At 48.1% G+C, this 135,708-nt stretch overlaps 5 protein-coding genes and 1 long non-coding RNA gene across 7 annotated transcripts in view; 2 read left to right on the plus strand and 4 right to left on the minus strand.

Moving 5' to 3' along the window:
* Positions 1-2,236: 2,236 nt before the first annotated feature.
* On the minus strand, positions 2,237-16,767 carry LOC144171867 (uncharacterized). Its single transcript, XM_077700994.1, has 3 exons — positions 16,681-16,767; positions 14,663-15,101; positions 2,237-2,375 (listed from the first exon to the last, which is right to left on the minus strand). Coding segments are annotated over exons 1-3 (444 nt in total). The 5' UTR covers positions 16,684-16,767; the 3' UTR covers positions 2,237-2,373.
* A 33,807-nt stretch (positions 16,768-50,574) lies between these two features.
* Positions 50,575-116,392, plus strand: LOC144171883 (uncharacterized). 2 transcript variants are annotated; one of them, XM_077700996.1, is made up of 3 exons: positions 50,575-50,819; positions 113,495-113,733; positions 115,925-116,392. In XM_077700996.1, the coding sequence occupies exons 1-3, from the start codon at positions 50,772-50,774 to the stop codon at positions 116,073-116,075; spliced, it is 438 nt and encodes a 145-aa protein (XP_077557122.1). In that variant the 5' UTR covers positions 50,575-50,771; the 3' UTR covers positions 116,076-116,392. The 2 variants fall into 2 exon arrangements, with proteins under 2 accessions (XP_077557122.1, XP_077557121.1); XM_077700995.1 differs by lacking the exons at positions 113,495-113,733; positions 115,925-116,392 and adding an exon at positions 79,269-82,177.
* Positions 87,106-87,973, minus strand: LOC144178121 (uncharacterized). Its single transcript, XM_077705662.1, has one exon. The coding sequence runs from the start codon at positions 87,971-87,973 to the stop codon at positions 87,548-87,550; it is 426 nt and encodes a 141-aa protein (XP_077561788.1). The 3' UTR covers positions 87,106-87,547.
* A 1,460-nt stretch (positions 116,393-117,852) lies between the features above and the next one.
* On the minus strand, positions 117,853-121,594 carry LOC144155202 (uncharacterized). The gene is made up of 2 exons (XR_013319523.1): positions 121,248-121,594; positions 117,853-117,947 (listed from the first exon to the last, which is right to left on the minus strand). It is a non-coding gene; the product is annotated as an uncharacterized LOC144155202 (long non-coding RNA).
* A 2,684-nt stretch (positions 121,595-124,278) lies between these two features.
* On the minus strand, positions 124,279-128,162 carry LOC144160705 (uncharacterized). The gene is made up of 2 exons (XM_077691905.1): positions 127,870-128,162; positions 124,279-124,508 (listed from the first exon to the last, which is right to left on the minus strand). Exons 1-2 carry the CDS (start codon positions 128,160-128,162, stop codon positions 124,442-124,444), a joined length of 360 nt encoding a protein of 119 aa, XP_077548031.1. The 3' UTR covers positions 124,279-124,441.
* A 7,476-nt stretch (positions 128,163-135,638) lies between these two features.
* LOC144155203 (alanine--tRNA ligase, cytoplasmic-like) overlaps positions 135,639-135,708 on the plus strand; it is a 71,693-nt gene continuing 71,623 nt past the window's right edge. The window contains exon 1 of the mRNA XM_077686512.1: positions 135,639-135,700. The gene's annotated coding sequence lies outside the window, so the exon portion shown is untranslated. The remainder of the gene's footprint in view (positions 135,701-135,708) is intronic.

Raw genomic sequence — 135,708 nt, forward strand, 5'->3', positions numbered from 1 at the left:
GTGATTAAAAAAATCTCAAGTGTAAGGTTGAGTTAATGGGGAAATAGGACCTTCCAGACCACCGCCTGCTCTCGCCCACCTCTGGCCTACTTGTAAGAAAGAAGATTGAAAGCCTCATTCATCGCTGCTGAAGCTTTGTGACGGTGGAGCTGCAGCGACTTGCGGTTTGGTAAGCAGTGCGTAGCCATTGCACCTGATTTGTATCTCTAGCCTGTTGTTTATGTCGGTTTTCCTGTTATTTGCAGCATAAGAGCAATGCGGAGGTGCAAGGCTCCTGCTTAATGCAACTTTGAGGTTCTTCTTCTAAGCACGAATGCCCACAAGCGCAGGCATTGTAGCTGCTGTTGGACAAAGCAGTAGGCCCTTCTGGGTCAACAATTCCATGGTACATACTTGCCTGTTGCAATGAGCTAGCCTGTGCTCAGGCTAGCTCATTGCAAGGGATGGCTGCATGGTTGGCTGCCTATTCAACAGAGGTCTGCTGGGCGGGTGTTACCCTTTCCACAAGCGTTCTGTATCTCAAATTACATACTCAATGTGTTGTACAATGTTCAGGGTGTTGAGTACTCTTTTGAGGCCCACAGTAACATATGTGCTATCTGTATAAGAATGAAGACCCTGCCACAGGCGTTGGATGCCTTGAGAAGCAAAGACCCCATCTAATTCCATGTTCTGCATGGGCTGTAGTTCCATCGACACTGTCACTTCATGCTGAATGCTTGTATAGCAGCGCATGTTCCGCTGGCCATGTGCATCGAGCTGTAGTGGGCCGCTCTTGGTCTTTCATTTGGGAGTGGCACATGAACCACAGCCCTTGCTGTGGGGAATTGCTGTCTTCTCGACTTCTTACAGTTTGGAGATGTTCTGGCTTAGCTTTGGTTGCTGTTTCGTTGGTCATAATCGGAGTGTAGGGAAGGGGATCCCCTTGCAGCATCTGTGTTACCTGGGAGCTGGTGTCATACTAAAACGGAGGTGAGTTCCTTGTTTTGTGTGCTACCTTGTTTTCCGTTGGACTGCTGCTACCTGATCCATCAATCCCTGCAAAATATTGGCTTGGAGCTCAAAATTCTCAAGTGTGTGGAAGGATTGCATAACCATTTAGTTCTTTACTGCCTTGTGCCAAGGCTGCTTCTATTGCAAGTGTGAAAGTACAGTGCTGGGCTGAAAGACAGCATTAATGAGTTGGGTGCAGCTTCTGTTTGTGCTCTTTTGGCCTTCAGAGCAATGGGTTTCATGAGTGGGATTGTGTCTTCAGCCAATCCCTTCACTCTCTCTAATCAGAACTTGGCCATTCACTCATGTGGGATTGGCATGCCGAGGACTGGAATCTGTCCACCTTCTTGCATTTACATCTTTTCTATTTGGAAGTTGATGTTTGGGAAGACGGACCTTTTGGGGGTGCACATGTGCATGCTATGTAGGTTGTGTACCTCTTCTCAATGTTAACGGTCTTGCAATGCAGCTGAAATAATGCCGTCAATCTTTTTAAGGAATATTCTTTCATAAGTAAAAGCAGGGTATGTGCCAATGAGTGTAGCAGTTAAGGCTGAAAGTTGGGCTAGTTGGTGTTGACTTAGATGCATATTACCAGCGAAAAAACAGACAGGGACGAGGAAAGAAGCAGACGGGACTGGCGAGTGTCCCGTCTGCTTCTTTCCTCGTCCCTGTCTGTTTTTTCGCTGGTAATATGCCAATGAGTGTACTGGCAAGATAACGAGCCTGTGCCTCAATGGGATAACTGAGCACTAAATGAAGGGTTTTACTGGGTGCACATCAGAGGCAAATCCAGAGTGATGTCTGAAGGGGTTTGGACACCTTGGGGCATGGTCAGGATGGGGGATGGCAAACAGTGCTAGATTTATGGGTGCTTAAAATTTTCTCATACTGTCCCTCTACTGCGCTTTCTGCTGCTTCTACTCCTGCCCCTCGGTCACATTCGTAATAGTATTTACCTGAAGTATTACAGAAATTGCCTAGGAACAGATTTTATTCCCAAAGGTGCCCCCCCCCCCCCCAATCGATGTCTGTCTTCCACATATCATAAACTCATTTAAGCATAGTATGGTAACACACTAAAATACAAGAACATTGAACATGTAGCATTCATTTCTTTTTCTAGCAAGAGCTACACAAGATTCTTGGAATGGTAAGAATAAAATACCAAATTTTGTCACACCTTTCTGATTTTGTCTAATAGTGTTGTGTTCAGACACAAGGAAAACCAATCAAGTATTGAGCTTAATAGACTAGATAAATTTATTGTTGTAAATGCTGCCCTAGTGAGCTTCAAGTGAGGAAACCTGCTAAAAAAGGCCAATGCAGAATCCAATCAGCGTGCTTGACCAATGTGTTGTCATTCAGGTAGTCTGGTGCCTCTGAAAGAGGAAACAGGAAGTAAGGGTTTTAACACTTCATTGCATGAGCAAACCCTGGTTTTAATTCCCCCTCAAGAGCACCAAAACCAGCCACATTTACTGCACCACTGAGCGCACTCATGCCCCCAATGGTACCGCTCGTTGATGCCTACCATACTTTGTAGTTTGAGCCTGGTCCGAACACCCACCACTATAACATGTCAGTACAACACGTGGGCTGTGAACTGCAGGTGATTACGTCATAACCAATTTATTTAGATTAACTCATCTAAAAACATCGATTATAATTTACTTGTAAAAGTTATTGCGAGCAACAACAGGAACACTTCTGAGTGTAGGGTGCTTCGATGTGCACGCCCAGCGCAGGCATCAAGGCACCCTCGCTGAGTGATACCTCCAGTGGCACATTGCAAAAACCACTGGAGGTGAGGCTACAATTCCTGGCACCCAATGTGAGCTATTATATATACAAAAACATATTCCTAACTTTTTCTTGGGCTATATCTGTCATCTTAAATTTCACATGAAATTCACACACATTTCTGCAGATGTGCTGGATGCATTCAGCAAGAGCTTGATCTAGCATCTGGACATTTGGGTAGAAGGAGATTGCAATCATAGTTAAGAAGTGGTGCTATTGCCAAATGCTGTCAGTTTTCGTGATGGGTGCAGCTCCCAGAGGTAGTACCAATGAATGCTAGGTACATAAAACCTCTTTGGGAGATACCAAATAGATACTTAGCCAGTTTTTTTTAATTAGAAACAACACATAGACACAGACTGCAGGATAAATTCTAGGTGCTATCATCATGTGCTTCTTTCGACAAATACAGTTAGTTTTTGACAAAGTTGCAATAATTAAAGGGGTACTGCAATGTTTTAAAGATACCAAAACAAGTAGCACACTAATTAGACTGCAAAGTCAACAGTACCTGTCCCAAGTATAACTTTTTAACAAATGGCGGAGAGCTCAAAGCTTGGCTGCTAAGTTTAAGACCCCTTTTCTTCACTTATTTTAAAGCCTCACAATTATTCGGCGCATTCACATGCCACGAAGTGGGAGGTCTCTCATTTTTCATTTTGGACTCCCCAGGACTGCTTCAGAGCAGTTCCATGTTTTTCGTCACAGACATGGGTGTGTGCGACTTGCCAATCTACAGTGCGCCATTCATTGGCACTGTGCCTTCCCGGTGAGGCCTCTCATCGCTGCTGAAAAGGCAATCTAAACATTTTATTGGCTGAATAGTGCAAACCAATAAGTATTGGGATCACTTATTTTCTACCGCTTTTTACATGTCGTTTTCATTAGCACACTGGCTGCAAAGCCAGGAAAAATTTCCGACACACTGTCTACTGTCAGACGGTGAGCTGCGGCGGTGAGCAGCAACAGTGAGCTGCGGTAGTGATAGCACTACGGTGCATTGGGCTGTCAGCTTTGGACAAGTGAAAATAAGTGTATTTTTAGACAGCACTTTGCTACCAATGCTTACAGAAGAAATCTGGGGGCAGTGAAACTGTCTGACTTGGCAGAAAAATGTTTTTTAAGCCAAATGTGGTGCCTACATTGCACTATTGCTGCATACCGATGCTACATGCAATGGGGGTGGGGGCTGCCACATTGTTGATTTCGCTACCATACATCATGCATCGAGGCACCCTAATTGTTGACGTACACATGATCAGGCTTGTCACCGTCCTGAAACAGCATGGTGCTACCTTCCACAGTGCACTAACAGCTCAGAAGAGGAGCATAGGAGAGCATGCACGCATGCAGAATTTTAATATGCGACAACTCCATCAATACTGGTCACATTTACAACACTCTTGCGGGAGTAGATCGCCCGAATTGGGCTGTGCAGTGCCCTATGTGCCGCATAGCGTCCATGGTGGGTGCTTCAGGGCCCCTTTAAGCAATAGACAGCCGCTTTCTTGCACGATTAAAATTATCTAAGTAATTGGCTGCTGCATGAACAATGTATTGATTTGTGGCATTACTCTTTGTATATGAAACACACAGGGCATTTGGCCAACTATTTCATGTCGATGCTTTCAATGTTTGTGTCTTAGTTTCATCATCATCTTGTGGTGCACTCGCAATAGAGCAGTTCCGCTGTTTGCGCACCATGCAAAGTGTGAAACGGCAGCTTCAAAAATTAGAGCCAATACAGTTCTTGCTGCAAATAGGGCCGGAAAGCGTGTGTTGCTTTATTTACCACGTCATTAACTTGGTTGGGCTGTCCGTGCTTCCAACTCTGTACCATGGCCAGCCAGTTTGTGTTCCTTGTCAGTGCATCCTCAAAAGATTTTTAATTGTAAAAGCCACCCTTAGGATCTAAACAGGGCGTTCTGAGCCTTTATTGCTGTGTTTGTCGCTGGAAATGAGGTTGGCATGTGCTCGCCAAAGCGGAGAGGAGGGAAGCTTCAGTCGTTGCTGTACGTGCAAGTGCACTCTTCACATATTTATTAGAACAACAAAGTGCGGCTGCAAGGTGCTTATTGTGCTGAGGTGAGCTATTTCAACGAGAGACACCGCAACAGAGTGCAGCCTTCCTCATCCTCAGAACATGTACTGTAAAATGGCTGCCATGGCACCAGCATTGCATTGCCATGGCTGCCATAGCACCAACATAACATTGCCTGACACAAGGAGCATAAAGTGTTTACGCAGTGATGTGTCATTGTTTCTAAAACAGCACAAAAGAATGTGAGGCTCTCCATACTGTTGGTTTGCATGAAAGAGAGAGAGAATGAATTTTATTATGACTGCGATATTAGCTGAGCCGTTGCACCGGGCTTGCTATGCCAAATGAGAAAAAAAAAAAATCGTGGTTGATGCACACACAGTTTTTCACAAAACTCTGTCCACTCCTATGTTCTGCAGAAACACCAAAAGAGCCTTGGTTGCCCGTGCAGCCAAAGCTGCACCCGCCCAAGGACCCAAAACAGCGTGTCAGACAACCTACACAAGGATGATAGGAGGGTCTGCCTGGGCACCATGTGCATTGAGCACACACATGACATGCTCAACGTCTTCTCATGTGTCGCATGTTGAGCAAAGAGGTGAAGATGCCTGCTGCATTTTTAAGCAGATAATTCCCTTTGAAAGCCACAGTGGATGTAGGATGGCTTCTTCACACTTGCAAAGCCCTGCAGGTGGCATCCTAAAAGTGCATTTGGGATCGATTCAGTACAGAGGTGCGATGTGTCAACCCAGACAGATAGCAGCATTTTCCATGCGGCCGAGAATACAAGTATTGCCACATCCTTTCTCATGAGTGGCATTGGCAGTGGTGGATTACAAAGGCTGTTCGGCGTTGCAAGGTATTGGGGTTAATACCTACCTGACGTCATGGAGTAGTGAGAGTGCAGCTGAGTTCACGGAAGAATTTATGTTGCACTGTGCACTTGAGGGTAGTGATTGAAGGAAAGCCAGGGCACACGGCATTGCAGCGCACAATTCCAAGCAGTCAAATGGCAGTACCAAAGAAAGCAGTGAAACTGTAGAGGCTGCCCATGCCAAGGCCACAAGAGAAGAAAAGGTATGCAGGACATGCAGACCAAGAAAGATGGGCACATAGCGGCAGGGTGTAAAGAGCAGAAGCTTGTTTTCTCCTATGCTGGAGACAGGAAGGACGATGAGCAGGTCTTACAGCCTTATTTAGATTAAGTAGTGAACAAGCCGTGTAGGGTTCTCTGTGGTTCCGAAGCTGCCTTTGACATGGTGCATTGTTCTTTTGTAGAACTGTGTCACTTGACAAGGGAGTGCATTTGGGTGAGGCAGGCCATCAGGAAGCAGAGCAATTGAGCTTCCTTTGGTAAGGGTGACAATGAAAGGTCCGTTTGGTGTCCTACACCCCCGGGCAGCCGTTCATGGTGACCTGTCTGTACATTATTCATACCTCTTTATGAACTGGTCAAATGGCTTTTCAGGGAGTAAGGAGGTAAATGGGAGCAGTCTCCAAGCCACATGGGTAAGTCTGAGCAGCCTGCAACTCTTGTAGCAATGTTGCCCAAGGCTAGTGAAAAGAAGCCGAAACGTCTCTTGATTGTTTGCTTTTAAAGTTTTAGCAGTTTCTTCTGGTCGGTGCCTGTCTTTGTTATTGCAACTTGTTTCATCCTGACCAGACGGGATTCTGTTGAACCGTCAACTTCAAAAGCATTACATGCTTTAATAAAAAAAAAGATCCGCAACTAAAATGTCTCTTGGCACTAAGGTGCCGTTCCTGCATCCTCACGATGCAACATTTTGGTAACAAAGATTTCTGATGTGGCACTCAAGGTGGGCCTTTTCTACAGCCACTGTTGGTCCCCTGCTACTGCCTTGAGCCTATGACTGCCAGCTACAACTGCAGTGGCTTTTAACCTGCAATCTGAACCCTGCAATCGCCATTCTTGCTTACAACCATCTTTTCATGAAAGCAATTGCAGCAAGCCCTGGAAGCATTCATCGAAGCTTCCCACGAAGATCCGCAATACGATCGTAAGATTGCAGACTTTGGCCAATTCATCTGCAGGGCCATCTTTTCATTTCACGTACTGTGCATGGTGCCTTCAATTACTTGGCTTTTTGCGAAGGGCACTGAACCTGAGCCTTTATGCATTTCATGCTGGTCAGCAAGCATACACTTCCATGGAGTGCCACAAAGGAAGCAACACTTTCGTTGCCCTGGAACGTTACTCCCTTTACTCTCGAAAACTTAATGAAGTGAATTAAGCCGTCTTCTGTGATTCGGAGTGGGAGGATGGTGGTCAGATAGGCCCAGTTTTGGCGTCATGCGATTGCTGGAGAGCTCACGACTGTGCGACCGATGAGGTGGATATTTGTTGTTTGTTTGTTTTTTACCATACGACCATCATACGGCTGAATGAGAGAACGAGCGGAGGCATCGTTACAACGGCGTCACTGTAAAAGGCCGCGAGGAGGTGCTGGTTGGGCTGCATGTCCATCGCTTGAGTTGCAGGAAAGCCGCCCGTCGCGCATGTAGGAACCACCACGCTGGTCAGCGACTGGACGGACTCGGCGCATGCACTGCTGCTGGCTGCAGTGCTGAGCGGCCGTAGCTAGAGCCACTAGACAAGCTTATCTAGTATCTCTCGCTACGACAGGTCGGATAAGCTGATCTAGTGGATCTAGCCGGCGCATAACTGGAAAATATGTTTTGTGCACAGCACTGGAAGCGGGCTTTCATCACTGTCATGGGGAAACCGGTGGCACGGCGGCTTGTGGAAATCAGACGTGCAACCATGCGCGTATGCCAACTTGAACTGAAAGCCGAGTACCTCGGTGGTCACCACTGCCTGCTCCTGCGGGGAAGGAAGGAGCTCCCGCCACTGTGGCTCGATTTTTGTTTGGCCTTCAGCTACTTTTTTTGGGTGGTTCAAGGCTGCGCGAAGTTGGCCATGACCGCAGTTGGCCATAGCAGCAGCAGAAGAAGACGGAGGCACGCAGCGGCAATGCATGCCTATTATATCTTTATGGGGCATGGTATACGCACTGGTATATATACACGCATGGTATATCATCTGGTTGCCCAACTTTAACTTTACTAAACATTTATAGTGCAGTGTATAACGAAGTGATTAGACGTCCCGATTTAGGTGGGACATGTCCCAGTTTTGCGGCTGTGGTCCCGCTGTCCCGGCAGCCTGCTTGTGGGATGGTGTTTTGTCCCTCCTTCGGTCGAAAGAATGGAAGACTTGTATCAAGCCCTGTGTCACACATGAAAAGCTGGAGGAATGGAAGAGCCAAAAGAAACCATTCGAGGAACCTCAAGAAAACAGCGCAGATGGGGGGATTAAGCAGGAAACACACAACACAGCGCCTGTGTTTTGTGTTTCTTGCTTAGTCCCAACATCGGACCTGTTCTATTGAAGTTACAGTCTACCAACAAGCCATTCAGCACACCCTTCTGCGTTTGAGTAACGGTGCGTGGATGTGCTTCAGCACTTCGGAACAAATGATGTGTCTTACAACAATATCAAGGCAATCGTCGAGTACGCCATGTGCTTGCCAGGCACAAACCGAAACGCACCAATGGAAAGGGTAGTACGTGTTTTCTTTTATGAATAAGATGTAGACTGCAGAGAAGACGCAGCTTCATTTGACCACACTCAAAGCGATGCTGTTGGTTATGGGTAGGGTTCTGCGTTTTCGGAGTTTATTTTTGAGCAAATTCGGAGGGTGTTTTTCGGAGTTTAATTATTTTTGCAAATTCGGAGTTTTTTGGAGCGTCCTTTCAGAGTACACAAAATTCGGAGTTTTTCGTATTATTAGGGTCAGCTAACAAGAGAAATCATCGAGGCCTACCCGACTGTTTCATTGAAAGACAAATGCATTAGCACAGCTTCCATAACACTGACAAAGAAGTGAAATTCTTATCCAATCACTAGTTTTTGCCTTCCTAAAGTGCCTTTTTTAACGCGGGTGTTTGAACTGTCATCCTCCACTTTTTAGTTTTTATTGTATTCGCTGTGCTCCTCCCCTTTCCCTCTTTTCTTTCGTTCGCAGTGTACCATCCCGTATAAAATCGGGCGTCACAGTGAAAATAAACGAGTTGATAGTAGCGCTGTGTCCCGTCGACTTCGTTCGTCCTTGTTCCTTTGCGCTTACTCAAACGTTCAATCTTTAGCGAAATGAGGTCAGAAGGGCGAATGAAATTCTAGGAAAAGAGCACATCTGGGAAAAAGGCCCGAAGTGGAGTGGCAGGGAAGGTGAAAAGTGTTTGACCTCGGTTCGACTATTGTTGTGGGGAAAGATCTTGTTTTTCATGATAAGGGTCCAAAGCGACACCCTTCGCGAAGCTTGGGAACGGAAGTGGAACGAACAAAAGTGGAAACAGGAAAATAGAATAGGAAAAGTTGTTCGAGGATGCCAGGGAAAGATAAAGGGTAGTCTGGTTTTCACAGGCGGCGGTCCCTGAATTCGGAGTTTTTCGGATAAATCCGAATTCGCAAAATTTTTACCGACGAGTGTTTTTCAGGTTTTATCGGATTTATCCGAAAACGCAGAACCCTAGTTATGGGCGAATCTGCACATCAGCAATAATGAAGAGCTGTTGAGGGCAATTCATTCAAGCAAGAAGTATAAGGCCAGGAAAAAAACCTGGAGGACCAGAGAGGCCGCATGGTGCAGATGTAATACAAAGTGCAATTTTTAAGCTATGTGCCACGTTCTTCTTTACAACCCCCCCCCCCCCCCCCCCCTTTCTGTCCCGCTTTGGGGTGGGAGGAATATGGATGGTCACTTTAGTGTATAGTATAGAGTGAAACTTATTTTAAAGGGGCCATGCAGACAAAATACAAGTTCGTTTTATTCGAAAGATTTGGTATTTTATAGTGCCCGCAGCGCTTCTCCGGCAGCAAACGACGCCGTATTAACTGAGAATTTAGTCAGTTTAGGTTCCAATTTTGATTCTCCCGCCAAATTGTGTGTTTTCGTGACGTCTGCCATGAAGTCAAGGGGGCGGGAATTCAAACGATCTTCCAGTGCGTCAATAGGCTCCGCCACGGCCGTTGCTTACTGTCAGTCCTATCAGGTGGCGCTACCTTACGGGGCCGGAGACCGTTGTACGCCGTTGCTTTATTTTTGACCCTATTGGCACCTGGCTTGTTTCAGTTACGGTAAAAACTAGTCGTTTCGTAAAACATGGGGTACGCTCGACAAGCAGGGTCACGTAAGACAGCGTCGCTTACGCCAATCGGCCAGTGACAACTCCAAAGCGGCGGACTGCTGTGCAGCTAAAACAAGCATAGTGCGCGCAGTACCAACAGCCGTGCGCATCGGTACTAATATGTTTACGTGAATTTTCATAACTTTCATTGTTTACCCCACCATTCTTACGGCAGTAACATGAACATGCATTACATTTAAGCGCAAATAGCTCGTTCGGCGAGCTTATAAGCCCTGCCTAATTTGCGTTTGCTTTCGCCGGCCTCAGCCAATCGCACAGCTGAACATATGACATCATAGGTTCTGTTGCGGGGAATGAGCTAGTGGGTCGCATGGTCAGTTCCTTTTTTCCTAATTATATAGCTTAATTGAGCGAAGTATGCGTTAAAAGTGGTGTTAGTATGATTTTAACAATGCAGTCTTTCGAATGAACTAAACTTGTGTTTTCTCTGCATGGCCCCTTTAAGTTGCGAAATATACAGGGAGGAAAAATAACAGTGGAAAGAGTGCAGTAATTACGCGGAGCTTGGCAATACGGCGCCAACAGCCGTGGCCGCACCGCGCGCAAATCGAATTCACGCGTGCGGATAGTAGCGTCGGCCATATTCCCTGACAGTTGCGCATCGCGTTGGGCCGCTTTTTTCGGACACGTGCCTCGCGCTTTACTCGATCCTGTCGGGGAGTTACAAGAGCTGTAGGCTGGAAGAGCAAGCGATTTCCTAAGCGCAAGTATTTTTCACCGCAGTAGCTGAAGTACATCACTGCTCGCATTTCGCGAAACATGAATCTAGTTTATTAACTATTTTTTATAAATTATTATATATAAGTCGGTCGACTTATATATTATAAGTCGGCCGACACCCGTAATGGATTGTTACCCATGTGTGCCTTCTGTTGTTTTCGAACCACAAGTGATGTCACTTCTAAATTCTTTTTTCAAGTCGTTAAATGTTTGCATACGGCGCACTTGACCATTACCGTGGTCTCAAAGTACACAGGAGGCCATGCATGTCATTTTGGAAAACGTTTCGAGCCGCTGACGTTGCAGCGCCCTTTTCCTTGTTACGTTACGGCGTTTAGCTCAACGGACCGGTATCATCATCATCATCATCACCACCAGCCTATCTACGCCCACTGTAAGGCAAAGGCCTCTCCCATTAATCTCCAATTACCCCGGTCCTGCGCTAACTGCTACCAATTTATCCCCGCAAACTTCTTGATCTCGTCTGCAAATTTCTGCCGCACCCTGCAACGCTTGCCTTCTCTAGGGATCCACTCTGTTACCCTTATGACCAACAGTTATCTTGCCTTCGCATTACATGCCCTGCCCACGTCCATTTCTTCTTCTTAATTTCTAGTAGTATGTCCTTAACACGCGTTTGTTCCCTGACCCACTCCGCTCTCTTCTTGTCCCTTAATGTTACACCTATCATTTTCCGCTCCATTGTCCGCTGTGTCGTTCTCAATTTAAAGGCCAACTGCACTCAAATTTTCGGCAACGTAAAAATAATGCACCTGATAGTACATATAAAAAGGGTGCGAAATGCAAAATACTGCGCTTCAAACATCAACGCGCGCGACACAAACGGCTCGCGACATTGGCGTTTTCAGAACCGAAACTGAATAGAAAAGGCGGGCATAGCGGCGGCCGGACGTGACGTACGTGATGGAACGGAAGCGGCCGCGCCAGAACCGGCGGCCGCTCTGAGCCGCCTTCAAATGCGCGTGGTAGCGCCGAGTTTCGTTCTGCTATTTCCACAGAAGAACTTCCGCTAATGTTTGCCCATGATAATGGAGTTATGCGCAATTCCGGCATCCCGTTGCTACCAGTCCAGATGAAGTGGACCGCCCGACAGCAATTTTGTTCCATCATAATAATTGCCAGAGCAGTAATTTTTTGGCATTGCAAGTAAAAAAGCGGACCCTGATTTACAAAGCTACTTGCCCGTACGATTTCGAAAAGCAGCTTTCGTTATAGCCGACGCCTCGGCTATAACGTCGCTCTCTTTGAAGGGAACAAACCGCACGCGGGCGGCGATCAATCACTATTTCTATTATACATTACGTACAAACAGCTTCGTGAATATCGGCCCAATATTTGTCGCCTTGCTGCAAATCGAGAACCGAATTATAAAAGTTGTCTGAAACTGTAAGCCAGCTACCACAGCTAAATGATGCACTAAAGCATGAAAACATTTCCTATCTACCGCCGTTTTCTACTTTAACCGGAGACAGGTGCTGTTAAAAACATTTTACTTTAAAATAAACTAAATCTTACGCTCAAAGTAAATACTTCACTTGGGAATTGAACAAAAATCTAGCCTATTATTTAGGAGAGGCGCATTTTAGTTAGTTTTCGCACTTCGCGAAGACGACGGCCGATATTTGTGCGGATGTATTTGTTACTACAAGATAGGCTGATTTTGGTTCACTTAGTGAGTGAGGCAAAAGTCGCAGAAGTGTTTATAGCCGCGTGTACAACAATTCTATTTAGGTCGTCAAACTTTTGGAAAGGTCTAAAGGATAGAGGTGGCGTTGGGCCAGCCCAGATATGGCCAATGTATTTTTTTCTGCGGTAAATTTAATAGGAATGACAAATGTAAGGCAAGTGCTCGTTTTGCGCTATTTTTTTCTTTGAATAAAAATATTATTTTTAAGTAAAAAGAGTTTTGCTAACTCCAAGACGTGTCGCAAGCGCGTGAATAGTTTGTAGGCTTTTTTTTTTTTTTTTTGCATTGAAAAAAAAATGGCGGATATTACTGCCTATGCGGTTAGTTGAAACATGCATGTGATGGCGAAGGTGGTACAGCGCTCTGGTGTAGCAGAGAAACCCCGGGCAAACGCATCCCTGCGCCCGGCGGAGCGCCGTGCAAGTCGCAGGAGAAGCGCGAGCTTCACGGGACAGGTTCCCCAACTTCCGTCACAGGCCGCTCGGAACTTGTTTTTGCGACTCTCCGCCAGGTGCAAACGTCGTCTGCTCGGAGGAACTTTGAACGGTGGTACCTGGCGGTCTCTGTGATTACGAAGCTAAAGATTTCGTCATTGTGATTTTAAGAGCATAGACTACTTATTTGAACAATGAAAAAATTGAGTGCAGTTGGCCTTTAAGTTGAACCCTCTTAGTGAGCCTCCAAGTTTCTGCCCCGTAGGTTAGTACCGGTAAGATGCAGCTGTCATATACTTTCTTCTTCAGGGACAATGGTAGGCTGCCATTCATCATCTGAGAATGTCTGCCGTATGTACTCCACCCCATTCTTATCCTTCTAATTATCTCTGCCTCGTGGTTGGGATCTGGGGTCACAACTTGGCCTAAATAGATATATTTATTGGCTTACCACTTCCACTGCCTCGCCATCTATCTCAAACCGCTGTGCTGTCCCGAGGTTATTGATCATTACTTTGGTTTTCTGCATAATAATTTTAAGGCCCACGGTTCTACTCTGTTTGTCCAGTGCGGAAAGCATGCTTTGCAATTCGTCCCCCGAGTTACTTAGCAAGGCAACGTCATCAGCACATCTAAGGTTACTGAGGTATTCCCCGTTAACCCGGTCCCTTACTCCCACCTGTTCCCAATCCAACGTTCTGAATATATTCACTTCTTGTAAACATGCTGTGAATAACATTGAGAGATTGTATCTCCTTGTCTGACGCCCTTCCTAATAGGTATTCTACTGCTCTCCTTATGGAGGATGATGGTAGCTGTGGACCCATTGTAGATATCCTCTAGTATTCTTACATAATGTTCTTACAACGGACCGGTATATTGTGTGCTTAAGACAGGGGCGTTCAGCTGACGCCACCATTTTCACAAGCATGACATTGCGGACTTCGCTTTAAATATGGCTTTTGCTATAAAGATGGCTTTGCTTTGTCGCTGTGTGTCTCTTTGATGCGGCCTCTTGCACAAATCTGTGGGGTCACCCACCGCGGTGGCTCAGTGGCTAAAGCACTGCGCTGCTGAGCACGAGAACGCGGGTTCGATTCCCGGCCGCTTTTCTGATGGAGGCGAAAAGCAAAAACGCCCGTGTGTTCGAGATTTCGGCTCACGTTAAAGACCCCCATGTGGTCAAAATTAATCCGGAGCCCTCCACTACGGCGGACCTCATCGCATGCGTTGCCTCGGCTTAACCCTACAATCAAAAATCAACTCTTTGTGGTTACCGACTCACGGGCGAGAACAAGTAGGTCGTGCACCATCATTTGCATACGCAGACATTGGTAAAGTTCGCTGTTATGAAGTGCGCTTCTGCAGCGGGCCACGCGCATAGCAACGCGGCTTTTTCCGTGTACAGCTTTCGACATAAATGGGCTAGCCTTGACGCTAGAGCAGTGAAACGCGCTGTTCAAATACACCACCCTGCAGATCACTATCTGCCACCCTGCAAATTTCACATGCATTTCATTCGATGATTCAACAGCTCAGTGACCAGCAGGACCACGGTGTAAGATATATCTTACACCGTGAGCGTGAGCAGGACTGCGGTTCATGCGCAACAACGCTCGCCTTGTTCTATATATACTTCCTGTCCTGTTTGTTGGATTTCAAGAACTGCAATTCTGATTTGTTGGCACTTCTACAGGTACGTCATTTATAAGGAAGGATGTGCCGTTCACTTACACTTTCTTTTGCGAAGAAAGAGAAGGTATTCCACAGCTGTCCCGAGTCCGTAGTCGTAGTTGAGGCCGTACGAAGCGAGCCCGTATCCGTAGGCGGAATGATCGTAGGTGATGGTGTCGATTTTGTGGACGACATGCGACGCTGGAGCATGGTACGTCACCGCCACGGGCACCGTGGGGGCTGGCAGGGGGTGATAAACCGCAGTAACAAGCTTGCTTTGGGGAGCAATCCCACTAGGAATGACCGCGGTTGCAGGCGCGAGGGAGTACCCGTACACTTGGGCGTGGCCGATGCTGTGGGCGAATCCTGTCACCGTGGAATAACCGATGCCCCTGGACACACCGAAATGGCTGATGCCGTATCCCAAGCCATAGCCGGCGCCGATGTATCCAGCCTCGGCGCAAAGGGCCAAAGACAGTACCAAGCATGCAGCACCAATCTGGACAGAGATGCGGAAAGAAAGTGCGGTTCGCTCTGTTACACGCACTGCTACAGCCGGCCACCAAGCACTGTGCCGAGTCACACCACTTAAACGTTTGTTGTTTCGTGCAATTGAGTTGGCAGCCAAGTATTTACACTAATGAATTAAGCGTTCCGCATGGTACAGTCGTGTTAACAATGACAGCCAGAGATGCGTCTGCGGCACGCTGAAATATTAACACCGCGAAGACAAACCACAAGAAAGGAAGGAGACATAAACAGGGCACTGAGTAGCAACTGAAAGTTTCTTGTCTCAGCCGTGGGCTTAAACGTCAGCCTAGCCAATATTAACATGCATACATTTGAGCAAAAGACAAGGGCGCTCAGCGAAAGAAAATACAACAGAATGGAGAGAAGTTAAAGAGTGCGGCTGAGAATTGCCTGCTTAAAAATTGATCTCGCATTACAGGCCCGACATCCACTCTAGCTGCAAAGTGTCCTGGCTTGGGTTCTGCCTTGTTTCTGAGAAAACAGCGTATATGGATATATATGTGTGGCCCGTTGCTCTCTGCGACACATTATCAACTAGTTAGATCACAGGACGCAATTTACGTGACGTTTATACTTGGGATCATATTTACCCATGTCGATTACTGCGGCAAATACATCAGCTGAAACAATACCTAGCTCTCCTAGACTCTTATTAAAATTGCTGTTACAAAAACAAGTACCTAGAGGTTTCTTCGAATTTTTTACCGATGCTGGCGTAGATTTGGGTCTTAGGCCACATAACACCGGTATTTGTGTGACTTGCCAAAAGTGTGTTGTGCGCAGACAAGGCAAAAAATGTATTAAGTGAAAATTACACAAGAATAATTTGTAACCTTTTCGGATCGCGGGTGGCCAGCAGTTGTGCAGCTTACAGAGCAACTAGGCCCCTAAGATATCATTTGGCACAACTGCTGGAAGAAGTGACAGTGCGACAATTATTCTGCCGTTATAAATCCTGAATAAAACACCGAAGGAGGCCAAGGGATCGCGACAAAACCGTGACAGTTTACTGCGACCTTCCTTCCGCAGCCAATTGAAATGGCGTAAGCTATGGAAGCTTATTTTGTGGACGTCAGGCCTCGGCAGTTCTTTGCATTTTAACAGTACGCAGTAAAATAACGATAAAGAAAATAGGCGCTATGTTCATTGCATTATTACGATGCCTACCGCAAACAAAATAGGAAGCCTAGAAATAGACGCTTGATACATAAGCAAGTGTGAAGAGCGAAATTTTGGCGTTATGAAAATTACCGGTATCAATTTCACGTACTGTATAGGAGTGAGGTTACAATTCTTATTGTTGTCCAATTATCGTGTAAGCTACAAAGCTGCTGATATTACAGTTTCTTTCGTTATTATTATTTTTTTGTTGCCAGACTCGTCATCGCCCGCGCAATGGCAGGTCGATGTCTGCCGAACCAGTCCCTATTTCTTTCTGTCACAAACAGGTGTGAGTTAGGGATGGAGCTGCTGACACCTTCGTGTAAATTTGGAGCTATTAAAAGGAAATAACAGGACATACATGCAGGGTGTACCTCGAACCTTACCATTATGGCGTCTTAGTCTGAGTCCTTCTCCTGTCGCGTATCCGGCAGCTAATACCTGAAATTTCTGTCTGCGAGCCAATAAAAAGCTATCCGCGCGTACAAGAAAGAGAACAAAAAGCCTTCCATGGCAGCAGCGAGGCCAGGCTATTATACATCGACCAATCGCTAGTGCGATGCCGACGTCCACTTTCCCACTGGGTGCTGTCTAGACTGCAATATAAAAATCTAGAGATACACTGGAGCGTATACAAGACTGAAGAGATAGATTTTTTTGCTTTTACAATTGCTACCACGCTTACTTTCGTAACAGAGCTAATGGCACGCTGCCAGCTGCTAAGTAGCACACTTGAGCAATACATCGGAGTGGACCAAGTAGAGACCAGACTTGCAAAATATGCAAAACAGCGACACAGTATAGATTATAAGTTTTCTTTTTTCTTTTTTTTTTTTTTTCACCGTTTGTCAAGGTATTTTTTATGCACGGCGTGTCTGTAGGCGCCGCACGACGACATGCACTCAGCGCATCGCACGCTGAATACGTTTAGATCCTGCGCGGCTGGGGCGTAAATCCTGCACAGTGGTGTAAGGGTGAATCACACTCGGGTAAAAAGAAAACTGCTGAGAAGTTGTTCATGACTGTCGCGCACCTTTTAAGTTCTACGGATAGCCGCGACGGAAAGCCAGCTGGCGAACTTGCATGGGTCTGCACCGAGCCATATCGTTTCAAAGTTGACGGACTTGACTCTAAACATGATTCCGGCTCTGTGCACTAGGGATGGAATCTTTCGGTACGACAAACCTGACGTGTTCCTGTGCTGTTTAGATGGGATCCCCAACAGAGCGGTCCAGTAATTTTGCAGTAAGTATAGTCTCGCTGCTAAAGTGAGCGCTCCTTACGCCGAACAGTAGACAGCAGTGCACGCGCTCAAAGAGATAACGCTGAGCACCACGAGAAACCATATGACAACGGCGGGCGCGTTCAGCCGCCTTCATCCCATTGAAAGGGACTTCCCACCAAAGTGCAACGGCCTGGTATCATGGTCTGTGTTCACTGAAAACATGGCTGATATATTTGCGGCAAACATTAAGTCGCAGCAACCTGTGTTCCTTCCCGCCATCTTTATTCCTGGTGGTAGAGTGCGACTTGGCAGCTGCCAAGACTGGCACGACAGCTCCGGCATCGCGTTATCAGAGTAGGTTGAATGCGTTTTCTCCTCTCAACAAAAGTAAACACTGCACGGTTCAATCATCAAGGACGAATTTCCCTCGGCTGAATCAGTGACCTCAGGATGCCCAGCGCGGATTCATTTTCACCAGCCGCCTGCTGTGCACCCCTTTCTCTCATTTTGTCCATTGCTCACCTTCCACGCCATGCCCGTTGTCACGCATGCAGGTTGTTTTGCTCTGGCACCAGTGTCGTGGAAACACAGCTCCGGATACGTGCTCACGCCGCCATGCAAACCAGTCTTTACAAACAATGGCTTGGCTTCAGTTGTTCTAGAGACTTTTCACGGCGGCTCTTCACACCATGCAAACTTCGCATTGTCTCTAGAAATCCGCTGTGTTCCCATTTTGTTTGTAACGTTATTGCACTTTCTTTGCGAGCCATCCTTCTTGGGCACGTTAACAGCCCGCGTAAACAGTTAGAGGGGCCCTGAAAGAGCTTTTGCCAATACATGAGTGTTCACATATTTATAGGTAAACAGATTTCCTAGTAATCACCTCCTTCAAGAAGTTCGTTAAAGCGTTGAATATTAGTGGAGTTATTGCAAATCAAAACATCGCATTTTCGCCCGCGCCGCGATTCACCCTCGTTTCGTCCACGTCCTCGCACCGCGCGAGCGTCACTGCTCATGATGCCTCGCTTCTCGGTGACGTCTGCAATCTCGACATCCGGTTGCGGCGTCGTCTGCTACTGCGGTATTCTGCGCCGCAGACTTTCTGCGTTCCGTTTGGGCCATTTTTTTATCATTTTGCTTATGAATCCTGCACTCCGCGCACGGCTGAAAAGCTGATGGAAGGAATGGGTCGGGACACGTCTAAAATATCTAAGCAAATAGCTAAACATTCGCCTCAAAATTTGTTAGAGTGAGCACGTACATGCTTTCCGAACCGACGTCGGTTTATACCAGTGTTTATACACATATTGCTCAACTGGCCGTTCGTTCTTCGCGCCAATGTCGAGCTTGGTTGTGTTGTGGTGACGCCATGCACGCGCGTACACAGGCAGTTGTAGCATTCCATTCGGTTATTCCGATCGGTTCTAAACATTTTTATAATCGTAACAAAAAGCAGCGGAAGGGTTGCATGGTAGGGTACAGGCACTTTTCTTAGAGTGCGTCGTGAGTTCCATTTCCCCCTCCCTCCGTCCTTACTTTCTGGGAAACTTCTACGCGACTCCGTATTCATCAATTGCTAGAGAATTACACCGTAACAGATATTACGAGCGGTCTCGGAAGAGTAGTGTGAGTTGAGGGGCCGTGCGTGCCTGCCTCTTTGTTCGACTGTGCATATAATTGCAGAAAACAATTATTCCACCCTCCCTTTTTCCCCTGATGGCCTAGCCCCTTTTATCACTATAAAGGTTGTTCGTTCATTTTTTTTGCGTGCTCAGGGCTGCCAGTTCGATACGTAGAGGGATTGGTTGCCGGCTATGCCCCCCCCCCCCCCCCCCCCCCCACGCCTGCCTTGTGTCGTGTTTAAGTGGATGGGAGGAAACTATCTTGACGCTATAAAGACATACCAGTTTTACAATATACAAACATCAGTATTTCGTCCTCCGAAAGTACAGTTGCCTTTTTATATATACAAAGTGCGAGTTTAAAACTCAACGAATTGTACCTATGACTTAAAGATGCATTGTCGTGTTGCATTGTCGTGACCGGCCGACGTGTTCGTGCCGACGTCGGCGTCGTGTGACAAGGCGGTTGCCAACTCAGAAGACGGCGTCGCCGTCGTCGTGTCGGCCTAGCCAACGCGCCTTAACGAGAAGCGTGATAATAAGAGTAAAAAAAGATAAATATGGACGAACACGATAGCGTTAAGCGTGCTGCAGGAAGCGCAAATTACCCAAAGGCGCCCCTGCGACCCGACGACGCTGAGCAGATGACACTTCTCTTCGCCGGAAGTGACAGAAAAAGCCGCCCAATCGCAAGATTTCTGCCTCGTGACGCGCATGGGAGAATCGATGACATACACAGAAGAAGATGGCGGAGCCCAAAAACACGCAGGAAGGGTAGGAACGCGGCAACAAACTTTGCAATGAAAGTATGAGCAGAGGCTTTGACTCTGGTATGAGCTTTCCGCTGCACGTAAAAATGCTATACTTGGCACAGACGACGTTGACCACTTATTGCGCTAGTTCATTTAGTGTGCTCAAAACGCCTTTCAAGGCCCCTTTAAATCCCGGGTTTCGGCACCAAAAATGTGGAAAAGGGAAAACCGATCTGCAGCGTTTATTGGCGCCGTGAAGAGAGCGACGCAAGGCCGTGCACAGTAGCCCAAGCGCAGCGTTCCGAACCCAATCCCGAGCGAACGTGCCCGCACGCATCGCCAGGCGCGTGAACGTGCCACTTCGTTGTCGGCGTCTCTCTCAGCATCATTACTGTTCATGTTGGCGGTAAATTAAATCCGCAACAGACGCGTCGCGAGGTTCGAGTGGCTTCGTACAGCAGCGGTTTCTGCATGCGATGGTCGTGGCCTGCGTGTATATAGGCCGTCCTCCTCCGCGTGCTTCCTCGAACCCAACATTTTGGCATGTGACACACACATATACCCAAATGCCCTCAGTGTGGGCACTGTCTATGCTTTGCATACCCCCTGATCCCACTGCCCACATGCAGTGGCAAGGCGTAGGCGTATCTGCCCTTGTTCCCCTCGCCGTTTTTGGCAGTCACCAACCTCGACATAACGTTGGCATTAGCAATTAGAAGCCCTTTTTGTGTTCAATTACAAGTATACACTTTAGTGCGCCAGCGCCCAGCGTATCGGCCTCGCGCTTTGCGGGATTGTTAGAGACCGGAATGTGAGCGAGTTGTGGTCAGTAATCGGCCCTCACTTTAGCACAAAAAGGCATGCATGCGCCCAACTTTCCCAGCGCCCAAATGATTGCATACGCTTCTCGCTCTACCGTTGCCCAGCATACCTGGGGCGGGCTGAACGTTGTTTCGCCCGGGAAATCGATAAGGTGCTCTTTGCCCTCTCTACCCTGCTGTGCACGCATCGGACTGCATAACCGGACCCTTCGTGGCGAGGACAAATTACTTGCGCGGATCCGGCGCCTGCATTGCAGGCGCATACACTAGGAAACCTTTCACCTATAGTCAAATGCCTCCTAGACATCTGTATTCAGAATGTGCTCTGCGGAATACGTCCGCCCGTTATGTTCGTGAAATTGAATACGACGTTGGCGCACTCAGGCGCCTATGCACCTACAATAGTTGGCCAGCGATAGGAAGCTACGAAGTTGTCCCCTTGCTTCGGGCGCCAAAAGCTGATTAAAATCTTGATTACAATCTTGACAGGGTTACCTATGATCATACTAACCTTCTCTGGGTCAGTCTCGTGCTTCCTACAATATTCCCCCGTAATTTCATTTGCTGCTGGAAGCGACATTTAGCCACGTTAATGGTCAGCCCTGGCACTGCCAATGACACAGCAGCTTCGCAAAATGTTCGAGGAGTTATTTCCAGCGCCCCGAGTATATCAATGAAGTCGGGCAAGTGTAACGTTCGCCTGCAGTTTGCCTACACAATTCTTCTGTCGGGAGTATGCTAATCGCATCACATCTGCATTTATCGGAGATGGGTTGTGCCTGAGTTTCTCTAACTTTTTTTTTCGCCTCCATCAGAAAAGCGGCCGCCGCGGCCGGGAATCGAATCCGCGTCCTTGGCTCAGGAGCATAGCGCCTTAGCCACTGAGCCACCGCGGGGGCTCAGTGGCGTTTTGTATTGTGACAAAGGGAGTTACATGGTCGGCACAAACTTGGTCACTGCTGGCATTTATTTACTTCTGGCGTACAGTCATGGACAAATGAAAAGCGAACACGAAAATATGAACCAAAACACGCAAAATCAAAGAGTATATTTCGTGGAGATCTTTAATGACACGATTGTGGTACATTTAGAGTGTCACTTTTCGAATCGTTCGTATACACTAAACTTTTACACCCTTTTAACCAAAAAGGGTGTAGCGTAAGTGGAAAATGGGTGTTGGGAGGCATTTACACCCTTTTTTTAATTTCAACACCCTTTTCCTAGCTCTACACCCTTTTTGTGTGAAAAAAAGGGTGTTGATCAACTTTAACACCCCTGGTTTTTCTGAGGGTGTTGAAAGGGTGTGGAAAAGGTGTTAAGCTGTTCATTGAATAAGGCCATGTTTGGATGTATAATAGCACTGTAAAGAAGAAGACATCCCCTCATATACTCCTCTACTCGCAAGAAATTTTCAAACGCAAAAAAAATTGCTCGTATGCAATGATCGCTCGTTTCCATATGCGGTGAACCTCATGCCCCAAGTTTAGCTTTGGCACGTGAAACACCAGTTTGAACCTTCAAAATTAAAAAGACTACAGTCGTGTGGCGAAAAGGGTGTTTACTGACTGCAACACGCTTGTCTTTCTGTAGGTTGTTGAAACGGTGTGAAATAGGTGTTCAGTTGCAAAAACAGAACAGCGGAGCTGGGGGGCGACCTAGTTTATTTCGGTGTTGCTGTTTTGTTATGTTTGCTAAGCTTTGCAATGTTCTTGCTAAGCTAGGATGACCGCCGAGGGGTGAGGCCAAGTTTAACCGGATTTTACAAGGCTGTTCCAGCGAGATAATCCACCAAGTTCGAAGAAGGAAAGGGAAGCTCTTAATGTAATTACATAAACAACGTACCTTGTCTTCGAGTAAGAAAGAGAACCTATTAATGGAATTACAAGAACAAGGCTCCTTGTATTCTCCACAGAGAACAAAATCGCGAAGCCTACCAACGCATCTCCTACTAGGAACGCAGCAGCCACAAAGGAAGCTTGCCCTTCTTCGCCTGAGGCATGTAACCCTGATTCAAAGCTGGGGAAGTAGCGCTGCGATCACTGCGACGATGGAAGGCCGACAGGACACGTGACAGAAGCGCCACCGGCACAGAATCCTTGCAGCGAGAGACCGGAGGAGTCTTCACCGCGGGGAGGGTTTGGCGATGTTCAGGGCGGCCCCAAGGTCGCTTACAACCACGTGTATGGCAGGATGGAGTACGCACTGTCGAAATTCATCGCGGAGCTGCTCAAGGCAAGCCCCACACAGTTGGAGGATCCAATGAGTGTTATCGATACCTTTGGCGAGCTCCCTATAATCGAGGTTTGTCTGGCGGTGATGTCCAGTGAGGATACGCCCAAGTTCGATGGCGAACGAATCTTCTACAGCCCAAAGAATCCATAATGAGTGGTGGATTGCTGATGTCGGTGGTACTAAGTCTTTTTCCATTGCGAAATCGTACAGTCGCCTGCAGGTTCCTACTTTGTGCGTGGAAGATAATCATTTTCAGAGTGCTACACAGATATTGGTACCCATTTAAAAAAAAACATATATACTGCTATTTTACAGTGCAATACAAATGTCAGTGCTGAGTATTTAATATTCGTAATTACAGTTACATGGCATTCTTTTTACAATTCCCTTTTTTTGTCCGGCTGATTTTACACTGTCAGACGGAAAACAAGCGCTAAATAAAAACACAGGACGAGGAGTGGACGGGGCAAGCGCTAACTTTCAACAAAAAGTCCGGGGATCAATGGTCGGGGGATCAATGCGTCAGCAGGCCGTCTGTAGCTTTATCGAAACTTGAACTGGATTTCTTGTCGTAGGCGGCACGTCACTGTTTTTCTTGTTTTGCCCACCGTTTCTGATGTTTCCCTTTCTTTTCCCCTCTCTTCATGCTGGCCAGACGTGTTTATAAGCGCTGGGTCCAATAAACTTTTTGTTGAAAGTTAGCGCTTGTCCCGTCCACTCCTCGTCCTGTATTTTTATTTAGCGCTTGTTTTCCGTCTGACGATGAACCAACACACCCAAACCTTTTCCCTTCTGATTTACACTACCCAGCCCTTCTTGTTTTTTGTACATGTACTCGTTTTTTTTTTACTTGGAGTACTTTTTTTTTTTACTTGGAGTACTCAGAGCCAAACTCTGAAAACGCCTTCCGGTTCCTAATTTGTGCGTGGCAAAGAATCATTTTAAAAGTTCTAGGCAGGTGTTATTGTTTTTTTTTTTTTTTGCTTTTTAAAATCTACGCTCTGTAAGTACAGGCCTACTTTGTGTGCACTGTCGTTGGCTGGCAGCCGTTTTTTAATACTATGCAAATGTGAATGCCAAGCTCTTAATATTTGTGATCTGGATTACGGAGCTCTGTGTTTTATTTCTGATTTTGTGTGGCTGACTTATGGTACACGGTATTACCTGTTTTTTATTGTATGTACTCGTGTTTTTCACCTGTGGTAATTCTTCACCACTCAATCAAACAGTCGCCTTCTGGCTCCCACTTTGTGCGTGGAATCTTTTTATAGTACTATAGCACACATTGGAGCCATGTGTTTGTGTGTCTGTGTGCGTTTTTAGCTACACACTGCCAGTGCCTACTTGGTGTGTTTTCATTGACTGGCAGCCGTTTTTCAGCGCCTTGAAAATGTCGATGCCAAGTTTTTGATATCCGTATAATCTCAATTATGCAACTTTGTTTTTTTTTTCTGTCATTATCCAGCTTCCTTTCTACCACCCAGTTTTACCAATTTTCCTGCACGTGTACTGGTGTTTCCTACTTGCAATAATTTTTGCACAAGTTTAAGCAAAGAATAAATGTTCTGTTTTATTGCAGCAGCTTTTGTGAAATTACTGTTGTGCTACAGCACTTAGTTTATTATAACCACTTCTTATTTATTTGACAAGCCTGATTCCTCCTGACAGCTGTGGCCAAAACATTTAAAATAGCTTAATTCTTACAGAGACACTGCAGTCTGAATAACTTCTTCTTTTTACTGAAAGATCCACGCGTTTCATAGCTCTCTTAGTCTTTGTTCGATGGCCAACGATGCTGAGAAATAAGTAATAAAAGCCAGCATTTTTATCTCTGCCATTTTTGTTCCTTTTTTTTTTTGACGTTAAAGTGTGCATCACAAAGTACCCAGAGCAAACCGGGGCGGGCCCTATTTTCGATTTTACGCTATCGTTGCCGTCTTCCTTGAAGCCTGTTCTCATTGGCTCCCACTTTCATTGTAAAGATTAGAAGCCAATCAGAGAAGGTCTTCTTGATGCCGTTGTGGTATGACGGCACCCAGGCCAAGTAGGTCACCAAGCCCCGCACCTGTATGCCGCCCCTGGCAGAGCTTTCTCGGGGGCGGCAATACACACCCGCAATTCTCCAGCAAAGTTGTCAGCCACTCTGCTTCAAGCCGATTCTGCTAACTTTGCCACTGGCTGTTGCATGTATATGCGCCAACGGTAAGTGCTATGGTAGGCGGTTGCATTCACCTGCATGCATGAGTCTTTTGACTGCGCTTGCACGATTTCAACGAAATGGTAACTGTAACGTCTCTGTCGACGTATGAAGGGGATAGAAAGAAATCATTCTTGGTGAACAGAACGAATTCCAATTGTAATGGTAGGGAGGGAAGAAGGGATGACATGCGCCAATGATTAGTACAGAAAAATTCGAACTACTTGCCACTACGGTGGTGGCTTGACACCGGACGAACGGCCATAAAAACGCACCTGCTGCCTATACACACGAAGCTATGTCACCCCTGGAACGGAGAGAGGAAGTAAAATCGGGTAAAACAAATCTGAAATCCCCATTGCGCGTACGTGTTTCGGGGACTACATCAACGTGGATGCGAGTGCAGTGGCAATGAGCTAACCACTAGTGGTGCGCTGATGGATGAGGACATCATTTCTTGGGTCAGGCGCGCAGAACCTGTGGCTGACAGAGCTGTTTAAAGAAACAGAACAGAAAAACAAATGTGCTGTGCAAAGTCTCAACAAAACATACGTATACTAGTCTTGGACAAGCCGATATGTGTTTAATGAACTGCTTCAAGCACTGTTCTCCCTGTACCTGGCCTTACATACAAACCAGCTCTTATTTATTGGTGCATAACAACAACACGGGAAGAGGAGCTTCGCGATTAGTGTGCGTGCTATGGAAGCAGCGGGCACATATTAGCATATATACACCTGCACGTACGTTGCAATGCCCAAATACCTGTTTTGTTTCTAAGCAGTTACAACAAGCCTGGAGATTTCAGTGACAGCACAGCAAGCTTACACTCGGGGAATAGCTCATGTAGTGTATCGCTCCGCCTAAGCGCCGCACCCGGATGTCAACGCGCGCTCGCGTTTTGAAGCGAGATTGCATGCGCTTGTTGTGTGACATCTCTTTCGCATACCTAGACTTTTGTCGCCGCTGCAGGAATTCACTGAAATGACTCGTGTCAAGTTCAAAATACAGTCGAGCCCACTTATAACGAACCTGAGCGTCACGCGGCCTCCGTTCGTTATATCCCGAAGTTCGTAGTAAATGTACCACAGTAAAAAAAAATCAGAAGTCAAAACAATTTATTTTTTCGCGAGGAAGTCCGTGATGGCTGTTTGTTTCTGCAGTGCAGACTTGGTGAGGGCAGTCTCCAGTTTATTCAGAGCACCCGAGTGCTCTTCGCCGATGTCCTTGGCATAAACAAGTTGCAACAGACACGCTTATATATGCGCAGGCTCAGAAGTTCCGTAGCCGTCCGCGGCCGATTCCTCCGCATCGCTCTTGTCCTGCGCTTCATTCACGACGCCCTAGCGTGCACGGTTCCGCAGTGTCAGCGTCTTCATCGGCACAAACGAAATCGTCCGAGCCGGGGTCATGGACTCATGGCCCCCATGTCGGTGTCGATGACTCGCTGCCACAAATCGCCGCCGGACTGACTATCGCAAGCATCAGGCTCGGCTTGAGGTTGTGTGTTGACGAAGCCGGCCTTGCGGAAACAGTTCCGCACGTAAGTGGCTGTCACCTCCGACCAGGCAGCCTTCACCATCTCTACAGCTGGATACAGCGAAACTCGAAGCGGCAAGTTGGCTGCCGGGCGGTCAACAGCTATGTCCAAGCGCTCCACAACGCGGCGCCTATACGATGCCTTGAAGGCCCGTATTATTCCCAAATCAAGCGGCTGCACTTTCGAAGTGGTATTGGGTGGCAGGAAAAGCAGGGTCACTACCGTCAGGGAGTTTGCACGTGGTGCGCAGAGTAGTTATCGATCACGAGAAGCACGCGCCTGCCTTGCCTCTGCATGTCCCAGTCGAACTCGCTCAGCCACTGCATACGCAAATAAATCGCGCGTCATCCACGCCTTAGCACTGTGCCTGTAGCGCACGGGCACATAGCTCCCAGAGCAACGCGGCTTCTTAGATGTTCCGATGACGAAAACTACATGCAGGCTTGCCTTTTTACTCAATATGTATGCTGAGAATAAAGGTGTTGATATTTGTTGTAATTAAACTATTTCAGATGTTCCCTTCCCGAGTATGATCATTCTAGCTATATTTATGCGGTTGTGCCCTGTTTGCTGACTCTTGGTTATTTTCAGCATGCTCCTGGGAATGGCAAGCCATGCAGCACCCTCACCACTTTCATTCCGTGGTGTGAATGCAACGCAAAGGGAGTTGAACCACACACAACTTTGGTAATTGGCCCCACTCTGTGTGTCTACTACTCCAAATAAACAAGTTTTACCTGGATGTTTTGCCTCAGGTTGTCTACTACCTCTATGCAATGTTAGGCAGGTTGGGAAATAGGAACAATTAGCGTAAGGTGCATGCTGAAAAATAGCACAAGATGACTCGGCCAACAAGCAAAAGCACCTGTCAGTACCCCGCTTGGGCACTTGTTAATTCTTGAGGCTGTGTTTTTTTCAGCACTGCAAGGACAAGCCAACTGAACCAAAGGCATGAGGTGAACAATGCGCTTGTTTGGCAAACTATACTCGGCTAAAGGTGCATATGAACTGGGGTTACTGCTTAGCAAATTGTCTTGGTGCATGTCGGTTGTCACATTTATTTTGAGCTACAATGACTGTTTCTGCACCGTCAACCTTCGGCCTTTATACTATAGTATTGCCTTAGGTGGCATACTTTGAACCTTGTACAGTGTGGCTGGGGTACAATATGCTTTGCCCGTACTGCCTGCCATGTGATTTCACGAGTTGTCCGAAGCAAATGAGGGTCCATTCTATTTGCCTGCAGCACGAGAACCAGTTCAGGTGGTGCAGCACTTCGCCATTCGTTTTACCAGTGCAGATTGTGGCACCCGAACCGCACCATTAGATTCACTGGCTGTGCAGATGAGTGCAAGACAAGTGCATGGCTTTGTCTCCACTCCCAGACAAGGATGTGCAGAAACAGACCAAGAGTGCGACTCTAGTTCCACTGCTTATGCAGAATTTGTTGCAATGAACTGATTCCGGTGCAGGCTGAATCAAACGAAGAGTACTTCAGTTTTCTGGGCAATTGCAAGTGGTTTGCACAAATTCAGGAACAAAGCTAACAGTCTGCGGGAGAAAATATATTCACAAATGAGCAAAGCATGATTGAGAGTTCAGGTCGCTAATGACAGTAGCTGATAAGATTAGTAGGAAAGACTACTTAGAGTAGCCATGCAGGAAAGAAACAATATCAAGGACAGACTCACAACGTTTTTATTAATATGCGCACAGATCTATAGCGGTATCCTAATTGCCAGGGCCAAATATTTTTCCGATGATAGACATGTAGACAGAAAACTAATACATAAAAACCTACCACGATATTGCTTGCTTTACAGGTCAAATTTCACAGAAAGCAGAACAAGCATTCATTCAGTTTTTTTATTCCTACATACACATATCCTATATTTTGCGGCAGTACACGAAAAACACTGGCACAGTTTCTGTGATTTTCTGCTCTTTCCAGGCGCAGTCAAAAAATTACACCATCTTCCGTGGGGAACCATGAGGAGGATGCGAAGCATCATGGGGGTTCCGTGTAGGTTCCATTCTGTTGCCGTTATGTTGTTTCATTTATCGGAGCACGAATGGGAACGTAGTGTGAACCCCCATGTAGAGACAGAGAAATGTAGAGAAATGTAGAGACAGCGAAGAGACAGACACCCGCGTTACCTAATCGAACACCTCCTGGTTCTCGTCTTTTAAGTGCGAATGCACTTTATAAGCGACCCTGAATTCCGGTGACCGCCGTCCGTCCACATAGCAACAGCTGCGGGTGCGCGCGCTCCTCGTCTTCCTTGGCAACGGGGGGAGATGGGCGCGCGCTGCCTGGCCGCTGACATGGCACATACCCACGTGGGGGATTGGCCAGGAATCGGGCGTGAGAAGGGCTAATGCACCCGCTTAAAGGAGTACTGACACGAAATTTCAAAGCTGAGATCCGCTCTAGCAATCAAGTACAACGACAACACAAATAGGTGTCTGTGCATGGCACATACCCACGTGGGGGATTGGCCAGGAATCGGGCGTGAGAAGGGCTAATGCACCCGCTTAAAGGAGTACTGACACGAAATTTCAAAGCTGAGATCCGCTCTAGCAATCAAGTACAACGACAACACAAATAGGTGTCTGTGAATAAATGCATCTTTCTTTCTTTGTAGTTGTGTGTGTGTGTGTGATCTCTCTTTCGCGAACATTACCGAACCGCGCAAATTCAACGCCTGCATTCGCACTTTCACATTCTTCCCGTCGGGGAATTGCGGGGAAATTTTCTTTATTGCGTGCTCACGCTCCTACTCCGCTGCCCGCCCTCTTCGTCCTCTTCTCTGGTTGAGCTGCAAGGCGCATGGCAATACCCGCCACAGCTTTCCCACGGGAAATTCAACATCTCCCTCTAAAACTATACGTTTCTAGGCTTAATTCAACGCAGTCTGACTAAACTCTGCAAATGCAGTGTTTTAGCGTATAGCGGGCAACGTGCGCTACGCTACGCCTTCTCTTCCACGTGTAAGTATTGTTTGGTACGAGTAATAATTGCACCCACTACAGTTAATCAGTCCTAATTTGAGTGCCGCCGTGAAAACGGCAGGTGGTGCAGACGGTTTTTTGAGACCCAGGGTTTTGTAATAAACAAAACATTGAGTTCTGTAACACTTTAACGCTACTGTTCCGATTGATAATTTTTTATATGCGACTGCATCTCATTCACTCGCCTTGTCCCTCCATACGGCGTTGTTGTCCGTCCACACCCCTCCTCCATTCTCCTCGCCGCGCGAGCTGCGCTCTCCGCCGCTCACCCCCTTTCCTCTCCGATAGCGAACACTCTCTCGTGAGGGGCATTGGATTGGATTCAATTGGCTTGGCTTGGCTTGGATTGGATTGGATTTGGATTGGATTGGTTTGGATTTGGATTGTATTGGATTAAAGTGGATTGTGTTGCGTCATAGCCGCGCCACGTTGCGTCATAGCCGCGGCAGGGGGTTCACAGCACGTTTCACGCGATGGGAGAATCAACCTAACGGAAACAACAACGGAACCCCCTATGCGTCGCATCTACACAGGGGTTCCCGCGAGGGAAGGTGGGAGTAATTTTTTTCTAACTGCAGTGTTAAACCATCTCATTCTTATTTATAAGTTAGGTGTTTACTTTGTTTAACAGCGCGGAAGAGCGCTGAGTGCGTAAAAATATTTTCCGCAGCAATCATGCACGTCAAAGCAGCGTCCCCGAATATGAGCGACGTTGGATCGCGGCTCATTGGTATCTCTGAAGCTCATTCGGTTCTTTTGTGAAATAGAACTTCGCTACTCAGAAAAAAAATTAATAGAATGTCTTTATGTAATTGCATAATCAATGCATATAACATTTACGCGAAAAGCAAGCAAATGAAAGATGATCGAGGAACTACCCTCAACAAATATTTACAGGAGAAATCGCTTGAAAAGTACGCGGATTCATAAGTAGGCGTTAAATAATCCCAAGAGCACAATGTTGTCTTTTACAAAATAGATCCCGGAGATACTGTCCAAAAACAAATCAAACTAAAAACAAAATAACAAGAAATTTATACGTTCGTGCAAGAAAGCTCCTTAAAACCAGTGTTGCGGCCGGGAAGGCCGACCCGAGCCGAGCTCCGTCGCCTCCGACATACGTGTGGTAGCGTGGTTTGAAGCGAGCGGTAAGCCGATGTTGCAGCCATGAAGAAGTCCAGAAGCCGTAGGCTAACGTAACTGTTTACTTCATAGCGAGAGGTGAGCCGAAGCCAAAGAACAATGCCCCGACGGGCGAGATTACAATACAGGACTCGAGCAGAGTGACAGCATGGATTCGCTGCTCAAACAGGAATGGGTTATAGGCCTCGAGCGCGGCCTGTAGGGGCGCCACTGAAATCCCCCTAGCGGCCCGTTTCGAAAGCAGGCGCGGGAGTCCCCGGCCCGCTCCCGCCTGTCGCCGTTGCTTTTGGGGCTCGTTCAAGACAGCGATTTACCGTTTGTCCGCGTTCGAAATACCGAATAACGTGGAGCAGACACTCTGTTTGCAAGCGTGGTATGTTCACGAGAGTATAAACGTTTATGACGCGATCTTAGTGAGATCTACAGGGTGTCCCAGCTATCATGCACCAAGATTTAAAAAAAGAGTAAAGGCGTAACTCGAAGAAAACCTAGTGCATAATGTTCGCAGTACTGTGAAGAAGCGGACAGTATTTTTTTCGTTAACGAGACTTAATTAACTAATTGTAATTAATTATCTAACTCGAGAAATACTGTCCTAATCACTAAAGTGTCAATGAGGCACTTGTAGGTAACCACGAGGGGCATCTAACTGCGGTATTTTCAGCGATGAACTAATTGCGTACACATTTATTCTGACTGATAAAGAAAACCCGCGAAATATGAAAAATACCACGTGGCGGCGCTTCCGCGCGCACCGTAAAGCAACGCCCTCAAACAGGCTGCCTCTGAGTTAGCCAGAATGAAATAGACAAAAGAAAGAAAGAAGAAATCGCGACCGAGTTTGTTCCTTATCTGCACACGCGTCCCGCGAATTTTGCTGCTGCTGCTCCTTCGATGCATGCTATTATCAAGGTGATGCGCTGTCTCTTCGGGCGGGTAACACGCAAAGCAGTTGCTTTCAATCAGCTTTGTTTGGGGACGCTGCTTCACAATGCGCGCGTAAGCGTCGTCACGGGGTATTTTTCATATTTCGCGGGTTTCCTTTATCAGTCAGAATAAATGAGTACGCAATTAGTTCGTCGCTGAAAATAGCGCAGTTAGATGCCCCTCATGGTTACCTACAAGTGCCTCATTGACACTTTAGTGATTAGGACAGTATTTTTCGAGTTAGATATTTAATTACAATTAATTAATTAAGTCTCATTAACGAAAAAATTACTCTCCGCTTCTTCACAGTACTGCAAACATTATGCACTAGGTTTTTTTCGAGTTTCGCGACTTCTCTTTTTTTAAATCTTGGTGCATGATAGCTGGGACACCCTGTATATGAGCGCCGGGCGTGCGTCCCAGGCCGGCGTCCTGAAGCCAGCATTTGCATGCAGCTGATTGTAATTCCGCTGCCCTGTAATTTAGTGACAGTGTCGCCGTAAGCAGTGTTTCCTCCGATAGTCATGTTGCGGCCATACACACTATGATGTAAATCGACTTTGTGCACTTAAAAAATCCAGCGGAGCACTCATACCTGACAGCACGCAAGTTACGCCTGCCAATATCGCATATCAGATATTGATCAGTACCATGACAAGCCAATGCGGCATAAATTTCACAAACATCGTACCAAAGAAGTACGATGGATAATGCAAAATTACACTCCGGAGTCAGCACGCGATGACAAATTTAATGCTGGGTCGTTTTGTCCCGAGATGAGCGCTCGCAAAGATTCACGTGTTACATTTATCCTCCACGAGAAGCGCGAAGATGGGCTTATAGAGTAATCCGCGTCCGTGACCAAACTCTTCTTCGAAACATCGTCATATGAGTCATGACACAGGGAGACTGCAGAATCTAGCATAAACCGAAATCAGAGACCCTTATCAGATACGACACTCATCCAACGAGCCCGTGTGTACGAGATTTCGGCGCACGTTAAGGATCTCCAGGTGGTCAAAATTAATCCGGAGCCCTCCACTACGGCGTGCCTCATCGTCTCCGTTGCGTCGGCGCGTTAAACCCTGCAATCAATCAATCAACTCTTCCAACGACACCTCGTATCGCTTGTGAACTGCCTAGCCTGTATTCTTCAAAAAATGAGTCCGCCGAGTGATCAGCCGTTTTTCAAGGCGAAAAACAAAAGAAAAGTGAACACGCAGCTTGTGTGTGTGATTACTAAAACGTTCATTCGTTGATTTCGCTCCGCATTAGTAAACAACAATAGTTGAGCGTCCTCCTCTTCAACCCCCCCCCCCCCCCCATATCTTGCGAAATACCAGTGCCTTTCGCATCTAGTTGGTCTGGTGAATAGTATACCTTGCTCAAACAAACGTCTTTAGCATTTCAGAAGCTGCACTCGGTTTTTTTTTCATTCCCGTACGACTATTCTATTTATTCCTTACTTGCAGACCATTCATTTTCCCGTGGTTTCATTAACATATACCTTGGTTCTTATTATAAGGCATGAGTGGGCACATATCTGACAATGCACAGCCTTTGAGTGTACTTAACATTTTCGCGTGGCTTATATTCCCATAAAAGGCACAAGTTTTTGTCAGCTATTGGGTTATCACGTCCCCGAAACATATTTTTCTACGACGTACATATTCGAAGCAAAGCCGCATTTGTTGTCTGCGCTGCAAAACGAACCAACCCCTTACAGTGAGAATATCAGGTCTAAACGAGGCGACAATAAATAGAATTCACTTGTGCTGACGGGTTCGAAGGTGACAGCGGTGATATGCTGCTGCCATCGCCGACGCCCGCAAGAGCGGCCAAGAAGCGCGCAGAAACGCCTCCCCGGGTAGCTCTTGTTGGCGCTGGAGCGCTCTTCCAAGACGCAGCTGTTTTTTTTTAAGTGCCCTAAACGTTCAGTTAGCTTACAGACGTCACAAAAACAAGTTGTTTAGAGCGCAGAAAGGCAAAGGGAATCGAAAGGAACCAAAACACTGCATGACCACCTATCAGCCACGCAGCGCTAATCCCGCAAACGCCGCGGAGAAGCGGCGGCAGGCGGCGCAGCGATCGCGAATCTCGAGGCGTATAGCGCTTGCGGGGCTTCTATTTATACCAAAAAGCGGTAACGGTCAAAACAGCCTTCCCTCTACATTTTGCGCACGCTACGCACTTCACAGACACACACAACGCTCTTTTTAGAGTTCGTAAGCAGTCGGTAGCCTCGGCGCACGTTGAGTCCGAGAGAGGGGAGAGAGGAGGACTCCGCTGTGATCGCGGGGCCTCTGTATCCTTGGGACGGGTCTCGACGTGCCGCTGGCAACCGCCGGAGTTTGAAGCGCGTTGAAAGCGAGGCGTCTGACCCAAGCTTGTCGAAACTTGAAAGTATGAGTCACCGACACGGTGGCGCCTGACTGAAAGGCGCATGCAGTGGCTTCGCCGCACAGCCGAGGAGGGATGCGGGAAAGTACGGCGGCGGGCCGATTCGTAACAATATGTAAACGCGTGAAAATATTGGTGTGGTGTGTGGGCGCTCCGCAAATTCTTTTGTGGCCCTTTGGAACCATTGTAACTTTTCTCTGTTTGCGAGTCAATTTTAAGCTTGAACGAGATCTGACCAATTCGCATCGTTCATTAATTAGGCCCCATCGCACGTCTTCGCTGCATCCTCAGTGGAAATATCTGTTAAATGTTATTGCTGAATAAAAATATTACGTGTGTATGAGTGCATCCGATGTTTTTTGGCACTTTCAGTCAACAGGCAGAAACTGGCGTAATATCCAACCTTTTATTTCGCGCGCCTGTAATTTTTGTGAATTCCACGATTTGGAAAAATTCGCTAACTCAATTGAAAGGCACGCGAAACTTATTTTTAATAGAGTCAGGCTACCAAACAGTAATTGCGCTTGCAATTTTCGTCATTGTACAGGGATTTTTTTTCTTTTTTTGATCGCCCGCATACTCGGAGGGAATCGCGAGACGAACGCGGGGAGAGCAACAAGGGAGAATATTTGTGTTACGGCCAATGATTTTATTTGCGGTTGTTTGAAATTAAGAAGAAAAGTTCTTGAGGCTTATTTGGTCCAATGACCTTGCTTTACCTGCAACCCCCCCAAAGGGGGGCGGGGGGTGGGCTCGGCTCGGAGTATTTAGGAATGGGTTTTTTGGGGGGAAAGCATTTCACTACACTTTTTTTTCTTTTTCGCGAGCTAGCCTGGCCGGCTACATGCCGACCGCCTTCAATGCATGGCGTTCAGGGAGATAGCCCAATAGTTTTCCCAATTAATTAGGAGAGAGAGAGAGAGAGAGAGAGAGAGAGAGAGAGAGAGAGAGAGAGAGAGAGAGAGAGAGAGAGAGAGAGAGAGAGAGAGAGAGAAACGCTTATTCGAGCTGTCTAAACAAACACTGCGCCTGGCGCCGCCGGGCTCTCTTTGAACGTGATCTCACTGTCTCAAAATTGTGCGAAATAATGGTTCCAGCGGCGGCAGCGAAACGGCTACTGTCGTTGCTGCGGCGTCACCCTTCGGTCTCACTCGCGAAGGTCAGCGGCCGCAAATAGGCTCGGTAACCCGATTCGCGAAAAATTCGGCCCGCGAAATCAAAGGGTCTTATAGTAGTTTTATCGCATCTTCAATTGTGAGCTGATGTACAGTCGGGTACTTAATTTTGCAGACCACGCGAGCGCGTGGCAAAAGCCACCAATGCGCGCTCTGGAGGCTCGGCGCCTGTTGTCGAGACCGTCGCGGCGCGCATGCGCGTCCTGTTTCACTCGCAGGCAAAACCATTCTTTCCATTAACTTGCCTATGCAACTATGGTATCTTGAGCACCACAATATTTACCCAAACGCTATGGCTGGATTCCGGCGAGGCCGTTCTTCCATCAACAATGTTATTGACCTTGTGACATCGGTGCAGCACGAGAAATCACTCAAACGTCTATTTGCAGCGCTGTTTCTAGATATTAAAGGGGCTTACGACAAAGTACTACATGACGCCGTTTTAAATAGCCTGGAGGATGCGGGAGTGGGTGGCCGAACGTACAGATGGATTCAAAGCTTTCTACTGGACGATCATTTTTTGTTGACACCACCTATGGCACAACCTCCCAACACTACGCTTTCCGGGGAGTCCCACAAGGCAGTGTTCTTAGCCCGACATTGTTCAATCTCACGTTGATCGGGCTTCAAAAAGCCATACCAACTAGTGTACATCTCTCCATGTATGCTGATGATATTTGCATCTGGGCATCAGGAGTTTTACGTCTTCAGGTTCGGGCACGCCTTCAAAAAGCCGCGACCCACACATGCGCATTCTTGCGTTTACAAGGACTTAAAACAGCACCAGATAAGTGTGCAGTGGTGGCATTTATTCGTAAAACAATGTCGCAGTATGACATCTATTTAAATGGACACCCCATTTCTTGCGTGAAGAGTCACCGCTTTCTTGGAATCGTGATCGATCGGGACTTATCATGGACAGCACAAATCTCATCTCTGAAAAAAAAAGGCTTACTGGAATTATCCAACTTTTCAAATTTCTGGCTGGAAAGACGTGGGGCGTTTCTATTCGCTCAATGCTACATCTTTACAAAGCACTATTTCTCGGTGTTCTACCTTACAGCCTGCCCGTTCTGTCCAATACAAGCAAATTTAATTAAACCAACTTGCGTGCAATTCAGGCGATGCAAGCCCGAGGTCTCCGAACGTGTCTTGCTCTACCGCGTTGCGCCTCTACAGTGGCAACCATATGCACCGCAAGAGACCATCCGATAACGACCTACGTGGCAGTAGATGCACTCCGGGCTCACATTAGACATCTCGCTCGGCTGCCTCATCACCACCTTGCATCCTTGCCGTCAACTAGACCACAGGCATCCTTTTCTAAGATAGTCGCCGCTCACTGCGAGAGCCTCCCCTCAGGATACACACCTGCGGCACGGCCATCATCGCCCCTTTGGTGCCTCTCGAAGCCAGAAGTGCACCTAACCATCCCGGGAATAACCAAGAAATCGGATGTTCCACCACAAGGTCTCCAACAGCTCTCTATGCACCTTTTACATGAAGCCTACAGAGACCGGATTCATGTATACACCGATGGCTCGGTAACGAACTCCAGTTCTGCGGGAGCTGTAATTGTGCCGGCCGGATCGGTAGACATTCAATTCAAGCTGTCCAGTTTAACAACCTCAACTGCATCCGAACTCACAGCTATTCGCGAGGCTCTTCTGTACCTAAAACAAGAATTACCACAAAAATGGGCTCTGCTTTGCGACTCCAGGCCAGCTCTCCAGAGTCTGCACTCTGCTCTTCGCCGCGGCGCGTACGAACAGCTTGTGGCCGAGATTCGTCAAGCATATGACTTCCTAACAAGGCATGGACACAATATTATTTTTCAATGGCTCCCTAGCCACTGCGGCATTTATGGGAATGAATGTGCAGACAAAGCGGCTCATCATGCCCATGAAAGTGCCCAATTGGCCGACATCCCGATGTCGCGCCATGATGCAGCCAGTGTTGCGGAGTTACCAGTCCGGAATTGGAATGAATCCGGAATCATTCCACATTTTCGCGACCCCGGAATGGAATGGGAATGGAATTGCTACAATACTTGAAGGAATGGAATGGGAATGGAATTAAGCACCTTTTGCCCGGAATGGAATGGGAATGGAATTACATGTATTTTTCCCAAAATAAAGCGCACCTTTCCTTCTACGCGCTGTTTTTTTTTTGTCAAAATATGCAAAAATACGCAAAAGATCCCACCAGCCCAAGTTCAAACATTAGTAAGCCGGAGCCTTGAATTTAACAATAACTCAGTACTGTTAAACTCGATTGGCTGATTACAAGCACGGTATATTTATAAGCAGCGATTCTACTACAATTATGTATTTAAATACAGCGCTGCTACGAAGTTCGTCGCGATTCTCCGAAAAATAAACGGGGCTCTAAGCGGATGGTATCCGTCGTGGGGAACTACCGCGGTGGCATCCCCCCCATCTCTCCCACCAACTTCGCCTTGTGATTTTTTACCTTGGCGGCGCCTTCGCCCTGGCTGGGAGCTGTCTCCCCAAGCTTCACTTTTGTTTTTCGCGTCGGGAACCGTCGGTGATCGCATCCCACCTCGCCGTCATCGGGACGCTGGCACGGTGCTTGTGTTCACTGCGAAATTTCGCATATCAGCTTACGCCCCATCTCCCTTCGCGCTCCCCCCTCCTCCCCCAGAACTTTTTGCAATACTGACCCTCCTGTCTATAGACACTCGGACGCCTTTGCCCGAAGCAGCGTCTACGAAGGCCTAAAATATTGGTTCGAGAATCCACCCGAAACAGGAGAGCCCATGTGATAGGAACTGCGGTCACGCCTGCGCCTGCAAGCTGCACGCTGTAAGCTTTGTTCCTAAACGGTTCCGACCTAACGGAAAGCGAACGCTAGCCACTTTCCCTTGCTTTCCCGACTCGAAAGGGCAGTTTCCGTTATAAATGTGACGTCAGCTGACGTGGAACGCGTGTTTCCCACGGCATCTCTTTTAGTGACAGACAGCGAAGCGAAACCGGCTCTCAAACACCTCTTTTAAGCAGCTCGTTTGTCAAGCGCAACACACAGGTAGAAGGCAACTGTATTAGTTTACTTTTTTTTTGTTTTTAGAACTGATCGTTGAAGCAGCCGTCATTTACACTTCGTGTTTTCAGAACTGAACGGCGAAGTGCCCATTTGGCTCACACCATTTTGTTACGTAATTTTGATGAATGAAACCAAAATAAACTTTTTTTCGACCTTTCACGGCAGCTTGACACCTTCCCTTACGAAAATTCCATATATGGCCCATATATAAATTATATGTGGCCATATATAGCTATATATGTGTTCATATCAGGCTATAACTTGCCATATATGGGGGCAAATAGGGCCATATATGGTGTGGTCAGCCCATATATGGCGCCAAATATGGCCATATATGGCCCCTCGTGGAGCCATATATGGCGTGTCGAACCCATATATGGCTTCAATTGCATCCACATATGGCGCCAAATACAACCGTATATGGCCTGGTCAACCCATATATGGCGCCTTCTGCATCCATATATGGCGCTACGTTCTTCGTTATACAGGGTGTCCCAGCTATCGTGCACCAAGATTAAAAAAAAGAGCAATGGCGTTACTCAAAGAATACCTAGTGCACAATGTTTGCAGTAACGTGGAGAAGCAGACAGTATTTTTTTTTGTTAATGATACTTAAATAATTAATTGTAATTAATTACCTATCTCGAGAATTACTGTCCTAATAACTGAAGTGTCAATGAGGAACTTGTAGGTACCCACGAGGGGCATCTAACTGCGGTATTTTCACCAACGAACTAATTGCCTACTTATTTATTATGACTGACAAAAAAACCCCGCGAAATATGAAAAATACCACGTGAAGGAGCTTCCGCGCGCATTGTAAAGCAGCATCCCCATATAAGCTGATTGAAAGCAACTGTTTCCCTTGTCACCTGCCCGAAGAGACAGCGCATCACCTTGATAATGGAATGCATGGAAGGAGCAGCCACAGCGAGATTTGCGGGGCGCGTGTGCAGATAAGGCACAAACTCGGTCGCGATTTCTTCTTTCTTTCTTTTGTTTATTTAATTCTGGCTAACTCAGAGGCCGCCTGTTTGAGGGCGTTGCTTTACGATGCACGCGGAGGCGCCGTCACGTGGTATGTTTCGTATTTCGCGGGTTTTCTTTATCAGTCAGAATAAATGAGTACGCAATTGGTTCGCGGCTGAAAATACCGCAGTTAGATACCCCTCGTGGGTACCTGCAAGTGCCTCATTGACACTTTAGTGATTAGGACAGTACTTCTCGAGTTAGAAAATTAATTACAATTAATTAGTTAAGTCTCATTACCAAAAAAATGCTGCCCACTTCTTCACAGCACTGCGAACATTATGCACTAGGTTTTCTTCGAGTTACGCCATTACTTTTTTTTAATCTTGGTGCATGATATCTGGGACACCCTGTATGGCTTGAACAACAGCTATATGACACAATCAGATTTATGTTTTACACTAAATGCAGCCAGATATGCGGCCAGTTACTGATATATACAATTGATTAACGCAGTTCCAAAGTAATATATATGCAAATTCTCCAACTATTTAATTAACAATCACAGGAATATGAATTGCCTGTCAATATAAATTCTCCGAAAACACTTTCTCTTTAATTACCCAGTTAAGTTGCTGATAGTTTTTCTACTATACAGAGATCTTTCCTTGCGTACTGCAAAACTGCAATTATATTTAATACAGCTGCCTTAGTTCTTTATTTCTCATATATGCAACAGCACCACAAACAGTTTATTCTTTCTTTTTCAACACAGCATTTATGTACAGCATCGCCCAATAGCTGGTTATGCTTGCTGTGAAAAACATTTCGCAGTTAACAGCCTTAATTAGTTACGAGAAAAAGATTTTTTCAGTATAAAAAATTAGTGGTGGCATTTGAAAGCTTGAAACCTGTTCATTAATCGGAGCGCTCTCGAGAGTAGGTTTAAAATTGCGTTCAGTAGACAAAGAGAATGTTCACAAATCACACTCTGGCCTAGAACTCTTCCCGTGTGTACGAGATTTCGGCGCACTTTAAAGATCCCCAGGTGGTCAAAATTAATCCGGAGCCCTCCACTACGGCGCGCATTATCGCCTGCGTTGCGTCGGCGCGTTAAACACTACACTCAATCAATCTAGAATTCTTCTGCTATCGTGATTTTTTTCCAGTTTGAGAAAGATATGGTGTTCTTCCACATAAAATCATTGCCTCTCAATAAATATCTCTTTTAAGTAGTGATGTGTCATATTGCACTACTTCATTGACATTGCGAAAGCATTTGTGAATTGCTTTCACAGCTAACGAGATGGCATTTGGGTAGAACTGCTCAATTTGTCCTCCATTAATGCTCCGTGCCGGTGCGCACCGCCGCGGGGCACTGTACAACGCGCCGGATTTGGGGGCAAGCCTGCTGCATGTTTATCGAGGACGCTACACAGTGACGCAACTCGATCGGTTAGCGATAGCTAGAGCACGGCGCCAAAGCGGCGCCGCCTGCTGCGCCTACCCAATATCGCGGTCGCTACCTACAGCATGACGTGCGTGGCGCGTGATTCAGATCATTCAAACAGCCCTACAGCGCATGGCACCTTGAAAGAAAATGGACCTTTTCCAGCAGCGATGGGAGCATGTGGGCTGCGGGTCCGCCATTCTTGGAAGGCGTCTCCCGCAAAGTAAACAAAGAGGCACTCCTCAGCTTTCCGCTTGGGGAGCGGCTATGCTGTCCAGCCTCGCACGTTTTTCTTTTTTCTCTTTCGGCAGCTCGCGGTGGGGTCGTAGGGGTCGTAGGAACACCGATTGGAAAGGGAGAAAGGCTTTGTGCAGGTGCACCCTTTCCACTCGCGCTAAGCAGCCCCGCGGAGGCGATCACCCCTCTTGTCACTGCGACTTCTTGGAATCACACATTGGGCTGCAGGATGCCCCCTCTGCATCGCACATTCCGCATTCCCCAGCGTGTCTTTTTCCACGTGCGCGTCTTCGCCGTCCAGTCGCTCGTTTTCTGTATGTTTCTGTGAGTGTTTCGCGTGTGCAAATTTTGGCAATGTCAAAGTAAGTACGCTTAGATGCCGTGCAAGTGCTGTGTACAACGATGCCGCGGCGACTACACCGCGGACACGAAGGTACACGTGTTCACGTTCCCGAGGGAAGAAAGACTGAGAAATGCATGGATGCACGCGGTGCCGCGAGAAAGCCTCACCGAGAATTCCAGGGTAAGCTTTTTTTTCATTTTGGTATAGAATTGCGCTTTCATTTCAAGAGGATACACGTGCACGTGTAACTGGCTCCCAAGCCGCCCTTTTGAATGACAAGCACCGAAGGCTTTGCTTATTGGAGGTAATATTTTTTCTAGGTATGCGAGGTTCACTTCGCGGATGCGGATATTATCCGTGTAGCCACGCATACAGATCAAGCCACTGGCCTACGCTCTCGCGGGTACAACAAGTGTACTCCAACAACTGCTGTCCGAGCCTCGACCGGTATAAACACGCTAGAACCAGTGGAACCGGCGCGTGGTTCGAGAATCGCTTAACCTGGGTGGTGCGTCTGATGCGCTCTTACACTCGATGCTTTACGCTTCCGAATTCTCTCGAAAAGTTTCCGCGGCAACCCTACTTTTTTTAATAGATGTGCTGTTTTACAGCTCACCCTCTCCATCCCCTCCTCCGCTGAAGAAAATCGTATTAACGTAAGGGCTCCTTCTCGGAAATTTGTCGTGCGCGTACGTACGTGTTGAGGTTGCAGCTAATGCGTTTCCAAAAGTTGTAAGGGTGGTAGCGCTCAGTTTTCTTCAGAGCTGTTAACCTGGACACTGTGTTTCCCTGTTTTACCGCCTTTTCCTGCATCTATTTTTCAAAAACTTAGTGCGGGCCACTAGTTCGGTGGAGGTACTGTCGGGAGCAAAAGTCTGGATTCCACGCGAGCGGCGGCCGAAATGCATTGCAGCGCCACCCTGCGAAAGCTCGCCTGCTGTCGAGACACCGGCTGTAGGGCCTATCTTAACTGCACGCATGTTCGTTTGCTCGCACGAGTCTGATACGCTTTTTGTTCACGGAAAGACCGAACGGTGTCGCTTCGGCCGTGACTAGCATTCACGACTGGGCAATTCCGTCGGCGTGTAGCATTTGCGATACGGTCTCAGTGAGTGGCAGTAAGCGGCCACTGATGCGTTGAACGGGTAGTTTTTCGTCACTCTTTATCAGCGTTGCACATCGAAAGTAGTTGCTATCTGCGACTGCACCGCAAAACAATAGTCTCAAACTGGTGTAAGGAAGCGTGTCGCTTCGCGACTGCTTTTATCGAATGAATCGAACGAACATGCGTGCAGTTAAGATAGGCCCTACAGCCGGTGTCTCGCAGCAGGCGAGCTTTCGCAGGGTGGCGCTGCAATGCATTTCGGCCGCCGCTCGCGTGGAATCCAGACTTTTGCTCCCGACAGTACAGTCGAATGCTTTATGTCAGTAAACACGGGAGCGCGTGCCGCTCAATACATGCACAGGACTTTGTTGGGAGGCTGACGCGCCCTCGCAGTTTGTGCACTTAGTGGGCGCACTCCCTGAAACCGCTTTATCGCGCGGCTGCCTGCTGCATTAGTTACGTCGCGGAAGATAACGCATTTTTTATCACTCAGTAGGGCAGTGAAAGTAAACATTTTAATGCATTCGCTGGGTAATTGACCGGAACATGAGCACGTGAAAGAACAACAGCATCGCTTGTTTGGCAAAACAGGTTTGCGGTCTCATTTATTTGAAGGATGCGGTCTTTATCCGGTGGCTTTTCACAGCTCGGATTAGGATGAAGTTTTTCACGGTGTCCACGCACAAAAGGGCGTTTTCTACTTGTGCTGTTTCGGACGACGGTAGTTTTTTCAAGTTTCTTCAAAATAATGTCTTACCTCAAATTTTTTTTATCCGTGCTAGCCAAATATTGCTTTATTACAGCCGATATAGCACACGGCTTAATGTTTTAGTTTTGTTATAAAAAGAATGTGCCACTGAATTGGAGCGTGACCAAACAAAGTTCGTATTAAGTTCGCTGCAGCTGATAATTCGCTATATTAGCGTTCGTTATAGCGTCGTTCATCTGTACTCCGCTGGGCATTTAAATATAGCTTACGCGTCTTAACAAAATAATATCCACGGGGCTTTCACTTACACTTAAAAGAAAAATCGGTGAATATAAATGCATGTTAATGAAATGTTAGTAGCACTATCGCCGTGTCAAATCTGCACGAGAAATGTGCCCCTTGCATGAGCATGCTCTACTGCTGAATTGGGTAATGAATTTTCGCTCATTTCTGTTTGTTGTTTTCGGTATTAGCACTACAGTGGGGTTGAATAATGAGGTGCTTTTTTGCCTCACCGCATTCTCCAGAAAGGGTTTAAAAGCCAAATGTTTGCACATTCCAGCCATCCAGCAGACACGTCTCCATGCAGGAATTGATGCCATTTTGGGCCACTTTTTTTCTTATCAACATAAGCAGAAAAAATGTTCTGTGGGCTGCAATGTGCATTTACATTTGACGAACTGAATAGCTGAAGTGTATTTGTTTAAACCTCAAGCTGAATTGTCAAAATAAGGAGTTCTAGATGTAAACAAATAAAATTTATTTTGTAAAAGTTGCATAAAGGTTTTAACATGTACTATGGTGACAAAATTGCACGCAATTACCTTTCAGCATCACTAATAACAATTGCGTTCTGTATCCTGTTGTGAAGAAGGTAAGGCAGAATAAAAGTATTAGCAAGGGGGAGAATAGGTTCAGGCCCTCTAATTATTTGAGGACGTGACAGTAGTTTTTACGAAATTTATTTTCAGGAATAATGAAAAAAGAACTTGGACATTGACTAATGATAACTCTATTTGTTTCATTTCATTTGCAAGATTTAGTAAAGCCACAGCTAGATACAAGAGGTAAAAAGAAATAAATGCAGTGTTAACTTGTGCTTCCATCAAATGGGCCAAGCTGGCCAAGAAGAATGCAGCCACTGAGCCATCGCCACAACAAAGCAACCTGCAACCACCTTAATTCGCATGCACGCGCATCATTTTTGTAATAAAATGTGGAAGGTATGTCATGAAGTGTTTGTCAGCATTTAGGGTGCAGCATTAATTGCTGCTGTTTACTGAAGTTCATTATATATGCTATGCACGTGGTCATTAACTCAATCCATATATAGCCATATATGATGTTAGGCCGCCATATATGGCTCACCCATGTATGGCCTCGCCCATATATGGCCACGTCAGGAATTGGGCATATAAGGCCATATATGGCCCCACCCATATATGGCCATGTGAGGAATTCGCATATATGGCCATATATGGCACACCCATATATGGCCACATATGCCCAATTCCTGACGTGGACATATATGGCAATTTTTATATATGGCCATATATAGCATTTTCGTAAGGGTTTATTGCAGCATATAAAATTCACGAGGAGACCTAATTGTGCTGCTGAGCACGATGTCGCGGTTCAATTCCCGGCCGCGGCGGCCGCTTTCCTGATGGAGGCGAAAAGCAAAAACGCCCGTGTGTACGAGATTTCGGCCTAAGGTGGTCAAAATTAATCCGGAGCCCTCCACTACGGCGCGCTTCATTGCCTGCGTTTCGTCGGCGCGTTAAACCCTACAATATATCAATGAGGACACCAACGCACTTTTTTCTGGTGTAAGGATTTCCACAACACTAGACTGACCGGCTGCCGAACGTGTCCTTCTATTATTATCGTTATCATTTTTCTTTACATCTTTTCTTTCGGTTGATCGCTCAGACCAGAGGACACTTGGGGGAACCTTCATTGCTACTCCACTGCATGCAACTCCTCAAATTAGTTATACAGGCCTCAGTTATACAATTAGTTACGCAGCCCTTGGACTCAGTTTTGCTGAGTCCAAGGCCGCAACGCATTCTATAAGTCCTTCAGTTAGCTAGAGCCAAAGGTTGCGTGGTGCTAAAGTGTGAACAATTTCCCAATTTCTAAACAAAAAAAAAACAAGACGCGGATTAGTATACGAACCAATGCACTACCTCAGTATACACTAAAGAGAGAAAAAAAAATTCTCCCTGCGCATTGGTTCTCATCGAGACACCCATACAAAGGTCGCGCATACTCTAAGCACAGCCTGAAGTTTCGCTCGTGCGCAGTGGATGATACCTGACGCACGTAACTAAGCTTTTTGGCAAGGGCGACATTGCATACCTGCGCACACGCAAACACAGGAAGTTCTGAACTTATCCGTGCTTTCAAGGCGCGCTTGACATGCGTGAGTGCTGACGACCTGTGCGGCCCGTGATCCGTATTTGGTGCAAAGGCAGGACAAGGTGCTTAAGCGGTAATTCTTCCAACTGATACCACCAGATCCGGAGGTTCTGTTCCTCGTTAACAAAATTATAGTTCTAACCATGCTCACGACCGCTCCATACGCGTGTTAACTGCTTAATTAATGAATATAATGTCTTCTTCAACCATACTTTTGTCAGCACAAAACTATAACATGTCATCCCGTAAGCATTAACACATTCACACTTAAACAATATTAAAGCATCACAACTCGTAAAGACGTGCTGATCATGCAAATACTATAATAACTACCTGGAGAATTAGTAGGGTGATTGCACTGAACGAGATATGCCACAAAGCCACTAGCCCTCGACCTTGGTTACGTGTTTTGCGTATTTTAGCATTTCTTAACGCGTGTAATAACATCAGCTTAATGGTGGGTTCATTGGTAACTTGATAATCACCCGATAAAACGTTGAGGAATTAGAGGAATGGAATTGAACTGCCCGGCAATTCCCGGAGTGGGAATGGGCGATGTTCCGGCATTCCGAGGAATTGAAAGGAATGGAATTTAGGCAACTTGTAATTCCCCGGAATGGAATTGGAATGGAATGGGGACGCCCATTCCGCAACACTGGATGCAGCAAGGTCACTGCGCTCCATCGCCCGCGAAATCACGCTGACCGTTTGGAATACGCCGCAGTTTTCAAACCCCCGCCTGTACTTGCTCGACCCTGACCTGCAGCGCCACTTACCCACTAACATGCCACGTTCAGATGCCACCCTACTGTGCCGACTGTGAATTGGAGTTGCTTTCACTAAAGCTTACTCATTCACTATCGGCATGACTGACAACCCTGCATGTGACGTGTGCACCACGGACGAGACAATAGAACACCTCTTGTGTCACTGTGTCCGGTTTGCAACGCAGAGGCTGCACCTGTCAACCGCTTTCCGGAAACTCGACAACCAGCCATTAACTGCGCAAACTGTTCTGTGTCACAGACGTAGCCCATCACAGTCCGAAAAGGCCACAAAAGCACTACTTCGGTTCTTAAAGGACACAGGCCTGTCTGAACGATTGTAGAGACACTGTGCACCATTGTTCATTTGTTATTTGGTTAGTTTATCGTTTCAGTTTAGGCTTTATTAGCGCCTATTGTTTTGTTTTTGTAGTTATCTTTAATTTTTTTTTCTTGCTCCTCGAGCTCTATTCCTGTCTTTTCAATACGCCTTCTTTCTCTTTAAATCCCTCCTTCCCCACTTCCCATGTGTAGAGTAGCCAACCGGACTATAACCTGGTTAACCTCCCTGCCTTTCATGCACTGTATTTTCCTTCCTTCCTTCCCTTCCTTCACTCGCAGGCACGCTGATTTTCTCGCTTCCGGCAGCGGTGCTGCAATGTACTGCAATGGTCACTCAAGCACTGCATAGCGACGCCTTTGTAGCATTCCTGTCTTCCCGGTGGCACATTTGGGGCCTAACGTGACGATTGCGAGGGCTTTGGCGCAAGTGCTCCTCGCGTCCTGATAAACACCTGCGCGTAATGTTTTATTTGTTTGTTTTTGTGCTTTATCGTTTATAGACGATGAGACCAGCGGCTTGCGAACGGCGTCCCCGAATGAAGCGCGTACGAAGCACAGTCTCACGGTACCGCGCCACCGGCGATGAAATGCCAGCTATATGAATAGCGAACCTTTATTCCCCTTGTTTATTGTGTAATTTGGCCACTGAACATATATTCCAGCTCGCTCTCCGCTACCCATAAAGTAGGCGATTTGCAATTTTTATAAAATAAATCCTCTGTTTTATTTTTAATGTCTACTTCCTTACTTAAAAATGATTGAAAGACATACCCATATGAATTGTCTGTTCGTTCTGCGCGTCGGCAGTATTCAAAACGGCACCTCGGGTTCCCATCGAAGAAACATATTAGTCGCTACTTTTCGCCGTAATATTAATCGCTACTTAGGGCCTTCCGAATGTTTTTGTCACTAATGAACGGGTGTTTAACCACTGAAAAACAATCAGCTTGTCCTCCTGTTTCGTTGTTGATCTTGTCCTTCCGCAGACTCTCACATCTCCATTTTTTTCTCTCTCCGTTACCGTGAAGCGCTGGGCTTCAAGTCAATTCTTTTGACAATGAAAGCCCTGCTGCGGTGGCTGCTTTTCAGATGAAGGCCGAAAGCTAAACGCCAGTGAGTCGACATTTCGGCGCAGCAAAACGCCGCCGGGGACACGCATCCTTACTGTTACCCCCCCACCGGAAGGAACAAGCATGCTCTCCACATCCTCCAGCGGCATCGCATGCGACTCCATTCCCGCGTAGGTCTCTCTACCACCAATTAACTCTTCACGCGCGCATGATGGGGTGTTGGGCGCGCGTGAAGAGTTAATTGGTGGTAGAGAGACCTAAGCGGGAATGGAGCCGCGAGTTACTGCGATGCCGCTGGAGGATGTGGGCCTTCCGGTGGGGGGGTAACAGTAAGGATGCGTGTCCCCGGCGGTGTTTTGCTGCGCCGAAATGTCGACTCACTGGCGTTTAGCTTTCGGCCTTCATCTGAAAAGCAGCCACCGCAGCAGGGCTTTCATTGTCAAAAGAATTGACTTGAAGCCCAGCGCTTCACGGTAACGGAGAGAGAAAAAAATGGAGATGTGAGAGTCTGCTGCTGGGTGTGTCTGCATTCCATTGCGCACGAAGGCATGACGAAGGAGTGCGTCTCCTCTCGAAGCCAAGAAAGGGGGGACACACACGTGTTCCAATAATTTCTGGGTTGCTGTACTCTGCCCTCCGTGAGACCTGACAAAGATGTATACGGGGAAACTTGTGGACTGTTCCTAGACAAAAACGTTGTCAGCACAAAACAACCCGACGAAATCGACATTTATACTGATGCCAGCCTGACACCACCAAATGTTGGAACTGCCTGGGTTTCCCCAGATGATCGAACCATTATAGGAACCCGACACTCCAAAATTCCTGTCACACTCACGGAAACGGAGCTACTCGCCATTACCCATGCTCTTGACTACTTGATGTACGACCACCATCAACCTATACCAAAAAAGATCAGAATATTAACCGATTGCTACGAAGCATTTCAAGAACTTCGACGACCATTTTCAACGCACCCTTCCGTAAACCAAATTGTCCGGCAAACAATGACCCTACAACTGTATGGCATTCAAGTCCGCATAGACTGGACTCCTGGCCATGATTTGGCGGCACCGGGGAATCAGGCAGCCCACGAAGCTGCGCAGGAGGCTTGCTCTTTTCTGTCCTCCGCTGACCTCGCCGTCGCCCAGTCTTCAGACCTTCCTGAATGCTTGGACACGACCGAAAATACCAGCGTACCCCCCGCCATTCGCATACACCGGTACAAACACGAAAAGAAACTCCGTCTCAAGCAACTTACGCCGAAGGATCACGTTTACAACAGACCTTCCCTTACAAGAACCCAAGAAATATTTATTAACAAATACTATACAGATGGATCATTTTCACCGGAAACAATTCGCAAATGGTACTACCCCCACTTTAACCAAAATGTCCATACTGTCAGCAAGCCATCAAGGCTGATTTGTACCACCTGGTCTGGATATGCCCCAAATTCTCTCGATACCACAATTTCACTTCCCCAAACCCAGATCCCTCAACCCGTATCGATCCCCTCACATTAGATGAACACACCCTTACCCTTATAATACGATTCGCCACTAAGAGCGGTCTAGCGCGAGTTATATAGCGATGGCCTACACCAGTGAATGCACCATTCAATGCTGAACAATTGTCCTGTGAAAAACTGATGCCGCCTCCCGAAGACCACGAACTCATACGAGCCCCCTTCAACCATGAATCCGCCCCTCCCAACTACCCCCCCCCCCCCCACAAGGCCTCCGGCCTTCCCTTTTTGAATAAAATATTTAGCAACAACAACAATTCACGCGCGCACATAATCCCCCACGCATTTTTGACTGCCATAATTTTCCTTGCCTTCCCCCATTACACTGAAAATGTACGACAGAATAGGCAGCTGCAGTTTCGTAGTAGTTGTCTTCCAGTTTTCGACGTCCACTTTAGACACTGGAGAGGCACAAGTAACACCCCCCCCTTCCTACCGAGGCGGCTGGTACCCGGGGCCCAGGGCCCTAGCGACGCCACTGCCATGAATCGTCCGAGTGTAAACAAATGTCACGTAATGCGAACTGACCGGCGCATGCGAACGGAGCATGCATGTAGGATGGGAGCATGTGTCTCAAATTCACGCGTGCGGCTATCGTCGGAGCCATATTTCCAACTAATCATGCATCGCATCGGTATGGAGCCATCAAACCGCTCCGTCGGCCATGTGCCTCGCGCGCTCGCGCGCGCGTGTCCTCAGCATGGCCGGCTATATTTTATCGACTACTACTACTAAGTGGTTCGAGTGAAAAGGAAAGGAGATGCACTGGGGATATTATTGAGCCCAGCTGGGGCTCACCTGCATACAACCCAGTGCGGGGGGGAGGGGGAGGAGGGGTATATAAAGATTAGAGAGGAGAAAGGGAGTGATAAAGGGATAGGTAGACGAGCAACAAGAGCGAGGAGCCTCGACGTGAATTATATTTTATCGAGGTCCTCAGTCCTGACTGGCCGTAGTGCAACGAGAACAGTGACGTCAAGACTCAAGAGCGCTCTCCTGTCGAGGCGGCCGCCTCAGTGTTTCCGGTGATCGCTTCACCGAAACCGAAAATGCCACGAATAAACGAAGCGGTAAGTAATTATTTACGTTGAAATAAACCAGCTAATGTGTCATTCTATGATTTAGGGGGCTGGTAGGCACCCCCAGCAGCAAAAAAAGACATAACGCTAACTTTCGTGTCAGTAGTTGAGCCTGCAGCCGAGGCGAGCCGAGCCAATTCCTGTAGTGATGCAAGTTGGCTTCATTGGCTTCATCGTAGAACTTCATAGTTCAGCTGCATTGATCGCATTGATTGCAAATCTTCCCTGTTCTGTGGCTGCATTGTGTCGGCCGAAGCCACGGTTGTTTGTACTCTGCTGCGTCTGTAGCGGAGCCCTCGCGGAGCGGGCGCACATCACAGGCTGTTTGGGCGCGCGCGTGCGCGCAGATGAATGATCGCTCTACAACGGACGGGCTTGGCTAGCGACGTTACCTGTCAAGTGAGTGGTGTTTCATTTCTACGAGAAAAAAAAAAAGCTGCGACTACTTTTTGCCAAAAGGGTGGAATGACTACCTCGGTTCTTTTCAATAATTGTGTTAATTGTGCCCGCTGTCGATGCAATGCTTAGAGGAGGGGATTCCCCGTCGTTGCGGTCATTGCTAGAACTAACGGCGCTGCAGTCGAGTGGCGCGTAGGGTGCCTTGATGCTCGCGCGCTCCGCTGAGGGTGAGGACAGCCGCGTCGTCTGCTACCGCATCCGCCATTACGCCTCCCGCCGCAGCTGGGTAGCATGCGAAGCGCGCGAGCATTTGCGGTGCACGGTACGTTCAGGCACAAGCGCACGTTCGCAAGCTTTTCTATTTTGCGAAGGTTAGCCAGCACTTAGCGCTGTTGTTGCCTAAATGCTTATCAAAGAAACGAAGTATGCCTTGTAAGCCTGTGCCTGTGTTAGGCATCAGTGGCTGACGTATACTTCTATGTATTAAAAACGAATCTTCTTCCTTAGGCGGGAAACAACAGACGTTCGATAAGTCAAAACCTTTACCTATTTTCTTTGTAAAAACGTTGTTCCAAACACTTTACCCATCGTTTAAAGCACTTGCATACATGCTGCCAGCAGCCGTACATGTACCACAGCGTAAAAATTTCAGTATTGTGGAGCTAGCTAGTGTTTACAATGTTTACAAACAATTTATTAATTTTCCAAAACTGACATCATCGCATTGCACGCAGAAAAAGCGCCCCCTCCCGCAACCCCCCCCCCCCCCCCCCCCCCCCGCACCACTTGTTCCAAGTAATAAGGTTCCGAGCGGCAATACTGTGTAAATATGCTGGTAAGATGAAATGTGAACTACTTTATTAGTATTCTTGCGGAAATGATTCAAACATTTAAATTTTTTGTGGCATATAAACACCTGTTTTTACCTTATTATTATCTGACATTGATACACATCCCCGCCCCACCATTTACAGAAGATATTTTACGGGAATACCTGAACTCATCACATCCATACGGTCGCTCTACTTTTACGAAACAAAACCCGAAAATGCCAGTGAACATGTGATTTATTCGTGTAATGCTGCGCCTGCAGAAGAAATTTCAGTAATAAAATCCTACATGGAGAACTTGCTGAGGACTGTCGCTGACCCGCTGTTATCTTCATGACTGCATTCGGTTTCAGCCTTTCCCAACCATCCCGCAGTTTCATTCATAGTAGTTTGGTTCAAAGGAAATTACAACTGGATTTCAGCAGACTGGCAAAATAACGATGAATGTACGTCCTTGTCATCTAACCAAACCCTCAATTATGCGCGCTGTATGATCCCCGGCAAGAACAAGCTGTGTGTGTGACAGAGAGAAGTATTTATTCATTTGAGAGGTTAGCTCCACGGGAAAATTTTAATAATCTGATTTCACGTGCGTTTGCCCATGAGCCGTTTCAATGAGCGCGACAATGGACCTTGCCTGCTGTTAGGGTAATACGTTAAACCTTTGAACTGAAAATTTATGGGAATAAAAACAATCAGCTGACGAAGAATCAGGTTTGTGGGGGGAGGTTTTATAAAGGGCGTTCCTTGCCTGCTGTTAGGGTAATACGTTAAAGCTTTGCACTGAAAATGTTCGCGAATAAAAAACAATCAGCTGACGAAATATAAGGTCGTTGGGGCGATACTTTACGGCAGACATTACAGATTTATTTCCATGAAAAGTTTGTAGCCAAGTCGTGATTTCCTACTAGGGCAGAATTTAATTATCGTGTAAGAATGACACAACACTGCGCAATAGGCCTGGGCTTGTTTTTACTTGTCATTTAAAAAGCACTGCTTCACAAGAACGAAGACAGCGGTAACCGGCCCGGCATCGTAACGCTGAACATTTTTCGCAGTAACAGCATAACTTTTGTGTCCAAACGTTCTCATTTCGGAAGAGGCATGTAAGTTTCGACGAAGTTGTGGAAAGCGTGCACGAATAAATATAAATTCTAAATCCAGGGTGAAACTTTCCCACGAAACGACACTACTCTGAAACCCTCGGTAGTACTTTTGAATGTATCAGAATACTCGGGGCCCTTTAGGCTGCGCCAAATATTGCCCACACGGGTGCTTTTGCATTCAATAAAATAAAAGATAATGGTGCGCTAAATATTTCTGGCAGATGAAATAGCTTCGCGCTAAAAATAAATAAATGTTAAATTACGATACAAATGGATGAGGCTTTGGTGAAATGCCGCTTATCGCGCTTGATTTTCGCAGTCCAAAGAAGCCTTCTTTTCGATCCCCTGGGCAAGTGCTAGAGTTTTCAGCAATTCCTAGAATAATTTTCGCCCTGCAGCCCGCATCACAAGGGCATGGTGATGGAAACGATCGCATAAAACTGGTGCGGAACGAGCATCGAGCGAGCAACAACATGCACACCAAGCGCCGGGGCCCGGCCGGAGGAGACAAAATGGCGGCCACACTGCCGCCAAGGCCGCCGAGGCGGCACCTGCCCTTTCAAAAGCTGACACCACTCTAAGCTACGCTCCGATAGGGTGCCTTGATGCTCGCGCGCTCCGCTGAGGGTGAGGACAGCCGCGTCGTCTGCTACCGCATCCGCCATTACGCCTCCCGCCGCAGCTGGGTAGCATGCGAAGCGCACGAGCATTTGCGGTGCACGGTACGTTCAGGCACAAGCGCACGTTCGCAAGCTTTTCTATTTTGCGAAGGTTAGCCAGCACTTGGCGCTTTTGTTGCCTAAATGCTCATCAAAGAAACGAAGTATGCCTTGTAAGCCTATGCCTGTGTTAGGCATCAGTGGCTGACGTAGACTTCTATGTATTAAAAACGAATCTTCTTCCTTAGGCGGGAAACAACAGACGTTCGATAAGTCAAAACCTTTACCTATTTTCTTTGTAAACGTTGTTCCAAACACTTTACCCAACGTTTAAAGCACTTGCATACATGCTGCCAGCAGCCGTACATGTACCACAGCGTAAAAATTTCAATATTGTGGAGCTAGCTAGTGTTTACAATGTTTACAAACAATTTATTAATTTTCCAAAACTGACATCATCGCATTGCACGCAGAAAAAGCGCCCCCTCCCGCACCCCCCCCCCCCCCCCCCGCACCACTTGTTCCAAGTAATAAGGTTCCGAGCGGCAATACTGTGTAAATATGCTGGTAAGATGAAATGTGAACTACTTTATTAGTATTCTTGCGGAAATGATTCAAACATTTAAATTTTTGTGGCATATAAACACCTGTTTTTACCTTATTATTATCTGACATTGATACACATCCCCGCCCCACCATTTACAGAAGATATTTTACGGGAATACCTGAACACATCACATCCATACTGTCGCTCTACTTTTACGAAACAAAACCCGAAAATTCCAGTGAACATGTGATTTATTCGTGCAATGCTGCGCCTGCAGAAGAAATTTCACTAATAAAATCCTACATGGAGAACTTGCTGAGGACTGTCGCTGACTCGCTGTTATCTTCATGACTGCATTCGGTTTCAGCCTTTCCCAACCATCCCGCAGTTTCATTCATAGTAGTTTGGTTCAAAGGAAATTACAACAGGATTTCAGCAGACTGGCAAAATAACGATGAATGTACGTCTTTGTCATCTAACCAAACCCTCAATTATGCGCGCTGTATGATCCCCGGCAAGAACAAGCTGTGTGTGTGACAGAGAGAAGTATTTATTCATTTGAGAGGTTAGCTCCACGGGAAAATTTTAATAATCTGATTTCACGTGCGTTTTCCCGTGAGCCGTTTCAATGAGCGCGACAATGGACCTTGCCTGCTGTTAGGGTAATACGTTAAACCTTTGAACTGAAAATTTATGCGAATAAAAACAATCAGCTGACGAAGAATCAGGTTTGTGGGGGGAGGTTTTATAAAGGGCGTTCCTTGCCTGCTGTTAGGGTAATACGTTAAAGCTTTGCACTGAAAATGTTCGCGAATAAAAAACAATCAGCTGACGAAATATAAGGTCGTTGGGGCGATACTTTATGGCAGACATTACAGATTTATTTCCATGAAAAGTTTGTAGCCAAGTCGTAATTTCCTACTAGGGCAGAATTTAATTATCGTGTAAGAATGACACAACACTGCGCAATAGGCCTGGGCTTGTTTTTACTTGTCATTTAAAAAGCACTGCTTCACAAGAACGAAGACAGCGGTAACCGGCCCGGCATCGTAACGCTGAACATTTTTCGCAGTAACAGCATAACTTTTGTGTCCAAACGTTCTCATTTCGGAAGAGGCATGTAAGTTTCGACGAAGTTGTGGAAAGCGTGCACGAATAAATATAAATTCTGAATCCAGGGTGAAACTTTCCCACGCAACGACACTACTCTGAAACCCTCGGTAGTACTTTTGAATGTATCAGAATACTCGGGGCCCTTTAGGCTGCGCCAAATATTGCCCACATGGGTGCTTTTGCATTCAATAAAATAAAAGATAATGGTGCGCTAAATATTTCTGGCAGATGAAATAGCTTCACGCTAAAAATAAATAAATGTTAAATTACAATACAAATGGATGAGGCTTTGGTGAAATGCCGCTTATCGCGCTTGATTTTCGCTGTCCAAAGAAGCCTTCTTTTCGATCCCCTGGGCAAGTGCTAGAGTTTTCAGCAATTCCTAGAATAATTTTCGCCCTGCAGCCCGCATCACAAGGGCATGGTGATGGAAACGATCGCATAAAACTGGTGCGGAACGAGCATCGAGCGAGCAACAACATGCACACCAAGCGCCGGGGCCCGGCCGGAGGAGTCAAAATGGCGGCCACGCTGCCGCCAAGGCCGCCGAGGCGGCACCTGCCCTTTCAAAAGCTGACACCACTCTAAGCGGGGGCGCGCGCATCGAGGCACTCTAGTGGCGCGTAAGGCCCCTATGGCGCTTTGCTTAACGGGAGTATAATAGATTCAAAACAGTTTATATGAAAACGGAAATTTCATAGAAGGGCCAGGATGGTTTCAGAAAATTAAATGCTAGATAAAGCTCCTTCGTGTAAGTAAGATAATGTGTGCAGTATCTATGTTGAACGATAGCGCAAATGTAACGAGGTACGAATTGACCCGCCGCGGTGATGCTTAGCCCGAGGACGCGGGTTCGACTCCCGGCCGCGGCGGCCGCTTTTCTGATGGAGGAGAAAAGCAAAATCCCCGTGTTTACGAGATTTAGGCGCATTTAAAGAGCTCCAGGTGGTCAAAATTAATCCGGAGCCCTTCACTACGGCGCGCTTCATCGCCTGCGTTGTGCCCCAAAGCTGTGGGGGTCCCCAAGCATCTTGGGGCGCCGTACTGCGCATGCGGAGAACCCAAGCCGTCCTCGGGGTTTTGGGTGTGCGTTTGGCATTTTGCGGAAATAGCGGGCGCCCCAAAGCTGACCCCAAGAGGAGCTTGCGTTTTTGCGTCGCTCTAACAGCCAGCGAGACTGCGCGTGACCATGGCTGAAGCGAAACCTGCGGCTCGTTTCCCGATCCACCCGATCAACTACGACGATCGCTGAGCTAAATTTGTAAGTTCCGCGCGTCGTTCGCAAGAAATTGATACAGGAGGCAATCGTGAAGTTTTCTGCACTCGGGAACGGTACGCGCGCACGCCGGCCGCGCTTGCCCGCTCGGCCCACTAGAGGCTCGAACCGGCGCAGACCACAGTAGCAATAGCTTGTCGCCGCTCTTCCTCATCGCAAAAAAGAAGTACCACATGCGAGAAAGTAGATGTTAGTGTGGTGAAAAACTGTGCAAGTGATTGTTCTCGGGGATGATTTTAAAATCGGCGATCAGATATCTGCCGCAATGCTAAGCCTACGCAGACCGGACGCGGAGGTTCGGCCAGGTTCGACGGTCCGATTGGTCTGATCCGGCACCGCGGCGCGCGGTGCGCCGAGCGCCCGAAGGATGGCGCCACCTGCGCGGTAAAAGCAAAACAAGCCACGGCAGATGTCTCCCCACGAGGGAGAGTTGAGAAAAACTGGTTTTTTCAACTCAACGCACCCCTGTGTAAGCGGACGGGGGGAGTTCAGAAGCCGTCGGGGCGAGTCCGTTCGACTCGGAGGCAGGGGGTGGGTTGACGCGCTCGTCGGGCTGAGTCGGCGGGCCGTGGGGAGCTGAATACCGCATTTGCACGATTACAAGGCGCCACTGATTTTAACGCGCGGGTAGATTCGCGCAGCGGCGGATCGCGCCTGTCGCCGTATACGCCTCGAGCGCGGCCTGTAGGGGCGCCACTGAAATCCCCCTAGCGGCCCGTTTCGAAAGCAGGCGCGGGAGTCCCCGGCCCACTCCCACCTGTCGCCGTTGCTTTTGGGGCTCGTTCAAGACAGCGATTTACCGTTTGTGAGCGTTCAAAATACAGAATAACGTGGAACAGGCACTCTGTTTGCAAGCGTGGTGTGTTCATGAGAGTATAAACGTTTATGACGCGATCTTAGTGAGATCTATATGAGCGCCGGGCGTGTGTCACAGGCCGGCGTTCCGAAGCCAGCATTTGCATGCAGCTGGTTGCAATTCCACTGCCCTGAAATTTAGTGGCAGTGTCTCCGTAAGCAGTGTTTCCTCCAATGGTCATGTTGCGGCCATACACACTATGATGTAAATCGACTTTGTGCACTTACAAAATCCAGCGGAGCACTCATACCTGACAGCACGCAAGTTACGCCTGCCAATATCACATATCAGATATTGATCAGTACCATGAAAAAGCCAATGCTACATAAATTTCACAAACATTGTACCAAAGAAGTACGATGGATAATGCAAAATTATACTCCAGAGCCAGCACACGACGACAAATTTAATGCTGGGTCGTCTTGTCCCGAGGTGAGCGCTCGCAAAGATTCATCTGTTACATTTATCCTCCACGAGAAGCGCGAAGATGGGCTCATAGAGTAATCCGCGTCCGTGACCAAACTCTGCTTCGAAACATCGTCATATGACACAGGGAGACTGCAGAATCTAGCATAAACTGAAATCAGATGCCTTTATCAGATACGACACTCTTCCAACGCTCGAGCCCGTGTGTACGAGATTTCGGCGCACGTTAAGGATCTCTAGGTGGTCAAAATTAATCCGGAGCCCTCCCCTACGGCGTGCCTCATCGTCTCCGTTGCGTCGGCGCGTTAAACCTTGCAAACAATCAATCAACTCTTCCAACGACACCTCGTATCGCTTGTGAACTGCCTACCCTGTATTCTTCAAAAAATTCACCCGCATTTCCCCGAAGGGGAGCATGGGGAAGTGCGAATGCACGGGTGATGCGAAGGAACTCTTCTTGGCCAATCGCCCTAAGTGGGTATGTGGTGCGGACGGACGGACGGCGGTGGACGCGTGATTCAGGGTCGCTTAAGATAATACTGATTGTGAAATTAAAAGCTATTTAATTCCACACTAGCCTGGTCAAAGTTTCAATGACTTGTGGGCTTGGCGCCTCGTGATCCCGATGTATGCTATAGGATTCAACCAGGCCCGGGCTTCAATCCCATCTCGGTGAGGTATATTTGTGTACAGAGAAGTTACACCTATAGTTACAAGGAAGGCGCCATCAGGGATTTTTATGTTGTTAATTTCCCGTAGGAAGTGGTTAGTATCACGAAGATATGCCGAATGGGTAGCGAAGGAACTCTTCTTGGCCAATCGCCCTAAGTGGGTATGTGGTGGGGTCGCTTTCGCACTTAAAAACTCTACTTGGCCAATCGCCCTAAGTGGGTATGTGGTGCGGATGGACGGACGGCGGTGGACGCGTGATTCAGGGTCGCTTAAGAAGTGCATTCGCACTTAAAAATGCGTCCGCCGAGTGATCAGCCGTTCGTTGAAGGCGAAAAACAAACGAAAAGTGAACACGAAGCTTGTGTGTGTGATTAGTAAAACGTTCATTCGTTGATTCCGCTCCGCATTTGTAAACAACGATAGTTAAGCGTCCTCCTCCTCCCCCCCCTCCCCCCCCCCCCCATGTCTAGCGAAATATCAGTGCATTTAGCATCTAGTTGGTCTGGTGAATACTACCTTGCTCAAACAAATGTCTTTTGCATTTCAGAAGCTGCACTCAGTTTTTTTTTCATTCCCGTACGACTATTCTATTTATTCCTGACTTGCAGACCATTCATTTTCCCGTGGTTTCATTAACCTTGGTTCTTACTATAAGGCACGAGTGGGCACATATCTTACAATGCACAGCCTTTGAGTGTACTTAACATTTTCGCGTGGCTTATATTCCCATAAAACGCACAATTTTTTGTCAGCTACTGGGTTAATTATCACATCCCCGAACATATTTTTCTACGACATACATATTCGAAGCAAAGCCGCATTTGTTGTCTGCGCTGCAAAACGAACCAACCTCTTACGGTGCCAATATCAGGTCTAAACGGGGCGACAATAAATAGAATTCACTTGTGCTGATGTGTTCGAAGGTGACAGCGGTGATATGCTGCTGCCTTCGCCGACGCCCGCAAGAGCGGCCAAGAAGCGCGCAGAATCGCCTCCCCGGGTAGCTCTTGATGGCGTTAGGGCGCTCTGTATACAAGACGCCGCTGTTTTTTAAGTGCCCTAAACGTGCAGTTAGCTTACAGACGTCACCATAACAAATTGTTTAGTGCGCGGAAAGGCAAAGAGAAGCGAAAGAGAACCAAAACAGTGCATGACCACCTATCAGCCACGCAGCGCTAATCCCGCAAACGCCGCGGAAACGCGGCGGCAGGCGGCGCAGCGATCGCGAATCTCGAGGCGTATAGACCTACAAAGGCCGCTGCCACTTCTTCCGGTGTCCACCCTAGAAGAACTGCTGGTGGAAAAGGAGAACCTCCGCCGCGCCACGCGTGCTTTACTTCCACCGCGTGGAACCGACCTCCCCAGTGGGCTCGCTCGCTGGGAGGAGGTCCTGCTGCGGAGGCTTCGAGTTGGGGTGGCATTATCCCCAGCAGTGACCCACGCTTGGCCTGCCCGCTATCACGCACCGTTTGCGGACACCTGTCCCTTTTGTACGGTCCCTGCGTCTGAAGCCGACACTAGCCACCTTCTATGGACCTGCCCTGCCCTTCAAACCTCTCGCCTGCAACACCTCCGGGGCACAGGGCTCCATCCTGGGAGACCCCCTGATCTACAGCGGTGGATATGGGGCCCTCAGTACCGGTCTCTGTTGACGTTTCTGCGTGAAACCAATGTAATGTTGTATATATGACTGTTATGCCGTAAGGCAAACTCTGGCAAAAAAAAAAAAAAAAAAAAAACAATTTGACGCCGGCTCTACCGCGTTGGTGTGACTTGACACCACGACCACGTATCTGGAAGGAGATTTTATTTTACGCATGCAACGGTGGCCGCCAAGAATAAATTGTGCTTCGTAAACTTGCTTATCCAGATCCTGCAGTAAATAAAACTATAGCGGGGAACATTGAATCTGCTTGCGATTTCAAGTGTCTTGAACTTCACAATTCTACGTGTGACGGGCTAATTGCAGTAGTAGAAAAATATTTAACAGCTGACCAATGTGTGTCATTCAGGAATTAGTGCGCTGGAATTCATTCACGTGGTCTTGACGGATTTTTTATTAGATTGAGTTGGATTTTCGGAGGACCTCTTGTCTAAGGCAATGCTGCTGGCCGATGTAAAGCCTGTTTTGGTTTTGAGTCCGATAGTAACGCGCACACAAATTTTAAGGCTACTTTTTAGCAAAGGAAGGTGCGCGCTAGAATCGTACGAATACGGTAGGTCCTTTTCAGGGAATTTCCCCGGTTCCCTCGCCTCGACGCTTTGAATGGAGCTCATATATACGCAGGAGGGGTCGAGGTAGCTGAACCCGCCAGTCGACTCGACCCTCCCTCGTCGGGTCCATGTATCCGGGGCTTTAGTCACCAATCGCTCAAACGGGGATTATCGCACATGCGAAAAAGGGGAAAGTTGTGTGGTGAAAAGTTTTGTTAGGGATGGTCATTCGCAGTTGTACAGATACCACAGATCAAATATTCGCCACGATGCTGAGCCTTAAGTTCCCAACACCTGAGCCGACCCGAGCAACGCAAGCCAGTTGCGTGGTGTTGGGGACGCCCCTCTTATAAAACTCGCCGCGCGCGAGCGCGTTGCGTTTGGGTAGCGCGTTGCGTTGCTGCACTCTCCCCTCCCCAGGGGCCTTATTACCCTTCCCGGGAGTACGCGGGGGCTGCCGCTGCTTCGGCGCGTGCTTTTTTCGCTGCGCGCGTGCTGCATTTCTCGCGCTGCGATGAGGTCCGAGTAAACTTTTCTTTGACTTATGAAAGCATGCACTTAGCACGTGCCCAGCAAGTTCGGTTTACACGTAGAGTAGCTACTAGGTCCATTTTTACCGCCGCTTGTCGTGTCGTCTGCTAGAGACGCGTCGTCTGCTACGCGCAGTCGAACGGCTGAGTGCCCCTGCGGTTTCACAGGATGAAACGTGCTCTTGGGTAGTCGTCGGCTGCCGTCTTTTTGTCGTCCAGGCGACAGCTGTGCAACTTGTCAGAGCCCATTTTTCTTCACCACCCGTCCTTTCACCACCCGTACTTTCTTCACGTGTTCGCACTTTGAACATTTGGATTTTATGGACTACAGGAACATTGAGGCTTACAAGAAATGGGACATAGACGTGATTGATTCCCGTTAATGAATTATTTGTAACCCTTGAAATTATCAGCTGGCTCATATGAGAGACACATTAAAGAGGCACATGCTATTAAAGGGGTGCGCTGACAAACTCGCCTTTCCATTTTGTCATTGAAGGAATTTTAAGGGAGCCTCCTTCCGAGTCATGGTGTAGGCAAAGACGTCCCCGCAATCTTCGCAATGCCGTTTACAGCTCTTTTAATTACTATTAGCAAATGTAGGAAAAATAAAAAAAACGCACGAACAGCAATCAACTCGCCATATATATGGACGCTATCGAACGGCACCAGTTGAACAACTCCCAAGTTCACTTATTATATCGGGAAACAATCATTGGCAGCCCGCATTTTTTAGGAAAATGGAGCCGGAAAATGGAAGCAGAGTCAGAATAATTTTTGAACACTAGTTCGCATTCTCAAAGAAGGGAAATGTAAACTGAAAGTGCGGAAGTACAAAAAAAAAAAAAACGTGCCACCTACTTGGCCCTTCGAACCGCAGGGATCCATGCTTGCCGTATTTCCTTTGGTAAGCTTTTCGAGGGAATCTGTAGAATTTAACGGGTGGATTCTTATCCTTCGTCTTCTTGCTACTTCTTCATCTTCTTGCTACGCAACAATATATTGTGGGCGCCCGTGGCTTTTAGTTTCACGACCTCAGACATCGCGGAAACGACTGCGTTTGGTGGACGGCTTTTCGGCAGTATCGCATAGAAGCAGACGCCCGCCGGCCCGCTCCGTCGCGTCTGGCAAGTGCACGTGCAGCTCGGGGTGCACGCTGTCGCACTTCCAGACCCACTTCTGTCCTCCTGCACCGCCTGAGGCATCCGGCCCTCCTACTCACGAATGCGAACAAAGCGGCCGCCGACCGCACGAGCCACTTAACCCAGCACGTACAAAGGGCGGCGGGAACTGCCCTGACTCCCTCATAGGACCGGGATAATGGTAGATCTTAGGGAGAGGCTTTTGCCCAGCAGTGGGCCTAGACATGGTTTTGATGATGATAGGTGGAGTAGGTAGCTCTGGTCAACGTTTATAGAACCAAGGTCAGTTTTAAAACTCTCCGCCTCCGCCATACCAGCAATACGGCGCCCGAGCGACCCACAGCGCCAGGTGGCGTCGCCGTCGCAACCGGCTCCCTTCAGCCGCTGGGGAAGCACGAGCGAAAGCAGCGCGGGCCGCATCTGTACTGCCGTTGCGAGCGTAATCGCGAAATATGCCGATCACCGTGTTTATAACCTTTTATTTGCGCTTGTAAGTGGTAAGTCTAGCCACATGTCACCGCAGCCAACGTTTATAGAACCATGGTCAGTTGTAAAACTTCGAAGTGTTTCCCGGCGCCGCCGCACCAAGCCGCATTGATGGCGCTGCAGTCGCACCCGGCTCCCGCGCGGAGCACCGGGTGGCTGAGGAGGCAGCTGAGGTCAGCACGTTCTGAGGGATACGCCTGCCGTTGTGCGGCTAGCGTCTCCGCGCGTGCGTGCGCGTGCGTGCGTGCGTGCGTGCGCGCGTGCGCACTCCAGTTGTAGATGGTTAGGTGAGCACCATGCCGGCGTGTTGTGTCCCCGGTTGCACGGGTGGTTACAGGGGAAACCTAACCCAAAGGCGCTTTTCTCGCAATTCAAGTTACTTCGGCCTTCGTGTAGATATATGGTACCGTGCCAATGCGTGTCTTGACCGAAACCTCTCAGCCAAATCACGCGTGTGGCGTGAATTTTTGCCCTGAGGACATAGCAAAGAGCTACTCCCACTTAATTAACAGTGAAAAAGTAGAAACTGAGTGAGGAAAGTGGAGCCTCGTCGAAGGAGCCGTCCCGAAAATATTTCCAAACCTTCTTCCTTATCTATCCAAGCCGCCGGCCAATAGAAAGAAATTTCCACGCCGAAACATGCAGATTGTTGTACAGAACTCGTCTGCACAGAAAGCCAAAACAAGCGCTAACGGTGCAGCCGAAGAAAGTGCTGCAAATTTAGACGTGCTGGCAGCGAGCAGTAAGCCTTCGTTGAGAGACATGGAAGGAGTTCGTTTTCCATTGGCGAGCTGGCGAAAGAATGTTGGAAGAGATTACAATAGAAGTTATGTTGGTTTTTTGTTGTTGTTGTTCTTCAGAAAATAGAGGGATAGCTTCTTTTCGTTTAAAAGTGTTTCAATCGGGGAAGAAGTAACTATTTCGGTCAGCTGCTGTCTCCGCAGCAGTGCCTAGAAGCTCTGTCAATAGCGTAAATACAGTTACTATATATATAATCTTTTTTACCGGCACGAAGTAGACGAGATTATAATAGCGGTATTTGCACTATTTACAGAGCTACTAGGTACTGCAGCGGAGACACAGATATACGGTTTGTGCCGGGCGCACTGCGATCGTCGTCTTCATCTTGATTCCCTTCTCGGCCCCATCACCACGCGAAACTGATACTTGACAGCCTATTCTTTTCGCCAAGAGGGATATCCCGTGAAAATATCTCCTTACCTTGAAACTAAAAAAATATCCACTTTTTGGTTCTTTTGTGCAACCGATAAAGCTTTTTTAACGAAATGATGACAATGTTTGCCAGCCTTCACTAATGTCTCTGCATGACGAACCAGCCACATTTCCTGCCTAGAGGGTTAGAATATGCAGCCGCCTCAACAAGAAACGTAAATTATGTAATGTGAAATGGCAGACGATGCTCTAAACGAACGCGGAAGTGCAGCCACAAAGCCGCGCGGCCTTTGAAATGCAAGCGGCTACTGCGCAATGGTTGTCGCCGATTGAGCGCCGTAGCTGCGGTCAACGTTTATAGAACCAAGGTCAGTTTTAAAACTCTCCGCCTCCGCCATACCAGCAATACGGCTCCCGAGCGACCCACAGCGCCAGGTGGCGTCGCCGTCGCAACCGGCTCCCTTCAGCCGCTGGGGAAGCACGAGCGAAAGCAGCGCGGGCCGCATCTGTACTGCCGTTGCGAGCGTAATCGCGAAATATGCCGATCACCGTGTTTATAACCTTTTATTTGCGCTTGTAAGTGGTAAGTCTAGCCACATGTCACCGCAGCTACGGCGCTCAATCGGCGACAACCATTGCGCAGTAGCCGCTTGCATTTCAAAGGCCGCGCGGCTTTGTGGCTGCACTTCCGCGTTCGTTTAGAGCATCGTCTGCCATTTCACATTACATAATTTACGTTTCTTGTTGAGGCGGCTGCATATTCTAACCCTCTAGGCAGGAAATGTGGCTGGTTCGTCATGCAGAGACATTAGTGAAGGCTGGCAAACATTGTCATCATTTCGTTAAAAAAGCTTTATCGGTTGCACAAAAGAACCAAAAAGTGGATATTTTTTTAGTTTCAAGGTAAGGAGATATTTTCACGGGATATCCCTCTTGGCGAAAAGAATAGGCTGTCAAGTATCAGTTTCGCGTGGTGATGGGGCCGAGAAGGGAATCAAGATGAAGACGACGATCGCAGTGCGCCCGGCACAAACCGTATATCTGTGTCTCCGCTGCAGTACCTAGTAGCTCTGTAAATAGTGCAAATACCGCTATTATAATCTCGTCTACTTCGTGCCGGTAAAAAAGATTATATATATAGTAACTGTATTTACGCTATTGACAGAGCTTCTAGGCACTGCTGCGGAGACAGCAGCTGACCGAAATAGTTACTTCTTCCCCGATTGAAACACTTTTAAACGAAAAGAAGCTATCCCTCTATTTTCTGAAGAACAACAACAACAAAAAACCAACATAACTTCTATTGTAATCTCTTCCAACATTCTTTCGCCAGCTCGCCAATGGAAAACGAACTCCTTCCATGTCTCTCAACGAAGGCTTACTGCTCGCTGCCAGCACGTCTAAATTTGCAGCACTTTCTTCGGCTGCACCGTTAGCGCTTGTTTTGGCTTTCTGTGCAGACGAGTTCTGTACAACAATCTGCATGTTTCGGCGTGGAAATTTCTTTCTATTGGCCGGCGGCTTGGATAGATAAGGAAGAAGGTTTGGAAATATTTTCGGGACGGCTCCTTCGACGAGGCTCCACTTTCCTCACTCAGTTTCTACTTTTTCACTGTTAATTAAGTGGGAGTAGCTCTTTGCTATGTCCTCAGGGCAAAAATTCACGCCACACGCGTGATTTGGCTGAGAGGTTTCGGTCAAGACACGCATTGGCACGGTACCATATATCTACACGAAGGCCGAAGTAACTTGAATTGCGAGAAAAGCGCCTTTGGGTTAGGTTTCCCCTGTAACCACCCGTGCAACCGGGGACACAACACGCCGGCATGGTGCTCACCTAACCATCTACAACTGGAGTGCGCACGCGCGCACGCACGCACGCACGCACGCGCACGCACGCGCGGAGACGCTAGCCGCACAACGGCAGGCGTATCCCTCAGAACGTGCTGACCTCAGCTGCCTCCTCAGCCACCCGGTGCTCCGCGCGGGAGCCGGGTGCGACTGCAGCGCCATCAATGCGGCTTGGTGCGGCGGCGCCGGGAAACACTTCGAAGTTTTACAACTGACCATGGTTCTATAAACGTTGGCTCTGGTGGCAAATCGAATATCTTCGTGCAAAAGTTGAGCTTGCACATGGGAAGTCAAACCCGGATATAACGAACCTGGATAGAGCGAATTATGCTATATATAAAACAAATAATTCAGTTTCCGAAATACATGGGAAACATATTCCTTATAACGAAGTTCACATCCGATATATCGAACTCTGCGCGCCTAGAATGACCGCAGAAATGCACGGTCTCAGAGCGGCGATTGAGATGTGGATTGGCCGCGACCACGGAGCAAGAGTTGCGACTGAGACATTGCGCCTCGCACGGACGACGTGACGCCAGACACTTTCCGTAACTGTTTCCGATGCGCGGGACTCACGTCGGAACCCGCGCAGTCAGCGAGTCCTCGAACTGGTGCAAACAATGTTTCGTGTAGAGAATGCTATGCTAGTTGAAGCCGCCTAAACGAAAGGGAAAACAAAAATCACCGCTTTTTTCTTTGCAAAGTAGGCAGTTCAGGAGGAAAGTAGCTTTATTACTTGCAATAAATGGATTATTTTGGGTATGGTAATGGCTACTTTACTGCGTTCGTTTCTGCATTTGGTGATGGTGGAGTTGGGCTGGGGGAGGGGGGTCCCGCGGGTTGCGAACTTGTAACAATGAGTTCGTTATAGGCGGGTTCGGCTATATCGAACTATTGGATATATCGAACTAATCGCTGTGCATATTGCGATTCGCTATAAACGGGTTTGACTAATGGTTCGGGCAGCATCAGTTTTTAGAATGAAGGCTTCCTGGACTACCTGGAAGGCTTCATGGAAGGCTTCCTGAATAAACGTTGATTCCTCCTCCCGAGTGCGTTTACGGCACCCGTATTATGCGAGGCTAAATCTGCACTGATAGGCGGCAAAGGTGGTGGTGGCCCATAAAGTGGCGCATACCCACTCAGGGGGATTGGCCAAGAAGCTTTTTGTTTTCATTAAAAAGATCCAGATAAGGCAAAATAGTACAGTCGAAGGAAGAATTTAGTGCGTAGATTGAAGAGAAATAGAAAAAGAAAGAGGAACGAGAGAGCCTGATCAGAATCGTTTTATCAAGGCAGACGAGCCGTCTCTGAAATGAAGTAATGGGTGGCGTGACAAACATCCCCATTGCAGTGGCCTAGCTTCGTGCCTCCAAAAGACAAAAGCACTGGCAAAGTTAGTGGCATTCCAAGACGCCGCAGGGGAGCCTCCAGCAGCCTTCTTCGATGATGGGAGAATCGGCGGCAAAAAAAGAAGAAATGTTCATCCGATTCAATTTCATGGCAGAAGTAGCACAAGGGTGAGGTTGTTAGATCTGCCCGGTGTAGGTACTTATTAAGTTGGGGAACACCACAACGAAACGAAGTCAGCGAAACTTCGCACCAGCGAGTTTGGCAGAGGCTTCTTTTCCAACGAAACCTGAGATGTTCGAGTTCCGGTGAAGTGTGCAGCCCGTGATCAGACACGTCCTGGGCCAACAGGTATTGGCGATAACGGGCTAGCAACACGCAAGCAAACGGGGGAAGCACCTCCACAATTGGTAAAGCCAATGCCATTTTGCTAACGTATCAGGGGCTTTATTAAGGGCGAATCCACAGTGGCCAGGCAGCCAAACAAGCCTAATTGCCCGCACATAAGTGGGGACGCAGGAGTAAAAAGTTTTAAGCATGGTACTGACAGTTTCCGAGGAAAGGACCATGCACACGGAAAGGGAATCAGTGAGTATCATCACTGAAGATTGCGCCGAATCAAATTTCAGGACGGCAAGAAGAATAGCCAGAAATTCTGCATAAAATATGGGAATATTACCTGGTAGACGCAATGAAAAAGACCAATTCAATGCCGGAGAGAAGATATCCACCCCAACTTGCAGCGGGGCGCGTGTCCCCGCTGAACTTCTTCGGAGGGGACGGCGCCCCCTCTGAGAACGTTAGTGTCACCCATAGCGTAGCCAGGAAGAATGCTGACCCCAAAATTTTTACAGGCGGCACCGTGCTCCCTGCTATGCGGGGTACATTGCGTGTAAACAAAGTTGAATATTCTTCGAACGCGTCGCTGTTGTAAACATTCACGCCTCAATTCCTGTCCGACGTCTTCCAAAATACCATGCCTTTCCAAAATACCATGCCTTGCTAGGGAAGCCAAACGGGTGCGTTATCTTTCGTATGGTGACGTTGTTCTCTCAAATACCATGTCTTGCTCGACACTCAAATGCATGGTGACGTGTCGCCAATGTCGCCCGCCATGCGCTGGTCGCCAGAAGAGCACCCTCTCCCCAAACCGAATCTGTTCAACTCTCCCGAGCTCTGGCGGCGTGCCCTGCCCAGCTCACATCCGCATGACCAGCTTCAGCTGGTGGAGCGGGCTAGGGTTCCTCTATTATCTCCCGCGGGGAGAGAACTTTATGTAGAGGAACTCTAGAGCGGGCTGTAGCCGCTGGCAAGGCATTTGGGGTCACGTACTGAGGACTTCTCCTCCTAAAGAACCCATGCAGAAAACCCGCTTAACAGCGCTGTCCATTGATGGGTGAGCACGAGGGAAAGGGTGACCTTTGTGCTGCGCGCAGCACAGCGGCGGAAGCAGACGTCCGAGGCTCCTTCAAAGTGACCGAAGAAAACGACGAGTATCTGGGAAAATGTGGCGGGTTTTCTTCTTCGTCCCCGACACGGCCTCGCGTTCGGATCCGACATGTGGGGTCCGACTTGCCGGACGAAGAAGATTGATTGATTGATTGTAGGGTTTAACGCTCCGACGCAACGCAGGCGATGAGGCGCGCCGTAGTGGAGGGCTCCGAATTAATTTTGACCACCTTAGGATCTTTAACGTGCGCCGAAAGCTCGTACGCACGAGCGTTTTTGCTTTTCGCCTCCATCAGAAAAGTGGCTGCCGCAGCCGGGAATCAAACCCGCGTCTTCGGGCTCAGCAGCAGATCACGCCTTAGCCACTGAGTTACCGCGGCGTGTATGCACAAATTCTGTTTGTGAAATCATGTAAACTGATGAGATCGAAATATTAGTCGAGAAAGTATTTACATCTTACATTTTTTTACTGTTCAGAAATCTAGCTATAGTCGCACGATATGGTCGCACGGATTCTGTTTCTGAGCTCATGCATACCAGTGGGATTCAAGCACTGGGGAAAAAAGAAAGTCTTATTGCCTTAAATTTTTGCTGTTGTTATGCTACAAATTTGGCCCAGATACAAGGCAACTGCATGCATCAAAATATTATTCATTACCATTTCCATTCTTTCAATCATTCTGCACACCGGTTTAAATTTTTTTCCACATGTTATTATCGACTGGAAAAATACACCTGAAAATATGTCTTGATTCGTTTGAATGAATAGAAGCAAATGTTTAGTTTATTTCAACCTTTTCTTTTTTCTCATTGCTGCCACATGTAGTATCCTGAACTGTTGGTACCTTTGATCTTGTTCACACCTTTATGCCCCTTTTTCTTGACCCTCTGGTTTGCGCTATGTTCTTCGATAAGGGCAGTTCGAGGTGCTGCAGAAAAATTAGCGTCACACTGATTGCAGCAGATTCACGGCAGAACACAACATGTATACCCCACACGAAATGAAACTCATTTCAAAACAAGACAGCTGTGTACAAAAACAGATGGGCCCCAGAGTTTTATAGATACATGAATTAAAGGGACCCTACAACGCTCTTTGAGCTTAGCTTACACCAGAAATACGTGAGCCAAATATTACACGTGCCCGTGAAGCGGTGAGCGCGCAAATCGCTGTGAAAGACGCGGAAAAACCAACCGCGCTCTCTTCAGTTCTCATTATGCACCCCTGGCATGGCCTAAACGACGTCATTGAGGCCATGGCTGTCCGATCGGCTGTCACTGGTCAACTTCGCGGCTAATTTCTCGCATTTCCTGTGACGATCCGCCGTCGTCGGCGCTGTGTACGAACCTCTCCTATACCTGAACCTGTAGGCAGTTTTGCCTTTTCTTTTGTGTTTTGAGTGCGCCCGGAGTTTGTGATGAGCTCAATACTTCCCTTTCAACCAGACCACTCGACAACAAACGTTTATTGTGTGGGCGCCGGTGTAGTCGTGCGGCTGACCCTACATTTATTTGCAGAGGATATTTGACGGCAGCAGGAGTCGGCGAGTCGGCGAGCGCCCGTGGAATGCGGCCGAGCAGCGCAGAGGCCTGGGTGTTCTCTGGCGCGTGGCTGGTCGTGCGTGTCGTGGCCACGCGATGCTGACGCTGGCACAGTGGTCCATGGTGATGATAGTGGCCGCATGCTTTGACGACGAAGAGGCCGCTACAGGGCTGCCCCCCTAGCGCGGAGCGTGACAAAAGGAAAAAAAGAACATGAGCAACAAACTAGTAGCACGAGCATGAAGAAGGCTGCATAAGTAAATGTAGAAAGTGTGTCCAAGGTCAAGGTCCTTGAACAGTCCACGTCGTCAGCTTGCTTTCGGAGGGCATTGTAGCCTCCGGTGGTCTGGGCTGGTCTTGAGGACGAATCGGCTGAACCGATGTCCGGCTGCCGCGGGTGTGCCAATTAATGCCGATGGTGGGACGGGTCTGGAAAGGTGGGCGCTGAAAGTGCAGCGTTCCACATCGTGAGTGTGCCGGTGTAAAACAGCACGACGGCGTTGAAGAAAGCAGAAGCGTTGAAGTTGGAGTGAAGGGAATGGCCTCAGACGCAGCGTCGGTTCGCATGCTTGACGCGGAACCGGTCGAAAGCAGGTTGTGATGAGCCCGAAAACCACGACGGATCCAGCGAACGCGCCTCCGGCGTTGGCAGAGTCGAAGCAGGCGGTCGACGTGAGATTCCTGCTGTTTTACCAGCGCAGCAGACCGCCTTCGGGGTGGGCGCTTGCAGCGTCGGCGGCGACTTTTACGCACGACGGCGCACATGAGTGTTGGTGGGGGCCGCTTCGAGACCAGATAGGGTGCGTTTTCGTCAGATGGACCTCGTGGCTGATCCTTTGGACGTGCGGGACTTGCGGCTCGCAAACTCAGCGTCATGCTGGGGATGGTAAAGCTGCACCTTGGATTCGTTTGGGTGGGGTTTGTTGCGTGTGCCAGAGGATTTTCTGTGACCCCGTCATTACCGTCGGTGTCCTCGTACTGGTAGGTCGAATGGGACGGTGGCTGCTCTTCGGAAAACAGGCTTCCGTCCTGATTTTGAATCAGTGACGAAGTGTGCGTTTCCTAGGTGTAAGGCGGCTGCAGTGGAGGTGTAGTGGACGCGTCAGCCACATCACATATGGTCGAGATGCGTCTCGAAGCAGCGTCTCGTGCCAGCATCTCCTGTTGTGAGGACGAACACGGCGTGTTGGGTGCATGAACTGCGCTTACGTCCACAGAAACCGCTTGTTTGAAGGGTGGTAACGGCGGTGTGTTCAGGCGCCAGCCCGGTGCTTGCGTAAAGCAGGCAGGCAGCGTAGACACAGTGGGCAACAGACTGCTGGGGTGTGAGGCGCAGTCGTTCATCGTTGCCGCTGAGCTGCCGTCCGCTGGGCATAGCGTGGTCGTAGTAGTAGTGTCATCACGGGGCGGTACCGCCGACGCCAGCGTGCTGGTGTTAGGAACAAGGCCCCCGACAGGGTTGGTGCAAGGCCGGGCGGCTGGCGTGGGTGGTTTGAGGTACCGACCGTAGCGCGTCAGGAGGACGGTCCTGAGCTCGTCGTAAGGCTGGGCTCCAGGCTCCGGCAAGCTGGAGGCTAAGCTTGATGGTAGGAGCTCGTACATCAGTGAGTAACGGTCCTCCTGGGCTGTGACGTGGTACAGGTCGAAAAAGCACTCCATCTGCATAATCCACACCTCGGGGTTCTTAGGGTAGAACGGTGGGCGGGGTGGCAAGGTCGCCGCACTGAGTGCCGTGGTGGAAGCACTTTGAGTGGAGTGACTGGGCGCAGCCGGCTTGGATTGGCCCGTAGAATGACGTTCAGCGAAGCCGGGTGGTGGTAGAACGTCTCTTCGCTCTTGGGTCGGAGAGTCGTCTTCAGGGCGCGAGGGAGCCTGCAAGCAGGCCAGCACGGTTCCCATTCCGTCGTGCGGTACGTCGTGCGAGGTAACCGCGGAAGGGGGCGTTTCAGCGTCCTTGTGGCGGGAAAGACTCGAGCAACGTTTTTAGATTAGGTCAGTTTGCAAACTGCGCCTCGAGAGGCGGCACCATTTTGTCGCCATTCCGAGAGGTGGCGCTTGCGTTGCTTTGAGATCTAGTTTGGGGAGCGAAGCTCGCCCCGGCCATGTGTTTTCGCTGTGCTGTTGGCGCTCGCCTTTTCGTCACGTCTGTATTAACGTATTAGCTCTGTGTTGTCATCGTGCATACATATTTTAGTGGATCTCTGAAGTGTCGGTGCGGTTTGTTGACGTGCTGCGCGCCGGGCTACCATTCGGGGTATGCTTCGGAAGCGGCCAAGTCCGTGCAGCGGCATTTCTTCAAAGCGCCGAAGGGTCATGACGGATTCAAGGAGTGGGAAAGCGCGATTCCGCGGAAAAACTTCAAGGTTACGCCATAAACATACGTTTGTGACATTTATTGTGAGTCTTCAGACATCGTAAACTGTTACGAACACGCCGTGAACTGTCAAACTGTAAGGATAGGCAGGCGGACTCTGAGGGACGGCGCGGCGCCCCGTATTTTCCCTGACACATGAGCATCTGTCGCCACCAAAGACATCAAAGTCATGCCGAAAACGACATAAATGGATGACAGTGGTTCCCACCTATGTTGCGTCCTGCCAAAATGATGGATCTTTGCGCGAGGAAACTGGCGTAAGTGGCGCGAGTGGTGTAGAAAGCGCCGATGTCAGCACGTACGTTGGTAACGGAGCTGTGGTTCGCAGTTATGCAGGAATTCAGCATATGTCCGACATTTCAATCGTAGAATGTGAAGGCTTCGCCTAGGTTATCTTCTACAAGCTCGAAGATTCTGGGTGCAATTGTGCTGATTGAGAAGGGTGCAGTAGTGGGGCAAAACTTGTCGGTTGAAGTTAATTCAACAGGTTTGCTTGTCCCGCCGTGTAGCTACAGCGATCAAAATGGGAATATTCACCCTCAGCTTACTAGGCAGAAGAATGTAGCAACATTTATTCGCTACATTGTTGTCTTAAAGATCAGCCCTCGGAACAAATGTTACCTGTTTCCAGACGTTTCATCCGCAACAACTGCCGTGAAAGGGCATGAAGTGTGTGTGGCACAACATATTCCCGGTGCTGTCAGCTGCCCGGTGGCCAAGGCGCCGTGCAGCTGGGCGCAAGGACTCGGGTTCGATTTCCGGCCACGGCGGCCGCTATTCTGATAGAGGCGGAAAGCGAGAACACCCGTGTGTTCGAGATTTCAGCTTATGTCAAAGTTCCCCTACGTGGTCAAAATTAATCCGGAGCCCTCCACTACGGCACGCCTCATCGCCTAGCTGTGAAGCGTCGGCGCGTTAAACCTCTTATAAATCTGACTAGTCAAAACTGAGAAGTGTTGCCTATCTGTAGATTGCAAAAAGAAACGTGCAGGAAAAATCAACGCAGAAGAAAGCATAAGCGATGGCTCGGCGGAAAAACTACCAGGTTAAACGCTTTAAAAAATCGGCATATCAGGGCTACAAGAAGATAAATGAAGGCTAAACGCTTTAAAAAATTGGCATATCAGGGCTACAAGAAGATAAATGAAGGCTAAACGCTTTAAAAAATTGGCATATCAGGACTACAAGAAGATGAATGAAAGTTTCTGTGACCCTAACAGATAGTCCATCAGATTTACGAACCAACAAAAAAGAATAGCAGTACGACAAACATTCTCATCCTAGAAAAAACGTTTATTTCTTTTAAGAAACCACATTATACCTGTCAGAGAAATAAAAAAAAAAAACATTGGTTTAATAATTGGTTCGATTTTCTTTGTTAACAGCGAAGCTAGCTGTTTAACAAATCGTAATTTTTCGTGTCCGCAGTTAAAATACCAAGAATTTGCTGAGCGCGCACGTCAGCACTTGGTTTCCAATCGGCTCACTTGATCAGTTTTGTTGGGGTTGTAAATATGTTCTTGTGAAAACGTACCTACTGCATTTGCTTCCACGGCATACATAAAAATGCCGAGGCGTCTTTTCTTGATTCCAAGTAGATGGCTGACTATTGTAGCTTTCCCGCAGTTTCAGAAGTGTAAGACGTGTTCGGGTATGCTTTAAACATTATTGAGCTATAAAGGATCTCGTACTGGGGAAAAATAAATGGAACGGGAAGCAGCCGAAGACAAGCGGACTGTGCAGTGTTTGCCTTGCCTTTTTTTTTCTTAAGTAGAGCTTGTTTCTCGTTATAATGTCGATAAAAATGTAAAGCTCTTGTCACTAAAGCGTAAGAGTAGAGCGAAGTTGGATTTCGCATGTCAAAGAAGAACATTAACGGTGTGTGGTGGTCGTTCACCGGCGCCTTTCCAAGCAAGGAGTAGCAGACGACGCGCCGAGACCGATCTCAACGCTACCGCAGCGCCACCGCCTGGTCGGCGACAGCACCGGCCCGCGCCGCGGTGCTTGGAAGGCCGCGCTCTTTGCCAACTGACCTAATCTAAAAACGTTGACTCGAGGCGAGGCGCGCCATCACGTAGGCCTGTAGCGTGTTGTAGGGCCGCTCACCATGTTTTAGCGGCTCACAGCGTATACGTCGGCCGGAAGCAGGGCGGTGGTGACGCGGTAGCGCTCGGTCTGTGAGTCGATGCGGCGGATGAAGAAGTGCGCTTCCATTTTTAAGAACCAGGCTCGGGGATAGGGTCGCTCGAAGGCCGGGTAGGGCGGCAGCGGGCAAACGACGTGGGGCTCCATACTGCCGACGTCCGGGTCACCAATTAATGTGGGCGCCGATGTAGTCGTGCGGCTGACCCTACATTTATTTGCCGACGAGATTTGACGGCAGCAGGAGTCGGCGAGTCGGGGAGCGCTTGTGGTATGCGGCCGAGCAGCGCAGAGGCCTGGGTTGTTGTTGCTGTTGTTCCTGGTGACTTGGCTCATACCCACGTGGGGGATTGGCCAGGAATCGGGCGTGAGAAGGGCTAATGCGCCCGCTTACAACACCGGAAACTTATACACCTCGCTATTTAGACGCCAAAAGAAAGAAAATGGAATTGGTTGAAAGTTGTAAGTGGATTTTTGTGTAGAACAACTGAGCTTTTTGGACCGGAAAAAACTACATGCAAGAATCAAAGCTCTCGGAAACGTATGCATGAATGGCTGCAGCCACCCCTCGGTGACAATATCCCAGTGATGTGGCCCCAAAAGATAGTAGTACGGGCATGGAAGTAGGTAGGGCAATTCGTCGCAATGGCGTCGCAAGATGACGTTGCCTCATCATTGAAAAACCACGGCAATGCAATAGGAAGTGCTCTAAAGTCTCCTGATCACCGCAGACAGCACATTGGGAAGAGGAGGCTAGACCAGCCCGGTGCATATAAAAGTTGAGTTGGGGGACTCGACATCTGAAGGTAGTTAATGTGACCTCGCATTGTCGAGATTCACAAAAACGGGTATTCCAATTATGTTTTAAATGCACATAATCTTCAAAATTAGTGATGATTCCTTCCTGCACTCTTGCTAAGCGTTGGTAGGTACGAAACCGTGCTCCTGCTACAATGAAGGGAATAGGGCATAGGTCAACTGGAGGACCATCTAGCGACGATCGCGCCAAGGAATCCGCCTGTTCATTAAGCTGTAACCCTTTGTGACCTGGCCCTGGGTGTTCTCTGGCGCGTGGCTGGTCGTGCGTGTCGTGGCCACGCGATGCTGACGCTGGCACAGCGGCCCATTGTGATGATAGTGGGCGCATGCTTTGACGACGAAGAGACCGTTACAATTGCTTCAGAAACGCCCTACCAGCCCGAGCGCGCGCTTGCGAGCAGGTACCCATGCCTGCTTTTTTGTGGCACCAAACCGGAAATAGACCCCTCCACGTTTACTATAGTGTACTAGAATTCTAGTACACTATACGTTTACGGAGAAAAGGAGAAAACTCCCCGGCCTGTGATGTATCGAAGGCCGCGGAAGAAAACACCGCGAGCCGCCCCCCTCTCCGGGAGAGAGCGCGTGGCTTTCGTCGCGTTGTCCGCGGTCGAGTTGAGAGGGAACGATTATGCGCAATTTCTCATCGCGCGTAGGTTCGGTGATAGTGAACAGATTTTCATAATTCTTGCGGGAGGAGTTTGCTGGGACAATAGACTTTACCCCAAAATACATTCCTAGTAGTCGATGTCAAGCGCTGCAAGGCCCCTTTAAGCCTGAGTCATAAACAGATTTCTACGTTTTGCAGTGATGACTCGATGAGTTACCAAGATGTAGTTCATTTCCGTAATTTACACTTTTAACGCTGTGTTCTGTTTTGAAATGAAGCCTCTTTCGGCCAAAGTTAGGCATGTAAAAGCACAACAAAAAGGGCTCGTTTGTTGAATGCTACCAAATGTACTAGGTATTACAGACTCACACAAGGTTAAGTGAACGAGACTACATGCAACAATAAGTTAAGTTTATGCAGACTTGAAAAAGAAAAGATCGGCACACGATGGCAATAAACTGCGGCATGGTTTACTGACGTTTCATCAATGGAATCAACTCGTAATATATCAAATAGTTCCATAGCTAATCTTCACAGGACATTATTGCCATTTAACAAGCCGCTTGTGCATGTTGAACCCTTTCATTTTGCACCATTCCTATTTTTCTTCTTTTGGGTTCCTAAAAACTAAAATTGATATTTGAGCATCATCACATACACGTGTTCTTGCAATCCGCAAAAATTCTGTGCACTCAATACCAATACAGTGGCTTAGAAAAGTGGGCAGTCAGGTTAAACTAAGTTGAACGCTGCACTTTCTCTGTGTTTTTGTGGCGTGCAAAAACTTTGACACCGAGTAACAATAGCATATACTCAATTAAAAACCTACAGATAAGCCAAATTTTTATAGCTCACAATGTCTTTGTTTTATCTTGTTGGTTTATTAGCTTCTAGTTAACCCTGTTTCACAGCTTTCCTTTGTCACAGCAGGGCAGGAAGAACCGGTACACTGCCTGTCTCCCTTAAGAAGCGTGAAGCACCGTGTTCAACAGAAGCTCGATTGCTTGACCAATGTGCTGCTTTGTGGATAACATGCATCTGCAAAACACAAGTCCTTTTCAAATGAGTAGACGTAGTGCAAAAAACCTGGGAGGGTTATTCAATAACCCCCAGCAACGAAATTATTTGCATTAATATCCCGTATTAGTTCTCTACAAAGTAAGAAATTTCCTACCTTTTTGATACCTACGATTCGCCACATGTTCCCTTGAGTCGCACACTGCCTGTACCGAGACTCGTTTCTTCAATCCATTTGAGTCATTACTTGCAATCCACCCTGTGTGGTGTGTATCTTGTCCTCACATTTCTGTAGTGACATAACAAGGCAGACACATTCAACATAGATGATTCATCTAACCTGCAAACATTTGCTATTGGGTTAGGTATGTAGGTTGCTCAGCTGTTTTCACTGGAGCTTCTGTCATGTTGAAGGAAGTGTATTACAGCATGTTCACACGAAGTCGTGTCAATAGCACCATTTTCAATGCCATTAAGAAGCGGCCTCAAGTTCAAATTAGTTTACTAGATGTACCTTTGTCTGCAGTAAGGTCATTCTCAACATTGAAGATAGCAAGCCCTCTTATAATGTACGCATCAAAGAAGTTGAGTTCGTTATAAGTGGGTTTAGACATACTGAATTAGTCACTATATCAAACTGGTTTTAACACTTCAACATGTTCACTATAAGAATAAACAGTAAAGCAGTCACTCACCAAATAAAAAATGTCAGAAGATGTTTCAAAACCCCCACAGGTTCCTTGTTTACAATGCGGCAAAAAAAGAACAAGCAATAAAGATTTTACCATGAAGCTTGTGGCATAATGATGTTGAGTAGATTGCTGGCAATGTCCCTTCCTTCTGGTTCATGGCATTGGGGTTTCTCATGATCATCACGCCAAAAGTTTCACGTTTCCATCTTGATTGCTTGTCCTTTTTGCTGTTGTACTCGTTTTGCTGTTTCTTGAAATAATGCCTGACCAGATGAACTTTTATCGAGCTTTTGACTTAGTACTGTTCACTATAACCGGGTTCAATTGTACTGGAAGGAAATCTGCTGCTAGTGTCTAAGGGAGCTGCCCTTCAGCGAGTGTGATGGCACAGAAGCACTGTGAATGTTAAGTTATTATTTTGCTTAGCTCGCAAACAAGCTTAAAAGTTACTATGATTACGCAAACTGGTGGAGTTATGAAGTGGAAAATCGAAGTGATAAACTGAATAGCAGATGGAAGTGCATCGACACCCCACCCTTGCCTGCATTCTGCTCCTCTCCTGATATATTACCTTATGTCACTGAATAAATCAACAGCATCAGATAAAATTTACCAAAGCACTACATATCCACTGTCGACAATGAATGAGAGCCTTGCTGCAGGTTACTTACAAGCGCAGGCATACTACTCACTGATCAGTGTGGACATACCTTATAAGGAAGCTTCTTTACCTAAAATTATCAGGTATTGTGATAACTCTGTGTTATTAGATTCCTTGGGACTGAATTACTTTTACACATATGAGGCTTCAAAGCGATAATTAAGCAGAGTTGGAGATGCACAAGATGCGAGCCGCTGCTGCCAGCCCAGTTCGACTAGTTTTCTTTCTTTCTTCTTTTTTTTGAAGACTGCTCAGTGAACAATTCCACTTACGGGATTAGTGAGCCTTCTATACTTGCTTTTCTACAAATACATAAAAAGACCAAACTGCGTAACTGTGAAATATGAATGGGGAGGACAAGGGCCGTCGTGAAACTCATCTCTCATGCACAGCAACCTCACTTTCACTAAGCATTCAAGTCAACTGAATAAGCGAGCGACAAGTTTTTTGTTGTTTTGCTTTGTTATGCAATAGACCCTTGCAAAGGGTCTATTGCACAATGCTGCAAATAGACTGAGCAAGCAAGGCGGTGCTCCTCCGTTTTTTTTTTCTCTGCCTGCCGGCTCGCTCCTAGCCGTTGCCATGGCGACATTGTCTGCTACCAGTTGTGCTGCCACTTGAACACTCATCACGTCAGCTTCTGCAGCACGTGCACCGCGATACCGGCGACGATGGGGTGCGGAAAGTACCCCTATGAACTACTGTCGGCTATTACCATACGCGGCACATCTGGCAAGGGGTTGGTGGGCGTTTACTCCCCAGCTGACGCCACCCTATAAGTTATGCGAAAAGTGCCAAAAGAAAGGCAAGCAAGTGAAAAAGTTCAACTGAAGATGCGTCTTTGCAATCTGTAAAGCCGGGTTCACTGATGCTGTAGTCAAAGAGTCGGGTTTTCCTCGTGTGTTGCAGGTGTGGCCCTCCACGACAGGACATGGCGCTGGAGGAACTAATGGACCTGCAGTCCGGGCTGTGGCAGATGCTTCACATCTACCAGTCACCGTCTGGGTGGACAGTACGCGACCTGGCAGCCATGTGCAGTCGCCTGGCCGACCAAGAGCTGACAACCTTGTACCTCGTCCCCGAAGCCGAAGGCAGGTTCCGTGCCTTCGTGCGAGAAGACCCGTTCTACTTCCGGTACGACCCTGAGCGAGACAGGGTGTTCCCGTCAAGTTACGGGGCAGCCTTGGAGGCGTGGCTGGTCAGGTACCTTGCCCTGCGGGTCGAAGAGTCGGGCGGCTGCCTCAAGGTGGAGGGCAGCGCCAGAAAGTGGCCCGCCCTCCCGAAAGCTATGGCTGAACACCTTCTCGTTATATACAACAACTGCTTGCCACTCTTTGTCAAGACACATCCAGATGACTTCTTCATTGACGAAGACAACAACCGCTTATGGCTGACGCCAGCCCTGCACCAGAAGAGTCTGGCGGCATCCGTTGAAGAACAAAGTCTGAATGCTTTTTTCATCGATCTCTTGCACAAGATCGGGGCGACGAAGGACAAGCCCTGTAACATACACATGCTGTCAATGTACGTTTGTTTTATGACGAAGGAGGAAAAAAAGTTGCTACGTCAGAGGTATCACGGAAACCTCAACGTGTTTTTTCTGCTGAACCCTGTCAACTTCACCACAACGAAACCCAGTAAGGGCTGCGTGTTCCTCAAGAATCCGGACACATGCTACGGGACAGCCGTGTTTCTAAGGCAGCAACTGCAAATGCAAAGTAAAGCTGGTGACGAACAACCTGCAAAGGTAGCCCTCATAGAGCTTGCTTCGTCAGTGAAGTACTCGCTGTCTCCAGTAGTCCAGGGTGTTTTCAGCAATGAAGCACGTGCTCAGCAGGTGAAAGACATCGTCTTGCGTAACCCCACCATGTTCCATTTTGACGAGGCTGACGCTAAGGTGTGGCTTCGGAAAACGTATCCGGCGTGGAAAGGGGATGAGTGGAGTACCGACACCGAGCTCTTGGCTGTCGCCTATTACATCGACCTCCTTAGGGACATTGGTGCCACGTCGCGTTCGAGTGCCATCAGCTTCACCTACATCTCTCGCACAGCGGGGGCCGCACCGGTGACCTGCAAGGATTACTTGGAGAGCGTCTATCCCGGACTGGATATCATAGACCTGTTTCACCTGCATCCTGCCATATTCGACTTGTCGTCGGTTAACAAAGTTTCGCTGAAGATGACGTTTTTGGGGGCCAAACTGGAGGCTGGTGCTGTCCCAGCTAAGCAGCGAGCAATGCAATTTGCAGGAAAGCTGATGAAGTACATCGATCGGATGGATCCGGGTCTTCTGCACCTGTGCATGGAGAGCGCTGCACCAGAGGTTCGAGACTACTGCAGGGCAACAGTTAAGGGCCGCTTGAAATCGGTTATGAACGGCGCCAGAAATGTGGAACTGAAGCACACCGCGAGTGTAGCGCAAGGACAGAAGACGCTCGTCTTCCGAAGATTCAACCAAAAATCCAGCACAAGCCGCGGTGAACAAATGAAAACCTGTGGTAAGCTGGTGCAAGCCAGGTCTGAGCTTAAAGGCAGAAGCAGCGAGCCGAAAAACGCCGACAGTAAGCTAACACAACCGAGCACTGTGCTGAAGGAAACCGGCCATCTGACAGAAACTGACAGTGAGCTGAAAGGAATCAGCAACGAGCCGACACAAGCCGGCAGTGGGCTGAAAGAAACCAGTCATGACCTCACCGAAGCTAACAGTGAGCGGACAAAGCCCAGTGCTGAGCTGGAAGAAATCAGCAATGAGCTGGCACAGCCTAGCGCTGGTCTGAAAGAAATGAACAACAAACCAATGAAAACCAACAGTGAGCCTACTCAGCCCAGGACTGAGCATAAACAAAGCAGCGATGAGGTGCATGCAATTCGCAGCACCACTAGCCCTGTCCCAGTTGTCAAAGAAGAAGGCTAAATCTAAGGAAAAACAGGAGCTGGTCAAAGAAGCACTAAAGACATGTCGTCACCAACAGGAGTTGTACTGACTAAAAAAACAAAAAAAGGAAGCAGTCAACTGTAATTCATGGTGGTCAAAGAAATGCAGAGAGCTTGTTACGCATAACTGATGAAATTACAGCGAAGTTGTCACCATCTGACCTTTACTGTGACAGCAGTGGGGAGACGTTGCTTTCAAAGTTCCAAAAGGAAGGCAAAGATAACCGCGGATCAAAAGGGGCGAGTACAATCACCCTGGAAGTGTCTAGGATATTCATATGCAAAACGGAGTATTTTTAAGAAGACAGCTGTCTCAAGGTTCTGTACAGGCGTCTGTTGTTTTAGGCACAGAAAGGTTGAACGTGATGCACTTCTTACGGCAAGATGTGAGGACAAATACCTCCCCACTAGAGCTCTTTACGCTCACATTCCTACGAGGAGTCTTGTGGCCGTGTGCTGCTGCTTTAAATCAACGGGGTCGCTGCAACTACACGTTCCCTGTGATACGTCACCACACGCTCGATGTACTTGGAGGGTCTTCCAATTGAATGTAGTGGAAGCACAAGAACTAGAAGAAACTGGCAATGCATTCGGTTCCCCCCTAGTGAAATAGAAGAGAACTCTGGGCCGATGGGCACCAAATATCGCGTTGGAGTATCTCGAAAAACAAGATACCTGCCTGCAACGAAAAATGTATTTTGCAAACACCGTTGGAGCTCTTTTATTCCACTGCAGAGGCAGGTGTCCTCCTTCCAGTGCCTGGCACGGCTTCATTCTGTAACTACCTCGCATAGTTTTATGTTTTCGACAGCAGTGCCACAGTTCGAGATGCAGCGAGCTGTTATGAACACTTTTTACCTTGTGCTGCTATTCCTTGTTCATTTCTGTACACAAATGATTTCGAAAATAAAAGTTCGCTTGAAGAACCACTGAGAGTCTAACGAAGAAAAAGATGGGCGTAGTTTTGAAGCGACGAGGTGTTGGCATACAAATGCATGTATTCTTGGATTGGGGAGTCGCTTGGAGGGGCGGGAAACGATGGAAAATCACGCGATGGATCCTAGTGGGAGCACCCGCTCAAGGGCGCAAAGGAGCATGTAAAACGGCGGGGGTCAGTGCACCGTTTCTTCGCAGAGCCGGCCTCAGGACTACCCCACCTCAAAGATGAAGTGAACACTTGGTCCCCCTCCCCACCGCCATTATTAAAAAATATAAATTCTGGCGCCATCCAAGCGTTATTTTCTGGCCAATCCTCTACAAGTGTTGTTGCATAAGTGTGTATGAGCTCGAGGAAGGCGAAGCGCGGCGTGGCGCATAGTGGCATTCCTATGTATAGTATGGTGCTTGGAGAACTTCATTAGCTCCTGGCCAATTCCCCGACAAATGCATGTTGCATGAGTCGGTATGAAACTAGGGCTTCACTTGGAGGAAGATGAAGCACGGATATTAAGGCCAATCCCCGGATACGCTTCAGGGGCAGGCCTTCGAGGAAGATGATGATGATAAATTCTTTTATTAGGAAGGGGAGGACCGAAGGTCGCTGGAGGGGGAATAGGGAGGGAGGTAGACGCCCACTAAATCACGCTCGCCAGGCCACTGGCAACGCCAAACTCGGCTAAGGTCACCAGGTGTTGAGGATGTTCGAGAATGTCCCTATGTAATGCTTCTATATCTGAATTTTGAAAAACACTATGGATCAGTCTATGAAGATCAAAAGCGGAGCAGTGCAGAACAAGATGGTCCATGTTTGCTTCACACACAGTGTGACAGAAGGTACATGTGCAGGGGGCAGCGGTGCCAATGCCCTTCTTCCGGTCAGCAAGTGTCTGCCAATAATGGATGAAATGAGGTGTAGTGGCCGTGTTGGCAAGTACTTTGTTAATAAATATTTCTTGCGATCGGCTGAGGGGTAAATTCTTAAAGATTTGTGGAGGGGTAATGCTTTTTAATCTCTCGCGGTGAAGAAACCGGAGGTAACGTCGTACTCGCGCCATTTCGAAGTGGCCGCCTGGCAGGGAGTTCGCGTAGGGGTGGTCGCGGAGGTCGGGAGATCCGAGCAGGAGAGGCTGGAGATGTACAGGTATAACTCCAGATTGTGAGGTGGCAAGACCATGTGCCACCTCGTTACCACCCCCGCGATCCCCGACGTGTCCCGGCGTCCAGCTGACCCTGGCGTCAACGTCGTTCCTCTGCTTGTGCTGGAGTATCTGGCGGGTGCGTTGAGCAGTGGCGTCGTCTGTTTTTGGATTCTCAATGCTACGTAGTGCCTCAAATGAGTCTGTATATATGACGGAAGGCCCGGTGTTGTCCCTCAGAGCTGTCCAGATAGCCAAAAGTTCTGCTTGTGGAGGTGTTGTGTGGTCCAGTGTTGAGACGTAACGTCTGGCTTTTCTGGTCGAGGGTTTGTACCAGGCCAAGGCCAGACGAAATCCATTAAGAGCGGCGTCAGTAAATACTGCATTGGCGTTGTGCTGATTGTGCCAATGGGAGAGGTTCTCTCTGGCTGAAGTGGCGTCATTTGCCGGGGGCGTGCAAGTCTTGGAGGGGTGCAGGGTAGGGAAACTCAAGGTGGTTGTTTCGCGTGGAGTAACCAGGGCTCCTGTACAGACTCGTCGGGTGTCCCAAAGCAAGGTGTCTTGGCCCTGTATTGTGAGGTGCAGCCGGTTTGAAGCGTGGTTTGTGTGTGTGCGTGCGTACGTGCGTGCGTGCGTGTGCGTGCGTGCGTGTGTGTGTATGTGTGAGTGAGTGAGTGAGTGAGTGAGTGACGACGTCGTCGTCGTCGTCGCCGCACGACATTAAACATCCTGCCACCCTCGGAATATACTGCTTTGCTGTAAGAAACGGTAGACGGTTTGGCTGAGCCAACCACGAAACATCATGAGTGATATTCCAGCTTATAAGACATTCAATACCCCACGGCGAGTAAGTACGTGTTCCTGCATAAGTTTGTAACACTTCTGTAGGCTTCAGAGTACACGCAGATCACTTCGGTCAACCCTCGTAGTGGTTGCGCTCAAAGGTATTGACTGATTTCTTGATTGTTTGATGTATGCCCCAGCATGCACCAGACGTATAAAGCGCCGTCCAACACTCCACTGTGGGCATGTGCTTTGCTGTGGGTATAAATCACGTTGCTGGACTAGCAGCAGCAACTGCCGGGTGTGAGCCCACTAGGCGAAAATATTTCGCTTTTAGGGCTAACTTCGACCGGTACACGCAGCTCAACGTACAATAAGTACAACGTTGCTTGGCACGTCGTTAGGCTCAACTTAGAGGTTGCCTTACGTTAATCCTAATCGTACCAAGACGAACGCCACGCTTTGAGGTTTGACGCCGTCAACCGGTGCCACTAAAACCAGTACCCTTTTTACGTCAAACTGCGGGCACCAGTTGGCGTTATACATCAAAGCGTGACGTTAAGCATGACGCCGGACCTTCTCATGCTCGTGTCTCCGCCTCCATCTGCTGCGCGTCAGCCCTCGCGTGCCTCGTAAACTTGAAAATATGGGAGGCTTCATGAAAGAAGCTTCACAAAACATGCTTCACGAATTTCTTGCGAAACCGGCAGATGCAGGCTAATAGTGCTTTCGCACTAAAATGTTTCAACAGTAGCTATCTAAGCTGTGTGTATAGGCGCGCATGAAGCGGGGGGAAACTTGCCTTCGGCACGACGGCCGTTTGATACTGCTACACTCGTTAGTACGACGGAGAAGAAAGTAACTTTATTAGAATCCCCAAGGAACCCCTAGTCCGGAGCTCCCGTCGAGCAGCTCCCGATTTCTTTCACAACTCCGTTCACAGCGCTTTCGTTTGTGTTGAACCATTTGTAGTGCACCCGCCGCACTGGTTCAGCGGCTAAAGCATTGTGTGTCTGAGCTCAAGGACGCGGGTTCGATTCCCGGCCGCGGCGGCCGCTTTTCTCATGGAGGCAAAGAACGAAAACGTCCGTGTGTTCGAGATATCGGCGCACGTGAAAGATGCCGGGTGGTCCAAATTAATCCGGAGCCCTCCACTACGGCGCGCCTCATCGCCTGCGTTGCGCCGGCGCGTTAAACCTCATAATCAATCAAAACAGCTTTAGTGCGAAGGCACTATTAGCCTGCCTCTGCAGGTTTCGCAAGAAATTCGTGAAGCCTTTTTTGTGAAGCTTCTTTCGTGAAGCCTCCCACAGATCACAAGACAGGTGAGGGCTTTAGCACTCCGTATGCTCGTCTGTTTCGTGGTTACCGTGCTGACCGGGACCTGACTGCGCCTGAGCGCGCAGGCACGGCGAAGAGAGCCCCCCCCCCCCCCCCCTCCCGTAACGAATGCGCGAGCATGGCGAGGGCCAACCCGCGGAACTAATTCACTGCGGCGGGAAGCACGCACTCATTCGCTCTCAGCTGAGCGCCCGCCGACCATGGGCTCCCGTGTATATCCTTTATACGCATTCAAGCGATAACACCGCGGTAGACGGGACAAGGTGGAACGGAGCTCTGTGAACGGTGTTGTGGAAAAAAATCGGGAGCTGCCCGACTCAGTCGAAGTGGTAATTTTTTGTGTACACGTACAGGTGAAAGATGCAATGCATATATAGCTGAGTGCTCATTCATCTGCTCTATATCTTGGCGGAGCAGATTAAATAGTGGGACCATTGCTCACAATCTCACAGGTGTACCAAACCACAAACACGCACGTAAATATTTCAAAAAAAAAAAAGCAGGAATTCTGTCGGCTGAACACGCAAGTTGTGGCCTGGAGTTTGACAATCTCACAGGTGTACCAAACCACAAACGCGCACGTATATATTTCAAAAAAAAAAAAAAAGCAGGAATTCTATCGGCTGAACACGCAAGTTGTGGGCTGGAGTTTGACATTCCCACAGGTGTACCAAACCACAAACGCGCACGTAAATATTTCCAAAAAAGCAGGAATTCTATCGGCTGAACACGCAAGTTGTGGCCTGGAGTTTGATGATAAATATGGCCGGCTGTTTTTTAAAGTACTATCGGAGGTGTGAAGCATGATTATATTCATTGGAAAACGAAAATGAACCAAGGTAACACTTTCGTGCAGCTATATGTGTAGCTTCGAGTGGCGCAGAAAGCAAGAGTTCGTGTGAACTCAAAAAATCGGAGGAAATGGTACAGGCTGCGGTGGCTATACGGACTAGGTATGCTGCGCTACTTCGCAGTGTCGCATGCCCTTTAGTCAGTGAAGTACTTATGGCGGAAAATTACGAAACCACCCGCTTGTATGATATTTTAGCACACATTAAAGAACCTCGGCTGATTTAGAGTAATCTGCGGCCAACCGTCAAATCGATGCATAAGGCCTGTAGACTCGGAGCGGTAATTCCAGAATTCGTTTTTTTTAACATGCACTGTACATGCATATAGGGATACGAAACGTATCTGGTGAGGATATAAAGAAGCCGAACGCTCGGGAGGGCAGGCCGGGGAAAGGGGCCGGGGAGCATTGCAGTGTACTATCACTATACTTAACAAAACTTAGTAGCAATATCATTTTTTGACGCGCTTGACTACGTTGTCTTCATAAAATAGGATGGAAAAAGAGCATCAGAAACAACTAAATGCTCTTGAATGCAATGAGTGGTGTTTTAGAAACGGAATGCAGTTTCCAAAAACGCCCGTGATTCGAGATTTCGGCGCACGTTAAAGATCCCCAGGTGGTCAAAATTAATCCGGAGCCCTCCAATACGGCGCGCCTCATCGCCTGTGTTGCGTCAGTGCGTTAAAACCTACAATCAATCGATCAATGCAGTTTCTGCTCAGTAGGATTGCATTTTAATGCAAGGGTCTGCTCTGTACGAGCCGCCTGTCGTTCGGCGAGTCAAGCTGTGAAGAGATGCTAGCTGTGCACGATGATGCGGGGCGCCTCGCAACCGGATGAGACGTGTACATGAAACTGCTCCAGACCAGTAAAAAAAAAAAAAATGCTATTGTGAACATTAGCTAGAAGTTGCAGCTAGTTCGTCAACCCAAGGTCCTCAGGTTCACCAAGCAGCGTCCGCGGATAGTCTGAGCGTAACACACACGAGCCTACATCTTAAACATCTTGCACTTCGAACAGAAAACATCTCCAGAGCGTTCGAGTCAGCGATACGGGAAGAGCGGTGTCTGGAAGCACAACCAAACGACAGTTCCGAGTGCTTTGTGCGCCTCCGTGCGTGCTAGTTTCTGACCGAACGTAAGTATGTCCGCGCCGTTCAATGTTGGGCGAGGACAGACGGCTGTCGAGCAGACCGAGCCGGCTCACAGCTCGACGTCCTTGAAGTCACCTGGGCCGTGTGCTGTGGTCAGCTCCGCGGAAGCCATGGACGTCGACCAGTCCTCCTCCGAGCGCAGAGTGCCGTAAGGGTCGTGGACGCCATGGCCGCCCAGGGGCGCCTTGCGCGCCAGCCGGCAAGCGTGAATCCAGGAGGCGAGCCTGTTGAAGCGGCTCGCGGCGATGGTGAACACGTTGCACCGGTTCTTGTCCACCACTCGCGCCCTGAGCTCGCTGTGGATGCGAGTGATGAGCCGGGTGAGCCCAGACCCCTTCTGGCGCGGCTCGGCCTCGACGTGCTTGTCGTCCGGCGGCTCCTCCCGGCTCGGCTCCTCCGTGACGGCCAGCACCGCCGGAGCACTCGCGAGCATCGGCGGCACCTCGAACGGGCTGTCGGGAGACCGGGAGCCCATGGTCGCCGCCGGGAAGAGGCTCTTCTGGCTGGCAGGCTCAGCAGCGGCGCCCGACGCTGCCGGTCAAGCCTCTGGCCATGCAGCCCGCACTGCTTTCGTCCTCTTCACGCGTGCTCGTGTCGGGGCTCGAGCCGCCGCAGTGCGAGCGTCGCACGTTCGTGCTGGAAATAAATGGATAAATTATAACTGCTGCGGGAAGGAGCAGCAGGAGAAATTACCGTGAGCACACGTTTTACTTTCCGCCCATCCGCCCGCATTATGGAGCTGTAAAGTAACTCTCTCAACTATCCTTCATTTTAATACTTGTCTTTGCTGCTGCTCGGTGGCCGCTCACACCAACTCGTAGGCTCGTGTAATCGGGCCGCATATCGAATCCTTAATTATCGTAAAGAATTCTGTCCATACAGTGCATTGGACCACTCGGCGGCTGTCTTGTCAACGTGGCAGCGATCGTGCTGCTATCAGCGATTCGTGCGTCAACCATAGAGGAAGCAATCGCCAACCATCAACTTGGACTCATTACGTGCGCTCCTGCAGAGCCCCCTTAACATCTGCTGGGGTCTTTTGTCGCTTCTGTCCCGTCCTTTCTTTTCGCTTTTATGTTTCGAGCCATTCAGAAGCGCGGGTAAGTAAAAAAAATGTCAGAAAAGGGAGAGGAATAAAGATTAAAAGCCGCCGCGCAATGGTGCGTGGTGTCGCGCGTGGCAACAAAAACGTCTTCGAGTTGTCTTTCCACCCCATCGCTCCGTGAAAGGTGCTACCACACGCTCAGGGCTCATTCTTTTCTCTGCCTCTCGCGGGGCACACTCGTCATTAGAAAAAAAAAAAAAAGGAAGAAAGAAAGAACGCGGTATCCTTTCCCAGTTTGTGGAAACGCAGTCGTCGGTGTCCTTTCGCTGTAGGCACCAGACTCGTGTGCTCGCTTTGAGTTCGCGGGATTCTCTTCCATTTTAAAAAAAGCAGGTCACTCGCTCCATAAAAGGACCAGCTGTGAATGCCGAAGCATCCAAAGTTTCCAGCTCACACCAGGAGATAGCGCGTAACGAATCTCAAGTCTGCAGAAGGCAACCCGTCATTGTTCGAGGTAAGCTGCTGCAACATTAATATAGGCAAACATGTACGACAATGACTCCGCGCTTGCGTACTTTCATTGAAGAAACGCGCCCCTGCCACTGATGGTTTCTTTACTGGCCACTCACTGTCCATACTGGCAGCCGCTGGGTTGAGAAGAACTTGCTGGGCTAGTTGGTGAATAGATGCCATGATTTGAAGCGCAACAAAAACACACGGACGAAGAACAGTATAGACGAGACAGGCGCTAACTTCCAACTACTTTTATTCGGCTACGCATGTGCTTATATCCCTAGGAAAAAAGACGGCGAGAAAGAAGGAGCGTGCACATACACAGATGATGGGGTGTACTGCTTAGCAAAGACCGTCGAGAAACGCCCACGGAACTCACGGAATTCCAACGCGCATGTGGTCACCTTTTTTCAAGAAAACGACCTGCGCCTTCTGCAGTCCGACAAAGAAGGGTGCTTTGTGGTGATGCCGTCTGGCGAATTCAACGAAAGAGCCCTAGTTGCGATCACAAAGAACTTTGCCCAGCGGAAAGTGAAGCCTTCTCGAGTCAAGGAAAAAGCGTTAGCGATGTGCGAGGACTTGAATCTGCAGTATCTCAAGAAATCCGTGAAAGGCAGCAAGGACAACAAACTAAATGTGTTTTTTTCCGCAAAGACTCATAAATCGGGGACACCATTAGGACTATTGTCAGTGAAAGAGGGTCATGGCAGTAAGAAATGAGCCGGTTTCTCCAGAAACACCTGAATTCTCTGCACATTGATGACCCTTTTGCTACTAGAAACAGTGTTGATGTCTTGCAAGTGTTGAAAGATAACCGTTCAGTTGGGTTTGGCTTTTCTGTTGACGTGACAGACCTGTACTACTCCATTCTGCACGAACATTTGCTCGCTTCTGTACAGTCCTGAATTGATGAGAGTGGAGCGGTGCAGTTCCAGAATTCCACTGGAATGTCGGTTGCCAATTTCATGGTACTACTCGAGTTTTATCTGAATTCCACTTTTATTTCTTTTAACGGAAAGCATTACCTACAACGTCATGGCATTTGTATCGGGTCCTGTGTAGCGCCGGTTCTGTGCAACATCTTTTTAAGCAGTCTAGACCGAACCATTAATGATGCTCTTGACTCTAATTTTGTTCTTATCGTTTTAGATATGTTGATGATTTTTTAGTGATTTTAAAGAAACTAACCCCGGAAACGCACCTTGGCACGGTAGGGAAGATTTTAGAGCTTTTTAATCGACACGGGAAAGGCCTAGCTTTTACCCATGAAGTACCTGTTGGCAATGAATTACAGTTTTTAGACATTACCATGAGGTTTTCTGAAGACCATGTTTGTTGGTGGTACAATCCACGCGCTCAGAAAGAACTGCTGCCCTATGAATCGGCACATTCGAAAACAGTGAAAAGGGCAATATCGCTTCACTGACTCTGGAATCCGCATTACAAAAATCGTGTGCTCACAAGATGCAGGACAGTTTTCTCAATCAGGTTGGCAGGCTTCACTCGGCCGGTTTCCCTGGCACTGTCGTTGTCGCTTTGGCAAAAACGTTGCTCAAAAAAGTGAAAGGAGCGAAGAAGGCCAAAGATACCTCCCGCCCGCAGAAAACGGATGTCATGCCGTACATGCACAGAGTGTCCCACAAAATGAAGAAGGTCGCCGAAAGATGCGGGATCAACCTTGCATTCTCCGCCCCGTGTAAACTTGCGCGCCTGTGCTCGCACATATCGGGTGAACGCAGGAAGAAGGAATGTGGGAAAAAACACGCAAATCGCTATGTCGACTGTGCAGTCGGTGTTGTATATGAAATCCCACTATCTTGCGGAAGGTCTTACGTTAGCCAAACGGGCCGGTGCGTCAACGAGAGAGCCAGGGAACATGAATTGTCCCTTGGAAAAGATAATGGAGCACATTTGCCCACCCATTCTCGTGCCTGCGGTTGTGAGCCACGGTTGGGAGATATAAGCATACTGAACAAAAGCAAGAACAGGGCTGCGAGGGAATTAGCCGAAGCGTTTTATATCAGGGAGAGGGCGAATGACTGTATAAGTGATACTTAGATTGCCCTGTATAGTAGCGAAATGGTTTTTCTGAAAAAAAGTACTGTAGACATATCTGGTTTTGTTATCATCTGTGTATGTGCACGCTCCTTCTTTCTCGCCGCCTTTTTTCCTAGGGATAGAAGCACATGCGTAGCCGAATAAAAGTAGTTGGAAGTTAGCGCCTGTCTCGTCTACACTGTTCTTCGTCCGTGTGTTTTTGTTGCGCTTCAAATCATGGCAGCCGCTGGGTTGCCGCGGAGGCTGCAGTGAACGGAGGAGAAAGAAAAAAAAAAAAAACGCGCGCACTTTTAGGGGCCTTAAATGTATGTTTCGCGTAAAGAAAGTAATAAGTTATATGTAAGGGCATGTTAACATGAAAACTTGTCGGCGCGCATGTGACCTGAACGCCCTTACGGCGCGTGAAGAGAAAGCAATGCTGCAGCGTTTTCTGATATGCTAAAGTGTATAAGTGTATAACGCACCCGAAAGCAAAAGCACGTACGTTTCGGCTTTGAAGACTTGATATTCGGGCGAGCCTCTCTACGTCAATATGTGAACTGCTGTTTTCTCTGGCGATCACCGCCGCATACATGACGTAGAAGTGTTTGTTATCCCTGTTGCTGTAATTGAAGGAGCCAATACACGCCGATGTTTTACACGTAGAACACGTACAAGGCACGTTTTTTCAGGCGGAAAACAGCATGGTCACTGTTCCAGTCGTGCGTTACGTTCACGAAAACCCACGAGAGAAAAAACTCCCACCTCCCCTCGCGGGAACCCCTGTGTAGATGCGACGCATAGGCGCAGCGGCGAAGGGACCGCGTTTTATAGCGCGCATAACGTTGAGGGGACTGCGTAAGCCGGTCCCAGTCGATGACGACGTTGGCGTACTTGTAAAGCGGCGTGGACTCTAGGTGTTTGAGCCAAGCGTGGTTGTTGCTTCGCCGGAGAACGGCACACCAGTTATATGCGCAGCGCGCCCGAAGGAGAGGAAACCGCGGAAGAGAGTACTGCACATGCGCCGGCCCCAGCGCATCTGCCGCGGCTATGACGCAACACAATCCAACACAATCCACTTTAATCCAATCCAATCCAATCGAATTCAATCCAATGCCCCTCGCGAGAGAGTGTTCGCTATCGCAGAGGAGAGGGGGTGAGCGGCGGAGAGCGGAGAGCGCAGCTGGCGCAGCGAGGAGAATGGGGGAGGGGCGTACAACGCCGATGACGACGCCGGAGGGACAAGGCGAGTGAATGAGATGCTCTGCATCTAAAAAGAAAATGACAGCGAATCGAGCGCGCTTTTGCATGGCGCCAATCACGCTCTCGGCGAAGTGCGCAGTTCACGGGCGCCAGTTTTAAAAAGGTCAACAACGCGTCCATGGCCGCGTGTTTGAAGGTATACACTGCAGGCCTAATACGTGAATAATGGTTCGCGCTGTGTCAGCTGTGTCACAAATCGCTCGTCTCAACAGTGTGTACTGTTAATTAAACTGGCAGAGGAAAATATTTGTCGGCTTCTGGGGTTGTAGGTGGAGCCTCAATGTGCTCACATCTTTTTACGTGGAGGTAGTATGCTCCCAGGAGTGCACACGTGTGACGAAACTCGAAATCACCCACCGTACCAGGGTTCTTTCTAATTTCGTTTCTTATACAGCCTATGCAATATCAAAATGCAACGCCGTTTAATCAAATTCCTTTTGCTTTTTTTTCGCAGCTTGAGCGCTATACTCTGCACATGCGGTCGTTTCCAATCTACAAACTTGTGTGCTCCAACTTTTTCATATTTCATTTTATTTTATTTTTCACTTTGTGAGCTTTACGTCGTCATATCATATCCTTCCCATCTGGCGTAACAGGTCAGGCAGCCTGCCAGGCTGTCATCGTCGGTACATTAACCCCCTTTCTCTCTAAACGAATTGTTTGCGTTTTAACAACCTAAAGGAGGAGGAATAACTTTATTGAGCCTTATAGGCTGGTTTACGGAAGCGGTGTGGCCGCCGGTTTGAGGCCGGCAGCGACATTGGCAGCACGGGTGACCAGAAGTATCTGGACCTCTGGGTCCGAGCTGCCCAGAGCTCCCTCCCACTGAAATCATGGGAATTACTGAAACAATTGGCTATGGGCGTGTAGTAATGTAATTGTCGAATTTGTTTACCTCTAAAGCGTCGCAGACGGATATTGCCTGTGTGATAATGAATATCCCCCCTCACCTCCCCACGGGCAGACGCGTTAGAGAGAGAGAGAGAGAGAGAGAGAGAGAGAGAGAGAGAGAGAGAGAGAGAGAGAGAGAGAGAGAGAGAGAGAGAGAGAGAGAGAGAGAGAGAGAGAGAGAGAGAGCTCTTTAGTGTTGACCGGAGAAGGTCAGCTCTCTAGCGGCAGTGCTTGGCACATTGTGAGATTTGCACCCTCGCTGGAATGGGGCCTAAATCACAAGGCTAATGGCGATGCAGGCAGCGGGCGGCTTATCTTCTTCCTCTTTCCTGAACCCGGACACGCGCATCTGGTTTCATGCTATGGCGGGATTGACGGCATGGACAGTCATCACTGCAGAGCCCGCGGCCTTTGAGCTTCCTTGAGCTGTCGCTGCATCGATTGGCTGTTGCATTGGAGTAGCACTACAGAGCGGCACTGGAAATGAAAAGGGCGTGATGCACCTCGTTTCTCATCATTCACCTTCCCATTTAACTCCTGCCCACTTCCTGCCTCGTGTGTCTACTCGTCAACTCGGTCCCCGGAATTTCAGACCAAGAGCAGTTGCGGTGCGTGCTAAGAACGGAAGGTAGACAGAGTAGAGTGGCTCAGTACCAGGAAACTCAGTGTGTGTGTGTGTGTGTGTGTGTGTGTGTGTGTGTGTGTGTGTGTGTGTGTGTGTGTGTGTGTGTGTGTGTGTGTGTGTGTGTGTGTGTGTGTGTGTGTGTGTGTGTGTGTGTGTGTGTGTGTGTGTGTGTGTGTGTGTGTGTGTGTGTGTGTGTGTGTGCGTGTGTGGGTGGGTAGGTGGGTGGATAAGTGGGTGTGGGCGTGCGTGCGTGCCTTTTTCAAAAGATTATCCACAACACTTGGGCCGCTGGGAAACAATGATACAATCACTGGGGAATTTGCGTTTAAACGGGCGTACTTCAACTCCTGCTTGCTCAGACGTCCTGTAGCTCCAGGGTTAAGAGTGTTCAGTTATCAAGTGTTTACACTCGTTCCAGTGGGAGCCAGTAAATGGCCAATCGCATACTAAGCCTATACGTTTGTTCAGCCGTAGGCTTCCGGCTCCCAACGTGGTGGTAGTTGCCGGGTCTTTAGTAAACAAATTTACGACAAGAATCCTGCTGTACAACAATAATTTTCATCGTTAATACGCGAACCTGTAGTTTTTGAACGGATATATAGTAAAATCTAGTAGCAGAGTCATTGAGGGACTCTGCTAGTAGTATATGACACTTACCCACTTGCGTTGCGGCGTGGCTTCGGTTCCATTTCTCCTTCTGATGAGGATGTTTTCGATCAAATAATTATTAGGTAAGCATTCGACAACTAACACGAGGCTCTAACAGGCTCTTACTGCTGCTCTGAGAACACAGCCGTTCGAAATGGCTGCTTACTATGACGGTCTTTAAAGGGGCCATGAAGACAATGCACACAAGTTTGCTTCATTCAAAAGGTTGCCATGTTCAACGTAAACTGCATTTAATTATGCTAAATAATTAGGAACGAAAGGATCAAACGCGATGATGCACCGTGGAACTGTCACATAATTGGTCACAGGTGTGGCCCGTAGGCTTAAAACAACCAAGAATTACATAAGATTGTTGGTTTAGAAGGCGAGCTTTTCACGAGGTTTGCCTTCCTGGCTATCTGTTGATTGATTATCGCTCTATACACCGAAGCTGTTCGTGTCACTTTCGAAGAAATCTTTTGGGACCCCTAGGTTGTCAAAAAAAAAAAATCAAACCGTTCCCCTTTGGCTCCAATAAAATATACACAATCACTACACAATGCCGCCGCTGACAATGATGGCTGCCGTGAAAAGTTTGTTGGAGGCAGTTCATGGGCATTCGAGGGGTGAATTTCTTGTATGTCAGCGTTTATGACGGGCATGAAAGATTTAAGATTTGAAAAGAGGCAATGACGATTCACTACTCCTCACGTATATTTACCCTCTCCTGGATTCGCACATATCCCCCCTCCCCCCCCCCCCAATTGATTGTCCAGTGACGCTTGCAGCTCACCATGAGATGACGGTAAGCTTTGCTGGATCATCACTTGTTTAGTGATCAATGTTTTGAATTTGCGCTCCGCCATGAGCTCGTTCTGGCATCATTTTTTAGTGGGGGAAGGGGCGGGGGGTGCGTTAGATCATTTGTACAAGCCTTGTCCCTTGGGGGAGGGGGGGGGGGGTGCGTTAGATCACTTGTACAAGCCTTGTTCAGTAAAATATGTGTCAGTGCAGAAAATCCACTGGGACGCAGTGGCGTAGGCAGATATATTTGATTAGAAGAGTCTCATCCTTAGCAGAGCGCAAACTCAAGACGCGCCCGGGCAGGGCCGCATGCTTCGCTCGTCCCGGCAGTCTTCGCCTCCTTCGTCTCCGTCTCGTGTTCTGCTCTCGTCGTGGGCTCACGCCTCGCCAGATTTAAACCGGCGGCCACCACGCAACACTCACCCACAGGACCCAATGCGTTTCCCTCTGCCTATATATCCTATGACGCTTTTATTCATAAATCCCCAATATGCCGTAAGAGCATTTTTGTGGGTACTACGCGCTCTGCGTAGACGGGAGCTGCTTCACGTCCTCCTCTGGATAAAAGTTTCGCGTGGCTTGACGGGTAGCTCGTACCTGGCGTTCAGTGCAGTATGGGCTTGGTAATGGTGTGCGCGGTGCTTGATACGAATAAATACATCATGTGCGCACATGGAGGCCCTGATTTGGCTTGGCTTTTGATTTGATTATAGCACACGTCGGAGGTAGCGCATATGTAGTCACAGGTTGTATACCAATAAACACGGCATTTGTGAATGCCGCCCGAAGACTTTTTAAATGCCACGTTTCGGTGAAGCAACATGCGCTCACCCGTGCAATATTGGCAGTGTATCGGACATTAGAGCGTATTGAACGCATATCGTGTAACGAGACGTACCTCACTGTATGCTCCCCCGTGCGTCACGGCTCCAGCTAGAGCTTCCGCTTAGTAAAAATGTCTTGTACCTATATATGTAGTGTGCACCTTTACACTGACTCCGGACGCCTAATGAATATTCGTGTACAGAACGCAGCGCGGCGATTGAGCTCGTCATCTCACACCCAGATCACTCTTGTCGTCGGTATTTTGACACATGCAGTCTACTCCATGGAGGGTTTGCGGTACGATAGAAAATAAATAGCAGGCCAGGTATGCTCGTGGAGGTTTATTTCGGTGAGACAGTGTCGATCACTCGGCCTCATCCGACTGCCCCCTCCCGAGGCCCATGAGGCCCATGTTGAAGTGGACGCCGGGCGACCGGCTTCTCCCGGCGCCGACGTCGCAGAGCATGCCCCGCCCGATGCCCATCATTTTCTCGTCGAACTTCGGCTTCGGCTTCGGGGGCGGGGGCCGCCTGGCCGCAGCTGGAGCCGGCACTTCGCGGACCGGGCCGAGCGTCTTTCCACCTCCTCTCCAGCCGCCGCTGTTCATCCAGGAGCCATGGGGCTGGAAAATGGTATACCATAAGGCTCGTGTGTGGAGAGAACTGCCATAATTGCACATCACTTTCGATATAAGACTCCAGACCGAGTGAAACGTTACGTAACAAATATCGACGTCAGCAAACGTTTAAGGAGCAACGACACAATATGCCACAGAGGTACGAATTTGGGCGACGACCATAAGCCAGCACATGTGACAACAAAAACATACGGTTGCAACACAGCGGGAAACCGAAGTTTCTACTAAAACTAACTCCCAATAAGACGTGGGCAAACTAATGTCCGTATTATTTCTCCTATACTCGTTATTTCATGTGAATATATTCTGTTAACATATTTGTAAAGGTGGTGGTACAGGCACTGGGACATCGATAACTGACCTGTCCCAGGTGTCACAAGGCCTCTGACTGGGTTTCCGCAGGCTTTAAGGTGTCACGCGTACACGGAGCCCCTCTTCGCTGCGACCGCAGTAATATTATTGTCACGTGTAGAACGCTGGGTGAGGCGCATGCGGGTGCGGGCACCAAGCTCGATGTAAAGGCTGCCCTGCGCTGATGCTGCCACGTATACGCCACGGTGAATTACGAAGCCGCAACGGCGGCGCGGCAGGCATTTCCCTTCTGACTACACCGAATACTCGATTCCACTTTTGTCGAAACCGAGCCACTTGGACGCAAAGTGCCGGGCTTTCGTGAGGCAAAAGAAAAGGTGGCATGCAGTCGGCACAAAACTTTATAATGGAACAAGCTAGAAAACAGTACGAATAGTCTCTCCCACGACGAAATAAGCACATGTATGACATGCTACCAGGGGCAAACGTTTAAAGCCCACAGCTTCACATATCGGACACCTCATCTCCATGGCTTGCTCGTCCAGACGGTCACCCATCATGTGTTTGCTCGCCTGATGGCCTAGCCAACGCGACAGGTTGCTAGGGAACAACCTAAAATCAACAGTCAATTAATTTGTCGCCAATCGCACTTTCATTGCTAGTCATAGGAGTGTCCGCACCGATCTAACTCATTTGCAACGTCCACCGATGAGCTTTAGAAGTTTTTAAAGCAACGCGTTACTACTTTCGTCCAGCGGTTTCGCGGGGGATGCGCAAGTTAACCTTTTGACCGGAGACACACCTCCGGCGACACACCCCTCCAAGCACATCGCTTGATTCGCCAGGCCCGCTGTCGGCGCTGTGCACAAGGCTCCGTTTTCAGTCGTTCTGCTCACGTAGCGGCGGTGGCCGCTACGTGAGCAGAGGTTATGAGGGCGGGTGCGGGGCCAGATTGGCAACTTTTCGGGCTTTAGATACGCGCGGCTCTATCTGAAGCAATCTCACGCTTACAGGCTGCGCAGCGGCCGACTACAATGCGCAGGGCCAATGAACGGCGAGTGCCAAACTAAATATTCATCCAGGGGTACGACAGCACGTGTCCAGTCGTCCTCAGTGAGCGCATGTCGTCTTGCGGGCGTGCTGCGAAGCGCGTGGAGCGGAGTAAAAATGTGTAGTATATATTTTGTTCAAGACGGCAACAGCGTTCCGTGTGCTGTCTTGTCAATAGGATAACACGGCGCTTATTTGTAGCCATGGAGCATATTTGGAAAACATGCGCAGTATTGCCCCGAAGCTGTAAGCTGTTGGTCGGGTTTTTGCGTGTGTGTGTGTGTGTGTGTGGGGGGGGGGGGGGCCGTGAACAGAAAGGAGGTGGAAGCGAAGAGATTGAATGCAACATGGTCGCTCACGTGTCCCCGAAGAGCAAAAAGAAAAAAAAAATAATTGGCCGCGTATCTGCTCTTTTCGTTGCAAATGCCGGCGAAAGAACATTTGCCAAGTAAACGCCTCCCTTCGCTTTCCCGCTCACCTCTCATGCTGTTCCTCTCCCGTCGCGCTCCTCCCAAGTTAAAAACGCTAAATGTTTGTTCAAGTAAATTTGATTTTACCCCGTTCCACTGCTCCAGGCCGGGGCCCTCTATGCCAGCGCTGCCATACGGCGTGCCCTTCTTCACGAATCGTGCTCTTCTTCACGTGCGTTCCAAGCGGATCGTGGAACCAATCTAGTAGAACCTTTCGCAACTGTTGCCGTTTGATTTCTTAAAATGCGCCAGAAGATATAGGGGCACGGGCAACAGCAGGCGACGGAGTAAACTTTTTTCTGCAGTGGATGTAGTGTTCCATCTGCTATCGCAAAAATCAAGCATCCATGAATTTTATAAAGGAACACTGCAAATATCACTTATGTATTGATTTTCTGCCTCACATTTGCGTAACGTTTTGTTCCTGTTCAACAATGTTGACAGGTACGAACATTGGCACCTGACTTCGGCGTTTAGATTTCGCTGCTGGAACATAAAGCTATTGCGCATCTTCTGTGTCACTTTGGCCGGGTGGCTGAATCGAGTTACAGACAGACATACCGACAGATCAAAATTTTCGCGTTTAAGTAGCCCAAGAAAGATTATCGTCTGAAAAAGAAATTGGCCGCGTATCTGCTCCTTTCGTCGCAAATGTCGACAAAATACGATAGATAGTTTTTGTCGACATTTGCCATGTAAATGCCTCCCTTCGCTTTGCCGCTCACCTATCATGTTGTCCCTCTTGCGTCGCGCTCCTCCCAAGTTAAACACGCTAAATGTTTGTTCAAGTCAATTTGAATTTACCGCGTTCCACGGTTCCAGGCCGGGGCCCTCTATGCCAGCGCTGCCGTACGGCGGAGACGCGCGTGAATCGAGACGCCCTACTTCAACGTTTATAGAACCGAGTTGCCCTAGTCCACGTGCGTTCCATGCAGAACGTGGAACCTATCTAGTAAAACCTTTCGTAACTGTTGTCGCTTGAATTCTTAAAATGCCGCCAGAAGCTATAGTGGCGCGGGTGACAGCAGGCGGCAGTGTTAATTTTTTTTCTGTGGCAGATGTAGCATTTCATTTCGCAAAAACCAAGCATCCATGAATTTTTTAATAAAGGAACACTGCAAATACCACTTATGGATTGACGTCCTGTATTATATTTGCGTAATGTCTTGTTCTTATTCAACGATGTTGACAAGTATGAACATATAAACCAGACTTAAACGTTTAGATTTGGCTGTTAGTATATAAGACTATTGCGCAGACTTCGTTTCACTTTGGCCGGGTGGCTGAATCTAGTCACAGACAGACAGACATACATACAGCCAGACCAAAATTTGTGGGTTTAAGAAGCCCAAGAAAGGCTATCGTCTTTAATAAGCGATGACGAAAACTTACGAAACAGGCGCTCACATACGCCGGAGGGCAAGAAAAAAAAATTGGCCGCGTATCTGCTCCTTTCGTTGCAAATGCCGTCAAAAGACGATAGTCTTTATTCGCTTTTGCGATGTAAATGCCTCCATTCGTTTTCCCGCTAAAAAAAATTGGCCGCGTATCTGCTCCTTTCGTTGCAAATGCCGTCAAAAGACGATAGTCTTTATTCGCTTTTGCGATGTAAATGCCTCCATTCGTTTTCCCGCTAAAAAAAATTGGCCGCGTATCTGCTCCTTTTGTTGCAAATGTCGTCAAAAGACGATAGTCTTTATCGACTTTTGCCAAGTAAATGCCTCCCTTCGCTTTCCCGCTCACCTCTCATGTTGTTCCTCTTGCGTCGCGCTCCTCCCAAGGTAAAGACGCCAAAGGTTTGCTTAAATCATTTTAAATTTCCCGCATTCCACTGCTCCAAACCGGGTGTCTCGATGCGAACGCTGCCGTACGGCGAAGACGCGCGTTAATCGAGGCGCCCTACTTCAACGTTTATAGAACCGCGTTTCCCTACTCCACGTGCGTTGCAAGCAGAACGTGGAACCTATCTAGTGGAACCTTGCGTAACTGATGCCGGTTGATTTCTTAAAATGGCGCCAGAAGCTATAGTGGCCCGGGCGACAGCAGGCGACGGCGGAGTTAATTCTTTTTCTGCGGTTGATAAAGTATTTAATTTCACAAAAGTCAAGCATGTTTGATTTTTTTATAAATATCACTGCAAATATCACTTCTGTATTGATTTGTTGTCTCATATTTGCGTAATGTCTTGTTCTTCTTCAACAATGTTGACAAGTATGAACATTACACCGGACATAGACGGGTAGATTTAGCTGTGACTATATAAGACTATTGCGCAGGCATTGTTTTGCTTTGGCCGGGTGGCTGAATCGAGTCACAGACAGACAGACGGACAGACAGACATACAGACATACAGACAGACCAAAATTTCTGGGTTTAAGTAGCCCAAGAAAGACTATCGTCTTTAAAATAAGACAAGAGAACGAACGCGGTACCGCAATAGTGTAGTACCGCCGCTCATGTTCCGCTCAGGGTCGGAGAGGCCTCCTCTCCCCATCGGCCTGAAGGGCCACGTGAACGAATGGAACACGCCACGAGCGCATTGCATGGAGAAAGAAAAACTTGCGCACTGCCAGCTGCCGATCACGTGGACACTGTCGGCGGCAAGACGTAATGGGGAAGGGTTTGGCACGCAATAGGAAAGGGTGTCGGAGGAGGAGCAGGTGATAATCACAGCTTCTCTGGCCACCCACTTCAGCAGAGCAAAATGGCTCCTCTATTTGTTCACAAGGCGACGTTTGATGTGTACCTTCGTTTTGTCTTCGTGTTAGATATCAGCACTACATTCAAACAATCAGACAACCAACATTGCGAATATATCATGTTAACGCTATTCCAATGTTTGCAATAAAACATCTTAGCTCAACGTCAATGCGATGCAAGTAACATTCTTCCATTTTGGCCCCTTCCATGATACTCCTGTCCCGTTACCCCTTGACTCCTTCAATCATCTGTAGGTCAAATCGACGCCCTAACCCAGAAAACGGGTTAGAAAGAAACTGACAAAACAGAACTGCATGGGTGAAGTGGACCACGAATGCTAATGGCCTGTTTCGTAGTGCCAAAAGCTCAAAGCAGGGCCAAAAGTTCAAAGCCCTGCACAGACGTTGGTCTTACCTTGGGTGGACGTGTTGCTCCCCTCCATGGCGCCAGCCCACCGCGCGGCTTCATATCCTGCGGCTTGGGGCCCCACTCTTGCGCGGCTCTGCCCTGGGGTGCCAGCCCACCGCGCGGCTTCATATCCTGCGGCTTGGGGCGCCACTCTTTCGGGGCTCTGCCCTGCGGGGCCTGCCCACCGCGCGGCTTCGTATCCTGCGGCTTCATGCCCGATCCTTGCCCCTGGCCTACGTGCTTTTGGTAGGACGTGGACGGAGCATTACGGTCTGTAACATAAGGACGCGGAGGCTCTTCGTTCCTCGTCGCCATGGTCGTCACGAAGGAGAATGGAATGCAGGCACGTGCAGGCGCTGCCCTGGCTTGGTTCACATTCGGCTTGATGGTGATTATGCGCGTCATCACGAGGCGCCACGTTCTGTTCCCCGATAGGTACAAGCCCGGCACACAAAGCCAGGGCTCCCTCCAGTAGCGCGCGGAATTTCATTTCAGGGTTCGCGCCCCCACTCAGAAAAAAAAACGATTTACAACCACCACCAAGAAAAAAAAAAAAGAAAGATAAAAAGAGAAGGAGAGAAATGTAAAAAGGAAAACACGCAAAAAAATGGAACACAGAGAAATTTATTCACAATAAAAAAGACACTTGAGAGGATGTCGTACTGTACAGAACTTTGCGATTTTATTCATTTTATCCCCCAGGGAATCGCAACATGGTTGCTCGTCGACGTAACAGTATACATTGAAGGCGGACGGTGGGTATGTAGCTTGCGACTCAAAAATAATTATCGCCAGTCGTTATTTGATGATAGGCTGAGTTGGTGGCGTCGCCTGTTTCCTCCCCACGGTTAGGCCGCTGTGGAGCCTCGCCCCCTCCCTTCGAGCTCGTCGAATGTAAGCAGCGGATACGTCACCAAGCTGAACATGCGTCCGTCTACCACGAAGTGGTGGCTGCTAACTAAAAAAAAAAAGACCGTTCCCCCGTGCACAAATGGACAACTATAGTGGAGAACACCGGCGAAGGGGGTTGGGGTACACGTATCTGTATTTCGTGTTGAGCTGCGGCACAACACCGCGCAGTAAGGAACCCTTGAAGTAAAGTATACTAGATCACTCTACTTGCAGGTCGCGCACACTTTGAACGTGTCCACAATGGGTCCGCAGCTACCATCATCCTCCATAAGGAGAGCAGTAAAATACCTATAAGGAAGGGCGTCATACAAGGAAGGGCGTCATACACAATCTCTCCAATGTTATTCACAGCATGCTTACAAGAAGTATCCAGCACATGGGATTGGGAACAGGTGAGAGTAAGGGTTAATGGAGAATACCTCAGTAACCTCAGATTTGCTGATGACGTTGCCTTGCTAAGTAACTCGGGGGACGAATTGCAAAGCATGCTTTCCGCACTGGGCGAACAGAGTAGAACCGTTGGCCTGAAAATTAATATGCAGAAAACTAAAGTAATGATCAATAACCTCGGGACAGCACAGCGGTTGGAGATATATAGGTGGCGAGGCAGTGGAAGTGGTAAGCGAATATATCTACTTAGGCCAAGTTGTGACCCCAGATCCCAACCATGAGGCAGAGATAATTAGAAGGATCAGAATGGGGTGGAGTGCATACGGCAGATATTCTCAGATAATGAATGGCAGCCTACCATTGTCCCTGAAGAAGAAAGTGTATGACAGCTGCATCTTACCGCTACTCACGTATACGGGGCAGAAACTTGGGGGCTCACTAAGAGGGTTCAACTTAAATTGAGAACGACTCAGCGGGCAACGGAACGGAAGATGATAGGTGTAACATTAAGGGACAAGAAAAGAGCGGAGTGGGTCAGAGAACAAACACGTGTTAAGAAAATATTAGTAGAAATTAAGAAGAAGAAATGGACGTGGGCAGGGCATGTAATGCGAAGGCAAGGTAACCGTTGGTCATTAAGGGTAACAGAGTGGATCCCTAGAGAAGGCAAGTGTTGCAGGGGGCGGCAGAAAGTTAGATGGGCAGATGAGATCAAGAAGTTTGCAGGGATAAATTGGTCGCAGTTACCCAGGACCGGGGTAGTTGGAGAAAAATGGGAGAGGCCTTTGCCCTACAGTGGGCGTAGATAAGCTGATGATGATGATGATGATTTTAACCAGACCGGTGCGCCCTGCAAACTTCCACAGGGTCATTAAGGTTTCTTTCACTTCCCTAGAAGGCATTATCCATGCTTGAAGGGACGTGGCATGAGGACGTAGACACCTACGGCGTTCCTCTGACAGTCCGGCACAGTCCCAGAGAAGGTGGTGTATGGTGGGTCGGTCGGCACTGCACAGGGAGCAGGGAGGGGTAGGAGGAGTAACAGGGGTGGTGCTGTAAGGTCTCTTTCTGCCGAAACGTAGGTACCAGGTCCATCGGTCGCGGATGTCAGGAGTGACCGCTGTTCCGGAGCGGGCCTTGTATACAGAAGGACCTGGAGGCCTCGGGGGATGTCCTCGGGCACCGGTGGGTCTGGCTTTGGGGTCGTTTCTTTGAGGTGACGGCGTCGCCTCGTTTTTCGGATACGGCTCTCAACGACTGAGCTGTTGAGGGCAGGTTCGGGAAGCGGGGCGAGCGTCGCATGAGAGTTCTGGGAGGTAGTGACACAGATGCCATGCGATGGGCCGTCTCGTTCCCTTGGTTGAACCTGTGGCCGGGGGTCCATTTCATGAGTATTGTGGTGTCATGTGTTTCGGCGAGGTTGTCGGTGGCTCGTCTAATTGCAACGGAAATGTAGTCATCAGGATCAGGAGAGTGCATTGTGCTGATAACCTCTGCATTGTCAGTATACATGACGGCTTTGGAGGGATTATGCAGAAAACATAATCCCTCTTTAGTAGGGCGGTGGGTCGATTTCCAATTCAGTAGAGAACGTAGTGTACTCTGTCAAGCTTGGGTCGTTGGCATGGTGTATGTCACATGTAAATAGTTCAGATGCTAAGGCGGCGTCAGTGTAGACGGCATATGTACACCCAAGAGCAATAGATTACGGAAGACGAAAGCAGCAAATTTGGATTTCATTCTCTGGCGCACCGCAGCCCGGAGTACTATGTGCCGTAGTTTTCATTACTGCAGTAACTATACGACATCTCGCATGCGCACTGCAGTTTATCGGGCTGCTACCGGAAGAGAGATAACCTCAAATTGCCGTTTTCCTGGTCCGTAGACTTTTGATCGTGGCTGTACCTGGTTCGAGTAGGTGCTAGAAGCCGAATGTCGTGTTTCTTTGATCTCTGTGCCTTTGAGCTCTTTTGTCGACCTTGGTTTGTTATTTATCGGTTGTGTCCATTGCCAAGGCGGGTTCGGGTAGCAGCTGTCTTGGGTAGCTGTCTGGGTAGCTGTCGGAGTCTTCAGAAGGGTCTGCATGAAGGAGTTTACGATGAGATAATATAACTTGAAGGAGTTTAGGGTGTAAATTCGGACTTCCTTTATTTGGGTTTGAGTCAGGCTAAAGCAGGTCCGGCCATATGTTAGCCGGGAAGTTAGAATGGCTCTACCGACGTTCCTGATGAGGGCGGCGCCTGCGCCACCGAATTTCGTACCAATTCTGTGGATAAGTTGGGCTGTGGCATCCCAGCCCTGTCGGACTTGCATGCTTGATTCGTTCTGTGGCGTTGTGTATTTGGCTGATAGGAACACCCAGAAGGCGGATCCAACCTTTAGAGGATACAGGAATCTCTTGATTTTGAAGGTAAAGATGGACTTTTTTTGCCTTTCCCGTTCTTTGCCACCTAAAAGCAGTCCAGTAGACTTTTCCGGTGAGGGATGCAATCCTGCTGCCTGGATGGCATTTTCCAGAACAAAAAGGGGTGCTTGAAGGTCTAGGCACGCTTCCTCAGTGGTAGGATAGTCGTCTCGCTCCGTCCCTGGCACAGCGTGATATCATCCGCATAGACGGTGAGACGCGCGCCGCTGGATTTGTGCCACCTTTCTCGCCACCTTTCTCATGACTAAATTGCCACCAATTGCCACCTTTCTCATGACCAAATTGAAGTAAAGGGGTGATATTATGCAGCCTTGTGGTACCCCGCGGTCATTGTAGTTGGTCTTCAGATGGTCGTTACTAGAGGCCTGAATTTTAGGCATTAAAATATAATATTTTAGGCTCCGAAAATAGCCGGGGAAAACATCGTTCTAGGCCTCCAAAGTCGTAAATATAGGCACCATAAATTTTTACACAAATGCAAATAATTTCACACAAAGAGGTGCGCGTTCCGTACCTATACTACACGAAAACCAATAACGTTGTTGTTGATGATGGCACAAAGATGCCAACAGTTGAACATAGCCGTTCAATTGTCCCATAAAACTGCAGCACCAATGGCGATGCATTGGCCTAATTCCACAGGCACACTGCATACATTCATGTTCAATGACCACTGCCGTTTGCTCGAGCGTCGCATATAGTGAAACACGCACGAATAAAAAATGCTTACAGGAGCCATGAAGAGAAAACACAAGTTTGGTTCATTCGAAAGATTGCCTCGTTAGAACCATAACGACACCACTTATAACGCAAACTTCGCTCAAATAAGCTACATAATTAGGAAAAAAGGAGATGACCATGCGACCCACCAGCTCATTTTCCACAACAGAACCTATGATGTCACTCGAGAATGCTCTGCGATTGGCGGAGGCCGGCAAAAGCAAACGCATGTTAGGCAGGGATTACAGTTTGCATAGCGAGCTAAATGCCCGTCAAACATACTGCACATTCTTTTTATGAGCAAGAACGGTGGAGTAAACGGTTGAAGTTCCTAACGAACACGCAAGCGTGTGCGCCAGTGCGTACGAAACTACCGCCGGCCGAGCTCGACATCTCGCCGTCGCGCAGACGAATTTTCGGGTTCGAGGCTCTTAGGGGCCAACGAACCGTCCCAGCACGCACAGCCGCGACCTTGCTTGGTATCGTAATCCCTTCACAGGAGGTTGGCCGTCATATCGCCAACCAGCAGAGGTAAAAATAGAAACGAGGGGAGTAAGGAACAGCAAGCAGCAACGAGATAGTGACAGTCGTCGCAGTTTCGGAATGGTGTTGGCTTTCTGCTATTGTTAGGAGCTCGTTTCCAGTTTACAACAACTGAAAACTTCAGGTTATTCGAGTATTTTACAATTAAATTTCGTTGCTACGTTTTGAAATGCCCATGTAGTACGGGCAAATCGTCGAGGGAGTGCGACATCCCCGGTGAGGAGATCTCCATTCATGTGCTGCCCAACGACGAACCTCGGCGAAGCAAGTGGCTACGTTTTGTGAACTTTGCAAACGGAGGAGAAAGAGAGCTAAAGGAAGTACGAGTGTGCTCGCTTCATTTCCGAGGAAGTGATTACGGCAGCGACCCTTACGTTAGCTCACTCCTGGGACATGCTGGCGCTCGTCGCCGACTTCGTCAAATCGCCGTAAAAGCGCTCTGACCTTGGGGGAAAAAATGCCGTAAACACCGCGCATTGACGCTCGTATCTTTCTGGTCGAAGCAGAGAGCTCGCGCGAACGGCTTTCCATACACGACACCGGCCAACTGGCATAAGCGATACTGCTACTGAAATTGAACTATTATTAACCGTAATAAAAATACGGCACATACGTACCAGTCTGTATTCGTCCGTCGCGACGGGGCTGACGAGGCAGCGGTGCCGACGGCAGGGCGTTCGTCTGTTGTGGCTATCGCGGAATGGTCGCTTTCCCGTCCACCGCGTATCCCACAACTATTGCCGCTCGTGCACTTAGAAGCATTGAGCGTTCAAGTTGTGTGAGGTTATTAAATGCAAGCCCGAGCTCTTCGGCGAGAGTTTTGTTCTCCGGATCAGGCGATTCCATGACTAGGGCTGCGGGTGCACTAGGTTTTACTAGTATTTTTAAAATGGCCGCCGTCTCGGTCGACTCCTGCGTGCGGGTGCTATATGGAGTCGACATGCTAAGTATCTGTTTCATGGACCGGCTCGTATGACGCCATGGTTCACGTCACGGAATGTGCAATTTTAGCGGGAGATTTAAAATTTTGGCTTAAATTGCGTTATTTCTCAGTGAATAAAGCATCATTTGCTTCCGGGAAAGCGCTTGGGGTACTATGAAACACCTAATCTTTCGAATAAAACAAACTTTTGTTTTCTCTTCGTGGCTCCTTTAAGAGCTGGGAGTTCTGCTCTATAAAAAGCACTACTTTATGTCTCCCTGGCGCAATTTATTTATGGCACAACAAAAACAAACAAATAATAAACGCAAGAACGACAACGATTTACCAAGAGATTAGCATGAGGACCGTAAGGCAAAACTCTGGCAAATTTCTTATATATATATATATATATATATATATATATATATATATATATATATATATATATATATATATATATATATCTGTGTGTATGATATTATCTGAATTATTCAGGCAAGACGTCCCAACAGTGCCATATACACATATACAATTCCCCACGGTTGAAGAGAATTTTTCAAAAGGTTTTTAGCAGCTGAGCAGATTTCTGATGGAAAAGCTTGTTTTAGAGCCCATCGGCAGTGAGAGAACGCCCACTGTTAGAACGATTTTGGCAATGCAGTTAGCAGCCCTTTTCTTGCGTTAAGGGATCGAAATGTGTTCCACAGCTATTTCGTATAGGTGTCTTTATTGAAGCTGTCACAGCATTCCGTCCAACGCAAGAGAGACAATTGTTTTTCGTATTACTTAATTTCTTTATGCTTGAGCCGGGCTCGCTTCAGGTCTCGGAATCGTCTCCTCCACATCGGCGGTAACCACATTTGAAGGAGTTCACGTCCCTTTCTACCAGGGTGTTGGAATGAAACAAAAACCGGGAACGAAAAACGAAAAAAAAAAACGATATTTTTGGCCGGAACGAAAACCAAAACGTAACGATATTTATTATTTCGTTCAGGAGCGAAACCGAAAAAAATTCGTTTCGGGTTTCGGTTTGAGTGGAAATTTCAAGTATTTGACGATTCATTTCAATTGCCCTGTAGCGAGCTGGGAGATTGCCGTCGATTCGCTGAGATGAAGTCGTCTTTCGTCTCGCGGCACCCTCTCTCCATCGGCAGGCTTGGTGCCTCCTTCCATACTCTCTCCGTCTTTGTCGTTAGGCGCAGGGCTGAGCTCCCTGCGTGACCACCGCGCGCGTCCATGGCTGCGACGCAGACGTCGCGGCATTATTTATTTATTTATTTATTTATTTATTTATTTTTAAAATACCCGCATTAGTCCTACGGCATTGTTTAGGTGGTGTGACACAAGAATAGACACGAATATTCTAAAGCACTACATATGAACACGGAGCGCTGCCACGCGCCCTTCCCCCATCAGACCACGACTGCAAGCCCACGTCTCAACTTTAATTGTGGACTAACCGTACGGCCAGCAGAGTACGCAGAAAGAAATTGCGAAGGCCGCCGCCAACCACCCCCCAAGCATGATAGAAGCTCCCTAACCCGAGCAACGGACATCGACTTGCTACTAATTCAGTCTGCAACCTGCGTCAGCCGCAAAGACAGGCCGCCCAGCAAAATAACGCCACCCACCAATTAAGCCGGTCAGCCATCGTTTCAACCCCACCCACTGCTCCTACATCCTTCTCCCCACTCCCGCCACGCAACTACAGCCAGACCTCGGCTCCAAACGCTTCAAACAGAAGTTGCACAGCTAAAGGAGCACCTCGAGGTCGCAACACAACGCGCCACAGCCAGTGAAGGTCGAATCGGCAACTCCTCGTGCGAATGGAACCTCCAGCAAACACAAAAATCCTTACCCCAACAGCTGACAAAAACCCAGACAGTCCTCAAAACCGCGCGCCCCAACACCCATGCCAGATGACCATAGCCACCTACAGAGGTGCTCATATTCCACATGGGAGAACACTTCAAGGCACGCCCCAACACCTTTTAAAGCCCCCAGAAGCCCAAAACACAGCAGTCACCCCCCGAATCACACGAAACGTCATCGATCCTTCAATCCGACAATGAATATCAACGGCAAACGCAACCTCCACCCCCTCACCCTGTGGAAGTGGTACTTCCGCTCTTACCGCAAAAAGCAAAACACATTCACCCACTCCACGCAGCAGTATACGCCTGACCACATCGTGCTGCAGGAAACAGACACTGCACACTTTGCGCGGCAAAACACGCACGTAACCGGTGATGCCTACCGCACCGCCAGCCTATACAAGTGACCGAAACGGCCCAATCCATATTTTACCAAGTGATACCGACTATGCCATCGTAAAAATCATTCCCCCTAGGTAAAATCAAGCTAGTCTATTCGTGCTCACTATCTACAGCACCCACCAATCGCCTTGTCGTAATCGACAAACTCCTAAAAAACACGCTACTATGCACGCGCGGGCACAAATCAATCACCGTTAGAGACTTCAGCGGCCAACACACGCTTTGGGGATATCTAAAAAACACCAAGAATGACAAACACACAAAGCAACACAAAACCAATCACATTTGTACAACATTCCATAAATTTTAACAACAATTGGGAACAGCATGCCCCACACTCCACCACTGACCTAACCTTCACCTAAAACATCAAGCATGTCACCTGGACGCGACTGGACGAGACATCCGGCAGTGACCACCACATCATAAAACTACTAGTCGTACACAAAAGACAGTAATCAACGCCTCAACATAGCCGATTCTTCAACTGGGGAGACTTTCGAAACGACACCCCCGCTGATTCTGTCACTTATCAGGACGACTGGGTCCAATGGTTACTTGTCACGACCCCCAAAACGCATCAAAGTAATCGCATCCGGCCAGTAACGCCAACCTCCTCCGTCTTTGGGAAGCCCGACAGGACCTCTTCCGAACGTGGAAACGTCCGCATCGCACAAATCACGGTAGATGCGCTAAGCAATTCAGCCAGCAAGAACTGGACGTAATTCTTCAGCAAACTCCAAAACAGCAAGCAGCTCGAAGGGTAGCAAACTCCAAGACACCTGATCCGATCCCTACTTAAATCTCCAACGCAGTACTATTTGGAGCGCCTTATACACAGCTACCAGGGTACAGAAATCGATTTAATACAATAGTTTCAGCAACCTCTGGCAACAACCCCAACTCAGACATGGACATGCCTTTCACCGTGGTGGAAACAAAAGCAGCCGTTCTCCAACTAACCTGCCATACAATTCCCGGCAAAATCGCTGACCAAATAAGCTACTGCTCAATTTTGCCTACGTTGCCCATTAAAAAACTATACTCGAATGTTTGAACCCTTCTTGGTAAGCAGAGACCCGATAAAAGCACGCCGATATCACCCTCATCCCCAAGCTCGTCAAACGACTCTACCAAAAACCTCTGCCAAATTTAACTCTCTTCCTAAGTCGGTGAGCCGCTTGAGTTCATGATGCACAACTGAGTCTAACCCCGCATCGAGGAGAACGGGTACTTCCCGCATACGATGTACAGCTTCCACCCCTTCCCATCGACGCAGGACACCCTCCTCCTGCTTAAATACGAAATACTGCGTACACCCGCCTACACCGTATAAGCTTACACCCGCCGGTTGAGACACCGTCAAACGCCCGAGATATTCTGTGCCAGCCAAACAACACCCACACATCCGTGTAACCCCCAGCCCACGAAACCCCCTTAACAACGAAGCACGCCGCAAATCACGGGTCGGCTCACTGGCAAAGAAACACGCGGCCAACCCAACGATGCGTTACACGGACGCTGCCCGCTGCTCCCACGGGCCCGCCCACGCAGTCACGGTGATCGACCACCAGGACAACAAATTCCGGCCACCACGACACGCACCACCTCTACAGACGCCGCTGTAGAAAATTGTCCTAGCAGCCACAATAGGCGACGAATGCATCATGATCATCACAAACTCACGAGACGCATGTCGCAACTACCTGCGCGGCCGCATATCACCCCTCGCCATCATGATTCTGAAGAATGTCCTGCAGACCCCCACATATATCTAGCTTGGGCCTATGGATTGGACACGAGTCCCTCGACGTAAATGAGGCACACACGCCACTTCTCGATCTAGTGCATACCCAGGGCCGTTACGAAAAGAGCCAAAACCCGGAGAAGACCCCCACACCCTATGCATAGACGCTTGCGTCAACCGTTCCATTCACCCCACCGCCACTAGCGTCACTAAATAGAGGCTTTCAGTCACTTAAGCGTAGCTTATTTAGTGACGCTAACCGCCACCTTTTCCGAGCGCACTCCGCCGGCTCCAAACGAACTCCCGCTCCACCCTCCTCCACTCTATCTATCCCACCCAATAATACAGCAGCTGTACCTTCTTAGTGCAGCCCCCCAATAACCACCATCCTTCACAAAAAATCCCCGTCCCAGGTACGAGCAGTCGGTGCGCCGACTGTTCAGTTCGGACCGCTTGACCCAGCGCACGCTGACACGGAGGGCGCGAGCAGCCAGCAAGGACCAGAGCAGCTCAAACTATAGGATGTGCCCTACTATCCTGCCCCGATTCGATCGTGAATAAAAATATTTACCCCCTCTCTCTCTCCCTCCACACACATACATGCAGAGTAAGGAAAGCCAACAACCAATAACGCCGAGGACTCTTTTTTGTGTGAAAATTGGAATTCCGTAATGGTAGGAAAGACAGAAAATTTAGAGGGGGGATACCGGCCGGGTGGGACTGTTGGCTTTCCTTCCTTGCTATGTTCATTCAACGGCTCCCTCTCAATCATTATACAGTGTACAGGAAGAGCACCACAATTTGTACTCGAGCCATCACTAAGATTGTTTGGCCGAAGACCCATTTTTGTACACAAGCCTGTACAATTGCCGATATCGCTAATATCGGTAAGTCTGCGTCTGCGGTAATATCGTATCCATGTCCTCTTCCAAAGGGAAGGAAACAGAGGCACGGACGACCATCATCAGCTAGACTTAGCACTGCCATTCAGACGAACTCGAAGGGACTGTGAAAATTTGTTCGTATTATCACAAATTCGTCTTAGGCGGACGTTTTTTTTTTTTTTTGCCTTGTGCACGCACGTTACAAGAGAGCAGAAGTCTTATTCGTCTTAACGAGAGTGTACTACACACAAACACACACGCGCGCGCGCGCGCGTGTGTGTGTGCGTGCGTGCGTGCGTGCGTGTGCGTGTGTGCGTGTGTGCGCGTGTGTGTGCGTGCGTGCGTGCGTGCGAAGTGTGCGTGTGCGTGTGCGTGTACGTGCGTGCGTGTGCGTGCGTGTGTGTGTGTGTGTGTGTGTGTGTGTGTGTGTGTGTGTGTGTGTGTGTGTGTGTGTGTGTGTGTGTGTGTGTGTGTGTGTGTGTGTGTGTGTGTGTGTGTGTGTGTGTGTGTGTGTGTGTGTGTGTGTGTGTGTGTGTGTGTGTGTGTGTGTGTGTGTGTGTGTGTGTGTGTGTGTGTGTGTGTGTGTGTGTGTGTGTGTGTGTGTGTGTGTGTGTGTGTGTGTACACACATATAATAGTCATACCTTGATGTCACTGTGACACATCTTGGTGTCGAGTCCTGTTTCAGAACAACTACGAGATTAGGGAACGACCCAACAGTGGTACATCTCGGATATCGTTTAGTCAAGGCTTGACTGTGTGCACCTGTTATTCCTGGCCAACGCCTTCAAGCATAAGGGGCACAAAACGTCTGGGAAAGGTAGGAGGGTGTCAGCCTGCCACTGCTGCCGCGTTTAAACGTTCGTTGTTGTGTCGGTCATGAGGCGGTGGTCGAATCGCGTGAGTGCATTTTCACGCATTGTAACAGGACGTAGGGGTCCTTCTCGCAGCCGCAAGGCCCGTCTCCCGGGGAGCCGCTCCCTGCAGCGGACGCCGTGGCGATGGGCGGAGCCTCGTGTCGAGCGCTCGTTCTGCTCCTGGCACTGGTGCAGCCGAGCCTCCAGGGAAAGCTGATCAAGGCGGCCCTTGCTGCAGCGGCCGCCGGTGGCTTCACGCTGTTTCCCATACTGCTGCCCATACCCGTCGAAGAAACGCTCTACTACCCCGTGCACTACTTCCTTCCGCTGCCGTGAGTCACTTCCGGTGCCGCCGGGATGCCTGCAGTTGAGGACGCATCGCATCGTTCTACATGTTTCGCCTGCTATCGCATGGCGTATACAGCGTGGTTCTTGCTGTTGAGTCTCTGTTGTTTCGTTGTGTCTTAGTTTGAATGCCGCGATACCACATTTCCGTGGTTTCGCGCATACTTCAAAGCAATATCTAAATCTGTAAACTCGCTGAATATATGCCTCTGACCCAAAATAATACCAATTTTACTTATCTGAGTGGCAAGGGCTGCTTACAGAGACCCCAAAATAAGAACAAGCTATGAATGGGGGGCAGGTATATTGAGTTTCTCACTTGATTAACATAGTTCTGTAAACAAAATACACTTACAGAAGCGGAACGCTAATATCTAGTGTCGGCGTCGTCTTGCAGCTTCCGCCTCTTCCGACATAAACTTTAGTCTTTTCTAATAATCGTAAATTGTCGCATAACAACCAACGCAGTAAGAGTTCATTTCCCTCGCTGGTAACTTTGTTTTGCTGCCTTCACCGCAGCATACGTATATTGCTGTGAAATACCTTTAAAGGCAAGACTCGGTAATACACGATGAACAGCCATCTTTCCTATAACAGCCAACGCTGAAAAAGAACGTCTGTAAGTTGCTATTTGAGTAAAAGTTCTTCTATCGCTATATGAAAAAGTTCACACGTATAGCAGTAAATGTTATACACGCCTTTTTTCTTGCAGAGATATGTATATGCAGTAGATGTGCTTAATACCAATGTGTCGACCTTTTTACGCTGTGCGACTGTCGAAAGTTTTGGCGAACTGTTTGAAGCTCATGCCTTGTCAGGAAAAAGAAAAGCGCCGAACTCTTGAACGTGTTTTTCGAGCTTCAAATGAACTTATTATATTGTATTAAAATGTATCTTACGTCCTGAAATCCTGGACATCCTTGCACATGCCGAAGAACGCTACCGAAAAGACACAATTCATAGATATAATTTTTTTATTTATACATGTACAACCTCATCAGTTTCTCAGCCTGTAATAAGTCTTGCGTTATATCAAATGTTGCAAGTTTTATGTCTTTTTTTTGAAGAAACCGGTGAGAAGAAACACAGACTATGAAGAAACACATGCCATGAAAGCAGGTAATGCGTGTTTCCACGTACGCAGAACGCCCCCCCCACACACACATACATACATACATACATACATACATACATACATACATACATACATACATACATACATACATACATACATACATACATACATACATACATACATACATACATACATACATACATACATACATACATACGTGCATACAAACAAACAGACAAACAAACGTATTTTCAAAGCCACGTACACGTTTGCTAAGTAAGTACCCAAAGGGGTATTTTATTTTGCTTGCTTTGCGTGTGCAGTGGCTCCGAAAGTAGAGCTATGGCTAATAAGGAGAAGGGTGCGTGCGTGAATGAAACGGGCGAAACGCAGCTCAACTACTAAAGAAAAGGCCTGCCAAATCAACAAGATTTATCTCTTCTGTTCCTCCCCTCTTTTCCTTAAAAGGATGCACGGTCGCAGTCCGGCGCCAACCCCAGTGCTCTTAAACTGCGAGTGAAATCTTCTATGAGAGACTGAAAGGAACTAGCATGCGCTCTCTCGATCAGAGCTACCGGACATTCGGAGAGCCCATGTGTGTCTTTCGGAGTCGAAGGAGCGTGAACCATTTTCCTTCCGAAATCACTGATACAAATCCGCCGAGGTAAAGTTGGGAGATAGACGTTTCTTCATCTATATAAGCATGAAGGAACTGGCTCGAAAGCCGCCGCGGTTCGTTTGTGATGGAGGCGAGAAATAGCAACCGCGTACACAACTTCAGGTGCATGTAGAAGAACTCCTCGTCTTTTAATCTAACTTGTACCCTTCATAACGGTGTAATCCAGCTGCGCTAAATCAGTAATTTGAGTTTGAGGTCGCCATCGGTGCGTTTCCGCGAAGGCTAAACTGGTGTTGCAAAGACTGGGTAGGAAGCACGGAAAACATAAACAAGAAACCTAAACAGCAGGATCGGCTGCAGGACTTCTTGTTAGCACACTCTTCCCTCCTTCCACGACCCCACCAGAACCTCATTGTTAAAAAAATTCAAACTGCTCCGCGTTAAAACCGCGAGTGCGCTAACAGCCTTTCGCGTGTCTGCGCAGGTATGAACAGCAACACCGTTCACATCAGAGAGCTCACAGGGCGCACCACCACCACAATGGGCTCGCCCCGGTCCTTCAAGGGACGCGCAAAGTCGCCCACAAGAGCCACGGGCACGCGAAGAAGCACAGACGTCACGGCTACAGGCGTTGAACACTTATCAGAAGAGCACGTCACCAGGCCAAAACAAAGTGCATTTGCTGCGCGAGCACTGCTTATTTTATTGCAACATTGAACTGCCATGCGTCAATAATGTATCATCCTTTCTAAGACTCCCTAACCACCAAAAAACCCTCTACTAACACTAACCCCAATAATCCTAAACATAATAACCCCAACCCACCATAACCACCTAACCACCAAATGAAAAAAGACCAAAACCTACTGCTATTAAAAGACCCAATTTACAATGCTAACGAAAATGAAGCATGAAGTGCCGTCGTTACAAATATAAACTATCACTCGTTTTTAACGGCAAAAAACACAAATAAACAGGATGTGTGCTAAAATAGTTCCGTTCGTATGCCAAAAGGGACATTTCGTACTTCGGTGTACGTGGACGCGAATAATTGTGGGAACGAAAAGTAAATATGCCATTATGAATACCGTGCTGTCAGACACTGTGCGCTCTGCGAGTAGTGCATAGTAACTTCGCTCTTTGTAATGCGGGAACAGAGCACAAGGCAAATTCGAAGGCTCTTAGCTTTGTGCCGCCTCGTTGTTCCCAGATATGCAGGTAACAACTATCGCACACAGTAGTTTCTCGATAGCAGGAAGAGTCCAGCTTGGCCCGCACGCATGCAGTTTTCCCCTGACTTGGCAGCTGGTGTGCAGAGCCTTTTCTAGCGAAATTGAGCGCCCGGCGTACGCATACCAATGTTGGAAATGAAAGCAGCAGAGGTACCGCGTGCGAGGAAAAAAAAAAAAAAAAAAAAGGTGGGAAGGGCGATGTTGCAAAACAAACAATCATTCCCATCATTCCGCTTTTGTAAAAAGTTCTTTTGATGGAATCTGAAAGAACTGAGACAGGTTTGGGACGAAAACCGGCGCATTCATCGCGGTATGGCAAATGGCTCTGAGACGTGTTTAGGGCGGCTTGGATGTCATTTGTGACGCGTCAGAAGCAGTATGTTTTCGCCGTGCATGTCAACTCTCGCATGAGAGCGGTCGTTGATACACGACATACGGGCCATTTGCTTTATTCTGACGGAGTGAAACGAAAAGCGTGCTGCCTCATTACAGACCTGTGTGATTTCGGGGTGTAAAGCTGACTCAATAAGAAAACTCATCTTCAAGCTGATTTTGCCCGGCTCACGTCTAAGTTGCTTCCGTAACTCTATGAGCAAATGGTCGCTTTTGGGGTGAGGGCGTATAGGTGAACCCACTTCCCTTACAAAAATGGTTATTGAGATTGAATTGAAAGTCAATTGACTTTACTCAGTACATTGTGTTGACAGTCAATTGACTTTGAATAGAAATTTTGTATTGAGTTCTCGTTGAAAATTGGCCGCCGCGTTTCAATTGAAACTCAACGCTGAGTTTCAATTGAAAGTCTATTGACTATAGTCAACGTGTCTGTTGATTTTCAATTGACTTTCTGTTGAGTCTCAATACACTTTTCCTGTTGAGTTCCTGTTGTGACGTGTCAATTGAAAGTCTATTGAGAAAAGTCTGTTGAGTTCCAGTTGAGTCTGTGTTGACTCTCTATTCATTCTCCTGTTGAGTTCCTGTTGAGAAATGTCAAATGAAAACCTACTGAGCATATTCAAGACAGCCCGTTTGATTTCCTGTTAGTTTTTTGTCAAGTTATTTCAACAATTGCATAGTAAAGTTCAGTTAACTGTACTAAATATATACTAAGTCTGCTTCAATATTGCAAAAACATTCTAAAAACTGTCGTCAAGGTGTCCAATGAGCAGGCGAAATAGTGAGGTGTTGCATGGCAAAGCTTGCTTTATTGCTCACGAAAGCATCACGGGAGGGCTGGAGCCTCGCAGGGTCCACTTGCCTACTTGACTGTGTAGCCTGCAAAATACAAGAAACAGACTTGTTTGTTTGCACCAGTCAAGTACGAAATGATGATTGCATCCCTTCTCATTAAGCATGCTGGTTTAAGTACCTGGCTATTTTAAAAGTTACCTGGCTTGTATGTTTGGAAAGCAGGGAGATAGCAGTTCAACAAATGTATAAGCTTTCCTCAGATTTTAATGCCGTAAGCCAAGCTAGCCGCATCAATTAATTCTACAATTGGTAGGGAGTGGAATGCCTTTAGTTGAATGCCTTCCGCATTAAGGCGCCTGAAATCTACAGGAACGACTATGTTTCAAGGCGGCAGGGAGCCAAAAAAATCACCCGCATGGGTCCGTAATCGTGTCTTTCACATCTTTCAGGCCCAAAAGAAATCCAAATAGGCCTATAAAGACTGGTAGAGCCACTACCTGACAGGAGAAACCCCAAACCTGTGCAAAAGCATACCTGTCAACCTGTGGATTTTGTTTTTTGAAATTTTAATGCTTGAAATCTCGTAAAACAAAATTAGAAAATTGTCAACTTGCATGAACTTGTTTACAAAACAAGCCTTGATTAAAAAAAACTAGGATCAGATGGTACTGTAATCTAAAGTTACTACATCAGGCAATCATCGCAAATGGCTTTATGAATGGATGAGCACATAACACTTTGTGCTTACCGACTAGTGGAAAAAAATACATGAACCGTGATGGAAAAAAAACGTGGCAAAAAGAACGTGACAGGAAAAATACATAACTTGAATTTCGCAGTCTTTTACACTCTTGTAACGCTGAAGTATGGTGTGTGCCTTGCAGTACGTTTACCAAACAAGTAGCACTAAGCAGCAGCTTAAAGGGATCATATGAGACATGGGTATATCCACATTTTTGCCTTCATCATAACAATGCCAGAGGGGTATACCAGTATAACAAGGCCGTGTAATGCCAGTTTACACACAAGGAGAACACGAAACAGTTTTGTTTGGTGAGGGGAAAAACATCAGTTTCTGTAAATGAGAAATAATTTAAAAGCTTGTATCCCTTTGCTTGGCGAGATTTTCTATACACTAGCAGCACTAAAACAGTATAGTGATACCGTGCCGACCAATCATTTGGGTAATTCCTAGAGGCAGAACATCTGTCAAAACAGATTGACTAAGCCCTCGCGCAATGCCGGTGTAGCATCAGTCAGTGGCACGTCTGATGCCACATTCAGCCAAAATGTTATTCAGTGATTTTGCTATTACTCACACCACATTCAGCCCAACTTATTCAAAACTGCTCCGAGAAAGGCAGTCAGCAGGTTGTGATTAGAAGCAATGGCAAATTTCAACTTACGCTAGCAAGTCGAGCAAGTGCTTAAGTCAAAACTGGTATTCATCAGTTTGAAAGTTTGACGCCTGTGCATGTTCTAGCGCAAGCTGCCTAGCACCTGTGACAAAAATTGGCAAATGAGAAATTCACGGAAAGATACATGGAGAGAATTGGCACTTAGTGGTAAAAGACTAATATATGACAACAGTGTGCAGTCTGTTTCCAACTACTACTAACGCAGCAGGTTTTTTTCTGCATTGGTTTTAAAGCCAAAGTGTCTGCTTGCCTTTAGGGTGCCGAGGTAACACATCAGACTTGTGTAAAGATGTTTTGGGTTTAAACCCTACCTTCTGCGGATACATAGTCTCTATTTTCCAAAAGCAATCAATGAATTTGTTATATTCTTGGGCATTATTTTTTTAGCTGGGATGAAGTACGGTTTAGGCCACATTTGTCACTGCTCTGCACTCAGGGAACGCTCTTTCTCCAAGCAATCGTTCAAATTAATACGCAAATATATTGCTGGCGGCCAGCACTTTAGCTTGCAAGTATATTTTACCGCCATGTCTCCTAACTGGTTGAACACACTACCCTGTTTGTGACTGGTAGATCTGCCTCTCAGCCTAGCGCTGTCAGGTGTGCTTGCATGGCACAGTATTCGTGCATTTGTTATTGATCCGACAGGCACTTGTTCGATTCAACCTCTTTCATTTTTTTTTTTCATTTTCGTTAACTTCGTTCGTCAAACATTTTATTTATCTTCATCATGGTGTTCTTTCTTTTTTTATGACACTTCGTACTAGGTAATTCATGGCTGCTGCTCCGTTCTGTAGCGGCACTGCATCTGGGATTTTATTCATTCGTCAATTGCCTTCGTTCGTCAAACATTTTATTTATCTTCATCATGGTGTTCTTTCTTTTTTTATGACACTTCGTACTAGGTAATTCATGGCTGCTGCTCCGTTCTGTAGCGGCACTGCATCTGGGATTTTATTCATTCGTCAATTGCCTTCAAAGGTTTTGTTAGATCTTTAGCTTAAGATACATACAAATATAGAACACGCGAAAGCAATACAGCAGCGCGGAAGACAATAAAACACTGATTGATGTCAAAATGTTGTGTGCCGGTACAATAGCCTCCCCCTTCAATTTGTTACACTTACGTACAGTATTTTTGCAAGGCTGAAGTGAAATCATACCCTTTAGGTCGATCTGGAGACGGCGGGAATAAAAACACTGTTCATATACCGACAAATAACCAAGTCGTGAGTATCGCCATTCAGGAAGGTCTGCACAACATTTGTCATGATGAAATGTACAGTGTGCGTCAGGCTTGTCTAGGGCAAGCGAGCGCACGGCTCCGGAGCGTGCTGGCGACATCTGCTGATAACTGCTGGGTTAGAGATAGCTTGCCATTGCGCGTGCGCGGATCTCGGACAGGGTCGGGCCGGTCGTCATTTCGCATGGGCCACTGTTATTTGCAGACGCCACCACCCACGAGGGGCACTGGTCTTCCCCAGTGCCAGCCATGAGCGGTGACAGGCCAGATAGACGCGCCGTTTGACGCGTTTATCGCAGGCAGTTACGTAATCGCATAAAGCAACGAGCGCCAATCTTCTGCATCTCAAGCGCACCAAACGGAAAGCACGCAACAAGAATTCACTGCAGGGATTTCGGTCGAACCTGTTGTGCGATTACGTAAGTCCCTGGGGTGATAATGCACCGCGTCAAATTACGCACTGATCTCCGGCGTCACCGCTCACGGCTGGCACGAAGAAAAGAAGCACCCGTTGCGGGTGGTGGTGTCTCCAAATTTTAGAGGCCAAAGCTGAACGACGACCGGCCAGGGCCTGTCCGAGATCCACGCACGCACAATGGCAAGCTATCTCTAACCCAGCAGCTATCAGCAGATGTCGCCAGCATGCTCCGAAGCCGCGTGCTCGCTTGCCCTTGACAAGCCTGACGCGCACTGCACAGGAGCGCTCGGAAAGAATGAACTTACCTTATAACAACGTCGCTCCCAGCGGGGCTCCCAGCGTGGTGAAATTGACGGATTCCAAAGCGTGGCTAACAGGGATGGTAACACCTCACTTCGCAAGCTTCTTCACCGTACGATCACAGCGCACAAACACAACACGACACACAAAGGATGTTCACCGGCGGTAGAAGAGCGCATACGATGGCTTTTCCTTCAATAAATTCGATGTATCGCCAGCTGCACTGCAATGTCTGACCTTCGATGCTGGTTGAAAAGATTCGCACACGGCACATAAAATCGCCAACAACACGAGGAAAGCTATAAATTTGCACAGAACAGCGAGAACGACCGCACGACCGCACCACGCCGGGCCCCGCACATCCGGGATTGCGACCAAGCGACATTGGCTTGGTTTCAAGTCGGTTTGCGATGGCTATGCCACAGCTACGCATTCTTGTGAAAACTGAGCGTGAAAACATTAACGCGAGATATCAAAAAAACCTACGGCGGCTTGGGAGTCCTATGTTAATATTTACAATAATCTTTTATAGAATTATTACCAACCCCTCTAGCAGCAGTAATAATATTATATTGCAGATAACCGAGCTCCGCCGAGGTCGCAATGTTGGCTGTCAGCGCCACTGGCGGCAGTGGCAACGCCGCGTACTAGACATTCGTGACAGCGCGGTCACTTCAGCTTAGCGTGGGAGGGTGCCAGAGGAACCAAAAGAACTGGTTATCGCCGGGTGTGGAGGTGGATGGCGCGTCTTTTGTTTCCGGGCGCCCGCTTCGGCGAACTGCAGCAGGAGAGAGGACGGAAGAATTCTGGAAAGTCCAATCTTTGAAAACAGCTTCAAAGTTCTTGATCTGCTTGCGGGCGCAAGATATTTGCTAGGCGCTTGTGTTTGAGAAACGTAGTCCGCGGACGTGTTGACATCGTTAGCGAGAGAGCGGTTCGGAGTGTAACAAGCGGCACGCCAGCCCACTTATTTGTTCGGTTTCTCTTTTTTTTTAGTGGCGTGAAGCAGTGTCAGGCTCGTTCTTTCTTTTTGTGACCCTGTGCAGTAAAGATGAGTTGTTAATCAGCGCTTCAGTTTGTCTTTATTCATTGTTTTCTTCGTTTGTTCGTTCGTTCAGTTCGTGTGAGCGGCGGCGCCTTGGACTGGCGTACGGAGTTCTTTTGCAGTGAAAGAACTGTTTTCACCTGTTTTAATAGAGCGTAGATGCGCGTTTGCTCCTTGTGGAATTCTCTGCATTCCACATTGCTGTTCTACTGTTGTTATCATAGACAGTTCACGGTATTCTCAAGGAAAGTTATGTATGACGGGGAATAGAACTCGCGTCCTTGGGCTCAGACCACGGCGGGGTGCGCGAGTGATAACTGGAGTAATGAAGTTCACGAGTGAACGACGATGAGGCCAAGCCTGCGTTCGCTTGTTTTAAAAGTTCGCTGTGTACAAAAATTTAATTGTTCTTTTTTCGAAGTTTAGGGATTTACACCAAAGTTTTGCTGTTTTTTTTTCTGAGTATTTATAGGCACAATTTCGTCACTGGAATATTCTTGTGCGTTTGGGTTTGTGAGATAAGTATTCATTTCTGCAAAACAGCGCTGTTAGTATCGTGCCTCCACAGAAAAACACTGAATCATCGCACTAGGATGCGATGTCACATATGCCTTTTGTAGATGTAGCAGATTGAATCGCGTTTTAAATGTACCTCCTCCCCACCTACCTTCCCGGAACACAAGGTATCACAGCATTGTATGTGTGAAAAGAGGTAGGGGGAGTGACGACTTTTTTTTGTCCCCAGAACTGGGACCCGAGATGTGTAGCCTCCCCCCCCCCCCCCCCCCCCCCCGCCTTTCCGTTTTTTCCCGGCGAGATATGCATGCTTCATGATTCCGCTCCAACTTTCCCGGAAGACTGACTTCGAATATGTCCACTGCCGCTAAAGCGGAAGCTTAGCAGCAGTAGTGGAGATTGCTCACTCATTATGTCAATGCGTGCTAAGGTATAAAGAAGAAAATGCGCTGCTATAGCAAGGAAACGATTCCGCGGGAGTCACGTGCCAGAAGAGATGAGTCACTAGAGTTTTGTCAATGTTTATTTCCATTGTTTTGTGCAAAGCATGTTGCGGCAGTATTTGAGGAAATGCAGTCAAAAATTGTCCAATATAATTGATTTCCCCACTTAGCAGGTATAATTATTATTTGGGCGAAGATGCTGCCAGGCGTTGCGCTGCTGAGCACGAGGTCGCGGGTTCTATTCCCGGCCGCGGCGGCCGCTTTTCTGATGGAGGCGAAAAGCAAAAACGCCCGTGTGTGCGAGATTTCGGCGCACGTTAAAGATCCCCAGGTGGTCAAAATTAATCAGGAGCCCTCCACTACGGCGCGCCTCATCGTCTGCGTTGCGTCAGCGCGTTAAACCCTACAATCAATCAATCAATCGAAGATGCTGCTGGTAAAGGCTACTGGCCTAAGGAGTTTTATCAGCTTTGAAAATTAAGCTCGAACCATAAAACATGGACAAAAAAGAAGGACACTGGTATATATTTAAACAACGTAGCACCAACTAGCTCGACTCTCAATTTTACTTGATTTTTGTCAGTAGAAACTCTATTGAGTTTCAATTAAACGAAGTCATTTGATATTCTGTTGAGTTTTGTCCATTGAAACCTTGTTGACTTTTTATTGAGTGCACTCAATAGAAATGTCAATGTATAATAAAAAAACATAAAAGTAACCTAGTAGTCTTAATTCAGCAGACACAGTGGGCAGCGCTGAAAAAAATAACCCTTCAAAGTGTATGTTTCAGCCTGATGAGTTTTGTCAATTGGTTCTCCAAAGAGTTTCAATAGACTGGTGTCAATTGCTTTTGTATTGCGTTTTCTCAATACAAATCCTTTTGAGTTTCTACTGACACATCTCAATAGCCAATTGAGTTTGAATTAAGTTTCTGTTGATTCAATTAAAACTCAACAGGAAAAGAATTGAAACTCAAAATCCATTTTTGTAAGGGTTTGTTGTGCGCAAAAAAAAAAAAAAGACAACCTTGTAGGCTCCTTTATTAATCTCCGCACACAAAGCCTTGTCAGAACTGTTTTCTGTTGAAGGCGATCACGCATATCAGTACGCCTCCCAAGAGGCGCCTACCATGACCAAAGATTGCGAAATTCTGATGCCACGCCAGCCCTCGCAAGGCCCAGTACTTGGGCCATGGTCACCACCATCCACCGTGGCCTCCGTAGTGTCCGCCGTGTCCATGATGGTGGTGGTGGTGGTACGACCTAGCGGACGCGCAAAAAATAAAAAAGAACAATTGTTTTTTACCAAGCACGGGCGCACGTGCACACGCAGGCACGCACGCACACGCACCCATATGCACACACGCCTTTTGCTGCTCATGTGAGCTCTGCATACTCGCGTACTGAGCTTTTCTGGAAATTTTTAACCGCCACTGCCAGCGCATTCCACATGTGGCCGGCCAGCTAATAAAGCAGAGCCAGTATGATTCTTACTCGATATTACGGCTAGAAAAGTGCCAATAAATTGACAGTGTCCAAGCTTTTTGGCCACAGGGCGCCCTTGTTACGGTGGGGCGTTCCTCGTTTACACTGATAGCACGGTGGAAGCTTGGAATCAGGGCCGGCTGTCCTGGAAACGCGTCGTCTCTTCTTTCGGAAACCCCCGTTAGAATGTTTTACCACAACGCCCGTGAATGACCATTCCTTGCAATCAAAGGGGCAAAATACGCATGTGACAACGTTCAGCGTAAGATCTGACACGAAGAATGTGATCTGAGCTGTGACAGTGCGTGTATACCGTCAGCGTGATGCTCTGAATTGCCTTGTGTCACATCGATAATCAAATGGTTGAGTCAAATCGTGAACCAGGCATCGTTTTATGTCAGATTTGCTAAATTGGAGCAGCAATTAGTCCTTCGGGTGCATTGTGGGGAAGCAGCCCCATGCAAGCTTTTTTTTTATAGAGTGCATACTCTGCAACTATTTTCTCGGAAATTATGTGACCCGGGCTCCCATCATCACAGCCTACTCCGGTCCACTGCTGGACGAAGGGCTCTCCCATCGACCTGCGAAAACTCCTGTCCTGCGCTGTTCAAGTCCATTCCTTGCCTCCGAATTTCCCTATTTCATCACTCTATCGTGTTATTGGCCTTCCCCTTTAAAATTTGCATTATTGTGCACGAAAATGTTAAGCACCTTATATGGGTATGCGGCAAGCTGGACAAAGAAAGGTGGATTCACAAACCGCACTATGTTCGCACATACGAAGACTGGATTGAGCCACAGCGAAACCAAAAGGAAAGGTACAGCCGGTAAAAGGCTTGTCTATAACACAGCGTTCGTACTCTCAGCCCTATCCTGCCCCGCCGGAGCGGGATTTGAATAAAACTACTGCGGAATACTGAAGTCTTAGCCCTTCGCTTTTGCCTCCGACATGTTTGGAACGAGTATGTTTCGGCAGTTTTCGGATGTAGCTAGTTGAAGTTGAAATCGCTGTTATAGACAAGCGTTTTACCGGCTGTACGTGTCCATCTGGTCTTTCGCGTAAGATGCCAACCTTCTCCAGCGGAATTGAGATGGTCCTTGTGCGGGGCGGACATAAAAACACCACCTAGCCATCAGTCGATCCTCTTGGAAAGTTACTTTCCCCCAAATGACCTTCACTGAGTGGTCCGTGTGCGGGGCGGTTGTGTGAAACGAACCCATGCCACCTGGTAACTTTTTTTTTTCTTTTCCCTCTCCTCCTCTTTCTCTTCCCCAACATGAGGCATTCGACCTCTCCTGTTTGAATAAATAAATAAATTAATTAATTAATTCATGCCGATTCATAATTCATTCAGCGTTTTCGCAATTGTATACATTGAATTGGTGTATTTTCAGAGGCACTTTGCATTTGTGCTGTGCGAGCCCACACCGTACCTGGCACAGTTCCAGCAGGAACCACCATCGCTCGGAAAACTCGTTAGTTTCCAAAAACTGTGTTTTCTCACCGGTTTCTGCCAGATTTGCCGACCTTGCCGCCTCTAAAGAGGCGGCAAGGACGGCAAATACCGAAATGTGAAATCGCTGCTTATATGCAGCGACTTCACATTCCGGTATTTTTAATTGTTCTGGTCGAGAAACCCGTGAAAATGGACAGCCAGAGACTCATTGACCATACTTACCCCATGTTTGTCGGACGGCTCGTATGAGAACCGCCCCGTACTTCAGAACGATCCTGCACGTCCATGCTTCCCTGAGACGGTGCGTATATTATCTTACATGCGCACATTTTATTTGATATGTGCGAACGTGGCCTGTTCAATTGATACAAGTGTTCGGCTTCCAGTTGTACTATTAGGGCACACGTCATTGTAGCTCACTTTTCCTGTTCCTTTTGTTTCACTTCAATATCCCGGGCACCATGCCCAACAGCCGCATCCGACGGTAAAGGACTCAGACATTGAATGTGAAGTCCAAGAAGAAAGACAGCGGTTGCTTGGCCACGTAATGACGGACAATAACCTTACTCAAGAATGCAGCGAAGTTTGAAGTATAGAGGGAAGGAGACGAGAGACTGAATGATAAATATGTGGCATACTTAGCTGACCGTTTTTGACGCTCCGCTATGCTCCCGACGGGCCGCTAAGCACAACCGCAGCGTCAGCGGCAGAAGGGCTTTTAGCTAAGCGATAACCGTATCTCCCTCGATGGAGGCGCCATGATTCGCGTCACTGGTCGTGGCCTGTGCGTGTGGAAACCAAAACGTCATCGCAAAGTAAAGATACGAATTGGAATTTGGTCGCTCAAGTAATGTAAAGTACCGTGTTTAGTGCCTTATTTCACCTTTTTAATACAACGTAGTCGCTTACACGATATAATGGTTCTAAATTATTTTAAAGAAGCCGATAAACTTTGGAATAGCCAAGACAAGGCTGTCTTTCTCGGCGCTGCATAGAAGCAGCCCCGCGCTTCGGTCGACGTTTTTCGCTTCCAAGCTAAATAAAGCTCGTTGAGGAGTGTGGCACCTTTGCCTATTCGCAAGAGCTTTCGCGATTTCGTCGCTCGCGTTTCAACTAAAGAAACGGAGTTCGCGGGAGCGCGCTCGCATCGCGGGGCACGGTAACGTAAGCTGCCGCGACGGTCCGCTAAGAGGCCCAGCTAGGTTAGCGGAGCGGGGCCCCGCTCCGCTATCGCCGCTAGCGCCCTTGCGCGCCACGCATGCGCAATGGCGCTCCCGCTAGCTATCGGAGCGGAGCGGACCGTCAGAAACGGTCAGATAAAACTCTCTATTATCAAAGAGGACGTCAGCACAGAAGCTACAATACCGAATGGATTCCTTTATAAACAAAGTGTAGAATCCTTTACAGAAATAGTTCCTCCCAAAAGAACAGGCATAAATATTATACAAGCAGTATATAGATTCTGCATACAAGATTTTACCTTTCATAATAATTTGCAAGGCATCTTGCACGTTCCAACGGCCTTTCTGTAATTGATCGCCAAAGGTATTGTGTTATGCACCCATAGGCTACCACTGAGAATGTCCTTGAATTATGGCTGAGCAAGGCCGCGACGAGAGCCGTATACGCCTCACGTGGGGCGCACAGCAGGTAGCAAACGGACCTCGGCGCACTATACTCACGGGTAGTGGTGGTGGTGCGGCGTGTAGTGGTGATAGTGGGGCGAGTAGTGGTGGTAGTGAGGTGTGTGGTGATGGTAGTGGTGGTCGTCCCGCCTGCCGTAGTGGATCGGGATAGGGATGGGCACGAAGCCCCTGTGGCCGCCCAGCAGCGCCGCAGCGCCCGCCAACTTGAGCAGCTTGCCTTGCTCGCTCACGTGGACGCAGGCCAGCAGCAGCAGCGCCGGAAACAACAGAACAGACCACGGCCTGCTCCGGCGCCAAGCGCACTGCTGCAGTTCCTGCTGCGACGGCATATACGCTGGGGCCTTGCTGCCAGGGCCGCGAGGTCCCAGGCGGACAGCAGCTGTACATGCAATCACAGGGCAACGAGCTGCAGAACTGTCTTTATTGGCTAGTATGATGATTTCGTTCCCTTTAGGCATCCCAAAAGCCAATTAAGATATTTCAAAATTACTTTCAATGAGCCACGCTAAAAGTGGGGTTTTGGATTTCGACTTGGAACAATACACGGAGAAGTAGATGCTCTCCACATCGGCGAAAGCGATGGACGGCAAGAACAAAACAATAATACAATATTTAAATGCGTAGCATTTCTCACAGCGAACCCACTGGGGTTTTACGCTGTTCCGTGCTGATATATAGCGGCCCCACGTAAAGGATGTGTGGAAGGAAGAGGTTTAGAGTCGACAGGAAGTCTGGTGAATTCTGAAGAGACCAGCCCAGTCAACAGCAGGGCTTACTACTTCAGGTGAGGGACGCACACGATGCATCCGCGCGCACACACGCACACACGAAGGCGTCGGATATTTGTACTCCTGCGCACAGGAGGACTTTAGTGTGCGCCCTAGAAATTATGGGGCCGGGCCTGCTTTGCCATTACACGCCTGAATGGAGCGCCCAAGGAACAAGTTTGACGAGTAATGGAGATAGGATTTTACTAAAGAATGAGATCTGCACTGCGACATCACGCAATGCGACGGCACCATGCTTGCGTGGCATTACGTCACAGCTCCGACGACCCTATTTTCTGGTCCCTGGCCCGCTTCAATCGCTTGGTCGCGATGATTGATCGTTCAGGTGCCGCCGCGCGTTTGTTTTTATGCCGCACTACAGCCCATTGTATATAGAGGGTTAAACCAGCTATAATGACCACATCATTTGATTGTTATAACTATACAGTCCAACGTGACGTATTAATTTGGCACCTTATTGAAGATCTGGTGAAAGGTAGGTGTGACTATAAGTACAGCATAACCCTGCATGATTAGTACTGGAGTAGTTAAATGTAGAAGAAATGGGGTAAGAATATACAAACGAAGTATCAAATTAGACATTTCAGACAGTGGGATACGACACAGTGAATCGCGAGGTTATATTTGAAAGCATTCGTTAGTTAACGTTCTTAAGTTAGGTGAAGTTATAAAGGTTGAAGCTGAAGTTACATCGGCCAACTCAGCGTTAAATGGAAAGTGCGATTGTCGATGCATTCGAGTTGTTCTCGGCAGTGCCTATGCTATAAGATGCAATTGTCACTCTTCCACGCTGCGTGTTAGTACCTGGCAGCTACAGACCGAGTCAGTGCCAGTGGCGTAGCCAGGGGGGGGGGGGGCTGACCGGGCTTCAGCCCCCCCCCCCCCCCCCCCCCCCCTGAAATATTTTCGGCCGTCGCCGTGCTGCCTGTACGCCTGGCACGTCGCCTGTGAACAAAGCTGCATATTCTTCGAAAGTGCCACTAATGGCACTTTCCACGAAATGCTACGAAAATGCCACGAAAGTGCATGTCTGCCCTTCGCATGGGTGTTTACACAAAACCACGGCCGGACTCGACTCTCCGCGCTGCGGAAAGGGAGATGAGTCCGGCCGTGACAAAACGAAGCGCCTGAGGGGTGCGAGGGATGATTTCGGAGGGGTGCAGCCCCAAAAGCGACGGCGCCTTCGGTTAAGCTCAGCGCACGGGACGCCAAAGGCATGCGTTGTATCCCTTTGAGCGAGTCGTTCTCAGCAGAGGAGATTGACTCGGCCGGGGAAGCAAGGTGTAATCCGCACTAACTCGCGGCGGAAAAAAAGAGGGACCGCCGGCCATTGATGGTTGAAGACTGGTACAACGCAGGCCCGAAAGGGAACAGACGATCTTTGTATGTTAAGCAGAACAACGTGCAAGCGGCGGTGGCTGACCACGGCGGCTGCATCTCCTAGAAAGGGGGAGATCAAGCGGCCGTGGGCACACATCAATACTCCTGCAAGGTAACTTAAGAATGCGATGAGGCTACGTAATTGGTGATACGTGCAGTTTAGCTGGATGAATGCCGTGCGCGGGCAGAGGGCCTTTGCGAATGAGACACACAGCAAGGTACGCCCCTCTTCCTCGAGTCAGCCCTTCATTCTTCCTTTTTCACGTTTCTGTCGAACCCGGGCTCAGATTGCGCGCACTGAGTGTTGTCCCCTTCCGACGGCGATGTTGCGACAGTCAATTTCACCCCCGCGATTAGGCAGATTTGTTCGGCGGTATTCTCCCCTAACCTAGGAAACTGGAGAACAGCGGGTTGACAGAAAGGGCGCGCTGCGGCTCCCCGAGCCAGTCACAGACTTTATCCTAAATGTGAAGGCACGACGGTCACCAGCCCTGCCACAGGCAGACGGCGTCGACATATACGACCTCTATCACAACTAAAGCCCCTCCGTTGCGTCCTCGACCGCTTTTTCCCTGGACGGCGGCTGCCCAGAGCAGTGTATATTCAGGGGCCGGAGTCACAACGGCGATATCGAACTGTAAATCATTTTCTTCCAGTGACTAATCCTTACATGATCACTGATGTCTTTTGACGATGGAGGTTGCATTGTACGTTAAGTTGTGCGGTGCAGATCAATTATGCATTCTTTGATATTTAAATATTCACTTCCTTATATTTACACGATACCACAGTACCTTGTGTCTGCGAGCTAAAAAAATGTCTATCTCGTTTTATTTCGAATGCAGTATTTGCGCTTGAATTGGTAGTTGAAAGCGCCCACGGTGGAGCGGATAGGTGACTTTTAATAGAGTGTATCGGGACAGCGTTAGTATCAGTACATGATGAGTGAAAAATATATTTGTTCTGGCTGCAGTTTTAATTGTTTGCTTTTACTGGGACGAAACTCCCTGTGAGGTAGCCGCTGTAGCATGGTGTGCCCGTTATCGGGACTTTTGTTACCGCGTTTCATATCGACGCGTGCATCCACTGCTACACCCAATTTTAAAACCATAGCAGCGTGCGCAGCGCAAGTGAAGGACCTTCGTACTGGTGGCGAAGAAACGAACGTGCCTTTCTGGTAGAATTTTCCTTGAACTCTTCCTGGCCTTCTTAGAAGTTCTGTGGGCGCAGGAGTATCGTTCTTTCAAGGCTCAATCGGTCGTGCATGACAACGGCATTTCCTAATTAAATAAACGGGCCATATACAACAGGCTCTCTCAAGAGCACCAGCACACCTACGCCCCCCCCCCCCCCCCCCCCACACACACACACACACACACACGGGTGCGCGCTGATGTGATTCTTCCTGGATCCACAACTGCTACGTATACATTCTAAAATGTTGCATGAAGGACATTTTGAGTAATCGTCAGCATTTCTTAAGTAACCGCAATAACCGAGGAATTATCACGGTAAACAACTTTGCAATTTTTAGCCAATCTATCCTGTCGTAGCCTGAAACCATGCTTTAGTTTGAACATCACGGTCGCTGTCAACCCAGGAAATAGTTTAACTGTGTCATTACTGTCCGCTTCATGCCAAAGCATGGTAGTCTTTGGTCTTTCTGTATGCGGGGCCATGCCAATACGCATGTTTTCTTGGTGCACTCCGGGAAACAAAATGCTGACTTGTTTCGGGCATCGCACCATGCCCGAAGGCATGTGCTGGCTCTGCACAGCTACCCAATCCTCCGTTTTCCGGTGGGCCAAGGAGATTTCAAACATAATTTACATTTCCCGCATCTGCAACGAAAACTACAAAACTCCTGTGCGCCCTATACATTCCAGAGCCGCCCATGCTCATGAACTGCAAATAATTTTTTATCGTTTAGCTTTAAAACCGGCAGTGTGTACTCGGCTGAAAAATGGCAGCGTACGCGTCAGCTAAAAAAAGTATGTACTTTCATTAAAGTTTGAAACCAAAATGGTAGGACCGCATTATAACACTTTCCTCAGATCTCACGACAAAATTCAAAACGCAGCAATATTTTGCTCAGCTTGCACAGCTCATGCTTAACCGCAAGAGTATGGTCAGACGTCGCCTTATTTGCGGTATTATTTTTTCTTGCTAAATATAAAGTTCGATACAGCATTGAATGGTGAACTTTGCAGTGACTTGCTCTACCTCATCTGGGAGTGGTTAACTAAAGGGGGTGGCTGCTCCAGAAACGGTATAACTTGATAGTACACGCCTTCAGGCAGATTATAGGGCATTTATGCACGAAGCATTAAAACTTGACCGGCAGTAATGTAACTATTTGAGAACACCAAGCTCATTACAGTAGACTCTACATTTGGGCTGTGCGGAAATGTCAACTAGATTCATTATGTTACAAAGCACAAGCTTCTCATGTCCGCCGCGAGTCCTGATAGAAGCTATAGTATACGAAATGGACTGCGTTGAGACTCAAAACAAAAGCGCAAATTTAAACTGGCATGATTTAACAAACGGCGATGGCTGAATTATTCCGCTTTGCATGTGGACTAATACCGACAGGTTCGTGTAATTTTCGCCCTTAACAGCGCTGTTCTTGCGCGTGATGTCTGTCTGTTTATGGTTGATATTTGTTGAAATTATTGCTAGTGATATAACGCATCTTGCATGCATAATTCATAGCCTTTCGTTTTTTGGAGATAAGATCGACCTGCGCTACACATAACGCAAGTGCAAAGATTCGATGTATACTGCGAAGAATGAGCTCCATTGGCCTCACACTGGCAGCTAATGTACGGACGTTGAATGCAAAAACATTTACTTTGCATTTCGGGCAAGAACAACTAAATAAAAAAATCTAATTCTTACGGCCTACGCCATTTTATTGCGGATGTCACACTCATCATACTCCACACGTCGAAATAAAGCAAGTAATTGCATGAAACTATGGCCGTTTAATGCAATGCCTGCACAAGGTTCCCGTGCGTGCATTGTACGTCCTGTATCACGGCCATAGATTTGTACCACGCGGTCTGTGGATTTTCGCCCAGTTTACAACTTAACCTGGCACAAATACAATCATAATCAACACCAATATCATGAGAGAACCTTAAAGGGCCTATTTGAAGACAAAATACAACCTTGTTCAATTTAATAGCACTAGCCTTTGGTAACTAGCATATACATTCCAATTACAGACGTTTTTTCAACCGAAGCAATTGATGCAACAAATATCATAAATTTTCAAATTTAGCGCTGCAGTGAAGCAACATCGGCAGGAGTGGTATATATATAGGCTAGCACTAAAACGTAGTTGTGAGTGTGTTAACTGCACGTTGGATTTCAAATGATAAGATCAATGGAGGCCCCTCTACAATCGCGCAATCATGTTCCTTGGCGGTGACTTAGGTCGTTGGGCGCCCATCGTCCAACAAGATCCTGTGCTGTCATAGTTAAATCGCCGCGGGAAAGTGGGCGGGGATTCGCCATTGCTTCAAATGTTTAATTTAATATATCGATAATTCCTTTGAAGTTTGCTGTAAAACTGATATCATTGTTATCGGGACAAGGCAGTTTTTTTAATGAACCAAACATGTATTTTATCTTCATAGCCTTTAATTGCGCTTGCAAACTACCGCGCTTTTTTTCTTTCGGTGGGGTGGCGTGGGGGGGGGGGGGATAACCTTAGCCCCCCCCCCCCCCCCCCCCGAACAAAAATTCTGGCTACGCGCCTGCGAGTCACGCGATATCCCATCGCCGAAGCCCCGTTGTTCTTCGCCTTGTAGCCGGAAGTCATGCAAATTAATTAGATTTTAGAAAGGCTTATTCAAGGCAACACACACGCGTGCGTATACTTACGCGAGCGAACGTGTGTGTTTATAAGTGTGTGTACATTCACGGCCAGACTGGACTCTCCTGGGGAGGAGAGTCGAGTCCGGCCGTGGTACATCATACCTACAGACGCAAGCACCATGACTTAAATTCTCAGAAGCTCGTCATCCCTGTTGCAATTGGGCGGAAGCCTCAGCGGCCTCTGAGCGTAAGATTGGCGCCTCAATTCTCGCCTTGCACATTTCGAGCAAACCGGAACGTTTACTATTGATACTATTGCCTCGGTCTTCTCGCGCGGTGTACCGATACCCTGCCTGCATCACTGTCAACAAGCGCGAGAAAATAAACTAAACTAAGTTACAGTGCATTCTCGAGCCGGCCTTATCGGCCTAATTTTATAGATATAAACTTCCAGGAGGAAACAAAGCGGCTATACAAGAAAGGAGCTGGAAATAAACGTGAGACACCGCACCCATGATCATATACGTAGTACTTCCACACCGGCAGCACGTTGGCATTGATCATTTACTTATACGGGCGCACGCGAATATTGTTTGGAGGAGGATCCGCACTTGTAGGTATGCACAAGGCTTACATAGAAAACGTATTATGCCGAAAGAGCAGCCACTCACCGAGTTGGATGCAAGGTTCTGAGGATTGGCCTGCCGTGCATAGCGACGCATTTATACAACCCCCGTGCAATCCTGCGGACGTCCCGGTGGTCGCTGTCTTGTCCCCAGAGGAAGGACTGACGCAGTTAGCTTCAGTGAAGAAGAAAAGCGCCAGTGGTGGGGTTGCACGACTCGTTAAAACAACGAAAAGCCGGAACAGCGAACGGAAGCAAATGTGTACACTCCATGGAAAGAGAGCGTAAACTGACCGCACACCAAATGGCGCGAAGCGCTTTTTTTTTTTCGGACACTTGCGTTCTGGATGGTTGAGTCGGCTCACGCAACAGATTGCTTTTTTTAGAAAGACTGTAAAAATAGCTTGTGCGATACTTTCCTCCGTGGTTGTGTGCTTTTAGCCCTGCCCCGAAAGATATACTTACACCACAGGTGAGGTGGCTTGGCTACCACAGGTCGCAACTGAAAAAAGTCCATGCGGGTTGATAAGAGGCGTCAATGAGCCGTGTTCCGGCTCATGAATATTTTTATTATCTAACCAAACTTTGCAAGGAGCATGAACACGTATGATTCTGCCAGGATTTTTTAAAAGAAAATTTACAGGTTGTACGGTTGATGGTTGATTGTGGTGTTTAGCGCGCACAAGTTACACCTGCACAGTGCGGCGCGCTGTAGTTGAGGGCTCTGGATGAATTTTGATTACATTGTGATCTTCAACGTGCGCCGAAATCACGACACACGGGCGTTTTCGCTTTTCCCCTTTATCACACCCCGCGTCCTTGGACTCAGCAGCACAACGCCTTAGCCATCGAGCCACCGCGGCGGGTTGGGCAAATAAAAGTAAAAACGCCATTTAGGGGTGGGTCGGATGACGTAAAGGGAAAGTATTGATGAATGTCCTCCTCATCTGCCTGTGCGTGACTCGTGGAGTAGTAGTAGTAAGTGCTAATGATTACATGACGTCACTCCGACAGTGCTTTCTTTGAATCTCCCGCTTTTTTTTTTGAACAACAAAAAAAAGTTCGGCCTATGAGCGTTTGCAAGAAGTTCTTAAAGAAGTGCAAAAAAACCAACCAAAACAAAGACATATCCTTGGTTCTATAAACGTTGACCACAACTACGTTTTAATTTGTTTTATGAAATACGAAATCGCGCCTTGCTTGCAGTGGCGTCTTCCTTGTTTCCATGACGACGTTGTTAAGAATGGAGGTGGTCGC

Source organism: Haemaphysalis longicornis, unplaced genomic scaffold (assembly GCF_048455015.1).
Source record: "Haemaphysalis longicornis isolate Haplotype H1 unplaced genomic scaffold, Haemaphysalis longicornis Haplotype H1 scaffold_1, whole genome shotgun sequence".
Lineage (NCBI taxonomy): Eukaryota > Metazoa > Arthropoda > Arachnida > Ixodida > Ixodidae > Haemaphysalis > Haemaphysalis longicornis.

Coding starts and splice junctions, on each gene's coding strand:
- LOC144160705 (XM_077691905.1), bottom strand. CDS start 128,162: ATGCCGTCGCAGCAGGAACTGCAGCAGTGCGCTTGGCGCCGGAGCAGG. Junction 124,509..127,869: donor CCGCACCACCACCACTACCC/GTGAGTATAGTG, acceptor CGCGTCCGCTAG/GTCGTACCACCACCACCACC.
- LOC144178121 (XM_077705662.1), bottom strand. CDS start 87,973: ATGGGCTCCCGGTCTCCCGACAGCCCGTTCGAGGTGCCGCCGATGCTC.
- LOC144171883 (XM_077700995.1), top strand. CDS start 79,291: ATGGCGCTGGAGGAACTAATGGACCTGCAGTCCGGGCTGTGGCAGATG.